Below are 144,179 nucleotides of genomic sequence, written 5' to 3'. Positions count from 1 at the left end.
CATGGTTCCTAAAAAATTGATTGTTGTAAATATATTTATTCTTGAACAACCCCATGAACAAATTAGCATACATAGGGGCAAAACCTGCCCCCATGGCCATTCCCTTTAACTGTTTATACAACTTTCCATTAAACTCAAAAATATTATGACTAAGAAATGTACCAATTCTAAGATATGATGTGTTTTAGGAGCATCTTTCAGAAAATATAGTAAAGCTTCCATCCCATCTATATATTCATATAAAGACTAACTACATCCATAACTACAAAGAACATATCCTTTATCCACTTAATGTCTTTTATTTTTGCTAGAAAGGCAAAAGAATTTTCAATATATGAAAATAACTTTTCTACCTCCCCTTTTAAATAAGTATGTAGGAAGAATGCCAAATGATGTATAAAATAGCCACTGGTTGATACAATGGGGCATCCCGGTGGAGCCACCATACTTTTGTGCATCTTTGGAACACAAAAAAAAATATGCCATAGTATTATATTTTACTTGAAATTTTTTATACACATCCTCATGTGAAAAATATTTTAACCTTAAACCTTTCATTAGTAATTCTTTATACCTTGCCACTGCATTCATATAACAATCCATTTCCACTTTTACATAAACATTTCTATCTCTCAGATGCATATAACACATTCTTAAATATTGCACATAATGAAGAACCACTAGTTTGCCCCCCTTCTCCGATAGTTTAAAATCAGTTCTCTATTTTTACTTAATTTTTGTAAACGTAACCATTCATCTTTATTCAGGTTAAATGTGTATTAAAGGTGTATTGTGGATTCATGATTTTATTAAACATTCAGAAGGTATACACTGGCTTCTTTCTTTTCGTGGTGATATTGTATTTCTACAGTGTTGGTGGTGACATGCTATTAATAGTTACAGTGTATTTCTTCTTCATTTCTGTTATTTATTGTCTGTTGTGCTTGTTTGTTTGTTTGTTTGACATGGTGCTCTTTTGACTGTTAAGTGTTTACACAGTGAATTATTTACACATTTAATTTGACATTTATTTTCAGGATTTCTGGTAACAGAATAAAAGAAACAATGCATATCCCCTAACATATATATTTATAGATCTATGCACACATATATATAAACAAAGACAAGTATTTTGCACATAGTCAAGTCTCCGATGCAACCTCAGTATAAGGGGGATATGCTTTCCATACTTTCCTTAATAATATGCTAATTTCATGGATGGATAACCATTAAGAATGGTCAAACATTGCAGGAGGAAACAAATGCTCTCTATCTCTAATCTACAGCACTCTGTTGCTTGAAACAGTAAAAGTGAAGTGTACCTGCAGTCCAGAATATAGCACTAAGCACCACCCCCCCACACACACACACACCCACACACCCTACCTTATACCAGCCATAGGATTCAGAAAGGCTACTGCAATGTGGAAGCCTTAACTCCAGTGTTTTCCACATTATGATAAGCCTGAGCAATTCAGTTACTGAGGCACTGGCCATAGTGAAGAGAGTCACATCACTGACAAAGCCACATGAAAGTATGGCAGTTAAAGGAAATAGCTAATGAAAATTAGCCATGTAGTCTCCCCCAGAAATGATGCTGATCCTGAAATAACACAGTAGAAAAATTCAGAAAGTAAAATACACATTTTTTTTGCAAGCAGAAAAAAGTGAATGCTGCCTTTAGGCAGTATCCCCACATTCACCCCCTATTGAATAGTTGCAGCTTCTACCACAAACACAAATACATATCACAGAACCACCCCACTGGGCACGAGTGTCTGTATCCATATGTGTGTGTATGTGTGCATGCATGCCTCTAGGAGCATGAAAATCACTGCATGCGATCATTTGTTTGTGTGTGTATGTGTGTGTGTGTGTGTGTGTGTGTGTGTGTGTGTGTGTGTGTGTGTGTGTGTGTGTGTGTGTGCGTGTGTGTGTGTGTGTGTGTGTGTGTGTGTGTGTGTGTGTGTGTGTGTGTGTGTGTGTGTGTGTGTGTGTGTGTGTGTGTGTGTGTGTGTGTGTGTGGGTGTGTGTGTGTGTGTGTGTGTGTGTGTGTGTGTGTGTGTGTGTGTGCACGTGCGTGCACGTGTATGAGTGTATATGTGTGCACACAGGTGTGTTTGTGTGTTTCTGTTTCTGAGTATGTCTGTGTGAGTGTGTGTGTGTGTGTGTGTGTGTGTGTGTGTGTGTGTGTGTGTGTGTGTGTGTGTGTGTGTGCGTGTGTGTGCGTGTGTGTGTGTGTGTGTGTGTGTGTGTGTGTGTGTGTGTGTGTTTGTGTTTGTATGTGCATGTATGGGTATGTATGTGGATATTTTTATATGATTATGTGTGTGTGGGGTGCAAGTGCATATTTTGGAAGGTGCATCTGCTACTGCAGTGCATGGACAGGTAGGGAGAGCACTGGCTTAGTCATGTCCAATATTGTAGTGTTTGATTCATAGATATGGTAATTAGCTGATAATGATATGCTCCACAGTGCATTTTTACCTTATGTCTGAATCACAGATTCTTATTGTCTTTCTATGTGGCAGACCCATATTAGGCAATTGGCTCTGATAGGATCTTTCTGTATCCCAGGGTGGAGCCAATAAAATATATCTCATCTAAAGCTGCCCAGAAGTATTGAAGACCCACACTCCAAGAAACACAATATAACAATAATTAAACTTAGTAAGCTTTGATATTCATGATTTCATGCTAGTGAATTCAAAATGTATACACATAAATGACATTTACCCAGTACTTCTGTGTGCTAAATGGACTTACTGTTTATGCAAGGATACTGCACAATTGATTCAGCTGTGATACGTATGAAAACTACAAAACTTAGATCATCTCTGTGTATTTTATTCAAGAATTTGAGTGGTGTAGAAAGCCCCAAAGTGTAAGAAACACATTTTTTTTCAAAAAGGAATAAAAAGCTTTTATTTAAATTCTGATTTAAATATTTTAAGCTGCACTTAAAGTGGCATGTGCGGTGATATTTTTTTGTAGTTTTCCTTTTTTCCCCATATTTTAGCCAAAAAAGTTAGCTGTATTTTTTTAGTTTGTTGTAGGACCTTAGTTTTGTATCTTCATTTACAATTCTAGGAAGACTGTGTATGACTGCAAGATTTTAGCATCATTTATATGTTATACTGAACTTTTATTTCCATAGGAAGACTTGCTATTAAAAACTAGCAGTTTGAATTTTAACCCCTATATGGGGCCTTAAACTTTTAGTTTCAATGACAGTTGCCAGAAAACATTGAACTACTGACAGATTTGAGCCTCATTTAGTCATTTATTACATTATTTTTTTCATAAAACATTATGGCAAATGTCTGCAATGGTCTTTTAGTCTGTGGGGGACTGCAATAGTGGCAGTATTGTGAATTTTGCTTCAGGATTTGTGCTTACTGTATTTTAACAGCTGTATATAATCCACTTTTGCCTCTAAAGTCATATATTCTGTTTATCTCCTTAAAGATGCACTCCAGTGTCTTTCTATTTACTTTGCTAATTTTTATCCACTGCCCTTTGTGTTTGCCCCAGCCCCACTGAGATGTTAAACAAGTTTCTGACAGGAATAGAGCTCCAGTACTTTATTTGATTAAGCCTTCTCTGATTCTTGATACTTGAATTTGTTCCCAACTCTACTACTTTTTCGTTCTGTGGTTTTAAAAGACTACATCTCTGGCTTCTGCCCCTTATGGCAATCTGACTTACAAAGTCCCTCTCTCATTGCTATTGTCTGTTGTTTAAGCAATTTAAGTACTTTTCCCACCTATTGTTTTCCATATTTCCATAATACTAAGTGCCCACCCGACAAACTAGTATTCCTCTTGAGTAAACCTTCCTTACTACATATTCTCTCTTGTTCTTTTTCCCAGCGCTCCCATCTGCTTGACACACTTGACACAGTCTTAGGGGATCTTGAGTTAATCCTGCAATGTCATTGGTAGATAACAGATTTATTTGATTGTATTTTCAGTTCAGTTAACTGTGTTAGGGTGTTACTGCATTATTTTTGCTTTATTTGTTGATGTTACCTTTAAATCATTTTAAAGGTCCTTAATACTTTAAATTGCCTTGTCCATGTAGTTTGTTTGTACCATTACAATCTCAAACAATCTTTTTTTTATATTAAGAGGTTAGCAGTGCTCTATACTGACACAAACACCTAGATAAATTATATCTATAAATCTACCCTTATAATAGAAACCTATAACTCATTGTGGCTAAAACAAAGCCATTACACAGAGAAAAGCATAGAGCAGCTAGTTTGTGCATTAAACAGCACTATCAAATCATAGTGCCATCTAGTCTAGTCTAGTGTCAAACCTCAGAGATCACCCAAAGAGATCTCTGTATAACCCAGTCCATGACCTACAGTAGACAACCCGAATACAGGTCCAGACAACATGGATATGCAACTTCCAAATGTTTCCATAGCCAGCTTGGTAGATATGGGCATCCTGAGATAATGTAGCAATTGTCTCATGCTCATAGGCAATCATTCAATCCTTAAAGAAACAAATACAGTATGCGAGAAATGCACATACACAGTTTTACGGAGACAAAAGTCCTTCATGCAAACAAGGATGTAAAGAATGCACACATTACATCCACTATACACTTAGACCAACTTATGCTGAGGCATTAAAAGGCTATCTTCCCAAACCTCAAATACCCCCTAAGCCTATAAATGACAACACCTATCCTCAGCAATCTTTATAAGTACTTTCCAAAAGCAACAAAAAATACCACACATATGCCTACACCCAGTGGAGCACCAACAGCAAAGCCCATAAGGCAAGCAAACATATTAACCATGACTCTTGTCAAAGGGGTCTCCATTGCATGACATATAGATGCCCCATTCACCAATTGAACCACAGAGAAGATAACTGTTAGTTCCTTATCCAAAGCTATGATCCACCAAGTTACACTCAAGTCACTACACCACAGGTACCAGTATGATTCTCTCATAGTCCATGTGGGTGGAAATGACCTGAGACCTATTTCCCTGGACTATATGAAGAGAGACATTGTTCATCTCTTTGATTGTGTGCCCGAGGCTGGTATTTGCCTCACACTGAGTTGCAGTCAGGCATCACTAAGAATGTTTCACAATATGAGCAAAACATGATTGTCCTCAATAACTGGCCATGTTTCTGGGGTCTTTCTACGAGTATACATTATTTGTCAGCATGGGAGGGCATGGTTTACAAATCACATTGCTTTGCAAATGATGGCTTGCACTTCTGTCCCCTAGTCTTCCAAATATTGGGTAAAACTTTTTCCACCCATTAGAGCCATTTTAAGGAATGCCAAATTGACAAACCTTTTGACATTGCTAATAAAAGCTAAAAAAACCTAAAGGTGTTACTTCTCAGTGCTAGGAGATTAAACAAGAAACCCTACACCCTACAAGCTCTCCTTGCTCTTGAGAATATAGACACATGTGCTGTTACTTAGACATAGCTTAAATCTGCAGAAAGTACTCCTGCAGTGCAAGGCTTCAGTGCCTTCCATGCACTTAGACCATCAACTGCACAGACAGGGACAAAAGGTGTAAGAGTCTCAGTCTACATTAGTGACAAGTATACCTTCAGGTTTGTTAGACAGAATGATACCCTGGAGTTTATCTATGTGCAAATTACCATAGACAAAGTTGCATACCATATCCTAGTAATCTATAGGTCATCCTCTATTTCCCAAGAATCCCATAGGTCATTTGTAGAGCAACTGGAGATGCTCACCATTAAACCAGTACCTTATTCATGGGAGACTTTAACTACCCCTCTGTAGACTGGGAAACATACATTGCCTCAAACTCACACTCACAATGATTCGTGGACCTTATTTACACAAAAACCCTTGAACAGATAGTGCGCACACCCACAACAGATTCAAACATACTGGACTGGACATGGTACTCACCAACATGAGACAGTGCTGCATACCCCAGTTTTATGTCCTTACTGGTGAGGCTGGACCACAAAACCATCTCCTTCAAAATAAAAATCAGCTCAGTAACCCCAGCTTTAACAGTTAGGAACTTTTCCAAAGCAAACTACAGATGAATAAGTATTATTTTGTCAAAATTTAATGCCACTCCTAACCCAGAGTTCAAAACAACCTATACAGAACTGTTCGCAACAGACCCTGTACGATCAAGTAAATGGCTGTATAGAGGCTGTTATACCTACTAGGAGTAAGCTCGAAACAAACTCTAAAAACAAACCATACTGGTGTAATCCTAACTTTAGTAAGGTGCATAACAAAATGAAGAAAAACATCATGGCTAAAATCAGGAAAAGTAATTCCCATAATGATAAGAGTTTTCTAATTAAAATGCTGAGGAAACTAAGAGGACTAATTAAGTCCAACAAGGGTAATTATGAGGTCAAGTTAGCCTCACAGTCTAAAGACAACCACAATGCCTTCTACAGCTATGTCTGTAACCTCCAAATCAGCACACAGTAGTGTGCAGAACTGGTCAGTGGTGCCACTGTCACTGAACAGAGTGACATAGTGAATCTGCTAGTTAACATATTTACCTCAAACTTCTCTACCCCCACTCCCACCCCATGCCTCCCCCCAGGAAATATCTACTACCATATCCCCACCCAACTCTTAGCAGTGATCATATCCTGGTGGTTCTTGCTAAAGCCAAAGACACAGCCATAATTTGCCCCAACATTATCCTGGTATACCTCTTAAAGTGCTTGAACATGACCTATAAGAACAACTTGAGTCATTTTTCAACTATGGCCTCAGAACAGTCTTTGTACCATGAGAATGTAAGACTGCAGCGATTATCCCACTTCACAATAATGGACTATCAACTGACTACAGAAACTACGTCAGAGTAGTCTATTATACAAAGCAATGGAAAAAAAATATCATGCAAATGATCAACAAAGGCATAGGCAACTTTAGACACTAGAACCAAACCAGATGGCTATATCAAGCAAAGGTCATGCCTACTAAACCTGCTGGACTTCTTTAAGAAGGACATCAACGTAATGGATGAGAGGAAAATGGTTCATACCACCTACCTGGACCTGGTGAAGGCATTCAGTACAATACCCCACTCAGTTAAAGTTAACAAACTCATTGAGCATAAAGTGCTACATAACTCACTGCATTTCCAGCTGGCTCACAGACAGAACCCAGGAAGTCAGGATAGGTGAGACCGCTTCCACTAAGACACAGATCAACTTCAGGGTACTGCAGGGCTCATTGCTCAGACTTGTCCTATTTGGCATCTACTTTTCAGAGATAAAGGCTAATGTCAAGGGCCTTTGGCTATCCAAGTTAGCAGATGACAGCAAACTGGGAGCTATTATAGATTTGCTCCATGACACAAACATCTTACAAGAGGGTCAAAAATAAACAAACGGCTGGTACTAAAGTCCAAGATTAAAACTAAATGCCAAGAAATGTATTACAGTGCCTTTTGGAAAAAAATGCCACCCAGGTTAATTACTCCATTGAAAATATACTCCTAAGAGCTGACCCAGTAGCCAAGGAACATATGTAGACAGTCTTCTGGCCTTAGACCAATATTTAAACAAGGTAGCAAGAAAATCATTCTATGTCACCCAACTTATAAGAGCATGGCATCCAGATTCATGGTAGTCATAATACCAGTTTTGTGGCCCTTATCAGATCCATTATTAAGTATAATGCACCCCTCGGCATGTAGCTGTCCAGACATATGCAACAGTTGGAACAACCACAAAGATTCCTTACCAGGAGAATCCAGGGTATAAACACAGTGGCCTACATAGATTACATTAAAATCTTAACTCTATACTATGCCTCCTACAGGCTACTGAAAGGTGATGTATGCTTGGCATAGAAGGCATTCACGGATACAGCTCTGATGGACATTTTGCACATCCTCAAATTGAACAGCTTCAGAACCACTAGATCCAAGGATTTAAATGTTGCTTGCGACATAAATAAGACATGTTGATGAGACAGGTATGTGTCTCAGATGATCCCCATGTTCTGGAATAGACTTCCTGTCCATGTGAAGCAGAGCCCATCCCTAATCCTATTTAAGTGTAACCTTCACCAATGAATGAGGAATCAGAAATTCACCCCAGGTTTTGCACCCCTGTCTCTGATAGACAGAGACAGACAATAACAACACCCAAATTAAAATACCACCCACATAACCTTTATAAACTTTCTTAATGGCATACCCCTCATAAAAAATAGGTTCATAGGTTCATAGGTTGATACTAGGCTATCGGCCCTAGGGCCTCTACAAGCCTAGCCATAACAATTCCCTTGATATTTCTTCCCACAATATTTACTTCCCTGGACCCCTGTCTAGCAGGGCGACTGACATGATCCCCCCAAGGTGAATGTCCTATCCCCATCCAATCGTCAATGTTACTTTTGAAGAGGGCGAAGGAGACACTCTACTTGACATGTATGGGCAGTCTATTCCAGAGTATGGGGAGTCCCTGGGTCAGGAACCTATCTCTCCAGCAAATTTTGTTCATTGTGAAGACAAAGTTTAGATCCCTGAAGCATGTGGCACTGAGGGATTGGGATTTCTTTAAGTGGAGCATGTCCAACAGCTCAGGGTTTCACATGGCCTTGTATGTTAAGCAGAGATCGCCTCTGAATAGACAATATGCCACAGAGTATAGCTGGAGTTTTTTAGATGGTCAGCGTATGGAATCTGCTTTAAGCCTGTGATTCTTTTACTGAGGTATTTCTGAGGCCTTTCCAGCTGTTGCAGATGTCTTGTGAGGTACATACCAAATGGGGCATTAGACTCTATAATGGGTCTAATGAGGGATGAGTATAGTAGGACAATGACCTCCTTTTTTCTGGATGAAAATCCCTTAGTGATGAGGTGTGCCACATAGAAGGATTTCCTGACTGTTGTGGCAATGTGGTTATCGAAGGTGAGACCACTGTCTATCTGTGTCCCTAAGTCTTTCGTCACACTTTCAATGTTTAGTGTACTGCCACCTATGTGGTAATTCATGGGTACATGTTTTTTTTCCAAAGGGGATAACTATACATTTCTTGGCATTAAGCTTGAGTCCATGGCTCTGGCACCAAGCATCTGTTTCTGTAAGGCCCTTTTGTAGAATATCCACATCATTTGGGGATTCAACAATGGCTCCCCATTTGCAGTCATCTGCGAACTTTGTTAGCCAGAGTCCCTTTGTGTTGGCCTGTACTTCAGAGAAGTAGATGCCAAACAAGAGCAGTCCCAGGAATGAACCCCGAGGTACTCCACTTGTCACTTGTCTGGAGCTGGATTTGGAGTCGGCTACTTTTACAGTCTGGGTTCTGTCAGTAAGCCAGTTGGCAACCCATTGAGTGATGTTGGGATTTATGCCCAGCTTAGTAAGTTTATCTATGATTCCAGAGTGGGGGATGGTGTTGAAGGCCTTGGCAAGGTCCAGATAAGCTGTGTGGACCTCCTTACCCTCGTCCACAGCTCTGCAGACTGATTTGAAGAAGTCAGTCAGGTTCAGGAGATAAGATCGGCCCTTCATGAACCCAAACTGGGTGGGGTCCAGTGTTTGAAGGCTGCCAATATCTTTGTTTATAAGTTCCATGATAATGTGTTCCATGCCCTTGCAGATCAGGCTCATCAGACTGATAGGACGTTAGTTCCTGGGATCCAAGGTGGATCCCCCCTTGTGGAGTTGGATAACTGTAGCTGTGCGCCACTCAGTGGGCATGAAGCCTGAGGTGAGGCTATGATTAAACATGACACTTAGGTGAGGTGCCAGTTCATTTTGTAGTTCATGTAGTACACAGCCCGGGATGTCATCTGGTCCCATGGATGCTGTATTCTTATCTTTGGAGAGTGTGATTTCTACCTGTGTGGCCATGATTACCAGGGTTTGGCAATCTTTTGGTATGGAGATGGGCCCTTTAGTGGGTGAGAGGGGGTGAAGTTGGCACTAAATATCTCTGCCAGGATATTGGCAATATCCTTGGGATCAGTATATGTAATGCCATTCTGTTGTAGCTCAGAGCAGATCTAAGCATTGCCATTTAGATTCTTGACATAATTATAGAATGCCTTGTGGTTGTCTTTGGAATTGTTGGCAATTTTATTTTCATAACTAGCTTTTGAGGATTTTATGAGGGATCTCAGCTTCTTACTGTGGCTGGTAAGGGAGTTTTTGGCTTCCTGGGATTTTACTCTTTACTGCAACAGTTTCTTCCTTCTGTTGTATAGTTTGTTTATAGCAGGGACCACCAGATTGGCTTCCTTTTTTTGGAGGAGAGCATCTTGGTTCTATTTGGGTTGGCACGATTCATGCATGAGTGGATATGCTCATACAGTGCCTAAATAACGAGCCCTGCCCAGTCGTGAACCTGGGACCCTATACACCATAGTCAAAGCAATGCACTACTACTCCATCTGAGCTGATATGATATGGAGGGATACAGTTGTCTTATAATGGCCATACTAGTAATTAGCCTAGTATATACCTATGAACCTAATCTTATCTCCCAGTAACCTTCTTTAGGATGCTTTATAGGCCTGTTTGTTTGATTAAGATGGTCTTAGGTACAAATCCAACCTAAGGTGTGAACTAACAATTTCTTTGCTGCTTACTAGCATGGTGGTTTCCAAGTGTCAGAGTAAATCTTTTCAAGGTGATATTGACTCAATGTTTTCAAACAAGAAACAGAATTTTCAAATACACCATACTGTATTATAAACCTTGTTATGCACAAGAAGCTATGCAACTAAATTTGTATCCTTTTTTGTTTCTGGTAAAATAATTCCATATGCTTGTGTATGTTAAATCTTCGCTTTGTGCAAAGAGTCCAGATCTGATTTTAGGATGAGTGGATGTTTAACACTTATTTATCACATTGTAAAATATAGTAATAAAGTAAGTGTGACAGAAGCTAAATGCCATGTTTCAGGACATAACATAAAAGAAAGTATTAAGCAATGTGTTGCACTTTTCTTTCAATAGATTAACATCTTGATCTTTCTGCTCGTCTTCACAAGCCTTTAGCATATTATATAATAACTATGTTGGTACCTTGCATTCTCTGGAGTCCTATCTTTTATTAAACAAAATACAGCCAAATTTGTTTCAAACCATCATCATTACTGATTTGTAATGACAGCCAGTGAAACATCTATCTCATCATCAGTAGTAAAATGCAAAACTTCATCTCTGGACTTACAATGTCACAAGATTTGTTGTTGACAAGCAGAATATAATCTTTATTCTACTTCATCTCTGGACTTACAATGCCACAAGATTTGTTGTAGACAGGCAGAATAGAATCATCATTCTACTTGATCTCTGGACTTACAATGCCGCAAGATTTGTTGTAGACAGGCAAAATAGAATCATCATTCTACTTGATCTCTTGACTTAGAATGTGAGGAAATTTAGACATGCAGACTAGAATCATCATTCTATAAAAAGTTTATTTCTCTAGCGCCTTGGCCAAAGTAAGCCTTCAAGGAGTACCACACCACATGTTAAAACAGTTTATATAACACCAACTGCAATTAATACATCATTACACAAATCATTAAACAATTAAAACTTAAAGTGTCACTGTGCATTTTAAACAACACTTTTCCAACAACAGTCTGTATTCAGACCTTTCGGTACCAAAGTACCATATTTTAAAATAAAAATTGTTTCTTTTTTTAGAAGCATATTCTTAATTTCATTTATATCCAAATTATTCATAAAAATATGCTCCAAAATTGTAGCTTTAAGAGTATCAGGTTCCCATCATGATATTCATAAAAATGTTGAGCTAATGGGCTTTCTGCTTTCTTTATCCTGATATCCATCAAATGCTCCAATAATCTTATCTTAAACATTCTCTTTGTTTGGCCAATATAAAACTTATTACATCCACATTTAATGGCATAAATGACTCCCTCTGTTCTACAGTTATAAAACCCATTCGGTCTAAAACAAATATTATTTATATATGCAAAAAAAATAAGTATATAGGGACAGCCACTTACCCACGGTACTGAGTCTTTACCGTTTGGTGAATTTCTGAGAATTTCGAGGTTATGTAATGAAGACAATGTGTTTATAAAAGAGATACAGCGTACTAAGATTATGTTTGAGAATAGACAATATGACACCAGATTAATTGAACAGGATATTCAAAGAGTATATAAATAACATTAGATACAATATAAAATCACCATATAAACCTTGGCGTAATACTAATATTAATGCTGCTACTCATAATAATGTAGAATATTTATTTGTAGTGTCCACTTATAATGTTTGTAGTGACAGCATTAAACAATATATAGTACATTTTGGGGAATTTTTAAAGAACTTTGGTGAACTTAGTGGTTTAACCAAAAAGAAGTTGGTGTTTTCCTATAAGAAGGGTAGAAATATAAAGGATATGGTAGTACACACAAGATTTTGTAGACCTCAGTCTAAATTTTACTATCAAATTTCTGTCACAGGAACTCAATCCTCTGGGAAATGTAGTGGCTGTCCCTATATAGTTAATTTTTTTGCATGTGGTGTGTTACTCCTTGAAGGCTTACTGTGGCCGAGGCGCTAGAGAAGTAAACTTTTTATACTGGTCTTTGTGGCTTCGTTTTGTGGTGCAGCATTTGGTTTCTTCAGTTGTCTGGTGATATTTTAGAATCATCATTCTGCTTGATCTCTGAACTTACAATGTCACAAGATTTGTTGTAGACAGGCAGAATGGAATCATCATTCTACTTGATCTCTGGACTTACAATGTCACAAGATTTGTTGTAGACAGGCAAAATAGAATCATCATTCTACTTGATCTCTTGACTTAGAATGTGAGGAAATTTAGACAGGCAGACTAGAATCATCATTCTGCTGGATCTCTGGAATTACAATGTCACAAGATTTGTTGTAAAGAGGCAGAAAAGAATCATCATTCTATTTCATCTCTGGACTTATAGTGTCACAAGATTTGTTGTAGACAGGCAGAATAGAATCATCATCATTCTTCTTCATCTGTGGACTTACAATGTCACAAGATTTGTTGTACATAGGCAGAATAGAATAATCATTCTGCTATCTATATCTTTTTTCCACACCAAACAGCTAATAAAAAAAAAAACAAGAAAGCCATGAGTGGAATGCCACTTAGACTACTTTACTATCACTAGTTTAGTGCTTGCATCCATTTTACCTCAATGAAAGCCATTAATTAGTGATAATAAAATTGTGTAAGTGGCATTTCACTTTTGACTTTCTTGTTTATTTTTTTTTCGGCTATCTATATGCAGAGATGAATCCTTTCCATTAGGTACCAAGTCAGTATATATAAATATCTCCATCTGTCAAATTTTTGCCAATGTTTTCTAAGATGTTTCTCAAAAAATGCTGTATTATCTGCTGCTAATTTACTAAAGTTTATTATAGTTACTTAATGCCTTTGAAAATGCAGCCATAACATTACAGCTCCTATAAATCATTTAAGAATTTATTTTTCTTTAACTAACTACATCTACAAAAGGCAAGTGTGTGAAGCAATTTGCATTTAAAAATCTGATTGCAGGACATTTGTCATCCTGACTAGAACATTAAAGTGCACTACTGATTTACAATTAATTCTGGGTGACCCTGAGAAAACCAATATATTGATGTGTTGTCTGGCTGAGTTATACCACGCAGTTTAACAAGTTTCATTAAACAATTCTGAAAGAGTATAGACCTTCTCTTTTAGTTCAAATACCTAATGGTCACAAATAATATTTATGGTTAATCTTTTTCCAGCAGACCACTATAATCTAATTACCTATTAGGCTATAGTACCTTGCTTTGGATTACTTGCAAAAAATGTTTAATTGGAAAGCATGTGTGCTAAGAAAAAAGTGAACTTTTCAGCACAAGCAGTATTAGCAAAATTAAAATATTTCATGTTATTATTGCCTTTTGATTTTTTTCCTGCACTTTGCTCTCGGGTTGTTTACTATTATATGTTTTCTTAGAATTCCATTTGTATAGAATTTGATGTAATTGCACTTAAAATCAAACCTGTTTAGTAACACTCAGAAGCGGATGACATGCATAATGGAAGGCTTATTGCTGTGAGTGTGGTAATTAAAATTAGAAGAACCAAATGCAAGAAATGAATGCAACAGAGATATTCACCTGAAAGTACATTATTTGATTTATAATCTTCTCTGTTTTAGAGTATGCTGTAATTACTCTGCAACAAAAATGAGTACACTAGGACGAATTAATAAGCATGTTGTTTAGAAGCTTTAAGCAGCATTAGTGCAAAGCAGGAGCTATCAAAGAGGTAACACAGTCTAAAGAAGTTTGCTGAATGGAAGACAGCAAGAAATAAATTAACCTACAAAGTTAGTTTGCAATTACCTGTTCATAACATATATTTGCCAACTGTGACATGCGTAAAAAGATATTGCTTACTTTACTGTATTTTCACAAAAGCATGGTTGAAAATTTTGAAACATTCTCAAAAGGATTCACAAAGGCTTGCATGGAGTGTAAGAAACATGTAACACTCCATGTAAGCTTCGCGATCCAGGAACAGCCCGAAACTCCGTGTAAGAGATCAGCTAAAACGTCTCTTACACGGACTGGGTGTGGATATGCTAAATACCTCACTTGCAGCCAAAAGGTATGCAAATGAGGTATATTAGCGATCCACGAAGCAGAAACCAGCCCATGTAAGAGACGTTTTAGCTGCAGAAATGTACTCAGTTGACAACTGAGTACGTTTCTGCAAAAATCACAATGGAGCCATGTCAGCTCCAAATAAAGGGTGCATATGTGTCAGGCAGCATGCCAATGGCCAAATATGTGGCCATTGGCAAGGTAACCCGATGCAAAAATTATAAAAATATAATTTTTTTTCGGCGAAGGTTATAAACCCACAAATGTGGGATTTATGCAATACATGGAATGACAATGCAGGGACCAGCAGACCAAAAACAACATGGCCACCGTGTAGTGGTTGCTAAGGGGGGAAGCTGAGTCTAAGACATGTAACTAAGCATTAGTAGGCAATCTCATGTAAATGAGGGTTAGGATACTGAATCCCACAGTCACATAGCAAATGAGCACAGTCTGAGTAGTGTAAGAGATACATAAGGGGGAGGAATAGAGTAGGAGATAGGTGACATCACAGGGGGGAATGGTAGAAAGAAATGTAGTTCATTGGAGGTCAGTGTAACATGACAGATGTCAGACACATATCACGGAAAGAGGAGTGCCACAAGATAAGCATGGGAAAGTCAAGAAATGGAAGGTGTACACTGTTACTTACACCAAAGTTTCTTGATGGGCGTGCATGCACACATGAGCACGCCATGAAGTGCGAGTAGGGCAGTGTGCATGTGTGTAAGGCAGACTGAGCATGTGGGAGCATGGTGGTAGATGTTTAACACTGTTTGCGCTGGTGTGCGCGCGTGTAGGGCAGACTGAGCATGTGGGAGCCTGTTGGCAGACTTGTAACACTGTCTGTGCTGGTGTGCGCGTGTTTTAACTCGAATAAGCAGATTCTGAACCGTGTAAGCATGTGTGCGTGCGTGTAAGCCACTGTGAGCGTGTTTCTGCTGGTATGCACGCTGCTCCCCCCTGAGGAAACAGAAAGGAAAAAGGAAGCAACAGAATTAGTAGGAAGCTAGCAGGGAATACTGCTGGAGCTAGCAGGTGAAAACAATTAGAAGCAGGCAATTACACAGGCAGAATAGTAGCCCAGCCCAGCACTTAAAACTCTGCAAACAGCAGTGCAGGATGTTTCTCTCAAGAGACACTGCAAGACAGGAGTAAGCTATTAGAAGTGAAAACTGAAAAAGCTGAACTCAGACCAGAAATGTTAGGGGCTACCATAGCTGTCATAATGAGACATAGGTGACTTGCTGAGGGTGGTGTCAATGCAGATGGTGCCAGACAACCCACAGTGAGGAGACAGAGAAGAGTGTACAGGCCCAGGGTCACCTGCCACGGGTTACATGAGCTGGAGATAGTAGAGTGCTATAGAGTGGACAGAGAGCTCCTGCAGCAAATAGTTGAGCTGTGCAGGCCACGCCTCACACAGAACCAACAGAGGGGAACCCATCCCAGTGGAAACCAAGGTATGTGTTGGCCTAAGAATACTAGCAACAGGTACCTTCCAAAGACCAACTGATGATATGATGGGGATATCACAGGCATCAGCCTACAGGGTACTGCACCAGTTCCTGGATGCCATGTCAGCACATGTCGGTGATCATGTATATTTCCCCAATGCCCATGAGATATTGGCCAGCAATATGCATCTCTTCCAGCAAATAGCGGAATACCCTGAGGTAGTGGGTGCAATAGACTGCACACACATACACATCAAAGCACCAGCCGGTGAGCGGGGTAGGGCCTACATTAACCGCAAGGGCTTCTCCTCCATCAACTGCCAGGTCATGTGTGATGCCCTGGGCATAATAATGAATGTGTGTGCTGGCTGCCCTGGGAGCTACCATGATTCCCACATCTGGCATTTGACGCAGCTGTACCAGACATTTGCCAATTGGGACATCCCACATGGACACCTAGTGGGGGATGCAGGTTATGCACTGGAGCCGTGGCTGATGACACTAATCAGAAACGCACACACACCTGAACAGGAATGCCATAATGAGGCACACGCACAAACACATAATGTAATAGAGCGTGTGTTTGGGCTGCTCAAGTCATGGTTCCGGTGTCTGGACACATCTGGTGGAGCCTTGCAGTACACACCAACTACATGTACCCAAATTGTCATGGTATGTGCTATGCTACATAATATGATCTTGCGAAAACAGCTGCAGCAGGACCAGCATAGGGCCGGGCCAAACAGCCCCCCACCATTGCCAAGGCCATCACAGGCAGAGCGTGACTCGGAGGAGGAACAACCTGAGCCTGCCCCAGTAGGCAGAAGGAGGCGTGCCCAGTATGCCCTGACCTTGGCAAAGAGGCAACGCATAGCACATACACTAGCTCAGTAGGAACCCTGAGAATGATACCCCATCTGACTTACTCAAATAGTAACAAGGATGCCTAAAATGACATGACCTGCTCACAAACATGTACAGGGAGTGTAATATGCACATCCGACAGAGGCAGCCCTGCAGCACCACCTGAGGCATGAATGCCATGTGTTAAGTAATGTAACACCATGTACTATATGCACACCTGAGGACCCTGACTAACATCCACCCTCAATGAATCAACCAAACGAAACTGGAGAACAGCAAACCAATTTATTCCGGTACCTCGGCTGGAATGCCTTCAAAGGAATAAAACATTCATCTTCTTTGCTGCTTATATATTATAACTACTGAACCACAGGGCATTTATAACTGCTGCTAAACGCCAATGCGTAAACCTTGTGGTTAAATCCAAACTGTCACGAAAACACTTTTACGAAGAAACTGTTCACTTCAGATGTTAAAAAACCATTTATTGCACACAACGGATTAAGCGCTTTCACCTACCATCAACGTAGGCTTCATCAGAATGGTATACAATTACATTCAGTAGATTAAATAGTTTAAAATTGGCGCCAAAACTTTCACATCTTAAAAAAATATACACACAATGAAATTTCATCAATAGAACTTAGTTAATCAATGTTATTTCTTAAAAACTTTTTTGCTAAATATTATAAAATGTAAAATGCATCTGTAATAATGTATATCATTAAAAAATTCATTGAAAGTATTCTATTATACTTTTTGTGGAGATACTTTCGTTTAAACCAGGTGGGGTTGTGGCATCTGTTAAGATCTGCCAATATGTTTCTCTAAATGATAGTATGTTTTTTATATTATTGCCTCTTGGGTCTAAGGTCACTAATTCCACAATCCCAAACCTAAATTTGTGTTCAGAACCCATATTAATGACATGCCTAGCAAGAGCATTCTTTTCGTCACCCCTCTTGATACAATAATTATGTGCATAGATTCTTTTTTTGAATTTCTGTTCCGTTTTGCCTATATAATATGACGGACACTTTGTGCATTTTGCCAAGTATACTATAAAATTGCTGTTACAATTCCCTTTTTTGAAGAAGATTTTGGTGCCGTTGTAGTTAGCTAATTTTATACTTGATTCTTCAAAAATAAAACTACACTGTTTACAACACCCACATCTTCTTGTATGCTGACTGTCAACTCTATTGGCATTCTTGTCTTCTCTTTTAACCTTCTCCAAAATGATCTTTAAGTTCAAAGCCATTTTGTATACAAATATTGGTTTGCTGCCCAAAATGTCTTCCATCTCCTGATTAGTTAACAAGGTATGCCAATGTTTATTTAAAATATCTTTCACTTTGTTATTGTATGTGTTGTATTCCACTATACATGCTCTCCCATACTCCCTATCTGTTTTTTCTTTCTCTGCCGTCAAATTAGCCTCTTCGTGATATTTATTTCCTAATAATGGAAAAATAGTGTCACCCCATCTATTCAATAATTCAAGGCTTATTTTCTTCATCATACTTTGACTGTATCCCCTGTCCATAAATAGAGTAATAATAAATTCTATCTCTTGCTTAACTTCCTCTTTAGAGGTGGTCATTCTCAATGCCCTAATGCATTGACCTTTGAAAATATTGATTTTGGTTTTAACAGGATGGCAACTCTCAAAATCTAAATAGGAGTTAGTGAAAGTGTATTTCCTGTAGATTTTGGAATGGAAGTTGTCGCCTCTTTTAGTTACCAGTGTATCCAAATACGGCACCCCATAATGGTTGTTGTTAGCTGTGAATTTCAAAAAGTTACTACTCTGATTGATATAATTCAGAAAACTATATACATAAATACATAAATACAACTATATATACTAAATACATTCCATATAAACATTGATTATATGGTATTATATTGTGATGCACTTTAGGTGTTTTTTCATGTTTTTTCATGTTTATATGGAATGTATTTTGTACTGGGATTTATATTTAATGTTTTTATTCAGAATGTTTCTTTAACTTCATTTGAATTGTTTAATTAATTAATTATTTAATTGGTGTTATGCATAATATATAAGCAGCAAAGAAGATGAATGTTTTATTCCTTTGAAGGCATTCCAGCCGAGGTACCGGAATAAATTGGTTTGCTGTTCTCCAGTTTCGTTTGGTTGATTCATTCATTTTCGTGGTTTGGTTTCTTTATTAACATCCACCCTCACCAAGCATGAAGCCACAAAATGTTGATGGGATGATCAATTGCAATAACTGGCTGAAGTAATGCAGTTAGTCAAAAGGGAACCAATGTGTTTCAGCCTGGGAAGACATGCGGAGCATGACATGATGCACCACCTGCTAGGGGTGGCATGCACCTATCAGTCCAGGCCCCATGGATACTGGCAAAGGCTGTCAGTACCCACAGCATGCCCTGAATAGGTAAGTCTCAAAACACAAACCCACCTTCATAGGTACCACAAGGGATAGGAACCTAGATGTAATGCTACCCAATGCCAGAAGTCTAAACAGCAAGATGTGTGCAGTGTAAACGCACACAGTATGGAGAATGTTGATATCAGTCCTTGTAATAGAAAACTGGGTCAAGGCTCACATCAGCACCCTAACACTACCAGGTTACACCTCATACTGTGCTGTACAGCCGCAAAACATGGAACAAGCTACAAAAGGAGTGTGACTAGCAATAAATGTCAAGGATAGCCACACCCCCATGTTGGTACCACAACAAGAAGCAGCATGGATTAGCCATGGTCAAATACCAATGGCTAAAACTGCCTCCCAGTATATAGCCCGCTGCAGACTACTGTCCTAATACCAGGAACTGCACCTGGACTATGTTGAAATACATGAATATATCAAGCCCCCCAAACCACATTATATTGCTTGACTGAAAATACCCAGACATACACTGGGAGCATTATACTAGCACCAACACAGTAGGAGAAAAGTTCCCAGAATCCATAAACCAAAATGCCCAGGAACAACGTACCACTCCCACAAGAGGGGTAAGTATACTGGATGTGATAATCGGCAACATGTGTACTGGATGGCAAGATGAGAAGTGTATCCCTCACTGGTAAGACCAGACCATAGAGTAATCACACTGGATATACACATCCTGACCACAGTCCCTGGCCAGAAAACCACAGTGAAAGACATGTGTAAAGCATAGGTTGCACCCCTCCAAACCGATGTGGAATCCACGAAAAGCCCTGTGCAAGTGCAGAATATGGGATACACCGCAGAACATGTTATACAGGCATTCCATGAACACAGCCAGGAATGCTTGGAGTATGCAATCACAAATAACAACAAGACACAATGCCATACATGCAAGCATCTGGCATGCTGGACTCCAGCCATTACCAAACCATGCAAGAGAATGAGGAAGCTACTACATGATAGAGAAAACATAAAAAGGGAAGTAATCACTGATCAGTAGTATGGCAATAAAATATGTCCACACATACAATCCACTAAGGCCAGCCACAACAAGTAGAATCTGTGAATCCAGAGGCAATGTGACACCTGGCCCAAGTACACAGACAACCCACAACACCCCCCAATAAATACAAATATATGTGAGAGATGCAACCATGTATCCAAACCGGAGGCTGAGCTCCCCCAACTCAGTACTGTCAAAATTAGTCAGGAGGAGAAGGTAACCACATACACCACAAACCCAGTCCCACATAGACCTATCACAACTGTAAACTAAACACATAAACACAGAAAAACATTCCCGGAGGCCCTAATTACAAACACACCACACCAACAGAAGCCTCCAAAGCAGATCCCAAGCAACCACAACCTCCAAACATAGCACATGCAACACATAGTACACAAAGCTGGTGTGCCAAACAGTCACAGGCCAGAAGGAGAAACAACATGCCTGATACAGTTGTAATAGGTGTCTGTATAGGCAGACACACTGCTGTCCCACTCACCAGACTGAACAAGGGAAAGGGTACACTAAGCTGCCTGTAGGCTGCCACAATACGCCACTTAACACAAGTACGCAGGTCACCCCAAAGCAATCAGAAATATGATGCACTCATTGTCCATGCTGGTGTGAATGACCTGAGATGTACCTCCCTGGACTACATGAAAAGAGACAAGGATGAGCTCTCTGAGTATGTACCCCAGGCCGGTATGACACTGGCCATTTGCAGCATCCAACCCTCGCCAAAAATGATGCCACAGTACAAACACAGAATGATCAGCTTTAACAGGTGGCACAGTTACAGCTGTCAGTCCAAGGGGGTCTAATGTCTGTCTGCTTGAGATGTCATGTATGACAAGACATGCTGCTGTTCCAGGGATGGCTTGCACCTGTTACCCCTGGGCGTCTGGATACTGGATAAGGCCTTTGCCACCTCCATAGAGCCGTACGTAAAAAGACTAATCCATCACCCTAGAAAACATAAGTGGTAAGACACATAAGGGTAATGCTGACCAATGCCAGATGTGTAAACTGCAATATGCATGCCCCTGAGGTGCTTCCCAGTATAGAGAACATTGATGTCTGTGCAGTGACAGAAGCCTGCTGCAAGCCTACTGATAGCACACCAGCACTACCAGGTTATACCACATATCATGCATTATGGCCCCAACACCTGGACCAAAACATCAAAGGAGGGGGAGTATCCATATGCAGCACAGACACCCATATGGCCAGGTAACTGACAATGCAAGAAGCAGCGGAGACCACCCATGTGCACCTAAGTGTAGTCAAAACTGCTGTACAGTCTGTAGCATGCGACAGACCACACTCTCACACACAAAGAACCCCACCCAGACATCCTGAAGACACTGAACAGTATGAATGTCCCACCAAATACCAGACAAGGTACTCACAAATTACCATATAGGTGGTAAACCATTATGTATGCAAGGAGTAATCAGGGACCTAGGGACACAAGTCGACAGTAACCTGTCACGTGACACTCACAATGCCAATGTGGCTAGGAAGACTGTCGATATTAGACACCATATGAAGAAAGGATTCACATCTACATCAACAGAGGTCACTGTGTCCCTGTACTGTTCCCTTATCAAACCCATAATCTAGTACAATGACTCATATGGGATGTACCGTACCTGACACCTGCAGCGGTTTGGAAGACCTTAAAGGTACCCCACCAAGAGGATAAAGGGTGTCAAATATATGTCATATGCTGCCTGGCTGTAGACACCCCAGCTGAATGCAGTCACAGACTGCCTACACAGAGGCATTGTATGTCTGTTGTACAAGGCCATGTCCAACACAGGAGTAATGGACATGCTCCACCACAGGAAATCAAAGCCATTGGAGCTGTGAGAGTGACAGATGTCAGCCTCAACACATAATGAAATAGGATGTGCTGGAGGGACAGATACATAACCCAGAGGCTCCCCACACCCAGAAACAGGATCCCAATCCATGTTAGGCAGAGCCCCTCACTGACACCCCTCAACAGGAATATTGCCAAGTGGATGGATGATCGTACATGTACACTGGGTGTCTTCACTGTGTCACGTCCAGACAGAGGCACAGTAAAGAAAATCATAAATGGCCATAACAGTCACATAGCAAGGCGTGAAAGACACACACACTCTGGCTTGGCTTACTAATGCCCTAGGGTGGATAGCCTAGTATGAACCCATGAACCTATGAAGATACAAATTGTACAGGACACTAAGGATAATCACAAGGCTTACTTAACTGATGGTAGGAACCATGTTGGGAATCCACAGATATGCTCCGAATCACACAGATATTACAAACAACATACCAAACACACACACATATTGCCAACATACAACCTGACAGGTGCAGTGCAAATCCCCCCCCAGAATGCAAAATATCTATCCCAGCAGACTGCTGGTCCCCTGACATTGCAGATGCTGAGGTAACAGCCATCATCTGCAAAGTGAAACACACAGCAGCAAAGGTATGTGATGGTGTCCTGGGCTGAGGCCAACATGGAGTCCAAGAATAATGGAATGCCAAATCACACTACTGCCCAATGTCAGCCTTACCACAGGATATGTACCCAAAGAGCAGTGTACAACAACAGTGGTCCTTCACAACAAAGGTGTTGCCTGAATAGATACTGCAAGCTACCACCCCAGGATCCTGACAAGCTTGGTCTGCACAGCTATGGAAAGGATCAGTATGTACCGCAGACATAAAGCTATCGTGGACCTACTGATACTGGACCCTACACAGTGTGGCTGTCGTAACTGCAGATCCTGCCCCTAAACATGTTTGACCCATTTGAAACAGTCATTAAGGTCATTGATGAGGGCAATGTGGTCCACACAGCGTAGCTGGACCATGCATATGCTTCCAGACAATACCCTACGAGTTCAGTATGGATATGTTCACCAGCTTATATATATACCCCTATGTCAGTAGAGGGGTTGCAAACCAGACCAAGGACAGAACTGACATGGTCAGACATGCCGCATCCATGTCAGACTACAAAGCAGATATGAGTGGCATCCCACGAGGCTTGGTCCTGAGACCCCCCCCGTTCCGTATATATGTCCCATAGGTACAGGCCAACATGGAAGGACTGTGACTGAACATGTATGCAGAGGAGTACAAACAGCCCACTATATCTGACCCCCAGCTGACACAAGCAACCCACAAAAGGGCCACCTAGAAACAGACAACTGGAGCCATAGCCATGTCAGCAAGCTAATTGCAGAACTGTGTATAGACAACCACTGTGGATATACAGTAAGTGCCCACAAATTACCACACAGGTGTTAACCCATTACGTACCTAACATGTAATGAGAGACCTGGGGACACAAGGTGATAGATATCCTGCACTGGACAAACATGTGGCTGTAGTGTTCGCAGAAACATACCATATACCCACCCAATCATGAAGGTTGTCAGATGTAGATAAGGGGAGGTCACTGTGGCTCTGCAGTCATCCTTCATCAATGTCACAATTGACTACAATAGCCCCTCTGGGATATACCTCAGCAGACACCTCCATCAACTGTAAAGTCCACAACAGTACCCCACCAGGAGTAGCAAAGAGCATGAACAGATGCCATGTGTTGCCTGAGTAAACAAACTGCAGCTCCACACACTGCCATACTGCCCAGCCAGAGGCAAGCTGTGCCTGATGTATGAAGCCATGTCCAAGTTGGAATCAATGAACATGCTGCACCTTGTACAATCTGAATGGCAGTGAGCTATGCACATGAGAGACCTGAACCCCAGCACTGACATACATAGGACAAGCTGTACAGAATGATCCATAACACAGAAGGCACCCCCACTCTTGAGTGAACTCCCAGTACAGGTTAGCCAGAGAGTCACCTATCGACACCCCTCAAGAGGAATCCCGATGAGTGGATGGGAGATGGTAGGTTAACCCTCGGTATCACTGTTATGTCAGAGGTAGACGGAGGCACAGTATACTAACCATGACATATGTCATGGCAAACTCCAGTTACAATGTGTGTCGAAGGACAAACACACTCTGTGACTAGCATCAGAAATGGCCTAGGGAACATCGCTAGTGTTTGCTAATGTCCACCTATGTTGTGGAATACACTACTAATGTTGGACAAGCCTGGAGTAGGTAGTCCATATCTGAACATAATGCAACATGGTCATATGTGCACAACTGGCCCCTACACAGTCTGTTGTGCTCACTATGAAGATGTCAAGAGTGATAGGACTAAAGCCCAGGATACTGTCCACCACAGTGAAAGTACTGAACCAGTACACTATACGGTACTACAGTGTTAGGTCATTATGAAAGGATGTTGACAACTGTATGCAAAGTATCCCATGCAATCCCTGCAGGCACAGTATAATCCCTGTTGTGGCAGACACGAAGCAGTTGGCCAGTTAGTACACAACATGACACCCAACACACAACCATAAACGTGACATATTGTTGAAGTTCACACACACCCAAATATGTGGTGGACTTCAGAGTTCAACATATGGAAAGCTCACACTGGGCATGCACGCACACTTTGATAAATGAGGCATATGTCAGACAACATGCCATAGAAAGGCTGAACTGGGCATGCTCACACACTTAGGCCATATCTCCGTTTAGCAGTTGACCACACATATCTGGTATTTGTACGTGTCATTCCAGGAACCAACCACAACACAGCAATCTGCCCAGTGCACACAGTAAATGACTACAGAGACATAAGTGATATAGTGGATCGCCCTCATATTCAAACATCTTCCACAGATACACAAGTTGTTCATAGGAACAGGGAATGCTATGGCAATAAAGACCTGCAAACAGTATAACAGCACAACAAATATTGTGCATTTGACAATTGAACATATGGGTGTAGAGGTCAATACTAGGCTTGTTGCCCTAGGGAATGACAGCTTAGCCAGAGTGTGCTTGGCATCTGCATCCCCAGTACAGTAGGCTACTGTGCCACTGTAAAGTAGGTCACATAAGGCAACCTGTGAGGCTAGTGAGCTGTGCCTCTGTCATGCAGGGGCACAGTGGAGATCCCAGGGTTTGAATGTGCTAAGCCACAGCCATGTTGTTGGTGTGTGCTGGAAGAGGGTTGCTGAGGACCTCTAACAGTAAGTGGCCATCAATAACAGACTGAGGGGAGCCCTATCTGCATTGTCTGGACAATTCCACTGTCAGCACTGTGTTGTGATGTTTATGTGGGAATGAAGTGTCGTGCCGGTACTGTTCACAGATGTCCTCCCTCTGTGGGCTACAGCTCTGCAATGTATTAGCTCACTCTGTCTGCTGGACGGCTCATATATGGCTGGTGTACACCTGACAGGTGTCTTGTTGTGGTGCAGTCATGGGTATATGTGGGATAGCATGATCAATGCAAACCTTACACATCTTCATAGAATGCAATTGTCAAGGATTATGCTGAGTGGCCAGTATAGTCCCCCAGCATGGGTCCTTTGAAGTCATCCACCCCAGTCTTCACAAGTGTAGAGGCTGCTTGTGCTAAATACAGTTTGTTTGCAGTGACAACCTTGCCTGGTGGTGGGGATGGGATATGGATGTCCAGGGAAAGGTGGGTATGGTCAGATATCAACAATAGTGGTCTACCTCTGGTGTGGAACAGTGAGTACCTATGTTGCAGATGGACAGGTGCAATATGTATTCCCCCATGTGGCTGTGGTGAGTGGTTCTGCCATAGTACATGGACCCACAAATTGTAGTGGCTGTAGGGTAAAGTGGTAGAGGCCTGAGTAGTTCTCACACACAATATGCCTGTACCTGATGTTAACAACTGGAATGGTGTATGTGAACACCTGCATATCCCGGCACTGTTCCCAGGAAAGCAAAGTGTGTGTCCTGGATGTGGGACTGGTGTTCTAGACTGGTTGTGTTGTGTGTTACAGGTCCTGTGGTCACGAAGCATGGTATAGAACATAACCTGCCAGTGCGATGTGCATATCTGACCTTGACGTACGTGGCTGCAAATGCATATATATGCTATCCCCCACCTGACAGGTAGTACTAGATGTACATACCTCTGTAGAAATAAAGATGTCAGACCCTATAAATACTGCAGGTGCAAACCAGATGTCCAGTAATTCGGTTAGCACGCTCTGCTAATGCGTCTCCCTCAAGTGTCATAATATAGGTAGGTAGGAGTTCGAACCATGCAAATGCTCAGTGTGTGTGTGTGTGGGTGAGCAGGGTTAATGTGTGTGCCAGTCTGTGTGAGGGAGATGTCCCTTTTGGCAACTGTGAAAGCACTCTACAGGATGCACATTCCCCTATCTAAGTATGGATGATGTCAGCACCCTATAAGTAAAGCAGGAGAAGGGAAACCTCCCAGTAATTTGAATAGTGCACTCAGCTAATGCGTCTTTCTCATGTGTCAACACATAGTTAGGTAGGAGTTTGAAACCTGAAAATGGCAAGTGTGTGTGTTTGGATGTGGGGAGTTTGGTGTGTGTGCAATTCTGTATGAAAGACCTGTGCTTTTTTGCAATCAGGAGATCACACTACATGATGCACATTACCCTTTCCAAACACTGATGATGTCAGCACCCTATACATACAGCTGGAGAAGGAGCACCTCCTAGTAGTCCGCATGGCACACTCTGCAAAGGTGTCTCTCTCAAGTGTCATAACATAGTTAGGTAGGGGTTTGAAACCTGCAAATGGCAAGTGCGTGTTTGGATGTGGGGAGTTTGTGTGTGTGCAATTCTGTATGAAAAATATGTTATTTTTGGCAATCAAGAGATCACACTACATGATGCACATTACCCTTTCCAAACACTGATGATGTCAGCACCCTATAAGCACAGCTGGAGAAGAGGAACCTCCTAGTAATCCGAATAGTGCGCTTTGCTAATGTGTCTCTCTCATGTGTCGTGACATAATTAGATAGGGGTATGAATCCTGCAAGTGTGTGTGTGTGTGGGGGGGTAGTAGGGTGTGTGTAGTTGCAAGTGTGAGGGAACAGATCCTTTTGGCAAATACTATAATACACCAGATGCTGCATATTCCCTCAGTAAACACAGGGGATGTCACCACACTATCAGCACAGCCAAACAGGGCTACTTGGCCAGTAATGCCAATAGTGCACTCCGCTACTGGGTCTATTACCATTGTCAGAGTACAGATAGGTATGTTTTGGAAAGCCACAACTGCCACATGTGGTTGTGTCACACATTATGACCTTGTGAGGGTCTTTGTGCATAACAATGCATGCCATTGCCTAAACCAGCAATGGCAATGCACACATGATGTATGTGTGTGACACATACACCTAAATACCTGTGACCTGCAGTAGTTACCATGTCTGACACGTGCCTCGAGTGGATAAATGGTATTCACAATGCATTACAATATGACTGTGTCTTACTGTGCAGGGGCCGCACGCGGTATGTGTCTATACAGTGTGAGTGTATATGGTAAAATACCTACAGCAGGGGATACACATCTGGTCTGGGCCATATAGTCTACATGTAGTCGATGTACAGGTGCTGCATATCCCCACCTGTTGTGGGAGTGGTAACATGTTATTCCACTGCAATTCAGTGACCACATGCTGGGAACCTTTCAACTAGTGTGTTGTAGCTACAGTAATGCTCACGCACAATGTTTGGCTGGATGCAGTCCAGCCATATAAAGACATTTCTTGAGACTGTCATATTGCCAGTGTTGTTATGGAGGATAGGTGGGTTTCCTGTGTATGAGTGGGTTGTGTGTGCCAGGCTATGTACCACAACGCAGTCCAACACACTGTTAGCTGCACATGAATAGGCCCTGATGCTTTGTGCTGTGCCTACATGTGTGTATCTGTGGTGCCTTGGGATACCACCCCTCTGTCCATGTGTGTTACATGTGTAGGGGACAACAGGCATGGTATGAGGTATAACCTGGCAGTGATGGGCTGCACCTGTGAGCCGTGAATCAGGACTCTGGTACTGCACAGACTTTGCAGTTCACCGTGCTGAGGACAGTGTCCAGTGCATGCATCTTGCGGTGTACACTGCTGGTGTTGTGTAGCATCACTGTTAGTGTCCTATCCTGTGTGACACCCATGGAGGTGGCTATGTAATCCGTGTCCTGCAGCATAAGGCACTATGTGTGTATCAAGGGGCTTTGCCAATATACAATGGCCCATGGGTGTCACGTGCAAGCTGCCCCTCGCAAATCATTGTGGCTTTCCTAGCATGTAAGCACACATTGACAGCCAGTGGATACCCTATGAATGACATTGGAGATTGAGCAGAATGTAGACATAGAACACCCTTCCTACATATAGTGGTAGCATACCTGATGAGGGTATGATGGCAACCAAGATCAGGCTCATACTGGCCCATGCCACATGCTGAGAGATCCCTTCTATGTTCCCTATCATGTAGTCCAGGGAGGTATGTCTCAGGTCATCCATAGTGGCATGGTCAATGACTGAGTCATATATGTCCATGCCTCTGACTGACCTGTATGCATGTGTTTTGTGGTGGACCATAGTGCCCCACAGGTATATCACTGTGACCTACACCATGTACAGCCTGTTGAGCGGGACCCCACTGCAGCGGCCAAGAGAGGTACCTGACTCATCTGTAGCAGGTGTGTTGTGTAGCCCTACAGGCTGTGAGTGTGTGGCACACGAGATGTGTGTGCCATGTGTGGCATGTGCTCTGTTCCGATGTAATGTATGCCTGTGTGCCAGCTGCGGAGGTGTGTGATGCACAGGCAGGATGCTATTCTGAGTCTCCAAGTATGCCCCAGTGTGATCAGATTGCCGTCAGTGCGGGTCTATGTCTGACTGATATTGTAGTCACTGTAGTATGTCATGCCACCTGACAGGTTATGGCATTACTGGGCTCAGAGTGCTCAGTCCCCAGATTGGCTATGTGGTGGCATCCCACACATGTGTTGTACATTCCTGGCCAGGGGTGAGGGTTGATTGCATACATGTGGCAGCTGTGACATTGCCACATGACTCACATAAACCACAACTGGACCATAGAGGTGATTCACAGGTTAACTTTGCACATGTTACCATAGTAGTGTGATTGCCATGGTGATTACCAACACATAGGGCCAATGGGGAACAACATACTGAAGGTATGTATGTGTGGGTGTACTGCTACTGATTTCATAGCACTGGCATATATGACTGCACACGTGGGCAAATGCCAGGTAAGACATGTGCAATGTGTCACAGGCAACGCACATGCGAACAGGACAGACAGTGACGTTCTGTCATGTGTAAACTTGACATACGTATAGTACGCTATGCAGATGTCACTAGGAGTCCACAGAAGCACTGTAACTCTGCATTGCAGGTGGAAGTAGTGTTCCAGGGAACCCCTAGAAAACATGCATGCAAACAAAGCTACAGTAAGCAGGGCTGGAAGTAGTCCATTGTACAACAAAGAAGGGGTAACACTAACAGTAGGTAACAGTGCAAATATGTAGGCACTATCAACATGTACCCAGGAATGCACAGCTCAGATGTCCATGGTAGAACTGATATTATGTCATAGTTAATTGTGAATTGGATTACATTGGTACTGCACACATATCAACATGCGCAAACATCCACATTGCATAGTCGTTGTGGGTAACTTGCCACCATTACTGTACATGTCCATCATTGCGTATCACTACTTGCATTAGCTTCCCCCCTGTGCTACCCATGTATGTGGCTATCTGTTGACATCCTTACCACCGGTATGCAATAATGTGCAGCTGTTAAACTTTGGTACGTACTATGGGTGTAGATAACATTTCAGGACAGTCATACGGTTACTGCATCAGGCATGCTGGGATATACACACAGTCATATCAGCACACTGTACTGTTACCAACATGATACTACTAATACACTTCTATGTAGTCACCCTGTGCATCAGCAACGTGTTTACCTGTTCCTGCACTGATGTTGGAGATTGCAGGAGGTGGCACAGTTTCATCATATGCACAGGGTGTGAATTAGGTATGCCTGAGTCTGCCACTGATACCACCAATTGACATGTGTGTGTATGTGTGTTGGTGAGGGACAGCAGTACAGGGTGGGGCACTGTTGGTGCAGTGTGTGCATGTATGTCTTAGCCCTAGGTGTTAACATTTCACATGTGTGTATGCACGCACACAGTTCCACCTCATGGCTGCCATATACAGGAGTTTGTGGACAGCCACAGACTGCACCTGGCAGGTCATACAGATCAGTGTCGTGGGCACGGACACGGTACCTGTGTCTGGCAGGGGTGCTATGGACCGTATCCGGTACTAAGCCAGACTAGGTACTGTCATCAGAAGCGGGAGTGTGTTGACTGGACACAGGTCCCTGTTGGGACTGTCGAGAGCCACGTGGTCTCCTGGGGCGTTCCAATGACAGCACAGACCCAGCATTGCTGGGGCTGCTGCTGGCACTATGGGGGCGTCCGCAGGCCTGTTGTCATCTGCGCCGACTGCCAGCTGCTGCTGTTGCTGGCATACGGCCATGTCGATGCCGCAACCGCCCACCATTGCCCTGGCTCATGGACATGTGGTTGTGGAACTGCTGTAATATGTCCCCACAATGTCTGTCTATGACATCGGTGAAATTATGGATAGCATCCGCGATATCACGCATACTGTCAGTCATGGCTGTGCGACATGCTCTCAGCTCCCTCAGACCCTGTCTGGTGTACCTTTCCATATGCAACTGTGCCTGCATGACAGCCCGAAACATAGCTGAGGTTGACAGACCTCTTTGGGCACATCTGCCAGAGGCAGTGCACCCACGGATGCTCCCACAAGAACCCATGGGCAACTGTCTGTGTGGTACCATCGCAGGACCCTGCCCATGGCTGCTGTGTGGGGAAGCATGTGCCACAGATACCACATTACCCTGGTCAATACCCACTGTATCCTGTCCATCACCTAGGGACAATGGTGACATAGGATGTACTGGCAGGATGACTGTGCGCAATGATGGGGTTGACAGCTGTGTACTGTCAATTGGCTGACCAATGGTGGACCCTGACACACCTTCCTGTGCCATTACACAGATATATACCTGTGGCACCAGATTCAGGTTCCCTGCTGCAGGACACCAGAGCAGCACCAGAACCTGTGGGAGGAAGACAGGAAACACAGTTTACAGTGTCCACACAATGTTACCAGTGATGCACTTATGCACACATGCACACGTGGACACATGCACACATGGACACAGGCACACATGCACACATGCACACATGCACACTTGCACACATGCACACATGCGCACGTGGACACAGGCACACATACACACATGCACACATGGACACGTGCACACGTGGACACGTGTACACATGCACACATGCACATGTGGACACATGCACACATGCACACATGCACACGTGGACACAGGCACACATGCACACCCCGCAGTATACACACAGAGCACTACTGAGTTACACTAGCATTACTAGCACTATCAGGACTATTACAGGTATTGTTAAAACACACTCACCAGCATGGATGGCCTGCCTTGCTGTAACACCGGAGGGAAGCACTATCAGGACTATTACAGGTATTGTTAAAACACACTCACCAGCATGGATGGCCTGCCTTGCTGTAACACTGGAGGGACCTGCAGAAATTAGGAGATTAATGTCAGTGGGCACAACTGTGCCATTGATACTGCATATGATACAGTGTAGTAGTACACCAGTTGCCTTTCACACATCAGCTGCTGATATTGCCAATATCAAACCTGCACAATTACATACTATGTTGACAGCTACATACCACGGACACACCTTACACATGCATAAACTAACAGTGTACAGAACAGTCAAGTGTACATATGGCATATTACCTGCACGCTCCATGTCGTGCTGCTGTGTGGATCCAGCCTCCATCATCATGCAGGTGTATTGCTGTTGCTGTTCTGGGGCTGGAGCCACAACACTTAGGAGTAGCCCCTCCAGTCTGGTGAGGGGGGGGATGTGTGGCCACTCCACCTCCTGTGGCAACCTGTTGCCTGTGGATATCCGACACACGCTGACGGACATTCCTGATTAAATCACTGCAGTGATGTCGTACCTGCTCATATGTCCTATTATGCGTGCCAATGTCATTTACCCTACGGACAAGGTCTTGCCACACTGCAGCCCTCTCCTGCTGATTCTGGCTGGTGCAGGAAAACAGTATGTCATAATCCCGCACCAGGCTCTGGTGTATCTCCTCATCTTCTGCTGCAGAGTAGGTGGGATTACGCTGATGCGCCATGTCCCTGAAAGAGAACGCAAACAGGATATCAGCAGACTATGTCAGCAATATATGGCACACATACTATACATGATACTCAACTGTACTGATATACTACTACTCCCATATGTAGCATGTGTGTGTCTCTTGGTGGATACACAAGTACATGGCCAGATATCAGTGCTCAGCCAACACCTGAGCAACAATACCTGCCACATTCCATACAACATAGTAGCATGCCCCATCGGTCAGCACACTGCGACAGGTCCAATGCACAACCTCACTCTGGGGGTTCATACCAAAGTACTGTATGTGGAACACCATCCACTAGTGTGATCTGGACACAAGTTACTCAGCCTGGATATACATATCCCACCACCACCACCACCACCAGCACAGTAGACTACTTTGATATGTATGTGATTAGACAGTTATTCACTTGTTAGGACTGTGATGGTATCCATGCAGCCCACTGGGCCAGTGAAAGCCACAACCCACACTGCTGACCCCTTTGTGAATGCTTCCCATGGACATCACAAAGATTGCATGGAACATGCACACACATTTCTAACCCAGACTCTATGCACAAAGGTTAGGCATCCTGTCCGGTGGACCCCAGCCAAAGGCAGATTGTATAACAATAGAAGGAGGCTACTGCAGGACAGAGCAGATTCACATTAAGGGAAGGCATCTGTGGTCAGCACTGGTAATAAGCTACAGTCTCTCATAACAACATCCACAGACCGGTGAAAAGCAAGGCTCCCAAGTCGAGAAAAGAACTGCTCCCAGTAAACCTTAACGCAAATTTTTTTTTTTTTTCACGGCCTACTCTGGGAGGGAATGGCCATGAACACTATAGATAACCACAAGGCCTTCTTCAGTTATGTTACACATATGGACCGAATGCCTCAGATATGCTCTGAGTTAATACACACCTACTTAACATTCACCGAACACACAGATATTGGCAACATTCTTACGGACACGTTCAGTGCACGTATCCCCCCTCCTTCTCCCCCACAAGTAGAAATACTTATCACAGCTGAATGCAACCTCCCTATCATCTCACATGTCCAGGTGAGGGCCGCCCTCAGCAAAGCAGAACACACAGCATCAATGTGACCTGATGGTATCCCTGGATGTGTGCTACGTGAACTCCAAGAGGACATACAACCGCATATAAGACTGATATTTAACCTTGGCCGTACTACAGGATATGTACATGAACACTGGCATACAGCAACAGTGGTCCCACTCCACTAAGGAGGCACCTCTACTGACCCTGGGAACTACCGCACCATAAGCTTAACCAGCCTGGTCTGCAAAGCTATGGAATGATTCAGTATGGGACGCATATACAGCAATATTGGGTACCTGCAGACACTTGTTCCTGGCCAGTTTGCCTTTGTGATGGGCTGATCCTGCCTTTTGAACCTGGCTGACCTTTCAAAACAGTCACTACAGCCATTGATGAGGGCAACACAATCCATACAGCCTACCTGGACTTGCCTAAGGCCTTCAACACAGTACTCCACTCAGGCATCATAGACAAGCTCATTAGCTTACATGTTACTACATATGTCACATGATGGGTTGCACACTGGTTGACATACAGAATCCATAATATCGATATTGTAGGAGCCATGTCAAACTCAATGCCAGTCACATGTGGTATCCCACAGGCCTCTGTCCTAGGACCCCTCTTGTTTGGCATTTATTTCTCAGATGTAAAAGCGAACATGTGTGGGTTGTGGATGACAAAGTTCCCATATGACTGCTAACTAAGCGCCATAGTCGTTACACCAGTTGACACACACATCCTACAGACAAGCCTCACTGCAATGGTAAACTGCTGCCAGGATCATGGCCTAACACTAAATGACATGTAATGTATAGTCATCCCCTTTTGGTGGAACTATGTGCACACAACATATCACATGGAAATACCTATAGATACAGACCTATGACACATATGAGGGGTTCACAGTATGCAGACTATTAACCTGTTCATAGGTTCATAGGTTCATAGGTTTATACTAGGCTATCTGCCCTAAGGCATTTATAAGCCTAGCCCAAATTTTTGTGGCTTACGCCACCCCTTATATGAAAAAATACTGTGCCCATTAGTTTGTTGTGCCTCTGTCCAGCAGTGACACAGAGATGATTCCCGGGGTAAACCTACGATCTCCCATCCACATTACTTTACATTACCTGTGTTTGTCACAGCTGGTTGCATTACCGCTACTACTGCTTCCTGCTGCTGCTGGCACGACTTGCTACTGTCACTGCTGACAGCTTAGACTCAGTGTGTACCATGTGTTGTTGTTGTTTGTGTTGTTTTTTTTTCTCTCTCTCTCTCCCTCTGTCTGTCTCTCTCTCTCTCTCTCTCTCTCTGTCTGCCTCCAGACAGTGCAATGAACGTATTGCATGTGTGGAGTGTGAGTACAGGATGCTTTTGTAGGTTTCTGCATAAGTCCATGTGATGGCCTCTGCACCAATTGTAAGCCAGCATTTGCTAATTGCATGCAGCCAGTTGTGTACTGATTGCAGTTCCCACTGTGATTTCAGGACAGTGCTATAAAAGGGTATGTGAGATAGGCATTGCCCTTTCAGATTGTAAGGGCAGGGACCATGCTGGTATGCTGTGGACACTGTTCTGTGAGTGTAAAGGTTAGTATCTCTATCATGATTCAGGCTGTGTTGTAGATTCACATTTCTCCATTCCTCTCTCCTGTTTCCTGTAGTAAGTGTGTATGCACACTGACACCTACAACTATATATATATATATATATATATATATATATATATATATATATATATATATATATATACACACATATATATATACATATCTATGTAAATATACATACATTTATATATGTACATTAACTGACATTATTACCTACTAGCTACCAACTAGCATGGCTGTTTTTGTTCACACACTACTATTATGGTAATCCACTAGTTTTTACAGTAAGTATAACTGACATGCTTTGTGTACTACACATCCTATATTCCCTTTACATTCATTCCTACTATTACATGATATATTTATTTTAGCACAATGCTTTTGTATAAGAGTCATGGCTTAGTGGTAGGTCATGCAGACTACTGTTTCCAAGGTCCTGGGTTCAGGACTGACAGTGGGATTTTATTTTGCTTTTGAACTGACTACAGGACCTGTCAATCAGAGTGACTAAGGCACTTTTAAGCAGTTGTAACTGGGTTAGCGCTGGTTTGCGTGGAGCTCCCGCATGCGCACTGGTGTTCAGCTCCGCGCACACCCGCTTACAACCACTTAACAGTGCTTACTCTGGCACACAACTGTGCTATTTTCTTTGAAAGAAATGAAAATGGGGAGACAGGAAAGTGGTGAAAAAGGGGTCACAAAGGGGGTAAGACAGTAGGGAAACAAGCTTGGGTTTTGCAGGAGGGATGTAGGTAAGGCCCATAGCTGCCCATTTCTTCATCAGCAACAGCTGTGCATATGTATGTAATTTGGTGTGACATTTGAAACCTTCCACCCCTGAGAAAGGTGTCAGGACAACAATAATACTTGTTGTACAGCCAATTGTAATTGATAGTTTCCATGTCCAGCAGACATGTGTGCAGAATGGGCAGCTATGTATGGGGCGTAATTTTTTGTGGGTACAGAGTGCCCTTTTTTTTTTCAGGTGAGAGTGGTATGTCAGGTGAAGGAAGTCGGTATAGCTGGGGAGGTAGGTTGGGTAGGTCAACAGACAAGACAAACAAGACGCATACAGGGGTGGTGTATGACACATGTGGGGGGGTTACACAATTGACGGGGATGGATGTTTGGATATCCAGAGCCCATGAGCCCACAGATGGCAACAGTGGAACTGATATCCCCACCCATGGGCAGTTGCCACTGTTTCTTCACTGCCCAGGATGGGCATGTGCTGGGGGCTGTGTAGGCCGGGCAACAGGCATGCCCGTAAGTTGTGCCACCTGTGCCTCAAGCTGGCGTAGGGGCCAAAGAACAGAGTCCCGGATCTCCCTACACACCACAGTCTGGACGCTACGGAGGGTGAGTGGTAGTTCTCCTCTGGCCACGCTTGCAGAGGGGGGACAAGCCCCATCCCCTGCAGCGCTTCCACCCACAGGTGGTACAGGGCCACCGTAGGAGGGTCCAGACTGGGCACTAGTGCCAGGTGCACTCGCCAGCTGAGGTGAGAAAGGTGGGTCTGCTGGAACCCGCCTTCCCTGTTGTCCTATGTTTTGCATTATGTCATGACAGTTTGGGTTAGTAACATACAATACCATTCGCAATTAGTTGTAACAGCATGCATTAGTATTCCCATTAACCAAACACCCAGATATTCACACCATTGAACAGCGAGCATAACACATGCATAATTTGAACAGCAATACACAGTCCAACAACATGCAGGGTTGATTGATGGCAACAGGCCATCAGGTTTGGATGTATGAACAGGGCAGATGCATCAACAGACATGCAAATATTTATGACCCAACAGGACAAATGTCCAGGGGTGTTAATTGTGATTGCACATACCATTTTCACGTGGAATGGGTTATATGTGGTTATAGGGTGGGTTGAAGAAAATAATATTAACACCTTCGTATACCAATACATATGCTGTACATTTCTAATAGCTGCAGATATATACACACTACTGTTCTAATTGCAGTTTCCTATATGATAACTACTTCAATTTGGTGATAGGACTGTTACTGCTACATCAATATACATTTTATTGTTCTTCATACACATTCATATCTGGCTTTGTTCAGCTACATCATCCTGCTACATTTGCTTTATATAGCTATAGACAACTGTGGATGTTAGGTATGTCAGACAATCATACTATCTGCATATTGCAGACTGAGAGCAACATATCCAGATTTTGGGATACACATTCCAGCTGCAGCGACACTTTGAACACTTTTCGCTGTTTGGTTCTGCTTCTCACATTCATTTCATTCTGTACTGACTGTAGTATACTTTATTCAGGGGTTATTACTACTTTATTGGTGGATTCATAACTCTTTCTCACACTCTCTCACTTGTTTTCATTTTACTATTCAGGATGGTACTTACTTCTAGGCTTTATTGACATGTTTTACCTGTAGTTATTACAATCCTTTCCAGCAGTCTCACTTCTGTTATGTTTCAGTATTTCAACAGGGGTATATTTCACACATGTGATTTGCTCATCTTCTGCAGCTGTACTTTTCAGCCTGCTGCAGGTTGTGTACTATTATATTACAGGTGGGGCATCTTTATTTCAGACTTTATTTCAGACATTTTCATTTTTCTGTTTGGATTACAGACTGCAACACACTTTTGTAATCAAGCAATACTTGCAAACACTCTTACACTGTTACTTGCACATTTTATTACTTAGTGACTGCACTGCACTCTTTTGCTAACTGTCATACTTTTATATTTCTTTACAGTTACTGGGAGAGGATTACTGACCTGCCTGGTGGCACAACCGCACCAGCCTATCGCCATAGGCTCTGCGGTTCGCAGAACGGACACCTGCAGCTGTAATATAAATTAATTAATATTGAAATACACATCTCCATAATATCAGCTGGTTTAATTTCTTACATACATAATTACATGTAACTTAGTCAGTAGTGGGGCGTTGGGCATTTGTCGGGCCTCCTGTATCCAAAGGTTCAATTGGTCCTGCTTGCATCTCTTCTGGTCCGCATGGTGGTGATGGACCTGCTCACCAGTCCTTGGAATCCCTGTGGCACTGGTGAGATCATGAGCCAACCGGTCCCACGCCTCAGCCATATATGCTCCCCACAGGACCTGGCCCTGCATGAGTTGGGCCTCATGATTGTGGACTAGGAGCCAGACCATGTATCTGGACTCCTCAATGCCCCACCTCTATGCTCGAAAGCAACTACCCTCTCCTACTCCTGACATTCTGGCTGCAAGTTAGTTCTACAATCGTTTATGCTCTGTATTCCCGCCTATGGGGCTTATATATGCCGTTTTTCCCGCACATATCTGTGATTGGCCATTTTGGAATTGTATCAACTTCACAAAACCTGCTTTGTCATGCTCCACTTTTTATTCATTCCTATATATTTGCTATTACTGCATTTCTATGTACTACTGTCATGGCTTAGTGGTTCAGTACCTTGACTATGGTGCATAGTATCCTGGGTTCGAACCTGGCCACTCCTTTTTATTTTTTATGACTGTCTAGACGGGCTAGGGGGTGTGTCTGTGTAAAGGCAGTTTTGATACAGCTTGCTCAACGTTGCCCGTCGGTTAGCTTGTTGGCGCGGTGCGCAGCTCCGCGCAAACGGGGTATGCTGGTTTATGCTTCATTTGGCTGTTAGCACGCATATTACACTCAGCTCAGCTAGGGGCACAAAGTTTCAGCATGTTAGACCACTGCTCACCTACGGGCACTCATTTTACACCTGTTAAACCACTGCTCACCTACGGGCAGATGCACTCACCTTGTTAAACTGTAGCTCAGCTATAGGCATATCTCGCATTTTTTATTGTTTTGTTATCTCACATTTCTTCAAAATAAATGGACTATTTCATTACATTTTACATAAACTATGATTTTATATGTGTACATATTTGTCAGGGACTTGTTTCGTGCTTATTTTACTATAAATAAAAATTGATGCTGTGGGGGTTCGAACCATGAATGCCTGCTCTTCAGCCGACGTCTCTACTGCTACGCTATTGCTTCTTGGCTTGCTTTGCATATTTAGTTCTTATATCCTTTTCCACTGACTGCTAACTGTGGCTACGCTACTGGCACGCCCGCGCAAACGAGTGCACTCACGGGCAAACATCTTTACGATTTAAAAAAAATATATAACATGTTCATTTATATATTTTATGTTCATAGTCTGTGAGGGCATGTGTTGTGTTATGTTTATTCACATTTCCATGGCCTCTGTCGTGGGTGTTTACTTTGGGCAATTTTACTCTTCTGGGGGCGTGTCCGCTTGCAGGGCTCGGCCTACGGACACACCCCCTACTGTCTTCCACGGACCGTGTTAGCCTTAGGTGTGATTCAGCGTGCCCTCATGCATATGCATGACATGCTGATGTCACACCGTTTAACTGCAGCCTCCGTGTAAGCCATGTATCTCTTACACGGAGGCTTCGTGAATCCTGCCCAATTACTTAAAAGTAGAAAGAAAGGTTGTGTGCTTTTTAAATACTTGTGAGCTAATGTTGCATTCATCAGCATACAGTCTGTAAACTGGAAAGTGGTTTAATCACCATCCAAATGATGGCATCAAATTTTGGCCATGAATATGGCAAACATTGAATGAAAGCACAGGCAACATACCGCCTATACTATGATAGCCATATTATCTGCTAGTGGTGGGAGTTATGCAGAAAATTACTCCCAAATGAGCAGATTTGATTCCTAGCCAAAGCCTGAGAGATCAAATGTATAGGACAGAAAATAATTAATGCGGCCATCCTCTACTTGATATTATATCTATCATCTATCATATCTTGTCAAAATATTACATTTGTATATTTTACAAGAAATATTTTGCATATTTTGGGTATTTATCATGTGAAGTTGGATACATTTCAATACTTGAATTTCACAAAGCTTGGTGGGGAATAATGTTTTAAGACTTTGAGTTACAGAGGACCCATAAACCTCATGTTAGTCTAACCTTGAGATTATATCCTACTAAAAAAATCATATACATACCCTTGCCAAACTAGTGTGACAGTTTTGAGAATGCATGGGCTACTAACATGTCTTATCTCATCCGGTACTTTGCTCTATAATTCATCCACATTACTGTGCACAGATTTTCTAGAAAGTTGTGCTGTATTTTTAAGGTAAGCTTGTTATATCTCTCAACTGTCCAGACTTCTGCAGAATGTCCAGAGTTTTTTTTTTTGTTTAAACAAGAAACATCTTTATTAAATTATCACGTATGATTTAGACCACGTTGCATTTATATAAATGAAAATAACCACAGTGACACAATCTTAGTTGCAAACATTATACATTCCAAAATGTGCCAACACAACTGTAGCTGCAAACATTATACATCACTTTTAACATATCCAGTCATTTAGTCAACCATTGCATAGTTCATTCAAATCCTGCCTTCTTTTAAACCTTGTTCCTCCTCTGCATGTCTTTAGCCCACATTTTTTCCCATGTAATTTGCTCCTACCCTTTTCTAAAGATTCCATTTCCAGTTGTTTTATCTCTGCTACTATCTTCTAGTAAAGTCGGTTTAGATTTTGATTACCATTATTTAGCAATTGCTCGTTGGCAGCCATCATAATTAGACTCAGCAAGGCCTTACTATTTCTAGGCAATTCCAATTTTGTATCATAGCTCAAAAAATAATTTCCCTAGTTACTTCAATTTGCTCACCTGGCATCTCTGACAGAGCAGTCTGCAGGGAATCTTTAAAGTTTGCCAGCTCATTACACTCCCACAAAATATGTTCCCAGTTACCTCTTTCTTATAATATCCAGATTTTTGACTCATATTTCTGGTCCAGTCGTCATAAAATTAGTGATTTTCTGGCATATCACTGAAGATGAGTTCAGTAAATAATGCCAGATACATGATGTTTCTGACCTATATCCTTCAGAAAATGCATGCTAATGGAAAACCTGTTATTCTAGCAACTTTGCAAGTTTATAAAAGCAATATTTAAAATATGTTCCTATTTTTGGACCTTTGACCCCCCCATTATATTAGACTTTGGCAAGATTTCTTGCACTAAGAAGTTGAGAGGTATGGTTATTCATGATGACACAACTGTGTAAAACAAATGTGACACCCAAGGTAATACCTAACATTTTATCCTTTAAACCTATATAAACCAGAATTAAATCCTGTATTTTCAATATGTAATATACTGAATGCAGCTATAACTAAATCAGCCTAACAGGGTAGATGGTATTTTAACAGCAGAAAAGTTTTTATAAAACATGTAGTTATTCTTGTTTGTAGATGTCACCAGCATTCTAGGCTTTATAGACACAGAATACTGAGAAGAATTCAGCTGTTGACCTTATTAACTTTTATAGAAAGGTAGCATTACCTAAGGATGTTTCACAGTTACACAACACAATACAGTGCTTATCAATTGGAAATTGGAGCTGAGGCTGTCCCTGTTGGCAACAGTAATACCTAGATCTCAAAACTGATTTTCAGATGTAACCAACTAAGGATTCATTGGTATTTATTACTGTTGCATTCTTGTATACTTTCTAAGTTAATTGTAGTCTGATATATGATTGATAAGGAGTCCATAAGCCACTGAATATTGTAATGATCACATTTTCCATATATCTTCACAGCAATTTTTGAATTGTCTGCAAATCTGGTATATCCATGTATGTCAGGTAGTCAGAAGGGTGGTCATGTTGTTGTTGTTGTTGTTGTGTCTTTCGGCTTTTCCCAGTTAGGGGTCGCCACAGCAGAACTCCGGTCTGCTAATGATTGGCAGTAGATTTTTACGTGCTGGCTTGCCGGGCCTAATGCACAACCTTCAACGAAGGAACGCCCATTCACGCATGTCGCAAAGGTATTAAATAAAAACGGTCTCAGCATTAACCCTTGAGATGTCCATTTACTAACTAGAGTAGGGGTAAATAGAGTATTTCATTTCATTGCTAGATATTTAAGTCATAAGCCAACTTCTTATTTATTTATTTATTTTTTTATTTATTTGACATCTGCTAACTGGGTTGGTCCAACTGAGCCAATGGCCCATTTTCAGTGAAGACCCAAGGAGAAAAGCTCCAAATACCTAAACAAAGACATTGCTTGTAAATATATATAAATATTTGGTTAATCACATCTTGGTACATTCATGTAACAAATTAAACTATATGCCTGTCAAACAATACTATGACTCATGAAAACCATAGAACATAACAATACTATGACACGTAAAAACAATAGAACATATATAATGATAATGTACAATGTCAATGAGTCCTCATTTGTGCATAAAACAAAGGGACATTAATACAGGGTTGTAAGTTCTATAAGTGTGCTACAGAGTATGATCAGGTCATGAAGATACTTGGCATGAACAGGTCTTATGCATCTGTTTATGTAAACGTTTACCTTTAGTTGTGACAATGAGAATAAAATTATACTGTGTGGAACTATGTCAAATTCCCTGGCTAGTTCCAAGGTATTTCATTGTAAACAGAATCAACAAAATCAATGTAATGATAAAACAGGTAACATGTTCAAGGTAGGCTATGAGGTTAACCCATATGTCTCAGTATTGGTTACCTGTGGTAAATTAGATGAAATTGCTATCAAGGTGGTTTAACAAAAAAAAAACTTCCCTGCTGTGTTTGTTGGATTGTTTGGACTATTACTGCTTGGGGTGCAGGCATCTCTTCCTTTCTCTACAGGGAAAGCAATGGTTGATTTTAAAATGTCAGAAACAAAACCACAGGATAAGGTTTGTTGGAAGAAGTATATTACACATGTGGTTATTGATTCCCTTATTTTACTTAGAAATACAATTGTAAGCCTTCAGTACCAGCTTATAAAGTTTTCATATCTTGCCCAATGACTGCGTTTCCCATCTGTCTAGAATTGTTGAACAGCCTTGACACGTGCTCACTGCAGGAACTTTGATAGTAGAAGTACATCCTCCAAAAGTTTTGGAAGACAATTCTATAATACTACTGCTATCTCAAGTTAACTCGTCAACATTCTTAACTAGTATATTATTAGTCATTTCTCTGGAAATATACCTAGCATGACTAGAAACAGCTTCTTGTTTTTTCCTAGTTATTTCTAGTCTATACTAGCAATCTGCTCTAGCCTTCTTTACTGCAGTCCTTATTGTGAGGTGTTTCTATATATTTTATATTTAATACTCTTTAGTAACAAGACATTTTGTCCACTGATGCATTTTTTCTTGGATAGTTTCTGAGTTGCTGTGTTCTACTACAGAGAGTTAATTCTATTGCCTGATTAAATTTTGTCTGTGGAAATATGTTCACTGATTACAGAACTATAACTGAAAACCATCTCATTTCTTTATTAGACTCCCATTATGTAAGTTCTCCCTTGGCCATTTAATTGGCCCAATATAGTTTATTTTTATTATCAAATACTCCCAAGTTCCTCTTTGCCTTCATTCTTGTTGTGTTCCAGGCAATGCTAGCAAGGGATTGGTGTCATTAATTAGTATATCTAGGTTAAATTGCATTGTATCCAAGCTGTCTTCCTTACTGTAAGAAAGTGAATCTTTTAATTGTGTTTGACCAGGCAATCTAGTATTTCCATGCCCTGTGATTGATACAAATGATTCCTAATGTATACAAAGGTCACGGAAACCATGAGCCATTACAAAATAAAAACCTTCTATTAATGAAATAAGCTATACACTAAAGTCTTTGGACTCAATCATACTCATGGTAAGGCTTTAGTAAAAAATTAAGATTGTTATGCTTGTCACAAGAGAAGTTTAATTCCCGATATTTAAGCACTACGGCTGTTAAATAATAGTCACAAAGTAAACCAATCTTTAATGTAAATAGAAATACTATCATGAGTCTTCAATGACCTATGCATTTTTTTCTCCCTGCAGCTGGCAGTCTCTTCTCATTCACTCAGTCTACCAGGTCAGTCATAGCTCCTCTCCCTGTTCAACTTGACCCATGCCCTGGGGTGGTGAGGAGATTGCAGATGCTGCTGAAGGATGATAATGTTGCTGGGGAATGTGTACCAGTATGACTCGGTCAAAATTTATGTGGGAGTACATGACCTGAAATGTATGTCCCTAGATTATATGAAGTGAGGGGAATCCTGAAAGCCCAAAATCCTGAAGACCAAAATCCTGAGACCAAAATCCTGAAAGTTCAAAATCCTGAAAACTCAAAATCCTGAAAACACAGGATACCAACACTTACTATATTCCAGCACAAGTGCATACAGAAACAAATAAAACACAAACCATATTACCCTTCTCCAAGTATAAGCAGGGGGGCAAGCCCCCCTGCACCCCCCCATGTGGGGGCCTGCACCCCCCACACCCCCTGCTACTTAAATATATCAACTCTGAGATTGCACTTACTGTACTGAAGTGCAATCTCAGAGTTGTTATATTTAAGTATCAGGGGGGTGCAGGGGGGCTTGCCCCCCTGCATATAGTTCTGCATATAGTTGAAGGGTAATATGTTTCTTTATGTTCTTGTGCTGGAATATAGTAAGTGTTGGTATCCTGTGTGTTTTCAGGATTTTGAGTTTTCAGGATTTTGGTCTTCAGGATTTGGAGCTTTCAGGATTCTGTAGTACTCCCAAAGTGAGATATCATGCAACTCTCAGATTATGTTTTCCCCAAGGATGATGTCACAATCTGAATAAAAGATGGCTGACTTCAATGATTGGCTTAGTTTCTGATGTCATTCTAATGGGGTGTAATATTTGTCAGCATAGAAGCATATGGTCAACTATCCACTCTGCTTTGCCAGGAAAGGTCTGCACCTATTCTGTCTAGGTTTTGAATATTAGCTAAAACATTGTCTACCCCTACAGTGCCTACTTTATGCAATGGCAAACTGAAATTACTTCTGATATAGCAAATCAAAGCCAAGAAAATCTACAAGTGTTACTGCTCAGTGCTAGGAGTCTAAACAAGAAGCTCCACTCCCTATAAGCTCTCCTCACCCTAGAGAATTCTAACATCTGCGTGGTCACTGACACATAGTTTAAAGCCATGATAGCACACCAGCACCACAAAGCTACAATGCCTTCCACACATTTAGATCAGTAACTACACAGAGAGGGACTAAAGGTGAAGGTGTCTTGATTTACATCAAAAATAAATATATCTCAAGGCTGGTCAGACAGGATGATGCAATTGAGCTTCTCCATGTTCAGATCATCACAGCAAAAAATCACAAACCATTTATTTGAAAGCTATAGGTCACGTTCTGTGATCCTGGAAACCAATAACATGTATTTAAACTTATTGGAAACACTCACCATCCAACCCAATACTATATTCATGGGTGACTTTAATTACCTCACAATTAACTGGGAATCATATATGACACAAAATGCAGAGGCACATAGATTTCTGGATTTTGTAAACACAAGTGTCTTAGACCAGATTGTCAATACACCAACCAGGGTCACAAGCGTACCGGATCTGGTTCTCACTAATATAGGAGAGTGCTGCACATCCCCTAGTGTAATGTTCACTCTGGTAAAATGGTCTCTTTGATGTAAAAATATAACCAGGAACCTCAGCTATCCCTGGAATGTTCAAGAATTTCTGTAAAGCTAATGTCCTGCTATAAAGTGATAATCTGACAATATTCCAAGCATCCATAAACCCTGAGAACACTGCTGCCTGCACAGAGCTGTTCAGAGAAACCATATACAAGCATGCTAATAACTGCATAGACGTAGCTGTACCCACTAGAAAGAAGTACAGAACTCAAAAAAACAAGCCACCTTGCTGGAAGCATGACATCAATAGGATGTATAACAGAGGGAAGTAAATCATGGCAAACTTTAGGAGCTGTAGCACCCAAAAGGATAAAAGCTCTCTCATCAAACTAAACAAATAACTCAGCAGAGAAATAAAGCCTACCAAAGCCAAATTTGTGGTAATTTTTCCCCAAGTTAAGGCCAAACACAAGGAATTCTTTAGCTATGTCTGCAACCTGAAAGGCAAATCATAATTTTGAGCAAAGCTCATTGTTAGTGGAGCCACCTATACTAAGCCAGATTGATCAAAGATTGAAACAATACTAATTTCATGAACTTTAATCATACTTTGACTTAGGAATGTGGTTAATTCCCATCATGCTATTAGAAACCCAAAAGACTTGCAGAACTGGCAGACAAATTGAGCTCTAACTTTACCCCTCTCTTCCTCTCAGCCTCCCCTCAGGAAATAACATCACATTTAACATCTTCTACTATCACTAGGGAGCAGATCATCAATGGTCTCTCTAAGGGCAAGAACACTGCATCGATGGTACCAGACAATATCCCATGATGCTTTATAAATAACATGAAACATGACCTATCAGATCCTCTGGAATTGCTATTTAACTTTAGCTTCCAAACAGGCTTGACACATTAGGAATGGAGAATAGCAACAGTCATCCTTCTGCACAAAGGTGGGCCATCTGCAGATCATGTAAACTACAGGACCAAAATTCTCACTAGTTTCTTATGCAGGAATTATTGCAGTAATTATCAATACCTCATTACCACAATCAACAGAACATGCTGGAGGGACAGGTTCATAACCCAGAGACTGCCCATGCTCTGGAATAGACTTCCCATACATGTCAAGATTTCACTGGCCGTCTTCAAGAGAAATCTTGATGAGTGGATGGGAAATAAAAAGTTCACACCGGGATCACTGCAGTGGCTCTACTCAACAGAGGCACTGGGAACTAACATCAGGCGGCACAATGCCAGGGCACTTCTATGGGCTAGGCTTGTAAAGGCTCCAGAGCCATTAGCCTAGTACACACCTATGAACCTATAATAATGGCATAAGAAACTTCCGAAGACTGGACCCAACCCAGTTTGCATTCATCAAGGGTAGGTCATGTTTACTCAACCTGATGGACTTCTTTGAAAAAGTCATCTAAGCAATGGATGAGGGCAAAATGGTTCACACTGCCTACCTTGACCCATCCAAAGCATTTGACACAACACCTTACTTGAACATTCTTGATAAACTCATTGGGTTAAGTATAAAACCTTATGTCATCCAGTAGATAGCCAGCTGGCTCCAGACAAGACCCAGGAAGTTGGAATTGAAGAGTTCATCTCTACAAAGAGACCACTCACAGGCAGATTCTCTCAGGGATTGGTCCTGGGACCACTCTTTTTGGCATTTACTTCTCTGGAGTCAAGCCAATGTCAAGGGACTGTGGCTGATAGAATTTGCAAACAACTGCAAATTAGAAGCAGTCATATAATCCCCCACTGACACTAATATTCTCCTGGAAGGGCTGACACAGAAAAATATCTGGTGTCAGAGCTATGCATTAAAACTAAATGCCAAGAAATGCATAATAGTATCCTTTGGGAAGTCATCCACCCCAAGAGTTGACCCAGTAGTCAAGGACTCGGGGACATGCATAGACAGTAATCTGGCTTTTGACCATTACATGTCTACAGTAGTAAGAACATCATTCTATGCTGTGCAAGTTATAAGCAAATATATGACATCTAGTTTATTCAGAATTCATCAGACTTGTCATTGAGTGCAATGCACCCTTTCATATGTACCTAACCAGACACATCCCACAGTTTGAATGCCCACAAACATTCCTCACTAAAAGAATACAAGGCATAAGTAACATGTCCTATGCAAACTGCCTGAAAGCCCTACCCCTGTATTCTGCAGGGTGTTGAGGGGGGTCTATATTATCTCACCGAAATGGCAATACAGCAAATGCCATTTCAGTGACACGTAAACACCGATCCAGCATTACTGCAAACAGACAGAACATCAATTTTTTTTCCAAGGGAAAAAAATCATTAGTCCAACAACGAACAAAACACCATACCTAACATTACAAAGTGGGGGGCTTTGCCCCCACATTCACCTAACTAACTATACCAACTCAGAAATCACACTACAGTGGGGAAAAGGGCAATTACATGGTGGCGGCGAAGGGATTTTTTTTCCCCTTGGAAAAAAATCGATGTTCTGGCCATTCGTGGAAGTGGTGGATCAGTGTTTATGTTCTGCTGAAACTGCATTCACTGTTTTGCCATTTTGGTGAGATAATATAGACCCATTGAGGGGAGAGCTATGCCTGGCATATAAGACATTGTCAGACCCCATCCTGTTGGATCTTCTGCATATCTGCAAAACAAACAGCACCAGAATTACCCATTTTAAATACTTAAATCTTGTCTATGATACAAATAGAACCTACTGGAGAGACAGCTATGTATCCCAGATACTACCTCTTTTCTGGAACTTTTCCCTATCTATCTGAATCAGAGTATCTTCCTAATTAAATTAAAGTGCCTCTGATACAAGAGGTTTGGGAGGTCACTCAGTAGAAGTTCTAGCTTTGCTGGAGTTTTCATTTTGTTTTTACTGATTGGTTTTTCAGTGACCTTCTCACTCATTGTTTTAGTTTGTTGTTTAGGATATTTTTTGTGGTGACCCTAATGATAATGGACATCAGCTGGGTATAACAGCCCTGTGTTTCTAAAGCTTAGCCAAACACTCTGATTGTGCTGTGCTGATGAGGTCATAACAAGGCCAAAATATGCATAAACACAGCTAGTAGGGTTTGGCTTTAATGGCCTGAAATTGTCCATTAAAACAATGAAACAAGTCATGGGCATTCAGAATTGCCAGTTAGCTGAAACACCTGATGTTCATAAGGATCATTTGCATATATCCCATGTGCCTCTGATACAAGAGGCTTGGGAGGTCACTCAGTAGAAGTTCTAGCTTTGCTGGAGTTTTCATTTTGTTTTTACTAATTAAATTAAAGTGTAATTTGAACAATTTGATAGGGACCTGGAAATCCATCCATGGTTTTCCACCTGTGTCTCTAATGGACACAGGCAGCCTGTAAATGGTCCATCTTCCAGACCCCTGCATGCCAATGTTTAATCTCTCAAGCCCCTGCTTACATTTATCAGGGGTATCAGAACTTGTCAGAGATTAGAGATGCATGGCTAGACTTACAAGGACCATTGTGATCGTTTGCCTAGTACACACCTATGAACCTGTGAACTTATAAATTAAATATTTCTATAGACAGAAAAGGAAAACTAAAAAAAGATGTGGGGAATAGGTGTCTAGATAAGTTCAACAGCATGTAGAATATAGAGAATGTAAAAGAAGATGTTCCTTGCACACATTAACAAAGTTTTTCAAAACTTGCATTACTTTTAGTTGCCTTTTTCTCAAAGTTAAGTGACTGTGGAAAGATGAAGGGCAGGATTCACGAAGGCTTGCATGGAGGGTAAGAGAGGTGTAACACTCCATGCAAGCCTCGTGATCCAGGAACAGCCCTAAACTCCATGTAAGAGACCAGCTAAAACGTCTCTTACACGGACTGGGCGTGGACATGCTAAATACTTCACTTGCAGCCGAAAGGTATGCAAATGAGGTATATTAGCGATCCACGAAGCAGAAACCAGCCTGTGTAAGAGACGTTTTAGCTGCAGAAATGTACTCAGTTGACAACTGAGTACGTTTCTGCAATTTCTAACGGAGCCATGTCAGCTCCAAATAAAGGGTGCATATGTGTCAGGCAGCATGCCAATGGCCAAATATGTGGCCATTGGCAAGGTAACCCGATGCAAAAATAATAAAAATATAATTTTTTTTTTCGGCGATCGCTGATGTTTAAACCCAGCGCAGCCCCGCGCAAATGGGCTGCACTGTATAAAACATAAAAATGAAGGTTATAAACCCACAAATGTGGGTTTTATGCAATACATGGAATGACAATGCAGGGACCAGCAGACCAAAAACAACATGTCCACCGTGTAGTGGTTGCTAAGGGGGGAAGCTGAGTGTAAGACATGTAACTAAGCATTAGTAGGCAATCTCATGTAAATGAGGGTTAGGATACTGAATCTCACAGTCACATAGCAAACAAGCACAGTCTGAGTAGTGTAAGAGATACATAAGGGGGATGAATAGAGTAGGAGATAGCTGACATCACAGGGGGGAATGGTAGAAAGAAATGCAGTTCATTGGAGGTCAGTGTAACATGACAGATGACAGACACAGATCAGGGAAAGAGGAGTGCCACAAGATAAATCTGGGAAAGTCAAGAAATGGAAGGTGTACACTGTTACTTACACTAAAGTTTCCTGCTGGGCGTGCATGCGAACGTGTGCGCACCATGAAGAGCGAGTAGGGCAGTGTGCATGCGTGTAAGAAAGACTGAGCATGTGGGAGCGTGTTGGTAGATGTTTAACACTGTTTGCGCTGGTGTGCGCACGTGTAGGGCAGGCTGAGCATGTAGGAGGCTGTTTGCAGACTTGTAACACAGTTTGCACGGGTGTGCGCACGTTTTAACCTGAATAAGTAGATTCTGAACCGTGTAAGCACGTGTGCGCGCATGTAAGCCACTGTGAGCGTGTTTCTGCTGGTATGCACGTTGCTCCCCCCTGAGGAAACAGAAAGGAAAAAGGAAGCAACAGAATTAGTAGGAAGCTAGCAGGGAATACTGCTGAAGCTAGCAGGTGAAAACAATTAGAAGCAGGCAATTACACAGGCACAATAGTAGCCCAGCCCAGCACTTAAAACTCTGAAAACAGCAGTGCAGGATGTTTCTATCAAGAGACACTGCAAGACAGGAGTAAGCTAATAGAAGTGAAAACTGAAAAAGCTTCACTCAGAGCAGAAATGTTAGGGGCTGCCATAGCTGTCATAATGAGACATAGGCGACTTGCTGAGGGTGGTGACAATGCAGATGGTGCCAGACAACCCACAGTGAGGAGACGGAGAAGAGTGTACAGGCCCAGGGTCACCTACCACGGGTTACATGAGCTGGAGATAGTAGAGCACTATAGAGTGGACAGAGAGCTCCTGCAGCAAATAGTTGAGCTGTGCAGGCCATGCGTCACACACAGAACCAACAGAGGGGAACCCATCCCAGTGGAAACAAAGGTATGTGTTGGCCTAAGAATACTAGCAACAGGTACCTTCCAGAGACCAACTGGTGATATGATGGGGATATCACAGGCATCAGCCTCCAGGGTACTGCACCAGTTCCTGGATGCCATGTCAGCACATGTCGGTGATCATGTATATTTCCCCAATGCCCATGAGGTATTGGCCAGCAATATGCGTCTCTTCCAGCAAATAGCGGAATACCCTGAGGTAGTGGGTGCAATAGACTGCACGCACATACGCATCAAATCACCAGCCGGTGAGCGGGGTAGGGCCTACATTAACCGCAAGGGCTTCCCCTCCATCAACTGCCAGGTCGTGTGTGATGCCCAGGGCATAATAATGAATGTGTGTGCTGGCTGCCCTGGGAGTTACCATGATTCCCACATCTGGCATTTGACGCAGTTGTACCAGACATTTGCCAATGGGGACATCCCACATGGACACCTAGTGGGGGATGCAGGTTATGCACTGGAGCTGTGGCTGATGACACCCATCAGAAACGCACACACACCTGAACAGGAACACCATAATGAGGCACATGCACAAACACGTAATGTAACAGAGCGTGTGTTTGGGCTGCTCAAGTCATGGTTCCGGTGTCTGGACACATCTGGTGGAGCCTTGCAGTACACACCAACTACATGTACCCAAATTGGCATGGTATGTGCTATGCTACATAATATGATCTTGCAAAAACAGCTGCAGTAGGACCAGCATAGGGCTGGGCCAAACAGCCCCCCACCATTGCCAAGGCCATAACAGGCAGAGCGTGACTCGGAGGAGGAACAACCTGAGCCTGCCCCAGTAGGCAGAAGGAGGCGTGCCCAGTATGCCCTGGCCTTGGCAAAAAGGCAATGCATAGCCCATACACTGGCTCAGTAGGAACCCTGGGAATGATACCCCATCTGACTCACTCAAATAATAACATGGATGCCTAAAATGACATGACCTGCTCACAAACATGTACAGGGAGTGTAATATGCGCATCCGACAGAGGCAGCCCTGCAGCACCACCTGAGGCATGAATGCCATGCGTTAAGTAATGTAACACCATGTACTATATGCACACCTGAGCACCCTGACTAACATCCACCCTCACCAAGCATGAAGCCACAAAATGACGATGGGATGATCAAGTGCAATAACTGGCTGAAGTAATGCAGTTAGTCAAAGGGGAGCCAATGTGTTTCAGGCTGGGAAGACATGTGGAGCATGACAAGATGCACCACCTGCTAGGGGTGGCATGCACCTATCAGTCCATGCCTCATGGATACTGGCAAAGGCTGTCAGTACCCACAGCATGCCCTGAATAGGTAAGTCTCAAAACACAAAGCCACCTTCATAGGTACCACAAGGGATAGGAACCTAGATGTAATGCTACCCAATGCCAGAAGTCTAAACAGCAAGATGTGTGCAGTGTAAATGCACACAGTATGGAGAATGTAGATACAAGTCCTGTAATAGAGAACTGGGTCAAGGCTCACATCAGCACCCTAACACTACCAGGTCACACCTCATACTGTGCTGTACAGCCGCAAAACATGGAACAAGCTACAAAAGGAGGGTGACTAGCAATAAATGTCAAGGATAACCACACCCCCATGTTGGCACCACAACAAGAAACAGCATGGATTAGCCATGGTCAAATACCAATGGCTAAAACCGCCTCCCAGTATATAGCCTGCTGCAGACTACTGTCCTAATACCAGGAACTGCACCTGGCCTATGTTGGAATACATGAATATATCAAGCCCCCCAAACCACATTATATTGCTTGACTGAAAATACCCAGACATACACCGGAAGCATTATACTAGCACCAACACAGTCAGAGAAAAGTTCCCTGAATCCATAAACCAAAATGCCCAGGAACAACGTACCACTCCCACAGGAGGGGTAAGCATACTGGATGTGATAATCAGCAACATGTGTACTGGATGGCAAGATGAGAAGTGTATCCTTCACTGGTAAGACCAGACCATAGAGTAATCACACTGGATATACACATCCCGACCCCTGTCCCTGGCCAGAATACCACAGTGAAAAACATGTGTAAAGCATAGGTTGCACCCCTCCAAACCGATGTGGAATCCACAAAAGGTCCTGTGCAAGTGCAGAATATGGGACGCACCACAGAACATGTTATACAGGCATTCCATGAACACAGCCAGGAATGCTTGGAGTATGCAATCACAAATAACAACAAGACACAATGCCATACACGCAGGCATCTGGCATGCTGGACTCCAGCCATTACCAAACCATGCAAGAGAATGAGGAAGCTACCACATGATAGAGAAAACATAAAAAGGGAAGTAATCACTGATCAGTAGTATGGCAATAACATATGTCCACACATACAATCCACTAAGAATCCAGAGGCAATGTGACACCTGTCCCAAGTACACAGACAACCACAACTTCCCCCAATAAATACAAATATATGTGATAGATGCAACCATGTATCCAAACCGGAGGCTGAGCTCCCCCAACTCAGTACTGTCAAAACTAGTCAGGAGGAGAAGGTAACCACATACACCACAAACCCAGTCCCACAAAGACCTACCACAACTGGAAAGCAAACATATAAACACAGAAAAACATTCTCGGAGGCCCTAATTACAAACACACCACACCAACAGAAGCCTCCAAAGCAGATCACAAGGAACCACAACCTCCAAACATAGCACATGCAACACATAGTACACAAAGCTGGTGTGCCAAACAGTCACAGGCCAGAAGGAGAAACAACATGCCTGATACAGTTGTAATAGGTGTCTGTATAGGCAGACACACTGCTGTCCCACTCACCAGACTGAACAAGGGAAAGGGTACAGTAAGCTGCCTGTAGGCTGCCACAATATGCCACATAACACAAGTATGCAGGTCACCCCAAAGCAAGCAGAAATATGATGCACTCAATGTCCATGCTGGTGTGAATGACCTGAGATGTACCTCCCTGGTCTACATGAAAAGAGACATGGATGAGCTCTCTGAGTATGTACCCCAGGCCGGTATGACACTGGCCGTGTGCAGCATCCAACCCTCTCCAAGAATGATGCCACAGTACAAACACAGAATGATCATGTTTAACAGGTGGCACAGTTACAGCTGTCAGTCCAAGAGGGTCTAATGTCTGTTTGCTTGAGATGTCAAGCATGACAAGCCATGCTGCTGTTCCAGGGCTGGCTTGCACCTGTTACCCCTGTGCGTCTGGATACTGGATAAGGCCTTTGCCACCTCCATAGAGCCGTATGTAGGTAAGGCCAAAAAGACTACCCACCATCCTAGAATACATAAGTGGTAAGAAACATAAGGGTAATGCTGACCAATGCCAGATGTGTAAACTGAAATATGCATGCCCCTGAGGCACTTCCCAGTATGTAGAACATCGATGTCTGTGCAGTGACAGAAGCCTGCTGCAAGCCTAGTGATAGCACACCAGCACTACCAGGTTATACCACATATCATGCGTTATGGCCCCAACACCTGGACCAAAACATCAAAGGAGGGGGAGTATCCATATGCAGCACAGACACCCATACGGCCAGGTAACTGACAATGCACAAAGCAGCAGAGACCACCCATTTGCACCTAAGTGTAGTGAAAACTGCAGTACAGTCTGTAGCATGCGACAGACCACACTCTCACACACAAGAACTCCACCCAGACATCCTGAAGACACTGGACAGTATGAATGTCCCACCAAATACCAGACAAGGTACACACAAATTACCACATAGGTGGCAAACCATTATGTATGCAAGGAGTAATCAGAGACCTAGGGACACAAGTCGACAGTAATCTGTCATGTGACACTCACAATGCCAATGTGGCTAGGAAGATTGTCGATATTGGACAACGTATCATGAAAGGATTCACATCTACATCAACAGAGGTCACTGTGCCGCTGTACTGTTCCCTTATCAGACCCATAATCTAGTACAATGACCCATATGGGATGTACCGTATGTGACACCTGCAGCGGTTCGGAAGACCTCATAGTTACCCCACCAAGATGATAAAGGGTGTAAAATATATGTCATATGCTGCCTGGCTGTAGACACCCCAGCTGAATGCAGTTACAGACTGCCTACACAGAGGCATTGTATGTCTGTTGTACAAGGCTATGTCCAACACAGGAGTAATGGACATGCTCCACCACAGGAAATCAAAGCCATTGGAGCTGTGAGAGTGACAGATGTCAGCCTCAACACATAATGAAATAGGATGTGCTGGAGGGACAGATACATAACCCAGTGGCTCCCCACACCCAGAAACAGGATCCCAATCCATGTTAGGCAGAGCCCCTCACTGACACCCCTCAACAGGAATATTGCCAAGTGGATGGATGATCGTACATGTATACTGGGAGTCTTCACTGTGTCATGACCAGACAGAGGCACAGTAAACAAATTCATAAATGGCCATAATAGTCACATAGCAAGGGGCAGTGAAAGACACACACACTCTGGCTAGGCTTACTAATGCCCTAGTGTGGATAGCCCAGTATGAACCCATGAACCTATGAAGATACAAATTTTTCAGGACACTAAGGATAATCACAAGGCTTACTTAACTGATGGTAGGAACCATGTTGGGCATCCACAGATATGCTCCGAATCACACAGATATTACAAACAACATACCAAACACACACACATATTGCTAACATACAACCTGAAAGGTGCAGTGCAACCCCCCCCCGCCCCAGAATGCAAAATATCTATCCCAGCAGACTGCTGGTCCCCTGACATTGCAGATGCTGAGGTAACAGCTATCATCTGCAAAGCAAAACACACAGCAGCAAAGGTATGTGATGGTGTCCTGGGCTGAGGCCAACATGGACTCCAAGAATAATGGAATGCCAAATCACACTACTGCCCAATGTCAGCCTTATCACAGGATATGTACCCAAAGAGCAGTGTACAACAACAGTGGTCATTCACAACAAAGGTGTAGCCTGAATGGATACTGCAAACTACCACCCCAGGATACTGACAAGCTTGGTCTGCACAGCTATGGAAAGGATCAGTATGTACCTCAGACATAAAGCTATTGTGGACCTACTGATACTGAACCCTACACAGTGTGGCTGTCGTAACTGCAGATCCTGCCCCTAAACATGTTTGACCCATTTGAAGCTGTCATTAAGGTCATTGATGAGGGCAATGTGGTCCACACAGCATAGCTGGACCGTACATATGCTTCTAGACAATACCCTATGAGTTCAGTATGGATATGTTCACCAGCTTAAATATATACCCCTATGTCAGTAGAGGGGTTGCAAACCAGACCAAGGACAAAACTGACATGGTCAGACATGCTGCATCCATGTCAGACTACAAAGCAGATATGAGTGGCATCCCACAAGGCCTGGTCCTGCCCCCCCCGTTCTGTATATATGTCCCATAGGTATAGGCCAACATGGAAGGACTGTGACTGAACATGTATGCGGAGGAGTACAAACAGCCCACCATATCTGACCCCCAGCTGACATTAGCAACCCACAAAAGGGCCACCTACAAACAGACAACTGGAACCATAGCCATGTCAGCAAGCTAATTGCAGAACTGTGTATAGACAACCACCGTGGATATACAGTAAGTGCCCACAAATTACCACACAGGTGTTAACCCATTACGTACCTAACATGTAATGAGAGACCTGGGGACAAAAGGTGATAGATATCCTGCACTGGACAAACATGTGGCTGTAGTGTTCGCAGAAACATACTATATACCCACCCAATCATGAAGGTTGGCAGATGTAGATAAGGGAAGTGTCACTGTGGCTCTGCAGTCATCCTTCATCAGCGTCACAATTGACTACAATAGCCCCTGTGGGATATACCTCAGCAGACACCTCCATCAACTGTAAAGTCCACAACAGTACCCCACCAGGAGTAGCAAAGAGCATGAACAGATGCCATGTGTTGCCTGAGTAAACAAACTGCAGCCCCACACACTGCCATACTGCCCAGCTACAGGCAAGCTGTGCCTGATGTATGAAGCCATGTCCAACCTGGAATCAATGAACATGTTGCACCTTGTACAATCTGAATGGCAGTGAGCTATGCACATGAGAGACCTGAACCCCAGCACTGACATACATAGGACAAGCTGTACAGAATGATCCATAACACAGAAGGCACCCCCACTCTTCAGTAAACTCCCGGTATAGGTCAGCCAGAGAGTCACCTATCGACACCCATCAAGAGGAATCCTGATGAGTGGATGGGAGATGGTAGGCTAACCCTGGGTATCACTGTTATGTCAGAGGTAGACGGAGGCACAGTATACTAACCATGACATATGTCATGGCAAACTCCATTTACAATGTGTGTCGAAGGACAAACACACCCTGTGACTAGCATCAGATATGGCCTAGGGAACATCGCTAGTGTTTGCCAATGTCCACCCATGTTGTGGAATACACTACCAATGTTGGACGAGCCTGGTGTAGGTAGTCCATATCTGAACATAATGCAACATGGTCATATCTGCACAACTGGCCCCTACACAGTCTGTTGTGCTCACTATGAAGATGTCAAGCAGTGATAGGACTAAAGCCCAGGATACTGTCCACCACAGTGAAAGTACTGAACCAGTACACTATATGGTACTACAGTGTTAGGTCATTATGAAAGTATGTTGACAACTGTCTGCAAAGTATCCCATGCAATCCCTGCAGGCACAGTATAATCCCTGTTGTGGCAGACACGAAGCAGTTGGCCAGTTAGTACACAACATGACACCCAACACACAACCATAAACGTGAGATATTGTTGAAGTTCACACACACCCAAATATGTGGTGGACTTCAGAGTGCAACATATGGAAAGATCACACTGGGCATGCTCGCACACTTTGATAAATGAGGCATATGTCAGACAACATGCCATGGAAAGGCTGAACTGGGCATGCTCACACACTTAGGCCATATCTCCATTTAGCAGTTGGCCACACATATCTGGTATTTGTACGTGTCATTCCAGGAACCAACCACAACACAGCACTCTGCCCAGTGCACACAGTAAATGACTACAGAGACATAAGTGATATAGTGGATCGCCGTCATATGCAAACATCTTCCACAGATACACAAGTTGGTCATAGGAACAGGGAATGCTATGGCAATAAAGACCTGCAAACAGTAGAACAGCACAACAAATATTGTGCATCTGACAATTGAACATATGGGTGTAGAGGTCAATACTAGGCTTGTTGCCCTAGGGAATGACAGCTCAGCCAGAGTGTGCTTGGCATCTGCATCCCCAGTACAGTAGGCTACTGTGCCACTGTAAAGTAGGTCACATAAGGCAACGTGTGAGGCTAGTGAGCTGTGCCTCTGTCAAGCAGGGGCACATTGGAGATCCCAGTGTTTGAATGTGCTAAGCCACAGCCATGTTGTCGGTGTGTGCTGGAAGAGGGTTGCTGAGGATCTCTAACAGTAAGTGGCTGTGAATAACAGACTGAGGGGAGCCCTATCTGCATTCTCTGGACAATTCCACTGTCAACACTGTGTTGTGATGATTATGTGTGAATGAAGTGCCATGCCGGAACTGTTCACAGATGTCCTCCCTCTGTGCAGTTGCAGGATTAAAACCACTCTGTCTGTTGTACGGCTCATATATGGCTGGTGTACACCTGACAGGTGTCTTGTTCTGGAGCAGTCATGGGTATATGTGGGATAAAAAATAGGCGGGTAAAATACTAGTGTTTGATTGGCTGAAGCTTCTTTTTTAAATGAGAGATTGTTTGTGTTTTATTGTCTGATGAAGGGTTGGTGAACCCGAAAGCGCTTACTACTGTGTTGGTACTGTGTCGTTTTTGGTACATTTATAAAATATATTTTATCCATACAGCGGTGTCAAGCCAGTTTTTTCTGTTTCTTGTATATGTGGGATAGCATGATCAATGTAAACCATACACATGCTCATAGAATGCAATTGTCAAGGATTATGCTGAGTGGCCAGTATAGTCCCCCAGCATGGGTCCTTTGAAGTCGTCCACCCCAGTCTTCACAAGTGTAGAGTCTGCTTGTGCTAAATACAGTTTGTGTGCAGTGACAACCTTGCCTGGGGGTGGAGATGGGATATGGCTGTCCAGGGAAAGGTGGGTATGGTCAGATATCAACAATTGTGGTCTACCTCTGGTGTGGAACAGTGAGTACCTATGTTGCAGATGGACAGGTGCAATATGTATTCCCCCATGTGGCTGTGGTGTGTGGTTCTGCCATTGTACATGGACCCACAAATTGTAGTGGCTGTAGGGTAAAGTGGTAGAGGCCTGAGTAGTTCTCACTCACAATATGCCTGTACCTGATGTTAACAACTGGAATGGTGTATGTGAACATATGCATATCCCAGCACTGTTCCCAGGGAAGCTAAGTGTGTGTCCTGGATGTGGGTGTGGTGTTCTGGACTGGTTGTGTTGTGTGTTACAGGTCTTGTGGTCACGAAGCATGGTATAGAACATAACCTGCCAGTGCAATGTGCATATCTGACCCTGATGTAGGTGGCTGCAAATGCATATATATGCTATCCCCCACCTGACAGGTAGTACTAGATGTACATACCTCTGTAGAAATAAAGATGTCAGCACCCTATAAATACTGCAGGTGCATACCAGATGCCCAGTAATTTGGTTAGCGTGCTCTGCTAATGCGTCTCCCTTAAGTGTCATAATATAGGTAGGTAGGAGTGTGAATCCTGCAACTGCCCAGTGTGTGTGGAGGGGGGTTAGTGTGTGTGCAAGTCTGTGTGACGGAGATGTCCCTTTTGGCAACTGTGAAAGCACTCTACAGGATGCACATTCCCCTATCTCAGCACGGATGATGTCAGCACCCTATAAGTACAGCAGGAGAAGGGAAACCTCCCAGTAATTTGAATAGCGCACTCTGCTAATGCGTCTCTCTCAAGTGTTAGGATATAGTTAGGTAGGAGTTTGAAACCGGCAAATGGCATGGGTGTGTGTTTGGATGTGGGGACTTTGTGTGTGTGCAATTCTGTATGAAAAACATGTGCTTTTTTGCAATCAGGAGATCACACTACATGATGCACATTACCCTTTCCAAACAGTGATGATGTCAGCACCCTATACATACAGCTGGAGAAGAGACATCTACCAATAATCCGAATAGCGCAATCTGCTATAGCGTCACTCTCTAGTGTCATAACATAGTTAGGTAGGGGTTTGAAACCTACAAGTGTGTGTGTGTTTGGCTGTGGGGAGTTTGTGTGTGTGCAATTCTGTATGAAAAACATGTTAGTTTTGGCAATCAGGAGATCACACTACCTGATGCACATTACCCTTTCAAAACACTGATGATGTCAGCACCCTATAAGTACAGCCAGAGAAGAGGAATCATCTAGTAATCCGAATAATTCACTTCGCTAATGCATCTTTCTCACGTGTCGTGACCTTAGTTAGGTAGGGGTATGAATCCGACAAGTGTGTGTGTGGGGTTAGTAGGGTGTGTGTAAATGCAAGTGTGAGAAAACAGATCCTTGTGGCAAATACTACAATACACCAGATGCTGCATATTCCCCCAGTAAACACAGGGGATGTCACCACACTATCAGCACAGCCAAACAGGGCTAGTTGGCCAGTAATGCCAATAGTGCGCTCTGCTACTGGGTCTATTACCATTGTCAGAGTACAGATAGGTATGTTTTGGTAATCCACAACTGCCACGTGTGGTTGTGTCACACATTATGACCTTGTGTGGGTCTTTGTGCATAACAATGCATTCCATAGCCTAAACCAGCAATGGCATTGTACACATGATGTATGTGTGTGACACATACACATAAATACCTGTGACCTGCAGTAGTTACCATGTCTGACACATGCCTCGAGTGGATAAATGGTATTTGCAATGCATAACAATATGACTGTGTCTTACTGTGCAGAGGCCGCACGCGGTATGTGTCTATACAGTGTGGGTGTATATGGTAAAATACCTACAGCAGGGGATACACATCTGGTCTGGGCCATATAGTCTACATGTAGTCGATGTACAGGTGCTGCATGTTCCCACCTGTTGCGGGAGTGGTAACATGTCATTCCACTGCAATTCAGTGACCACATGCTGGGAACCCTTCAACTAGTGAGTTGTAGCTACAGTAATGCTCACGCACAATGTTTGGCTGGATGCAGTCCAGCCATATAAAGACAGTTCCTGAGACTGTCATATTACCAGTGTTGTTATGGAGGATAGGTGGTTTTCCTGTGTATGGGAGGGTTGTGTGTGCCAGGCTATGAACCAGATGGCAGTCCGACACACTGTTAGCTGCACATGAATAGGCCCTGATGCTTTGTGCTGTGCCAACAAACTGGAGGTGTGTGTATCTGTGGTGCCTTGGGATACCACCCCCCTGTCCATGTGTGTTACATGTGTAGGAGACGACAGGCATGGTATGAGGCATAACCTGGCAGTGATGGGTTGCACCTGTGAGCCATGAATCAGGACTCTGGTACTGCACAGACATTGCAGTTCACCGTGCTGAGGACAGTGTCCAGTGCATGCATCTTGCGGTGTACACTGCTGGTGTTGTGTAGCAGCACTGTTAGTGTCCTAACTTGTGTGATACCCGTGGAGGTGGCTATGTAATCCGTGTCCTGCAGCATAAGGCAGTATGTGTGTATCAAGGAGCTCCGCCAATATACATTGGGCCATGGGTGTCACATGCAAGCTGCCGCTTGCACATCATTGTGGCTTCCCTAGCATGTAAGCACACATTGACAGCCAACGGATACCCTATGAATGACATTGGAGACTGAGCAGAATGTAGACATACAACACCCTTCCTACATATAGTGGTAGCATACCTGGTGAGGGTATGATGGTAACCAAGATCAGGCTCATACTGGCCCATGCCACATGCTGAGAGATCCCTTCTATGTTCCCTATCATGTAGTCCAGGGAGGTATGTCTCAGGTCATCCATAGTGGCATGGTCAATGACTGAGTCATATGTGTCCATGCCTCTGACTGACCTGTATGCATGTGTTTTGTGGTAGACCATAGTGCCCCTGAGGCATATCACTGTGACCTTCACCATGTACAGCCTGTTGAGCGGGATCCCACTGCAGCGGCCAAGACAGGTACCTGACACATCTGTAGCAGGTGTGTTGTGTAGCCCTACAGGCTGTGAGTCTGTGGCACACGGGATGTGTGTGCCATGTGTGGCATGTGCTCTGTTCTGACATAACATATGCCTGTGTGCCAGCTGCGGAGGTGTGTGATGCTCAGGCAGGATGCTATTCTGAGTCCCCACGTATGCCCCAGTGTGTTCAGCTTGCTGTCAGTGTGTGTCTATGTCTGACTGGTATTGTAGTCACTGTAGTATGAGATGCCACCTGACAGGGTATGGCATTACTGGGTTCAGAGTGCTCAGTCCCCAGATTGGTTATGTGGTGGCATCCCACACATGTGTTGTACGTTCCTGGCCAAGGGTGATGGTTGACTGCATACATTTGGCAGCTGTGACATTGCCACATGACTCACATAAACCACAAATGGACCATAGAGGTGATTCACAGGTTACCTTTGCACATGCTACCCTAGTAGCGTGATTGCCATGGTGAGTACCAACACATAGGGCCAATGGGGAACAACATACTGAAGGTGTGTATGTGTGGGTGTACTGCTACTGTTTCATAGCACTGGCATATATGACTGCACACATGGGTAAATGCCAGGTAAGACATGTGCAATGTGTCACAGGCAACGTACATGCGAACAGGACAGACAGTGGCGTTCTGTCATGTGTAAACTTGACATACGTATCGTACGCTATGCAGATGTCACTAGGAGTCCACAGAAGCACTGTAACTCTGCATTGCAGGTGGAAGCAGTGTTCCAGGGAACCCCAAGCGAACATGCATGCAAACAAAGCTACAGTAAGCAGGGCTGGAAGTAGTCCATTGTACAACAAAGAAGGGGTAACACTAACAGTAGGTAACAGTGCAAATATGTAGGCACTATCAACATGTACCCAGGAATGCACAGCGCAGATGCCCATGGTAGAACTGATATTATGTCATAGTTAATTGTGATTTGGATTACATTGGTACTGCACACATATCAACATGCACAAACATCCACATTGCATAGTCGTTGTGGGCAACTTGACACCATTACTGTACATGTCCATCATTGCATATCACTACTTGCATTAGCTTCCCCCCTGTGCTACCCATGTATGTGGCTACCTGTTGACATCCTTACCACTGGCATGCAATAATGTGCAGCTGTTACACTTTGGTACGTACTATGGGTGCAGATAACAATTCAGGACAGTCATACGGTTACTGCATCAGGCATGCTGGGATATACACACAGTCATATCAGTACACTGTACTGCTACCAACATGATACTACTACTAATACACTTCTATGTAGTCACCCTGTGCATCAGCAACGTGTTTACCTGTTCCCGCAATGATGTTGGAGATTGCAGGAGGTGGCACAGTGTCATCATATGCACAGGGTGTGAATTAGGTATGCCTGAGTCTGCCACTGATACCACCAATTGACATGTGTGTGTATGTGTGTTGGTGAGGGACAGCAGTACAGGGTGGGGCACTGTTGGTGCAGTGTGTGCGTGCATGTGGTAGCCCTAGGTGTTAACATTTCGCATGTGTGTATGCACGCACACAGTTCCACCTCATGGCTGCCATATACAGGGGTTTGTGGACAGCCACAGACTGCACCTGGCAGGTCATACAGATCAGTGTCTGTGGGCACGGACACGGTACCTATGCCTGGCAGGGGTGCTACGGACCGTATCCAGTACTAAGCCAGACTGGGTACTGTAATCAGAAGTGGGAGTGTGTTGACTGGTCACAGGTCCCTGTTGGGACTGTCCAGAGCCACGTGCACATGGTCTCCTGGGGCATTCCGCTGACAGCACAGACCCAGCATTGCTGGGGCTGCTGCTGGCACTATGGGGGCGTGCGCGGGCCTGTTGTTGTCCGCGCCGATTGCCAGCTGCTGCTGTTGCTGGCATATGGCCACGTCGACGCCGCAACCACCCACCATTGCCCTGGCTCATGGACATTTGGTTGTGGAACTGCTGTAATATGTCCCCACAACGTCTGTCTATGACATCAGTGAAATTACGGATAGCATCCGCGATGTCACGCATACTGTCAGTCATGGCTGTGCGACATGCTCTCAGCTCCCTCAGACCCTGCCTGGTGTACCTTTCCATGCGTGACTGTGCCTGCATGACAGCCCGAAACATAGCTGAGGTTGACAGACCTCTTTGGGTACGTCTGCCAGAGGCAGTACACCCACGGATGCTCCCACGAGAACCCATGGGCAACTGTCTGTGTGGTACCATCGCAGGACCCTGCCCGTGGCTGCTGTGTGGGGAAGCATGTGCCACAGATACCACATTACCCTGGTCAATGCCCACTGTATCCTGTCCATCAGCTAGGGACAATGGTGACAAAGGATGTAATGGCAGGATGACTGTGCGCAATGATGGGGTTGACAGCTGTGTGCTGTCAATTGGCTGACCAATGGCGGACCCTGACACACCTTCCTGTACCATTACACAGATATCATCATTACCAGTACCTGTGGCACCAGATTCAGGTTCCCTGCTGCAGGACACCAGAGCAGCACCAGGACCTGTGGGAGGAAGACAGGAAACACAATTTACAGTGTCCACACAATGTTACCAGTGATGCACTTATGCACACATGCACACATGCACACATGGACACAGGCACACATGCACACATGCACACGTGCACACATGCACACATGCACACAGGCACACATGCACACATGCACACGTGGACATGTGTACACATGCACACATGCACACATGCACACATGGACACATGCACACATGCACACATGCACACATGGACACAGGCACACATGCACACATGCACACGTGGACACAGGCACACATGCACACTTGCACACATGCACACATGCACATGTGGACACAGGCACACCTGCACACATGCACACATGTACACCACGCAGTATACACACAGAGCACTATTGAGTTACACTAGTATTACTAGCATTATCAGCCCTATTATAGGTATTGTTAAACACACTCACCAGCATAGATGGCCTGCCTTGCTGTAACCCTGGAGGGACCTGCAGAAATGAGAGTATTAATGTTAGTGGGCACAACTGTGTCATTGATACTGCATATGATGCAGTGCAGTAGTACACCAGTTGCCTTTCACACGTCAGCTGCTGATATTGCCAATATCACACATGCACAATTACATACTATGTTGACAGCTACATACCACAGACACACCTTACACATGCATAAACTAACAGTGTACAGAACAGTCAAGTGTACATATGGCATATTACCTGCCTTCTCCATGTCATGCTGCTGTGTGGATCCAGCCTCCATCATGATGCAGGTGTATTGCGGTTGCTGTTCCGGGGCTGGAGCCACAACACTTAGGAGTAGCCCCTCCAGTCTGGTGAGGGGGGGATGTGTGGCCACCCCACCTCCTGTGGCAACCTGTTGCCTGTGGATATCCGACGCACGCTGACGGACATTTCTGATTAAATCACTGCAGTGATGTCGTACCTGCTCATATGTACTATTATGCGTGCCAATGTCATTTACCCTACGGACAAGGTCTTGCAACAGTGCAGCCCTCTCCTGCTGATTCTGGCTGGTGCGGGAAAACAGTATGTCATACTCCCGTACCAGGCTCTGGTGTATCTCCTCATCTTCCACTGCAGAGTAGGCGGGATTACGCTGACGCGCCATCTTCCTGGAAGAGAACACAAACAGGATATCAGCAGACTATGTCAGCAATATATGGCACACATACTATTCATGATACTCAAGTGTAGTGATATACTACTACTCCCATATGTTGCATGTGTGTGTCTCGTGGTGGATACACAAGTACATGGCCAGATATCAGTGCTCGGCCAACACCTGTCAACAATACCTGCCACATTCCATACAACATAGTAGCATGCCCCATCGGTCAGCACACTGCGACAGGTCCAATGCACACCCTCACTCTGGGGGTTCATACCAAGGTACTGTATGCGGAACGCCATCCACTAGTGTGATGTGGACACAAGTTACTCGGCCTGGATATACATATCCCACCACCACCACCAGCACAGTAGACTACTTTGATATGTATGTGATTAGACAGTTATTCACTTGTTAGGACTGAGATGGTATCCATGCAGCCCACTGGGCCAGTGGAAGCCACAAGCCACACTGCTGACCCCTTTGTGAATGCTTACCACGGGCATCCCACAGATTGCATTGTACTTGCACACACATTTCTAACCCAGACCCTATGCACAAAGGTTAGGCATCCTGTCCGGTGGACCCCAGCCAGAGGCAGATTGTATAACAATAGCAGGAGGCTACTGCAGGACAGAGCAGATTCACTTTAAGGGAAGGCATCTGTGGTCAGCACTGGTAATACGTTACGGTCTCTCATAACAATGGCCACGGCCTACTCTGGGAGGGAAATGGCCACAAACACTATAGATAACCACAAGGCCTTCTTCAGTTATGTTACACATATGGACCAAATGCCTCAGATATGCTCTGAGTTAATACACACCTACTTAACATTCACCGAACACACAGATATTGGCAACATTCTTGCAGACAGGTTTGGTGCACGTATCCCCCCTCCTTCTCCCCCACAAGTTGAAATACTTATCACAGCTGAATGTAACCTCCCTATCATCTCACATGTCCAGGTGGGGGCCGCCCTCAGCAAAGCAGAACACACAGCATCACTGTGACCTGATGGTATCCCTGGATGTGTGCTACGTGCACTCCAAGAGGACATACAACCGCATATAAGACTGATATTTAACCTTGGCCGTACTACAGGATATGTACCTGGAACCTGGCATACAGCAACAGTGGTCCCACACCACTAAAGAGGCAACTCTACTGATCCTGGGAACTACCACATCATAAGCATAACCAGCCTGGTCTGCTAAGCTATGGAATTATTCAATATGGGACGCATATACAGCGATACTGGGTACTTGCAGACACTTGTTCCCAGCCAGTTTGCCTTTGTGATGGGCTGATCCTGCCTTTTGAACCTGGCTGACCTTTCCAAACAGTCACTACAGCCATTGATGAGGGCAACGCACAGACAACTGCTGCCAGGATCATGGCCTAACACTGACTGCCATGTAATGTATAGTCATCCCCTTTTGGTGGAACTACGTACACACAACATATCACATGGACATACCTATAGATACAGACCTATGACACATTTGGAGGGTTCACATTATGCAGACTATTAACCTGCTACTTTACGTTACCTGTGTTTGTCACAGCTGGTTGCGTTACCGCTACTTCTGTTTCCTGCTGTTGCTGGCACGGCTTGCTACTGTCACTGCTGACAGCTTAGACTCAGTGTGTAGCGTGTGTATTTTTCTTTTCTCTCACTCTCTGTCTCTGTCTGTCTCTCTCCCTCTTAAAAAGAGAAGCTGATAACATGGTAGATATGTTTTGAGAAAAGAGGTTATGACTATGATTTGATAATGGAAGTTAGAAATAACGTCTTACCACAAGAGAATTTGATACAGTATAATAAAAATGATAATCACTATTCTTTTGGTTTTAAAAGTGATACGTATAATTATAGGGAGAGAGTATCCTTTATTACGACTTACACTAATGACTTTCTGAATATTAAGAAAATATTACTTAATAACTGGAAAGTTTTGTTAATAGATGAATCCACACTGAAAATAGTAGGTGCTACTCCTCATATAACCTATAGGAGCAATAGAAATCTGAAATCTTTATTATGTGATAGACCATCTAAGATAATGTATGATCTGCAGACTCTAAATGATTCTTTTGGTACCTACCCCTGTCAACATTGTAATTATTGTAGGTTTATTACCAAATCCCAAGATTTTATACATCCTGAATTTAATTATATTTTTAAACCAAGATTTAAAGCCACATGTGACACTTCGGGATTCATTTATTTGGCCACTTGTGAGTGCTGCACTGCATTTTATATAGGTCTCACCAAAAGGAAACTTAAAAATAGAATATATAACCATCAATACGATATCAAGAAGAAAAATGAATTAAACGCTCTAGCCAAACATACAATATCTAATCCATCGCATACTTTTGTATTCAGAGTGTTGCAAACTGTGGAAGTTAATGATAGAGGTGGTGACTATATAAATTTGATTGAATTAAATGAATTAAAATGGATTCTTAAGCTCAGAGGCCATTGTCCTCCAGGCTTGAATAATTACATTACAATAAGATCCTTTCTCAATAATCGAAGATGATTTCAGAATTTATTGCACAATTGCTTATATATTTTATTTATATTTATTTACATATATACTCTATTTCTATCCCAAGGGTTTTATTATACATACACAAATGTTTTTATTTCTTATATCATATTACAGTTAATATCTATTTAATGGTTTAAGACAGTTTCTACTATTGAATATGTTTAGTATTTATAGAGACGTGGCTTTTTAAGCAAATTTATAAACTATACCAATTCACTCAATATTTATCTACTCATTTAGGAAGATTTTCTGCCTAATTTATGCATAAATGAATAGATAACATTGATAGTGTATGATTAAATATATATTTGATAAATTAAAAAATTTTTTGTTTTATGAAATATTTAATTTCATATTTACATATATTTACATAACATATATACTTAAATATTTTGAATATTAGTATATTAGATAGGATTTATATGTTCCAGTACCATAACCTTGATTAAAAGACTGTTTTAGTTTCCTTTGATATTATAATATAATATATATAATATATACTGGCTTATTTTATTCCACCTTATTTATATATTATTCAGTATATTTTATGATATTTATTCATCTATTTATTCATTTTTATGTACATATATATATTTATTATTATTATTATTATTATATAAAAATGTTTTTAATACTTATTACATACCAAATGTGACTTCCAGAAAGGGTAGAAGAAATGAGATGAGTATACATTATATATGAGTTATAAGATGTTGTATATGAAACAAATGTTACATATGGAACAAATGCATATATATACTTTTATGTGGTTTCAAAATGTGTTTAAATATAAGCATGGTTTATTGCATTACAAGTATTTTAATGCTTTAGGTTTGTTTTGTATACTGTTTTATGGCTTTAAAAGAGCCCTCTCTGAGAATGGTTTGTTTTAATTAAATTATCAGCTAATTGATTAATTCAGTCAATTAAATAAGCGCCTTTTGGCTAAGCCTCCCTATAAATATGCTGCTAGTTTTAACATTATACTGTCTGAAGAAGCGTATCGTAGCATACGCGAAAGCGCTCACCGTTTGTCCTTTTCTGTTACGAATAAATTGTTTATGCAACGTGGAGAGTCAGAAGTTTTTTGTTCTACATCTACTACTATTAACCTGCTACTTTACATTACCTGTGTTTGTCACAGCTGGTTGCGTTACCGCTACTTCTGTTTCCTGCTGTTGCTGGCACGGCTTGCTACTGTCACTGCTGACAGCTTAGACTCAGTGTGTAGCGTGTGTATTTTTCTTTTCTCTCACTCTCTGTCTCTGTCTGTCTCTCTCCCTCTGTCTGTTTCCAGACAGTGCAATGAACGTATTGCATGTGTGGAGTATTAGTACAGGGTGCTTTTGTAGGTATCTGCATAGGTCCATGTGATGGCCTCTGCACCAATTGTAAGCCAGTATTTGCTAATTGCATGCAGCCAGTTGTGTACTGATTGCAGTTCTCACTGTGATTTCAGGACAGTGCTATAAAAGGGTATGTGAGATAGGCGTTGCCCTTTCAGATTGTAAGGGCGGGGACCATGCTGGTATGCTGTGGACACTGTTCTGTGAGTGTAAAGGTTAGTATCTCTCTCATTATTCAGGCTGTATTGTAGATTCACATTTCTCCATTCCTCTCTCCTGTTTCCTGTAGTAAGTGTGTATGCACATTGATACCTACAACTATATATAGAAATGGCTGTTTCTGTTCACACACTACTATTATGGAAATCCACTAGTTTTGACAGTAATTCTAAATGACATGCTTTGTGTACTACACATCCTATATTCCGTTTACATTCATTCCTACTATTACATGATATATTTATTTTAGCACAATGTTATTGTATAAGAGTCATGGCTTAGTGGTAGGTTATGCAGACTGCTGTTTCCAAGGTCCTGTGTTCGGGACTGACAGTGGGATTTTATTTTGCTTTTGAACTGATTACAGGACTTGTCAATCAGAGTGACTAAGGCACTTTTAAGCATTTGTAACCGGGTTAGCGCTCCCGCATGCACACTGGTGTTCAGCTCCGCCCACACACGCGCACACCCGCTTACAACCGCTTAACAGTGCTTACTCTGGCGCACACCCGCGCTATTTTCTTTGAAAGAAATGAAAATGGGGAGACAGTAAAGTGGTGAAAAAGGGGTCACAAAGAGGGTAAGACAGTAGGGAAACAAGCTTGGGATTTGCAGGAGGGATGTAGGTAAGGCCCATAGCTGCCCATTTCTTCATCAGCAACAGCTGTGCATATGTATGTAATTTGGTGTGACATTTGAAACCTTCCACCCCTGAGAGAGGTGTCAGGACAACAATAATACTTGTAAAAAATAACGAAGGGCAACAACAGGAAACAGAACGACAGGACCAACAAAAAAAAACAGGAAAAATTTAATCACCAATACATCCACCGACTAAGCGCTTTCACCTAAAAAGGCATCCTCAGAGTCGGTTAGAACATCACAATTAACATATATATACAATAATTAAGACTTGTTAATCAATGACATCACATTTTGAATGCACCAATGAGCCTAAGCACTACCTCAACCTATTTAAAAATACTTGTTGTACAGCCAATTGTAATTGATAGTTTCCATGTCCAGCAGACATGTGTGCGGAATGGGCAGCTATGTATGGGGTGTAATTTTTTTGTGGGGGCAGAGTGCCCTTTTTTTTTTTTTTCAGGTGAGAGTGGTATGTCAGGTGAAGGAAGTCGGTATAGCTGAGGAGGTAGGTTGGGTAGGTCAACAGACAAGACAAACAAGACTCATACAGGGGTGGTGTATGACACATGTGGGGGGGTTACACAATTGACGGGGACGGAGGTTTGGATATTCAGAGCCCATGAGCCCACAGATGGCAACAGTGGAACTGATATCCCTACCCATGGGCAGTTGCCACTGTTCCTTCACTGCCCAGGGCGGGGCTGTGCTGGGGGCTGTGTAGGCCGGGCAACATGCATGCCCATAAGTTGTGCCACCTGTGCCTCAAGCTGGTGTAGGGGCCCAAGAACAGAGTCCTGGATCTCCCTACGCACCACAGTCCGGATGCTACGGAGGGTGAGTGGTGGTTCTCCTCTGGCCACACTTGCAGAGGGGGGACAAACCCCATCCCCTGCAGCGCTTCCACCCACAGGTGGCACAGGGCCACCGGAGGAGGGTCCAGACTGGGCACTAGTGCCAGGTGCACTCGCTAGCTGAGGTGGGAGAGGTGGGTCCGCTGGAACCCGCCTTCCCTGTCATCCTATGTTTTGCATTATGTCATGACAGTTAGGGTTAGTGACATATAATACCATTCACAATTAGTTGTAACAGCATGCATTAGTATTCCCATTAACCAAACACCCAGATATTCACACCATTGAACAGCGAGCATAACACATGCATAATTTGAACAGCAATACACAGTCCAACAACATGCAGGGTTGATTGATGGCAACAGGCCATCAGGTTTGGATGTATGAACAGGGCAGATGCATCAACGGACATGCAAATATTTATGACCCAACAGGACAATTGTCCAGGGGTGTTAATTGTGATTGCACATACCATTTTCATGTGGAATGGGTTATATGTGGTTATAGGGTGGGGTGAAGAAAATAATATTAATACCTTCGAATACCAATACATATGCTATACATTTCTAATAGCTGCACATATATACACACTACTGTTCTAACTACAGTTTCCTATATGATAACTACTTCAACTTGGTGATAGGACTGTTACTGCTACATCAATATACATTTTATTGTTCTTCATACACATTCATATCTGGCTTTGTTCAGCTACATCATCCTGCTACATTTGCTTTATATAGCTATAGACAACTGTGGATGTTTGGTATGTCAGACAATCATACTATCTGCATATTGCAGACTGAGAGCAACATATCCATATTTTGGGATACACATTCCAGCTGCAGCAACACTTTGAACAGATTTTGCTGTTTGGTTTTGCTTCTCACATGCATTTCATTCTGTACTGACTGCAGTATACTTTATTCAGGGGTTATTACTACTTTATTGGTGGATTCATGACACTTTCTCACACTCTCTCACTTGTTTTCATTTTACTATTCAGGATGGTACTTACTTCTAGGCTTTATTGACATGTTTTATCTGTAGTTATTACAATCCTTTCCAACAGTCTTACTTATGTCATGTTTCAGTATTTCAACAGGGGTATATTTCACACATGTGATTTGCTCATCTTCTGCAGCTGTACTTTTCAGCCTGCTGCAGGTTGTGTACTATTATATTACAGGTAGGGCATCTTTATTTCAGACTTTATTTCAGACATTTTCATTTTTCTGTTTGGATTACAGACTGCAACACACTTTTGTAATCAAGCAATACTTGCAAACACTCTTACACTTGTTACTTGCACATTCTATTACTTAGTGACTACACTGCACTCTTTTGCTAACTGTCATACTTTTATATTTCTTTACAGTTACTGGGAGAGGATTACTGACCTGCCTGGTGGCGCAACCGCACCAGCCTATCACCATAGGCTCTGCGGTTCGCAGAATGGACACCTGCAGCTGTAATATAAATGAAGTAATATTGGAATACACATCTCCATATTATCAGCTAGTTTAATTTCTTATATACATAATTACATGTGACTTACTCAGTGGTGGGTCGTTGGGCATTTGCCGGGCCTCCTGGATCCAAAGGTTCAATTGGTCCCGCTTGCATCTCTTCAGGTCCGCATGGTGGTGATGAACCTGCTCACCAGTCCTTGGAATCCCTGTGGCACTGGTGAGATCATGAGCCAACCGGTCCCACGTCTCAGCCCTATATGCTCCCCACAGGACCTGGCCCTGCATGAGTTGGGCCTCATGATTGTGGACTAGGAGCCAGACCATGTATCTGGACTCCTCAACGCCCCACCTCTGTGCTCGAAAGCAGCTACCCTCACCTACTCCTGTCATTCTGGCTGCAAGTCAGTTCTACAATCGTTTATGTTGTGTATTCCCGCCTATGGGGCTTATATAGGCCGTTTTTCCCATACATATCTGTGATTGGCCATTTTGGAATTGTATCAACTTCACAAAACCTGCTTTGTCATGCTCCACTTTGTATTCATTCCTATATATATGCTATTACTGCATTCATAGGTACTGCTGTCATGGCTTAGTGGTTCAGTACATTGACTATGGTGTATAGTGTCCTGGGTTCGAACCTGGCCACTGCTTTTTATTTTTTATGACTGTCTAGACAGGCTGAGGGGTGTGTCTGTGTAAAGGCAGTTTTGATACGGCTTGCTCAATGTTGCCCGTCGGTTAGCTTGTTGGCGCGGTGCGCAGCTCCACGCAAATGGGGTACGCTGGTTTATGGCTCATTTGGCTATCAGCACGCATATTACGCTCAGCTCAGCTAGGGACACACAGTTTCAGCGTGTTAAACCACTGCTCACCTACGGGCACTCAATTTGCACCTGTTAAACCACTGCTCACCTACGGGCACTCATTTTGCACCTGTTAAACCACTGCTCACCTACGGGCAGATGCACTCACCTTGTTAAACTGTAGCTCAGCTATAGGCACATCTGGCATCTTTTATTATTTTATCTCACATTTCTTCAAAATAAATGGACTATTTCATTACATTATACATGAACTATGATTTTATATGTGTACATGTTTGTCAGGGACTTGTTTCATGCTTATTTTACTAGAAATAAAAATTGGTGTTGTGGGGGCTCGAACTATGAATGCCTGCTCTTCAGCTGACGTCTCTACCGCTACGCTATTGCTTCTTGGCTTACTTTGCATATTTGGTTCTTATATCCTTTCCACTGACTGCTAATTATGGCTAAGCTACGGGCACACCCGCGCAAATGAGTGCACTCATGGGCAAACATCTTTATGATTAAAAAAATATATATAACATGTTCATTTATATATTTTATGTTCATAGTCTGTGGGGGCATGTGTTGTGTTGTGTTTATTCACATTTCCATGGCCTCTGTCGTGGGTGTTTACTTTGGGCAATTTTACTCTTCTGGGGGTGTGTCCGCTTGCAGGGCTCGGCCTACGGACACGCCCCCTACTGTCTTCCATGGACCGTGTTAGCCTTAGGTGTGATTCAGCATGCTCTCATGAATATGCAGAGCATGCTGACATCACTCCGTTTAACTGCAGCCTCTGTGTAAGAGTTATAACTCTTACAAGGAGACTTCGTGAATCCTGCCTGAAGTTTTATAGATGAATTCTAAACCAAACAGAAAATAAGGTTGATGCAACTCTTTAAGTTCATATACAGCTATTAGAAGCAGTAATTTGACTTTGTCTTCCAGAGTCGTGTGCATATATCTTTGGACATAAATCTTACACCAGAATGTATTGCCTGTAATCTTTTTCCATCTACTAAATGCTTTTAATGGCCATAATTAGATAGCATACCAATATCCTTCAGGTAGTGTAGTTCAGGACCAACATATTTGCAGTCTGTATTTTTCTATTTGTTATCATTCTTTTAAAATCCTTTGTTTTGCAATTGTTTGTACAAGGTGGTATTTAATGTATGTTTAGTTTTACAATTTGATGCCCATTGCTTTTCTTCAAATAACTAGTTTTATTTTTTGGTTTCAGAAGCAAGCTTCTGATTATTTGTTTATTAGTATAAGGGTAGGTGTGTGCATGAGGTGACCTTTTAAATGCTACCAGTTGCTTTCTAAAAAGTGACTGTGTAAGCTATAGCTTCCAAACATTTGGCTTATTTTAAGAGTGAAATGTAATTGTTGTTCTTGGTGTACAAGATTGGTGTAGATAGTGGCAGTATCACCATAAAGACAGGGTAATAGAAAGTTTCATAAGCCCTGTCTGATAAAAACCGTGTGTGTGTGTGTGTGTGTGTGTGTGTGTGTGTGTGTGTGTGTGTGTGTGTGTGTGTGTGTGTGTGCACGCTCGTGCTATAGTTATAATCCATTTCTTCTTAAATGTTCTTAAAGACAATATATATCTGCTTCACTATAAGAATTTGCAAATTTAAGTTGAGCCATGTTTCTCTTTTTTTTTTCAATGTCTCCAAAACTTTTGGGTTTGTAATACCATGACTGGAATGGATCCCATTCTTAAGTCAAAGTACAATTAAAGTTCATGAAATTAGTATTGTTTCAATCTTTTATGGGAGCTAAAAGTGCTCTTCACAGCAACCGCAATGTGCCCAGTAATGACTCCTTCTGCAATTCGTATGGAGTTACATGTATTGGTAGCATATCTAAATATGATTGTAGATTTTTTTATAAGACCTATTGCTCCTATTACTATTGGAACTGTCTGGGTATCTTTCTTACACATTGCTCTAGTTTCTGCCTGCAAAGCCTGATATTTTATGACTTTGTGTCTTTCTCCATGCAAGACACTGTAGTCACTGGGTATGGTGATTTCAATGATCAATGCTACTTTTGTCTTCTTTTCTTGGACCACTACATCTGGTTTTCTAGCATCTATCTTTTGAACTTGGTAATGGATGATCCCATGTGATGCAGACTTGTTCATTTTCTATGATGCTTTCTGGCTCATGTTTCCAGTGTTTTTCATCCACTTCAATGCCATAATGTTTGCACAATCCCCAGTGCAACAGTCTTGCCACATTATTATGCCTTCCAATATACAGTACTTCTGCCATTACTATGTCACAACCAGCAACAAAGTGTGCGACTGTTTCCAATTTGGTTTTACAAAATCTACATTTGTCTGTTTCTCCCACATGTTCAATGGACTTTGTAAACTAAAGTGTATGCAGTCCACTATCTTGGACCACCATTATTAACCTTTCATCTCTTGGTTTGAACTTGCCTCTCCTCTACTATTCCAGTGTTTGTTCCTGATCAACATGAGGTTCTTCTAGAAGTTTTCTATACTTGCAACTATATTTATGCATTTTCAACAGTTTTTGCTTTCTCATCTGGTCCTTCACCTTATATTCTTTCTTTTGTTTTTGGCACATTCAGTTGCTGCTTGATTTTTATCTACTTCTAGTTTGATTTCCATTCTTGCTTGATGCCGATATCCTTCTGCTAGATTAAGCAGAGAAGTCATCTTAGATTTATTCTACTCATGTTTCAAAATTTTCACTATGTTTGGGTCTTGTGAGATCAACAGATATGTGTGGAGTCCCATGATTGTAGATCTATACATATAATCAGTTTCAAGGAGGCCCATCCCTCCTTCAGAATGGGGAATATATAATTTTGGTATGCACTGATTTGTATAAATCATTTGGTTAGCATGAAGCATCCTTCTTGTTTATCTGTCTAATCTATCCAACATGTTTTGGGCCAATCAATCACTCCAAAACTGTAAGTTAAGACAGGAAGAGCAAATTGGTTTATAGCTTGGATTTTATTCCTAGATGTCAGTGCTGTGTTCAGTGTTAATTTAAGTCTTCTGAAGTATTCCTTACTAAGTTTTATTTGCATTTGTTCATGTTTTATTGTTGATCCTTCATTTCCCAAATATTTATACACTTCTTCTTGCTCAAGTTCTTTTATATCACATTCTTGTCCCAAACTGATGATTTCCTGGTGTTGTAATTTTTCTGCTAAAGGTTGCATTTGTACATTTATCAAGACCAGATTACAGTCTATGTCATCTGAAAAAGATTTGACAACTTGCAGTTGTGCTTTCAGTTCCTCATCTGATGAGCTATACAGTTTTTAAATCATCAACAAAGAGAGTCTTTACGCTTTGTTGTTTTCTAGGAGCCAAATTATAGCCATGGCCTAACCTGTTAAGTAGACAGCTTAATGGATTAAGGGCAAGGCAGAATAGCAACAGTGACAAAGAGTCACCCTGGAATATCCCCCGTTGAATTTTTATCCCTGGGATAATAATTTTCCCTTTATCATGGCTTAATTGCAAACTGGTCTGCCACTGTTTTATGGTCACTGTAATGTAGAACATCAGTGTAGGGTGTATCTTACACATTTTGAGCACTCTTTTATCCATGAATGTGTGATACTATCAAATGCTTTTTCTGTAGTCAATCCATCCCATACTTAGATTCTTCCCCTTTTTGCAGTTCTCCACTATGACTTTATTTAACAACAAATGATCCTTTGTTCCATATGACTTTCTTTTATTGTCCTTTTGTTCCACTGCCATAATTGAGTTTTCTTTTAAATGACTATAAACTCTGTCAGCATCAATTCCCATGTATAGTTTATACTTCATCAGAAGCCAGGTCATTGATCTAAAATTTTTATGGTAGCTTGCAGGTTCACTCATAAGTAGGAGCATTGTTTTTTCCTGTTGTTAACCAGGTTGGTGTCTGTTCGGGGAGTGCATATAAACAGTTCTTACTCGTGGCTAAATATTCATACAAAGATGTTAATACTTTCAGCCAAAGTTAGGAACTGCATCTGGGCCTGGGGTTTTCCAGTTAGAGGTTTTTCTTAACTTTGTTTCACTCTCTCTGGCTATTACTTCATCCCATTTCATATCCTGTACCTTTAAACCTCTTATTGTTTCTTTAACTTCTCCTATCCATTTACCATCTCTGTTATGTTCCACAGGATCTTCATAGATACTTCTCCAAAATGTATCTATGTCTTCTTTTTTTGGTGGTCTTTCAATTCCTTTTACCTTATTTCCCAATTCTGTATAAAACTGTCTTTGGGTCATCAATAAATTGAGCATTTTGTACTTTTCCTTTATATTTATCTTTGCATCTTCTAAGTTTTTCTGCCTGTGCTGAAAATTTTAGTTTGTTATTTGAGATGATCCTGGTCTGTTCTAATACTGCTCATTGCTTTTATCATATCTATCTATCTTTCTTAGTATTTTTGTTGTTCTGTTCCCTCTTCTATAGTCTTCTAACAGTGACACCTCTTGTCTTAACTGCTTTATAGTTTTCTCTATTTGATATTTCCATGATGGTATTCAATTTCTCTGCTTCCTTTCCTTCACTACCCTGTGTTCTTGTGGTAGAACTTTATCAGTTATTAATTTAGCTGCACAGTAATATATCCTGTTTACTTCTATTATATTGCATGGATCTCTATGAACAGTCCTTATTACAGTGTTCATTTGTTTTATCAGACTTCTGACTTTTTGGGTTTTATTAACCTTCTGCAGTCTATTTCTTTCATTGATCTTCATATATCTGTCTATGTCTATTAAATCAAGCAACTCTTCTCTTAGCTCATTTTCTTCCAAACTGAGGCCACTTCCCTTGTTTTCCAGTTCCTGTGGGCATTCTATAAAAGTTCTATAGCATCTTCCTGTGGCACATTCTCTTCAAATTCATCCTGTGCCATCCGTTGCCCTGTCATATGGGAACTCACTGGCCTATCACTCCTCAACATTAACTGCATCAGAGTTTCCAGTTTCCTGTTTCTTCCCTTGCTGCCTATCTTCAAGTGAATGTTTATACTGGTTTCCTGTGGAAGGCACCAAATTATCTTCATATGGCACCTGACCAACTGCTTCCTGTTCCACTGGTTTCCCCTTAATTTGGATATCCATTGCACTATCCTGTTGTTCAGATTTCTGAATTAGATTTTAAACACAAAATCCTTCACTTTGCAGATACTCCATAACCTCAGCTTCTATTTCTTTAATTTCTCCATTACTAATCTCCTTTTCTACTTTTCCTCTGTCTTCTTATTTTTTGTATTGTAAAGTTTTCCATGTCTGGATTCCTTTGCCTGCTTTTCTCTTCAAATATCTTTGGTGCTGCTCTTTTTGTATTGGTTAGTTTTGCTTTCTCCTTTGCATAAATATTGCACCATATTAAATCTCTTTTTCTTTCCCATGTCCATATTTCTTCTTCAGATGTCTTCTGATGTTTCTGTTTCTCTCTACATTGGGAATGCACTCCATCCTGCTGTGATGTAACCTGTGTCATACCTTCTACACCAACTCCTTCACTTTGCAGGCACTCCATAACTTCAACTTTTATTTTTTTAACTTCTGCTTTACTGATCTTCTTTTCTATATTCCATCTTTGTGATATTATTTTTTATTGTGAATGTTTCCATATCTGGATGTCTTTGCCTGTACTTCTCTTTGAATATCTTTGGAGCTGCCTTCTTTACATTGATTAATTTGGTTTTCTCCTTTGCATAAATATTGCACTGTATCAAATCTCTCTTTTTTTCCCATGTCCATATTTGTTTTATATTTTTCAAATATCTCTTGGTTTTCTTATTTATATTTTCACACTTCCTCAGATGCTTCTTTTTCCAAACAGATCAAGGTTTCTTAATCTATATACTGTTTTGCACAAATCTGTTGTATTAATGATCACAAATTTTCATTTGAAGCTTCTGACAGTTTTTTCTTGCGGAAGTATTTTTCTTTCCTCTAATTTCTCCCATAATCATTTTGTACATCTTGTGTCTGGAAATTCTGGGCTTTAGTCCACTTTATTGTCTTTATGGCTGCTCTTTGGCCTACCAGCTTTTTGTGATTTTTGTGGACTGCTACTTCCTTCTGTAACGGGGGGGGGGGCATCCTCCCCCTGGGCCTGGCCTGGCCCCATTGTAGTATTATTTCCATATTTTAAGGATTCTATACTGTCATCTTTTCCAGTCCTGGCACCAGTGCTCCTACCAGGATTGGGCACTTTTTTATCCTTTAAACTTGTGGATCTTCAGCCTTGTGATCTTTATACTTTTTTATCCTGGGTCTTGTGTAACCAGCTGTCTTATTTAGTTTTTGAGCTACTTTTGTCCATGATATATGCGATATAAATACAGTCTATATAACAGTGTCACATGGTGAGATTTTGTGAAAACAGGGTCCACCTCGTGAAGGTACTCACCAAGACTTGACGATGAATTCAGTTTCAGCACTACTACTCTTTTTTGCTTGCTGACCTTTCATCTCTCCATTCAGATCCCTTCTCTTTCTATGAGTGTTGTTAGATGAAGAGTAAAGGGATTGAAGGAATATTTCACATTTTGTAAGTGAATTGATCACATAGCAAGTCTATTTATTTACTGATTTATTTAAATTTGTTTAAGCAGGTATGACCTAGACCATAATCCAAAAAGGAAATGCAGTAATACAGTACATGGATAGGAATTAATATTTTTTCATTTTTCTGCAAAATTGTGGATTGTGACAATTTGGCTATTACAGCACTAGACATGCCTGCCTACACGTTAGTAAAAGATGAATACCCTCCACCCCCTGTTCTCGGAGCCTTTAATCTTTTTCAGCAAAATTCGCACATTTCTTCATTTGTGTTTGACTACCATAGTTCCTTATGACATCAAGAGGTGGCTTCTTCAAATGAGTGACTTTAAAGTTAATGACATGCAGAATGTCTTTTTGGCAACATGTACGGAATTTAACAGATATTAAAGTTGTTATTCTAGGATGCACTGCAGTGAGGGTATTAACCAGTGCTTTCCAGATGGTGTGCATGTTTTTGTGTTTATATATATAGTTTGATAAGTTAGTGCAATACAAGCTACTGATAAATGGTTGGCTGTCATTATATAATTCACTACACCAGAAACATTGTTGCATTTTTATATTTTATGAAGAATTGCTATTTTCCATTACTACTGCCTAAGCAGAATGATTATATTTGTCAAATGGTACCTCAGATGATAAAGATCATTGGAAACAATATTTCTGTTGTAAGTTGCAAAGTTTGAGAGATATTTAGAATTCATATTGATAATTATGCATATAGGCCCCTTTTTATTTTTTTTATATATACTTAGTAACTGTTTACCCAAAAAGGAGTTACTTTTACTTATATGAAAGCTCAAGTCTGGCTGAGCAAGTGTGCTTCACATAAAAGTGAGTTTAGGGTATACAGATTCCAAGACATGAAAAGTTTTTCATGATTTAGAGATTTTTTTTCATTATAGCATATACCTTTATTGATGTAAAGACTTTGAATTTATCAATTGTTACCAATTTAAGGAATTTTTATTGAGCACTATTCTTTGAAGAGATATATAAAATGATATTTGCCATTTACAAGCTTATCTGAGTTAAGTTTTATAATTTTCTTTTTCAGAAAATACTCAGGAATGCATGTTATTTGCAGGTTTCTAGATATGTGACAATCTATAGCTCCTAGTTATGAATGTGTTAAGTGCAGCCATTCAAATCAAAGCAACCACATGGGTTTTAGGTATCTGCAAGGATGCAACTAATTCCTACCTACCAATTACCAAAATGAAAACAAGCAGAAGGGATTTATGTGGTTGCAAATTTACTGTTATTAACAAGTTCAGAATACTCTATATCATTAACATAGAATTATGAGTTTTTAAACCAATGAAATGAACATGTAAACTAATAAGGAGCACACACTAATCTGCAGAAACTCTGACTGAAGCACTCCAAACCCGCAATCAGTGTATCATACAATAGTTGAACAAAGTCAAACCTAGATTAGCACTTTCAGTTTAATTACTTATAAAACTTCATCAGATGAATGTTTATAAGCAGTTAAAATGAAAGCACAAATATACATTTGACTTTATTTGACTATTGTATGATACACTGATTGTGCATTTTTGACAGTATAACATGTAAAAAATAGTATGTATATATATATATATATATATATATATATATATATATATATATATATATATATATATAAATGTGTTTTGATGATTTGATGATTAGGAACATGAACAAATAGGAATAATACTAGATGAGCAATCATGGGGACTATAACATGCCTAGCCAAGTACTTAGTAATATTTATCTCTCAAACTAAGCAGGGATATGTACATGATAATCCTGGTGAAAATCTGTGTCTGCTTATGTAATCATCAGTACTGGCCTTAAAGATAGCCAAAGCACTACTTAATTTGAGCTGTAGTGGTAATTAAATTAATTCTATAGGCCTGGAAAACATTGATTTGGGAACTTAATCCCCTGCAAATCTTATTTATTTGTTGGCTTAGATATAGGTCCCTAGTGTGCATTTGTAGATCCACTGGTTTTGTGAAGCAATAGGAGGTCAAATACAATTTCTTTCATGTCTCAAAAAGAGAGACACAGGACTCATCAGAGCAGTCAGTAGGTCATTGAGTGTGGGGAGATGTGTTCATTTGTCAGGGTGGTTAAAGGATTCAAACCTTTAATATTCTTGGTTAGAAATCCTTGTTGCCTTTCCTGATGAGTGATTTGCCTGGGTTTGTATGTGCCAAAGGAAATATTATATTTGATGATTGATCTGATAAGGAAAGAGTACAATGACAGACTGCCTTCTTTGGATCATGAAGATATCTCCTAGGAAATTAATTGAGACAGATGGAATGATTTCCTGACTATGGGGAAATATGATGATCAAATGAGACAGAGTCATCCATATAAGTACCCATTTCTGTAATGACCATGTCTGTCTGATGAGGTGTATCATTTATAACACATGAGGTTGGAGCAGAATTTTTTTACTGAATTCTACTACTCACTGCAACTTTTTCTTTTAATTTGAGACCATTTCAGTGATTTATGTATGTACATACTCCATCTCCTGATTTAGCTATTTACTGTCACTGGATGAGCAGATAACAGTGTCCAGTTTGCAGTCAACAGCAAATTTAATCAACTATACTTCTGAGATACTGAAAAGAATGTCTGCAATACAAATTCTAAACAGGACAAGGCCCATTACCAATCCCCATGGCACCTCACTAGTTACATTTTAACATTCAGAGAGGGTACCAGCACATATCACAACCTGGGATCTGTTGGATAGTCAAACTGTATGGATAACTTAGGTTCTTACATTAAACTTGTGTACATTTTCAATAATTCCAGTGAGGTAGAAAATTAGCTAAAGCCTTCACCAGACCAAATCAAACAGTGTGCTCAGAGTGGACACTGTCATCAGTTTCTGTAACCTTTTTAATGACCCTTATGGGTTCTGAGACAGGGCCTGTCTTTCACAAAATGAATTGATTAGGATCTACATTAGTTAAATTGTCTATGTCTGCATAAATGACTTCTACTATGATATATTCTATGGCTTTGAATATAATACATGGGAGGATGATGGATTTATAATTACCTGGGATTGCAAGGGAGTCAAAATGGTTGTTCATGCATCAGACACAAACCCTGTGGATAGACTGAGACTGTACACAAATAGAGACTCAGGTAATCCACTTCCAGCTTATGAAAAAGCAGCCCGGTATGTTACCTTGTACCATGAAGGTATTACTTTTAGCCTTTGATGGCAATTGTATGACATGCTGCATGATGATTTCTGTGGGAAGTTAACTTCTCAGGGATTCTGGGGGTGACAATGTAGTTAGGTGGGGTAAAGTTAGCCCCAAATTTATCTGCTAATATACTTGTTGTGTCATTTATATTATAATGTGTAATGTTATTATGGGTGAACTCTGTGCATTGCTGGACAATTTTGTTTAATTTCCTGACACAACTGAATGAAAATTTGTAGCCACCTCATGCTCTGCTTTACATTTTCTAATACTGCTCTGAATTTCCTTGCTTGCATGATTTAGTGTGGTCTTAAAGTAGGGCAATGGAGGATTTTTACAATGTTTCATTATTTTATTTTTGTTGTACATTTTATTAACATGGGAGTTCCACAAGACAGGTTTATTCCTGGACTTGTCATAGTATTTAGATTGGATGGGGGTCACTTTTCTATGTAGCTATCTAGGTGCTGGTAAAGACTGGAAGTGAATGCAATACCCCTCTTTGTTGTACCTATTTATGAGAGGTTTATTTAGCACTTGGCATAAGCCTTCTATACATTGAAGAAGGATTGCTTAAGAGAAGTCACTAAAGATGTCTTTATTCGAAGGTAGGATGGCTAGTGATTTGTGGTCAGATTTAACAAGTGATGAAGAGATTTGATATACTGTACAGATAGAGCATAGGCAGGTAATGCCCAGGTCAAGGATATTACAGCCTCTAATGTGTCGTTTTGCAATTTGCTCCAGAACATTTACAAAGTCTAGGAAATCCAGTGCACATCTGTTTGAAGAAGTATAAATGTGCCAGGCAATGTTTGTGCAATTGAAGTTCCCCTAGGAAGATGTTATTTCATCTCTTGCTTCAAGGAATAGGCATTGCCTTGTGTGCTGGAAGCTGATCTCTTTCAGTTAAAATGCCAGGAGGATTTGGCAAATTTTCTTTACAGCCTCATCATAGGTTATAGGCATAGTGGCGTGCTGTGATGTCCATCAGAAGAGTAAAACTAACCTGTATCACAATGGTTTAATCCCAACTCACATTCCCTATTAGTGGGTGAACAATCCAACGGCTGGTGAATTCTGCTTCACAATGATAGGAAGAGCCGACATTGAAGGGTCAAAAAGTGATATCGCTATGAACACTTGGCTGCCATAAGCCAATTATCCTTGAGGTAACTTTTCTGACACCTCCTGCTTAAAACCTAAAAAGCTAGAAGGAGACCCCGATTTCAGGGTCTGTATTCATACTGTGAATCAAGATCGAGAGAGCTTTTGCTCTTCTGCTCCATGGGAGGTTGCTGTCCTCCCTAAGCTTGCCTTAGAACACCTGCATTACACTTTGACAGGTGTACCACCCCAGTCAAACTCCCAGGCTGACACTGTTCCCAGACCATTTTGCACCCAGACATCTGGGAGCTTGGAGACAGAAGCAAGAACCTACGCGGGGCTCACCCCCTGTCCCACCTCACCAGGTAAGTGAAATTAATTTCTCTGTTCATTGTGGGATATTGATCAGGATCTGTCTCTATCTCTAGAAAATGTGCTAATCATGATTTGGTTCTCAGTGACCTCCAGGTTACAGTTGTGTATAATGTGGTGTGAGGTGATACTGTTTCTGAGATGCTTCCCACAGCTACCAAAGGGCCTAAAGGTGTGGCTGTGAGTAAATGCTGGAATAGATGCATTGCTGTCATTTCATTGAAACTATGACTCAATAACTTCACAAGTATGAGTTTGTTGAATTGTAGGAGGGTTTGAAGTTCTGGTGTTCTTCTGTTTAGACTCCTTCCATTTAGTGTGAATTTGTCCAAATATGAATTTGAGTTTGTTTTGTTGAAAAATCTAACAGGAGGATTCTTCCTTAAACAGAGTGCTATGAAGGCAGCAGTGGCTTTAGTCTGCATTTAGAAGCTGTGGTATGAGAGGTACAAGCCATCCTTGGTGCAAGTGGAAGTCTTATCTACAGTCTCATCCCTGACCATCTTGTACCTGATCAGATTAGAATGGCAACAACTACTCAGCCAATTGTAAAACCTAATTATCTTGCCTTGGAAGGTAGCCATCATTCTTTGCCAAGGGTAGATACTACTCAAGACCAGTCTCTTTCCTGTCATTAACACATGCATAATAAGTTCTATCATGTTTCTCTAAGTGGTGGGCCTTAGGCCATTAACTCCCACATAGGTAACCACTAGATCATATTTGCCTGGCTCAAGGGATTTTAAGATCCTTATGACATCGTGCATCCTGGCACTGGACAGAATCACCCTGTTAACAGTAATGAAAAATAAAAATAAGAGGTGGTCCTATGCATCTGCAGATACATAGAGGTCATGGAAACAATAAACAGAAAATGCACATGCCAGCAATAGCATCTACATAAAGAATGAATAGGTTCCTATAAAACCTCAAGCAGATCCTGAGGAATAGTATGCACATTTGTGATACAGCAATTAATCATGGACATCTCTGAACAGCATTCTCTGTCTTATCCAATGTATTTCCTATCCTGGACTAAGAGAACATAGAACTGGATATCATGGCTGACTGTCTTCTTGAATGTATTTATTTGTTAGTTTATTTGCATTTTGTTTTCTTGTCCATCCTTAAAATTTAATTTGGAAACAATTCTGGCACTTGGCCAAAATGAAACGTTTCTAGTTGTAATTTACAGTGTTTTAATATGGCAGGGTTGAGCTCACAAAGAAATATCTATTATTTATCAGAAGCACTGTTAATAATAGATAAATGGTAAACAAACAAACTATGAAAGATTACATATTTATTTTCAATACCATTGTTGTAATAGTGTACTTATGAAATATGTATCCCAGTGTTATACAAATTGAGCAAGATCTAGATTTCCTTGTGCATAGCTAATAAGGTTGTCGCATAATGTGATTTTGTTTATTTTTGCTATCTTTTATTTGCTATAGATTACAAAGCTCTCAGTCTATGGGCATTATAATGCATTATTATTTCTTGTTTGCATTTTCTAACTGGGTAAGTGAGTTGATGCATGGGCCCTTTCAGTCCAGATAATACTAGAGTATCACGAAGATTAAGCAAGAACTGAACATTTCACCCATTTGAAAGAAAACTAGCCATTTCTCTGTAATGGTGACTGTTTACTTACCTTTGCTGTTCAAGTAGCTCCCAGAGTAAAAAGAGAATGATGAAAGTTATTGTTCTGTTTTCTATTAGGTTTTAATGTCATTTGGAAGGTCTTGAACCTCTCCAGATCAGCATTACCCTGAATCTCTAAGGGTATCATTGTGAGCATTATTCGATTATAAGCAGTGATATTTTTTACATTTTAACTAGCTAAGGGGCACTAAACACAGAAGCATCTTTTCAGTTTTGACGTGATAACTGATTTCACTTAATGGCCTTCTTAGAGTTGTTCAGTAGGCTTATAGGCATTAAGAATATTAAATCCATTTCTGCTGGGTGACACTCATTAACAATTTGTAGCCTTCACACTCTCTGTAGTACTACCTGACAATATACAATTCATATTTGGTCTGCAACTAAAAATACTTCTTGATAATCTTACTATTGTGGTTCTCTGTCTCTCTCTCTCTCTCTCTCTATCTCTCTCTCTCTATCCTTCTCTCATATACCCTCTCTCTTGCTATTTCTCTTTCTCTCTCTCTCTCTTTACCATCAGACTACCTAGAAGCTCACTTCATGACAGTAGATATCTGTAGCTTTAAATAAATCAATGATAAAGATGTATGCAAGTCAAAAATAACCAAAACCAAAACTGTAGACTTGCAAAGAGTGCCCAAATGAAGGTCGGAAACCGAGACCACTTGTGTGGTAAAAAAACTCTTTATTCACGAAACCAATAACGCCCAAAAACAATAAATGCATTTTCGACCCAAATTTCAAGTCTTCATCAGAAAAAAACACACTTGACAACAATCTCCAAACCACTTAAATAGCCATGCAATTATGTAAATTCAAAAAGTAATAATTCAATTAAATTTGTTCCAATGAAAATTAATAATTTCATTCTTAAAAACATATTATAAACCTTCCAGTTTGAACTGAATGATTTAACTTTTCATAAGTTGCAATAATAAATAATTAAGCAATGGAATCTTAAAAATATTAAAATATGTTTGGTAAAAAAATACATTTAGTAAAAATAAAATTTGTTTTTAATTGCTCAATAGTTGAACGTATCTCCCAAACACATATGTATACTGTCACCGTGTGGCTGTAACTTAGAATCACAGTTTGGCCGCCCTTAATTTTAAAACTGAAGAAATGGAAATCATATAATTTAAACCTGGTGATTTCGAGGAATCTAAAACAATTTGCCAAAATAACTCCCTATATTCAAGTTTGGCCTCCCACAAAAGGGGAACACTTTGACCTCTTGTCGAAAGGTTTTAAATTTATTCCTACTAGGAAAGCAAGTTTACCTAGATCTATTGTAGATCTAAAACTATTTCTTAGGAAAATGAATTTTGCCTTATTATTTCAGGAAAACAACACAGAAATAAGACAAATAGGTCCTTTAAAGAAAAAAAACATTGTAAACCCACCATTACACCCACAATTGAAAAACCTGGACACAATTCTAGAAAGAGAAATCAGGAAAGTATTATTCGAGCATAAGATTTTTTCCAACTTGTCTGTAACCGAAAGAATAGTACTAAATGAACTGAGGAATAATAAGAATGTTAGAATAATGCACCCAGACAAAGGGGTTGGCACAGTATTGATGGAATTTATTATGTATGAATCCAAAATGAAGGATTTACTTTATGATACCATCAAATATTCATGGGCTTCTTTTAATGAGGTCAATTTAGCACATTCAAAAATTAAGTTATTACTTTATGATTTACTCTTGGAAGGTTCTATTAGTAAAGATACTTATAACTTCTTATTAAATTCACAACCAAGGGTTCCTTCAGTCTTTGGAATACCAAAGGTCCATAAGGACCCAAATGACCCTCCACTCAGGCTTATTGTGTCATCTGAAGGTTCAGTTACAACGTTTTAGCTAAATTTGTTGACGACAAATTGAAAAAGCTTTCATACGATGGTCCAACAGTTCTGAAAGACTCATGGGATTTCCTTAGGTGTGTTAAATCTGAACTTTATTCACCAGACTTGGCCTTTGTTACTTTAGATGTAGTAGATCTGTTTGGATCTATTCCTCATGACATAGGGCTCCAGTGGTTGGAAGACAGCATGAGAGATAGCAAAATGTTTTCAGTGGATGATTTCAGGAATTGTTTAATGTTTATGGATCTTATTCTCAACAATAATTTCATGTTTTTCCAGGGAGAATTTTTCCAACAGAAAAGGGGAGTAGCTATGGGGGCTAAATGTGCCCCCACTTATGCAAATATAATTTTGTCCAGATGGGAGCAACTATATATATTAAACACTCCTTTTGTTGGCTGTTGGTCCTTATATAAAAGATTTTTGGACAATATAGTTATTTTTTGGACAGATACACATCAAAGATTCACTGAGTTTATGCATTATATTAAAAACACAACAAACTTTTTGGATTTCACTCATACTTACAACCTGGACAACCTTACCTACTTGGATGTTTTTATTGTTAAAAAAGCTGATGGTTTTTCTTCCTGTATTTATCGCAAGGAAACATTTTCCAACTCCTACTTACATTTCAAGAGTAGTCACCCTTTTTTTCAGAAAAATAACCTGGTTAAGGGGCAGTTGGTCAGGGTCAGTAGAATGACCTCTGACAATGGGGATTTTTCCATTGAGTGTAGAAAATTATTGGAAATGTTTAGTAAACGTGGTTATCCAAGTTCTTTATTACAGGAGATGGTTGATTTAGTGGTCCAGGGGAGGAAAAATACATTTGCCCCTATTCTGGGAAAATCCATTCAGGTGTTAGAAGAACCAAGTACCTGCATTAAAGAAGTGAAAAAGTGGGATGATGCCTACATTATGGATTTTTCTGGAGATGCAGGAGTTGTGAAAGAGGTTATCACCAGGGAATGGAACAAGTTCATTGAAATTTCGGACCTGGAAGCATTGAAAAACAAAACACTAACATTTACATACCGTAAAGACCTAAACTTTAAGCAACTATTTGAGTTTGGCAAGGTTAACACTTCATTAAAAAGACCAGGCACTTTTAAATGTGGTTCTTGTCCACAATGCCCCTTTATATTTAATGATGGCAGTATTTTTGTTGCATCAAGAGACAGGGAGATCACCAGTAATTGTTTTTCTAATTGCAACACCAATGGTGTGGTTTACATTGCTACTTGTAAGGTTTGCACTTCATTTTATATCGGAAAAACCGAGATAAAGCTTAGGAACCGCATATACGAGTATTGTTATGAAATTAGGAAACAAAACAGCAAAAACGCCCAATACAGACATACTTTGACTTGTCCTCAGGCTAATTTTCTTTTCTTTGTTTTGGAAATTGTACCTAAGGAAATAAGAGGTGGTATGTGGGAGGCCAAACTTGAATATAGGGAGTTATTTTGGCAAATTGTTTTAGATTCCACAAAATCACCAGGTTTAAATGATATGATTTCCATTTCTTCAGTTTTAAAATTAAGGGCGGCCAAACTGTGATTCTAAGTTACAGCTACACAGTGGCAGTATACATATGTGTTTGGGAGATACGTTCAACTATTGAGCAATTAAAAACAAATTTTATTTTTACTAAATGTATTTTTTTACCAAACATATTTTAATATTTTTAAGATTCCATTGCTTAATTATTTATTATTGCAACTTATGAAAAGTATTTTAAATCATTCACTTCAAACTGGAAGGTCTATAATATTTTTTAAGAATGAAATTTTTAATTTTCATTGGAACAAATTTAATTGAATTATTACTTTTTGAATTTACATAATTGGATGGCTATTTAAGTGGTTTGGAGATTGTTGTCAAGTGTGTTTTTTTCTGATGAAGACTTGAATTTTGGGCCGAAAACGCATTTACTGTTTTTTGGTGTTATTGGTGTTTCGTGAATAAAGAGTTTTTTTACCACATAAGTGGTCTTGGTTTCCGACCTTCATTTGGGCACTCTTTGCAAGTCTACAGCTTTAAATAAGTCACATAAATGAAGTCTATATTGTTAGCAATATTTTTAAGACTACCAAAAGAAATAAAAACTTTTATTATTTATACAATGAGTAGTGACAATATGGAATAATTTTATGTAAATAAAAGAAAGAAAACAGAACAGCTAAATTTGTTTATAAATAAATATGCATTTTTCATTTGTAATGCATTTTGTAAACTTCTTCTGGCTTTTCTCGGTTAGAGGTTGCCACAGTGGATCACCTGTCCCTCATGATTGGCAGTGGAATTTTATGCTATTGAGTTGCCAGCCCGGTGCTCAACCTTCCACAGATGGCACACCCATGTACACACTCACACCTTGGGCCAATTTAGAATGTCTGATCCCACCTACAGCATGTCTTTGGAATGTGGAAGGAAACTGGAGCACCCAGAGGAAACCCACGCCACCACAGGAAGGACATGCAGATTCCTCACAGAAGGTACCCCAGCCAAGGATTGAACTGAAAAACCTCTTGCTATGAGGTGGCAACGCTAACCGCTGCACCACCACAGCCACCCATACACAAATATTAGAAAGGAAAGTAGTGAAATATTGCTCCATTCCTAAAACGATATGATAGTACCATTGATAGTTGATTTTATTGAGACACTAAAATGTTAGCTAAGAAAAACTGCACATTTGATGATAAAGCATCCATTTCAGTATGAGGATATAAAGTGACTTAGAAATTGATGCACATCACATTTACCAGAAGCTCTACCTATTGTATAATCTGCTTAGTTTCTGTGCTGAGCTGGAGTTCATGCCTTAACGTATGATTGTTCAGTCATTATGAAGCACATGCCATGGCATGAGGCATATTGCAGTTTACATTTTAAATATTAAGAGAACACAGTTGAAAGTTTTTTTTATAAAGCTTCTTTGAAAATTCTGGAGGTAACCCTAAGGTGTCATACAATACCTTATGGTAGACAGGAAAATATGCCTCAATGCATAAATTTATAATGGGGTAAAAGCCAGTGATGTGAAAGGCTAATTTATTGGCCAAGTCCCATAGAGCGAGAAGAACTTTTACATTTCATTAGTCATCTGAGAGTACTATGAGACTGGTGTAAAGAAATCCTTGGTTGGTGGTTATAATTTTGAGTTGGCTTTACAGGGAAATGTAATGGCTTATTGGTCTGATCTGCCCATGGAGGGTCAGACTTTAGATATGGAACAGACAGGTGCTGTATTAGTGAATAAGAGGTTGGAATGACTGGAACCTGTAGTAGGAAAGGCCACTATCGTGTCTAGGGAATAACATTAACAAAGTAAAAAAGGCTGTCCATATTTGTTTTGTAGAGTATGCTGGTATTAAATATGTAAGGGCATTTCTTGGTAGACATTCTGGTTACAGTGATGAAAAAATGTATCTGATCATTTGTTTTTGAAGACAGGTTCTTTTTACAACATACAGGGTAGCCATGGGCACGGTTTGTGATAACAGTTATGCCAACATAGTTTTGGCTGAGTGGCAATCACAATATGTGTTCTCCAATGTCAACAAACTTTCAAAATGTATCCTCTATTATGGCTGCTATGTAGATGATTTGTTTTTTGTGTTGAGAGATACGCCTGAGACATTGAATGAGTTTCGACTGTACTCGAACACGACCACGGATTTTCCCCATTTTACATATGACTGTTCAAGTGAATGTATATCCTTTCTGGATGTTACAGTTTGTAAAACTCTGGGAGGGCTGCATGCCAAACAATACAACAAGCCCTGTAAGACTAATAATATTGTACATGCTCGCAGTACGCACCCAAAACGTGTAAAGTGTAATGTTTTGTGGGGACAGTTTTTTAGGGCAGCAAGGTTACATACAAGGGATAGTGGCATTTACAGTTCATTCTGTGACCTGACAACCAATTTATTAGATAGAAGTTACAGTAATTCTGAGATTATGACTGCGCTAAATGACACAATTCTGCTGAGAGACACTCGCACCAAACCATTCTTTGAGAATCCGACTGGGTACGATACCTCACTTGATTCACGGTCTCTTCAGCATTTATGCATGAGTCTTACCTACTCTAATGATACTAATTTCATCTGTCATATAGTCAAGAAACACTGGAAAGTACTGATGTCCGATGAGAAATGTAAGGGACTGCAGGGTACCCTCCCCTCTTTTTGTTTTAAGAACCATCCATCTATAAAGAAGATGCTGTGTTATAAGCCTCTGATGAGAACTGGCAGAAATACCAGCATAAGTAAGATAGGTACATACCCTTGTCACCACTGTAATGTGTGTAGGTATATTAATACGGATGACTAGTTTCTACACCCAGACACAGGGCGTGCTTATAACATTGATCTTTATGCTGATTGTGGTAATTCTAATGTAGTATATTGTGCCTCCTGTGAGATATATCAATCCGACATCAGTAAAACCAACCAACGTTTGAGGGATCATATTAGAGTACACCTGTATAGTATCAATACAGGAGATGAGAAGAATGCACTTTTTAAATGTGTTAAAGATGCAAGAAACAGTCACTGGTTTAAGTTTATGGTTTTAGAGATCTATAAGGCTGGACTTAGAGGAGGTGATGTCAGAACTCAGACTGAATGTATTGAGATCAAATGGATGCATATTCTACAAGCAACGAGTGGAAAGGGGTTAAATGATTTCATTCCAATTAAACCAGTACTCGGGTCACATGACCTGAAGCATTAGTATTTAATTTGATGTTTGTACTTTTTGAGTTGGATCTGATGATGTACCTGAATGGTATGAAAATGCTTATCTTGTGTTTTTACTTTTTGTTTAGTGTGTTTTATTAAAGAATTTGTTTTACACTCCCTCTGCCTACCAGTTTTATTTTATTCAGTTTCTCTCCTCTTCTTTTGTACACTGGTTGCTCTTTTTTTTTTTTGCTCAAGTTATAAATAAATATGCTTTTTTGGTTTGTAATGCATTTTGTACACAAATATTAGAAATGAAAGTAGTGAAATATTGTTCCATTCCTAAAGCAATATGATAGTCCCATTGATAGTTAATTTATTGAGACACTAAAATGTTAGCTAAGAAAAATTGCACATTTGATGATAAAACATCCATTTCCGTATGTGGATACAAAGTGACCTAGAAATTAATGCACACCACATTTACCAGAAGCTCTACAGATTGTATAATCTGTTTAGTTTCTGTGCTGAGCTGGAGCTCATGCCTAAAGTATGATTGTTCAGTCATTATGAAGCACATGCCATGATGTGAGGCATACCGCAGTTTACATTTTAAATATTAAGAGAACACTGTTGAAAGGTTGTTTTATAAGGCTTCTTTCAAATTCTGGAGGTAACCCTAAGGTGTCATACAATACCTTATGGGAGACAGGGAAATATGCCTCAAAGCATGAATTCATAATGGGGTAAAAGCCAGTGATGTGAAAGGCTAATTTAGTGGCCAAGTCCCATAGAGCGAGAAGAACTTTTACATTTCATTAGTCATCTGAGAGTACTATGAGACTGGTGTAAAGAAATCCTTGGCTGGTGGTTATAATTTTGAGTTGGCTTTACAGGGAAATGTAATGGCTTATTGGTCTGATCTGCCCATGGAGGGTCAGACTTTAGATATGGAACAGACAGGTGCTGTATTAGTGAATAAGAGGTTGGAATGACTGGAACCTGTAGTAGGAAAGGCCACTATCTTGTCTAGGGAATAACATTAACAAAGTAAAAAAGGCTGTCCATATTTGTTTTGTAGAGTATGTTTACCAGTTCATGGATGAGTAGTAGTGGTCTGATCTGCCCATGGAGGGTGAGACTTTAGACATGGAATATATAGGTGCTATATTAGTAAATAAGAGGTTGAGATGACTGGAACCTGTAGTAGGAAAGGCCACTATCTTGTCTAGGGAATAATATTAACAAAGTAAAAAAGGCTGTACATATTTGTTTTGTAGAGTATGCTGATATTAAATATGTAAGGGCATTTCTTGGTAGACATTCTGGTTACAGTGATGAAAAAATGTATCTGATCTGCAGTCTCCTAGAGATTATCTTGGAACACAGTTAATTTGTTTTTGAAGATAGGTTCTTTTTACAACATACAGGGGAGCCATGGGCACGGTTTGTGATAACAGTTATGCCAACATAGTTTTGGCTGAGTGGAAATCATAATATGTGTTCTCCAATGCCAACAACCTTTCAAAATGTATCCTCTATTATGGCCGCTATGTAGATGATTTGTTTTTTGTGTGGAGAGATACACCTGAGACATTGAATGAGTTATGACTGTACTCGAACAAGACCAGGGATTTTCTCCATTTTACATATGACTGTTTAAGTGAATGTATATCCTTTCTGGATGTTACAGTTTGTAAAACTCTGGGAGGGCTGCATGCCAAACAATACAACAAGCCCTGTAAGACTAATAATATTGTACATGCTCACAGTATGCACCCAAAACGTGAAGTGCAATGTTTTGTGGGGACAGTTTTTTAGGGCAGCAAGGTTACATACAAGAGATAGTGACATTTACGGTTCATTCTGTGACCTGACAACCAATTTTTTAGATAGAGGTTACAGTAATTCTGAGATTATGACTGCGCTAAATGACACAATTCTGCTGAGAGACACTCGTACCAGACCATTCTTTGAGAATCTGACTGGGTACGATACCTCACTTGATTCACGGTCTCTTCAGCATTTATGCATGAGTCTTACCTACTCTAATGATACTAATTTCATCTGTGATATAGTCAAGAAACATTGGAAAGTACTGATGTCTGATGAGAAATGTAAGGGACTGCTGGGTACCCTCCCCTCTTTTTGTTTTAAGAACCATCCATCTATAAAGAAGATGCTGTGTTATAAGCCTCTGATGAGAATTGGCAGAAATACCAGCATAAGTAAGATAGGTACATACCCTTGTCACCACTGTAATGTGTGTAGGTATATTAATACGGATGACCAGATTCTACACCCAGACACAGGGCATGCTTATAACATTGATCTTTATGGTGATTGTGGTAATTCTAATGTAGTATATTGTGCCTCCTGTGAAATATGTCAATCCGACATCAGTAAAACCAATCAATGTTTGAGGGATCGTATTAGAGAACACCTGTATAGTATCAATAGAGGAGATGAGAAGAATGCACTTTTTAAATATGTTAAAGATGCAAGAAACAGTCACTGGTTTAAGTTTATGGTTTTAGAGATCTATATGCCTGGGCTTAGAGGAGGTGATGTCAGAACTCAGACTGAATGTATTGAGATCAAATGGATGCATATTTTACAAGCAATGAGTGGAAAGGGGTTAAATGATTTCATTCCAATTAAACCAGTACTCAGGTCACATGACTTGAAGCATTAGTATTTAATTTGATGTTTGTAGTTTTTGAGTTGGATCTGATGATGTACCTGAATGGTATGAAAATGATTATCTTTTCTTTTTACTTTTTGTTTAGTGTGTTTTATTAAAGAATTTGTTTTACACTCCCTCTGCCTACCAGTTTTATTTTATTCAGTTTCTCTCCTCTTCTTTTGTACACTGGTTGCTCTTTTTTTTTTTTTTTTGCTCAAGTTATACATAAATATGCTTTTTTGGTTTGTAATGCATTTTGTACACAAATATTAGAAATGAAAGTAGTGAAATATTGTTCCATTCCTAAAGCAATATGATAGTCCCATTGATAGTTAATTTATTGAGACACTAAAATGTTAGCTAAGAAAAACTGCACATTTGATGATAAAACATCCATTTCCGTATGTGGATACAAAGTGACCTAGAAATTAATGCACACCACATTTACCAGAAGCTCTACAGATTGTATAATCTGTTTAGTTTCTGTGCTGAGCTGGAGTTCATGCCTAAAGTATGATTGTTCAGTCATTATGAAGCACATGCCATGATGTGAGGCATACCGCAGTTTACATTTTAAATATTAAGAGAACACTGTTGAAAGGTTGTTTTATAAGGCTTCTTTCAAATTCTGGAGGTAACCCTAAGGTGTCATACAATACCTTATGGGAGACAGGGAAATATGCCTCAAAGCATGCATTCATAATGGGGTAAAAGCCAGTGATGTGAAAGGCTAATTTAGTGGCCAAGTCCCATAGAGTGAGAAGAACTTTTACATTTCATTAGTCATCTGAGAGTACTATGAGACTGGTGTAAAGAAATCCTTGGTTGGTGGTTATAATTTTGAGTTGGCTTTACAGGGAAATGTAATGACTTATTGGTCTGATCTGCCCATGGAGGGTCAGACTTTAGATATGGAACAGACAGGTGCTGTATTAGTGAATAAGAGGTTGGGATGACTGGAACCTGTAGTAGGAAAGTCTACTATCTTGTCTAGGGAATATCATTAACAAAGTGAAAAAGGCTGTATATATTTGTTTTGTAGAGTATGTTTACCAGTTCATGGATGAGTAGTTGAAATTGCCCAGGAAAATCATATTTGCTTCAGTAGTTAAGGGGTGAAGTTATTTTAAGTAGATATCATGGGCAGCAGGAGATATAGAAAGAGTTATATAACTAGCAGTGAAATGGCCATTTGGTTTCATTACTGACACTAATATGTCTGCATGATCAAGGTCACTGTCATGTGGGATTGGAATGAGGTAATGGGAAAACGGATGAAGATGGATATGTCCCCAGCTTCAGTCGATGAATGGGAGGAATGATAAATACTAAACCCAGGTAATGGGAAAGTGTTCTAAAACAAATATGCAAGTGCTCAAGTTCATGCATGTCCTTGTTTATACTCCAAAAACAGAACAGTGATAACTTCCTACATAATCCAAAAGGCGTGCACAAATTTGGAGTACCAAACAGCTTTAATCCTGGTACCATGGTATTTCACCTTCAATGAATATCAACATATCAAATTCTAAAGCTTAACTATACTAAACTGAACAATTAAACAATTGTGTTTCAAAATTTGTCTATACATCCCACTTTTAAAGTGACCAGTGCACATTATACATAAACACATCCCTTAGTCATGAAAAACTACTACATTTCCCATATAATGTCAGTAGCAGCAACATTACAACAACAAAGTTACAATGAATTCTACAGCAACATCATCCAAAAATTTTCAACCAAATTTACATACAATATACAACAACCTCTCATAATGTGTGTATGTACTCATATGAAAAATTCACACACACAAACACACACACACACACACACACACACACACACACACACACACACACACACACACACACACATATACTTATATTGACATATTATCAATAAAATTTCTTAAAAAATTTAACAACACCTCCTGATTTAATCCATGTGGGACCAAGGTTCCAAAATTAAAAATGAAAGTAGTCTCCAGCTGATTAAACTTATTAGCAAAGAGATTTCCACTACCACAGTTGCCAGATGGTTGGGCTAATACACTAAAATACAGGGAATCAAAATTTCCTGAATGGGCTTCAATAAAATGTTTTGTCACTGGACTGAAGTCTATATTACCCTTTCTAATATTTCCCAAATGTTTCAAAATTCTAATCTTGACTTTTCTTTTGGTCTGACCTATATACCATCTAACCTCATCACATCCACAACCCAGAATGTATATAACGCCACATGATTGACAATTAAACCTTTGTTGAGAGACAAATCTGTGCCCATTGATCATAGTATTAGATACATTTCTGATTCTATGGCACACACTACATCTCCCAGAAGGAAAAGACCCTAATGAGCTATTCTGGGTCCAATTGGAAATTGGGTAGTTCAAGAATTCTTTTAGGTTTAAAAGTCTACCAAAAGAAAAAGTCACATGTTGCAGAAATAAACTGCTGAGTTTATCATCACTTGTTATCATTGTCAATAACCTTGTAACCACCTGTCTAACTATGTCTAAAAATGGACTAAACATAGTAAAATAAAATATTTTATTTTCTGTCCCCTCCTCTCTTGAAGTAAATTGAATTCTATGTCCAAACTTACTATTCTCATGCAATTGTTCCCTACTTATCACAATATTCAACAATTTATTCTTTGTTTCATTAAGAATGGATCTAGAATACCCTCTAGCTGATAATCTCACCCAGAGATTTCTCTTTAGAAGCCATCTCAGAAGTATTCATCCATACTCTTCTAAATTCACCATAAGGGAATGACTTAATGAGATGTTCAGGGTTCATGCTGGAAGCATGCAAAAAAATATTCACAGCAGTACTCTTCCTAAATGGAACATATTGAATAACTCCCATTTCATTCACAAAAAATGGACATCCAGAAAACTAATGGTACTGAAGTTTGTGTGACAACAAAACTGTAAACCATGACTGTTAGAATTTAAGTCCCCCACAAATTTCTCAAACTCAGATAGAGGTCCCTTACATACGAAAATCAAATTGTCTCTGTATTGCCTATGTAACAACACCTTCTCCTTGTAATAAATATGGCTGTACACAAACTGCTTTCAAACTCCCCCATGTACAAAACAGCATAAGAGGGAGCAAAAAGAGCCCCCATAGCAGTGCCTCTTATCTGTACATAATATTCCTTGTTAAAACTAAAATAGTTGTGTGTTAAACAAAATTAAAGTAACTCCAAAATGTAGGCATTGCAGGGCCCTTCACCCAGTATTGATGCCATAGCTTCAATACCCTTACCTGTTATAATATTCATGTACAAAGAATTACTATCCAAAGTGGCCCAGAAATATTCTTTTCTCCACACCATATTCTGCATTAGAAGACAGAACTCTCGTGTGTTCTTTATGTGGACTGGTCTGGAACTCAAATGCATTTTAAGTAAAGAGTCCAATAATACCACCACATTTTCCAGGTAGGAACCGATGCCAGCAACACTTGGTCTCCATGGTGGCCTCTTCACATTCTTGTGAATCTTTGGTATAGCATAAAAATATGGGTCTTGAGTATTGGCAACAAACAGCTTCTTAACAGACGGTGATGAAAGGAACCCCAGTCTTCCCCCCTTCTCAATAGTTCATTTAACTCTATTTTAAACAGTGCAAGACGGTTATAAGGGAGCTTAACATAAATTCTGTTGTCACACAGAAATGCAGTTACCATGTTCTGGTAGCCAGCTTTATCCATAATAACACAGTTACCACCCTTGTCTGCTACCCTAAAAATATAGTCTCCTATCTGGCCATGAAGTTTGGAAAATCCCTGCCATTCTTCTTTACTTAAATTAAATTGTTTACATTTGAATTTACAAAATTGTTTTTCAATGTTATTTAACATTTTTTCAACCATAGCAACAACAGGAGACAGTTTAGGGGGACAAAAGGTGTTTTCCACATTAGGTAAACTAGGAATCTTAAGCTGATCATAACCAGTAACAAAAGCAATGCTTTCTTCAATGCTTTATTCAGTGCTGCAATTAAGTACATTTAAACTTTCATCATAGTCATATATAGATACATATAACAATGAGTCCTCAGAATTTACAGATATGGATGAAACATTTCTTTGCATGTTAAATAAAGTATCTCTGTGTTTATAAATTTTATAAGGTTTATGAGAAAAACAAAAAATCTAATTGTAGAGCTTTATTCCTTAACTTTGGGAATGCTTCTTGCACTTAAAAAACATTGAGAATAATTCAGGTAGCTAGGAATAATATGCCTCAATAATATTTGATGCTCCCTGCTGGATCCTGAGTTTGATCCATCCATAATTTATTCTGTCAACATAGTTTAATCATCTGGGACGTGTACAAGAAATGTTTCTCAGAAAATCAGAATATGGAATGGTGCAGGGTACTTGGCACAGAGAAAGAACATACAGTTAAACAGATATAGTGACACTCTAGGTTTGCTGGAGTGATTCATCATTGGGTTAGCTGGATAATCTTTCAGTTTTGCACTTTATTTTGTAGTAGGATTATCACATATCCTTAAGAACTTTTGTTGTTTTGTCTTCCTTGTATTCAGTTTCACTTCCTGGCTGGATGTCTGTTGGCAGGACAAGGTCTGTCTGTCTGTCTATCTATCTATCTATCTATCTATCTATCTATCTATCTATCTATCTGTCTATCCACTGTCTATCTTTTTTTTCCTCAAATATGTTTTTATTTTCAATTAAAATAATATTTACATAATATTTTAAATATCATTTTAACAACTATATACAATATTTACAATAGCCTGACTTTCAGTTATATACACTGTATGTTATTAAATATAGAATTAACAGATCAATTATCAGAGATACAATATTGATTATTGCAGGGTATCCAACAAAGATATAACTTTCTTCCAAGGATTATTTACCAATGGCCTAGGATAGATTCATAGTTCTTTGATTTTTATTTCCATCGATGCAGTTGCCTTCAGTAAAGTGTAGAATTCTTCCTAGGTTGGCCATATATTTGCATTCCACCTTCTGGTTACCCATTTCCTAGATATAGCAAGTATTGTCCATAACAAATACATATTTGTCTTATTCAGGTAGGGGCCTTCATTTACATTTAGTATAATCAATACTTTAGTTAAGGTAAAGGATTCATTAAATAAAGCTTGTAAAAATGATTGATTCCATTCAGTATGATTTAATTCTATTACATTCATAAAAAATATGAATCCAGTCTGCTTTGTTTGACTTTTCACACCTCCAGGAAAAACCATCTGTAGTAGTACTGATCTTTTTAATTCTTTCTGGTGTTAAAAATGCTCTATGTAAGTATTTCCAGTTAAATATTTTCCAGTACTGTGTGTTAGAGATGTAATTAACTGATAGTAAGATGTTAGTTTTAATTTCTTCTGTTAACTGCAATGACTGACCTTTTATTAAGAACTACCAGTATGATGGTTTGGGAAATGTTTTACATGTTATTAACTCTTTATATAGATTTGAAATGGAATTTTTCTTTTCACAACTATTATATATAAATTCATACAGATAACTTATTAGATTTGGAATATCTTTAAATGAGGAATTATTAATTAATCTGCGTACATCTTGAGTGTACATTAGAATGCTTTGTAAGGTTAACCAGTCCTATGTTGGAATATTGTAAGCAGTTTTTATCATATGTATATCTAAAACATTTAATTTATTTACACATTGAAACCAGCATAAGAATCCATTTTGTTCCCAGGAGGTTATTGTTTCCCTATATATTTTGTGAGGAAAGTTCTTAGTGATGGTAAATGGGGTTAAAAGGTAAAACCAAAGTTTTAGATCTATGTTTGCATTGATAAGTTTCCTAAAGGAATCGATGTAATTATTAATAAGTGTTGTTTTAGAAGGTTTTGTTATATTATATTGTACACTTATGCATAGTATGTACCAGGGTTTGTTTGATTTGTCTACTATTAATTTTTTTTAACAGATTAAATTAATTTGTTAATATAGCCATTGCTAATTCTTTCCAATTGGCAAAATAATTTGGGTTTATCCAGTCTATTGTAGTTTTAAGCACAGATGCTTTTATATATGTTTCTATTTCTGGGAAGTTCAATCCTCCTTATTTCCAGGGTCTAATGTCATTAGTTAAAGCTATTCTATTCCTTTTGGGATACCATAAAAATTTTATTAAACATGAGTTTATTTCTTTAAGAATGCATCTTTCAGGAATTAACTGTACTGCTAATGCTACATATAGTATTTTTGGCAATAAGCCCATTTTTATTAATTGCAATCTGTCTTCAAAAGTTAATATAATTTTGTTCCACTTTTCTATATATATTTTTATTGCTTCAATAATGTTTTTATAATTTATTAATATTGTTTCATTTATATTTTTTCATAACACTATTCCTAAATAATTTAGCTTAAGTTCTTGTTTTCCTATGATGGATTTATCTGTAACTTGTAGTTCTTTTTTCTTATTTAAAAATAGAAATTTTGATTTTGATCTATTAAAGTGTAGACCTGAAATCTTATAAAATTTCTCCATTACTTCTTCTAGCTCTCCTAATGACTCTCTGAAGTTTGATAGGGTTAATAAAATATCATCAGCAAAAAGCATCATTTTAGATATGTACTGGTCATAGACTTCTATTCCTTTTATTCTTGGATTATTGCGTATTATTTCTGCAAGTATTTCTATAGCCAAAGCAAATAAAATAGGAGAAAGTGGGCATCCTTGTTTAGTACCTTTCATTATATGAATAGATTCTTAGGTGAAATTATCTAATTTAATGTAGAATAAGTTATTAATATATATGTTTTTTAGTAATAAGATGAAGGGAGAAGGAAATTCAAATAATGCTAAAGTTTTAAATAGATATTCCCAGTTGAGGGAATCAAAGGCGTTTTCCATGTCTAATCCAATTACAAGTGTTTCTCTACCTTCTTTATTCATATAATCTATACGAGTAAGTATCCTTTTAATATTATCATGTCTGTGAATGTTATACAAAAATCCAGTTTGATCATTCTAAATTGTCTTTGAAAGTGTGATTTTCATTATGTTAGCTAGGATTGACATGAATATTTTGTAATCATTATTCAGTAATGATATAGGTCTGTATGAGGTGCAAAGGTCTGATGGCTTATAGAATTGGTGTTATGAGAGAATATTTCCATGAGGGTGGTATTTTTGCTTCTGACTGGACATCTATCAAAGTTTTATGAAAAAGGGAAATTACTGTTAAGGGAAAAGTTTGTAAATTTCCATAATTATACCATCTATCCCTGGAGCTTTGTTAGATTTACTTTATTTTATCTTGTCAACAATTTCTTTTTAGATATAGGTTTTCGTAGGTCTAGTTTTAAATTTTCGGGAATTTTTTTATATTGATAAGGTTTGTATCTAAATTTATTTGATTGGTATCTAAATCTTCTTTTTTGAAGTGTTCCATATAATGGAACTGAAATGCTTCAAGGACGTCTCCTATATCTGAAACTGTTTTCCCTTTCTTTTCATGATATATACTACCAATGTTATTTGCTTTAGTTTGTATTTTAATTCTTGTAGATAAGTTATGTAAATATCTGGGGGAGGTGGCTAATGAGTTTATTTTTAATTTTTCCAAGGCTAGACAAGTTTTGTGTGTTAGAATTTCATTATATTTTTTATCTGATTCCTCTATTTCTTTTTTGACTTCTGGACAATTCTGATTTTTTTTAGATTTTGTTGTCAAGAGTGGTTTGCAAGTCTAATGATTCAGTTTCCCACTCCCTAACTTTGTTTTTGTACCAGCTAAGGGTCTTACCAAATAAATACACTTTCAATGAGTCCCAAACCATGCCTCTACTGATTTCTATTGTATTATTAATTTCAAGAAATAATTGTAGTTCTGACAACATCCAGGGTCTGAATTATTTAATTTTCATGATATATGATTGAATTCTAGTTGAGAGGATTAAAGGTTTAAACTCTATTTGCAGCTTCACTATCAGAGTGTCATGATCTGAGAATGGGCAAGGAACAATTGAGAAGTTGAGGATTTTTGTTTGTAAATCTTGAACTACGAATAATTTGTCTATTCTGGTTTGTGTTCCAAATCTATGGTCTTTATGGGAAAATAATAAGGATTTATCATCTTTTACTTTAAAAGTGTCTATTAATTGAAATGAATCAATCCATCTTTTTATGGATTTTGAAACAGTTGCTATGGAAAAAGACTTCTTGGTGGTTTCAGAAGCTTCTAAGGTACAATTAAAGTCACCTCCCAGTATACGATTTCCTTTATAATTGTTGGAAATAAAATCTAGATGTTTTTTAACCATTCCTGCTCCAATTCCTGGGAACCAAGATAGATTAGCTAAGGTCCATATTCTGTTATTAAATTTAATTATAACAAATGCTAGTAGACCTTATTTGTCTTCATGTTTATAAATAACTTTTGGAGTGATTATGTTTTTCTTCCAGAGAATTGATACTCCTTTTGTCTTTATTCTATAGGAGGATTGAGCTAAGACTGTGTAGCCCCTAGGGTTCCAAATAACGCTATCATTAGTCTTAAAATGCATTTCCTGGAGAAATACTACTTGTGCCTTATTTAGATTTAAATATTTTAGTAAGTTTGATCTTTTATTTGCATTATTTAAGCCATTAATATTTCATGATAAGAATGTTAAATCCATTTCAAGTTATTGTTGGAAAACACGTTTTGCTTTTTTTTTTATTTTGATTATAGAGTTATACCATATTTTCTAATAACATTGAATGTTATTTTTATGTATGTAAACTTGGGAGTGTAATTTAATGTTATTTCTTCTTTAAATACAAGTAGGGTAAAATTCTGGTCAGGCTTTAAAAAAGTACTTCTATAAAACATTAATTCTAAAGTATCAAATACAAGTAAATATGAATTTCCCATTAAACATGGAATGAAAGTCATTCCTAATCTAATAGATGAAGATAGATCTATTGGATTATCACTCATACCTTTAATCAACAATATCAACTGAGCTCCATATGTTAAATTATTATATGGAGAATTTCCTTAAAAGAGATATGAAATTCTATATTATTCTATTATTGTTCTATAGTATTTTATATATCAGGATGGAATGTTAGTAGTGTAAAATATTATGTTGACGTAGAAAATATTCAATATTTAGTTACCCTTAAGAGATCCCAAACATGTCAAATATGTCATTTTGAATAAATTAAATACAACAGAGGGGCATACACTAAATAAGCCAACAATAAATAGATTATTACTAAAATAATTTGACTAAAAGGACTCTGCAGGAGACAATGAGTGATTACCAATGAAATATGAATTTACTGTAGGTGTACTGTCTTCTTTACTTTCCCACTCTTCAGCTCGCCAACTTCAACTTACACTTATGAAAAGACATGGCTTATCAGTGGTATCCTGACTCTGAGTAGAGGAGCCCTACATTCTAGTGTGCAGTGCTTTTACATATTTATAGATTTACAAAGCAGAGTCTAAGAATGAACTATGATCACCCTGACAATTCCCATCCTGCATAGGTCACCTCTCGCTTACAGAATGGGTAATCACATCATGTCTAGAATGAATGTGAAGGTATGTATATGGTAATCAAGACTTATCTTAGGTAAGTATTACTCAAATAGTATTTAGAGCATCTTGGAGAGTTCTCGGGGCAGTTCGAACACTCTTAAGCCTCTCCTCCCTTGACCAAAAACAGAAATTTCCCTTCCCTTTCTTTCCCTTGTTTTAAATCAGTACTAATAAAATAAATTCAGAAAACATAGGTAAACAGAAGTAACATTCAGTAGTCCATCTTGTACATGACTCGCAATTCATTAAACAAGTCAGTGACTAACATCACTTTAGTAAACATTATAAAGACAAATTAGAAATAATTTCCTAGCTCTTTAAATTTTCTGATAAAGCAAAAAGTTAACAATAAGCAATTTTAACTAAAAGTATAAAGCATTTCAATTTTTCCTTGCATGTATACATTTCTATTTATATTGTAGTGTCAATAGATTAGCTGCCTTTGAAATCTGTACAATACTTCACTTCTCCAAATCATTCCTTTTTCAATTCAGGTTTTGCTTTGTTAAAACGGCAACAATATTTCAAGGGTGCAATTAATATTTAGACTGATGTTACAAACAAAAAACTTGTCAGTTCCCAATTGAGTTAGTTTAGAAGGTATGGTTAGTGCAAATATAGCATGTTGCAAAAATAATATGTATTTTTTGTGTGTTCTAGAGACTGTCATATGCAAGTGACATATATAATGTTGCATATATAGAACAGATAGCTTATGGATTCCAGTTGTTAAAGTAAATTATGCTTATTAATCATGCAGTTTCATTTAAATTCACAAGTAGTTTGGAGACATTTCAGTTGAGTTTCCAGGAATGTGTAGTCCAATGTGAGTAATTGAGTCCACTTTTCCTCATAAACATATGTCAGAATTTATTAAACAAAGCAGAGTCTAACATCTGTCTAATAATCATTATAAAGACAAAGAATAATAATTTCCTAGCTCTTCAAACTTTCTGATATCGCATAATGTTGACAGTAAGCTATTTTAACTGGAAGACTAAAATATTTCAATACTTCCTTGTGAATATATATTTTTACTTTTACTGTAGTGTCAAGAACTGTCTTTGAAATCTATGCATTACTTCACTTCTTTCAAGTCATTCATTTTACAGTTCAGATTATATTTTGTCAAAATGTCAATAGCATTTCAAGGGCACATTTAATATTTAAACTGATATTTTAAATGAATAGCTATCAGTTACCAAATGAGCTTGTAAAGAGTGTGAGGTAACTGCAAAGATAACATGTTGCAAAAAGTAATATGTATCTTTTCATGTGCACTAGAGACTGACAATTTCAAGTAACATATAAAATGTAACTTTTACAGTGCAGACAACTTGTTAAATCAGCATTTTTAAACTGAGTAATACTTTTTAATCAAGCAGCTACATTTAAGTGCACATGTAGTTTGGGAACATTTCAATTGTGTTTCCAGGAATATGCAATCCTATGAGGATAAATCATAAAATATTACAAATAGACCTATTATGCATTTATTTTACCTTGCTTAGGTTGTTTTTCTTTTTTAATAACTAAACAACATTACTTTTTCTTACTATTTGTTAACTGTGAGGATAAATACACTTTTCAGGTTCACAGTGTCCTTAGAAACTGCAGCAATTATTTACTGTTGCTATGCCAACACAAATAGAATGTGAAGAAAGCTTCACTTCTCTTAACCAACAGTACATTTTCCCTCCTTTTTTATATATATATTTGTGAATACTAAAAGAAGATAATTCAAAGGACATATGTACATGAATGGAACATTTCAGAGTTAATCACAAACATGTCCCCAATCCCAATAAGCATAACAGTGACTATCATTAATCTAATAGATATTGTAATAACAATTAATTAAGTTCACTATTCCAATTAGTCTACCTTAAAACTAGATTACTTTAGACTATTATTTATCTATGTATAGATAGTGAGTTATTAAATATATACAGACTACATTAGTATAGTAAATAGGAGTGCATTTAGAAAGGTGGGCAAGATGCAGTTAAAATAATAAAGAGAAAAGAGAGAAGAGAGAGAAAGAAAAGAGAAAATGAAGAGAAAATACACATATACTATGTATGTTGATTTACAGTATAAATATTTTATGTGCTATATAACCCTCCTTCTGTGAAAGAAAAGTGCCCTGTCATACATACCTGAGGTAATGTGAAAACTCTCATGTGTGATCTATTTTCAAAAAAATACAGATAAAGATTCCAAGCAGTAAAATTGGACCTTTAAAGTAATGTTAAAACAATTCATCTCATAGTAGATGCTTTGAGAGATTTGGCTGTAACAGTATTAGTCTTTTGCTTCTTCTTTTTGACATCTGTCCAGACATTTGTTTATTTTGTTCTCATGAGAGAAGGTGACATCCAATCCATATCTTCTGGTAAAGTAATCACATTATTAGTTTTAATAAATGAAGAGGCTTCCTCTAAGTCAATAAAAGTCCTCATCTCATTGGTATACAGTATTCTTATCTTAGCTAGATATGCAAGTTGTGCCTTGATGTTATTTTGTTTCAGAAACTTTATCATTGGCCACTCTTTTTTTCCTTTGCTCCATTACTCTAGATGAATAGTCTTTATCAAATCTTATCAGGCTCTGTTTATATTTTAATGGTGTCTTCCGCCAAGCAGATCTTAAAATCAGTTCCTTGTCCAAGTATGAAAGAAATTTGATAATTATTGACCTAGGAGGAGAGTTTGAGTTAGTGGCAGGTTTCCCAAGAGTTCTTTGTGCCATCATAATGCCAAGGGAAAGTCCTTCTTTTAAATTTAAAAAGTCAGGGATCCAGCTTGATAAAAAGGAAATAATATCCTCACCTTATGTGTTTTCAGGTAATCCGAAAATCCTGATGTTATTTCTCCTGTCCCTATTTTTCAAGTCATCTACTTTATTAACCAACCAAGTGTTTTATTTAAGAAGCAGTTCTTTCTGTGTTTCCTCTTCCTTAAGTCTGCTTTCTAAGTCATTTAGAGAAACCTCTATTCCTGTTATCCTTGTCTGGTGTTGTTGTAGCATTTCCTTCAGGGTGTCAGCCTGTTTTTGACTGCTTGTTTTAAGATTTTCTAGATTATCTTTAAAATCATCCATCTTCAAAGACAATTCCTGCAGGGTAGATGCCATCTGTTGTAGTTCCTTATTTAAGGCAACATCCTGGTAAGAATTTCTTGAGTTGCTCATTTTAACAAGTGAATATATCTCCAAGCTTTTTGACAGGAAATTATTTGTAAAACTTCACCAAAGTTTCTAATTATGTAAATTAGACCTTTATCTATAAGATTTTATACTTTAAAGAAAAAAAATAATATGTTTTCCTGTCTTATTTAACTAGTTATATGGAGCTGTAAAATACTGCTGCTTTCAGTTAGCCATTCAGGCTCCATCCCTACTGTCTATATTTTGATTACCATGAAAGTCCAACTGAGACAAAGACCATTCTCAGTGAAAACCCAGAAAGAAAAGCTCCAGATATTAATAACAAGCTGAATTGATGCAATGTTTTAAAAAGCACATTATAGATAAACTTGTAACAAAGTAGTGCAAATCTGTAGAAAAGAATAGAAAATGCTAGACTGATGGAAATCAAGTATACAATGCTTTATGGCAGCAGTACAGAAAACATGGAACAAAGCAATATATGTACAGGATAATCATGGTACAACAGGAGTGGATTCTGGAATCACTATGGGTAACCAAAGTAGTGGATCTATGTTAGATGATTGAGTTTTCAGAAACTTGAAATTCATATGGATGAGACCATATGATCAAGTTTCCAAAAACTTGAACATTAAAAAAATAAACAAACAAGCAAACAAAAAAAAAAAATAACAACAGAACACAAAATCTACTTTTTTTTACATTTATGCAGGAGGGGCCCTGTCCCCACATCCCCTGCAAATTATATATACTAACTCCATAAAAACACTACAGTGAAGAAAAGGGCAACCTTCCATATCCTCACTATACCATCATCTCCATTCAAAAGCTTTGAGTTTTCAAAAACTCAGTCATATAGTCTCAACCATATGAATTTCAATTTTCTGAAAACTTGATCAACTGATACGGGTCTGAGGTAGTATAGCAAGTTATTAATCCCAGATGACATTCAAAATAAGTCTACAGAGTGGTAGCTAAAACAATGTTTATAGACTACATGAAGCCAATTACTGAAGTAAAGAGACAGAAAGGCATCATGCAAAGCAGTACAAGGTCTATGATAGGTATTACTCAGATTAGACAGGTTTGTATAATTATTTAGCTGAGGGTATGGAGAAAAGAGGTGAAGATTTATTAGAAAAAGGATGTAAAGACTGGATGTTATCCAGAATTATTATGTGGATATTGGTGAAGCGGTGAAGATAAGAAGAAGAGATTATAGGTGAACGGTGTGACATCTGAAGCAATCAACATGTAGGAGAGTGAGGCTAAAGGTTCTTTTGTTGCAAAAAAAGATGTGTTCTACTTAGATTAGTATAATATTGTTGGATATCATGAATGAAGACTAGCACATTATCTGGGGTTAAACAGGAAGAAAACCAGGCATCAGGTAAGTATAGTTTTAAATATTCCTGATTGGAAGTTAATTTTAGCAGTAAGGGGATATAGTTCCAAGCATTTGCTAGACAGTTTGACTAGAGAGAGTTCTCAGTTGAGTGTTGTGCTTTTTGAATATTGAGGAGTGATTTATGGTTTGAGTACAGTGATGTGGTGGGTGAGTATGAATGGACAATATTATTCAAAGGTGGATATTGCTGGAAGTTATAGGTTATCATATAGACAGTGAGAATCTGAGTATAGTAGATGGTGAGGTAATTTTAATGAGACTAACTTAATTTAGTGATAGTACTGAATTCTGTCAAGTTTGCAAGCAGCAAATGTGGCCACTTTATTGTAGAATTGTTCCAGCTTGTTTCTCAGTATAGCCAGGAGGTGTATTAAGACAGAAGAAGCAGAGAGCAGGGACATTAAGAGATAGGTTGTGGTTGTGACTAGGAGTATCTTACTTGCATCACAAAGATAGTTCTTAGCTCTTTATAGGGTTTCTGGTTTTTGATGCTTTTTATTACATGCTGTATAATGTATACAAGTCAAATTTCAGGTTATCATTGATTATCGTTTGTGTGTGTGTGTGTGTGTGTGTGTGTGTGTGTGTGTGTGTGTGTGTGTATATATATATATATATATATATATATATATATATATATATATATATATATATATATGTATGGGTTCCCTTTAGAATCTCGAAAAAATTGAAATACCGAATTTCAGTTTTCCGAGATTCTAATCCCGAATGCTCGGAATTGTGAAACACAAGAAGCACGAAATTTGAAACTTCTGGTGTTGCGGTGTATGAATGGATGTAAGTGCAGGTAAGTTTGTATGAGTGTGTAGTTTATGTGCTGTAGTCTATGTTAGTGTGTGTTTTGGTTGTGATGTGTGTGTGCAAGGGGCTGTGAAATGTGTGGGTGTGAGTTGCCTTTGTGTGTGTGATTGTACAGCCTCGGAGTTAGAATATATAAGTGGGGGTGCAGGGGGCAAAGCCCCCCTGCTTGTTTCTAGTGTAGGTTAGTTTTGTTTGTGTGTGGCGGGCAGTTGTGTGTATGTGAGTGTGTGTATGTAAGTGTTGGGATTTTGAATTTCGCAGTTATGGGCATTCGGGATTGTGGTGTTTCAGCTTTATGATCTCGATATTCTGAAATTCGGTGTTTCAGAATTTTGAGATTATAAAGTGAACCCATATATATATATATATATATATATATATATATATATATATATATATATATATATATATATTTAAGCAATAACCCATGGCTGGATTCACCCACAGTTGGCGTGGTTTGGTCATGAGGGCAAAGCCCGAGTGACCAAACAAAGCAAACCGTGGGTAAATCCAGCATTGCCCACACCTAGCCTTGGGTTATTGTTATTATACAATGCTGTTAGTTTTGTGTTGTGTTATGTTTGTGTTGTTGTTATTTAGGTTTTGCTTGCGTTAGTCTGTATTCTTCCACTTTTTATGAGATAAAATAGTCCAATACTTTTTATTATTTGTTTGTTTGTTTATTTATTTATTTAATGCTGCTTGGTTGTTTTGAACACTGTGTGGGTTTCATTTAACAAACAAATAAAAATGATTAATACACTTGCAGTCTTCATTTACGTCCTAAAATGCATAAAAATTCAACCCCTGTTATTATCTTAACTTTCTATGTCAGTAGTACTGATATTTAAAATATCCCTGATTTGGGACTGTAACTTTAAGTGCAGAAATAAGAAACAGTTTCACAGATTACTGGCAGCTAATAGCAAACTAGAGTAAGAGAGAGAGAGGTGGTGATCGGCTCTTGCCAGTCACGCACTTAACTTCATGCAAAAAAGAAATAAATAAATACAGTGCAACCATTTCTGCTGCTGATTCACAGTATACTATTTTGCCTGGGCACTGTAAGTAATTAAAAAAATATAAAACAGTATAGTATTTACTGCTAAACCTTTCCTCTTTGATTTAACTGACAAGGAATGAAGTAAATGCTGTCTATCTGTGTTTTCCTTCACTTTTAATACAGCCTTCCATACTTACACCAGAATAATTGTACTGATGTGTGAGTTAAGATTATAATTGCATGTTTCCCATCATGTTCCTCATACTTTCATTCATCTCAATTGTTACCGAATTTCATATAAGTTGCCACAGCTTAATACATTAGTGGCTGGACTTTTCTACTTTGTTATGTTGGATTTACAATGTGCACACTGGTTGGAATAGCCAATCAGCATGTACATTTCTCAGCTTTACAGAGTTTCCATTGTATAATTAACCTGTTGACTTTAACCAAACTGTATATCAGTGAAAGATTCCTGGGTGATGTGTTCAAATAATGGAGGGATGTCACCATAACATATTAGAGTAAAGTCAATAGCATATTGGATTACTGCAGATTGAAATTATGTTATGAGAAGGCTATCACTGGTAATGACTGGTAACATAAATTTATAGTATTACATTATTCTTAAATGTGATCATATCTAATTGTGAATCCAATTTTTTTATTACTCTAAAATAATGATTGTATTTTATTACAGAAAATTTGAATTTTGTTTTATTGTTAAATTTTTTTGTTGTTGTTGCTGTTTTATATTGTTTTGTAATATGGCTTACCCATACAGTTTAAACAAATGAGCCTTTGTTATCATTATGGGCAGGATTCACGAAGCCTCCATGTAAGAGTTATAACTCATACACGGAGGCTGCAGTTAAACAAAGTGATGTCAGCATGCTCTGCATATTCATGAGAGCATGCCAAATCACACCAAAGGCTAACACGGTCCGTGTAAGACAGTAGGGGGCATGTCCGTAGACCAAGCCCTGTAAGCGGACACACCTCCAGAAGAGTAAAAGTGCCCAAAGTAAACACCCACGCCAGAGTCCATGGAAATATGAATAAACACAACACAACACATGTCCCCACAGACTACGAACATAAAATGTACAAATGAACATCACATAATTTTTTTTAAATTGTAAAGATGTTTAACCGTGAGTGCGCTCGTTTGCACAGGCATGCCCGTAGCGCAGCTACAGTTAGCAGTCAGTGGGAAAGCATATAAGAACTAAATATGCAAAGTAAGCCAAGAAGCAATAGCGTAGTGGTAGAGGCCAAGAAGCAATAGCGTAGTGGTAGAGATGTTGGCTGAAAAGCAGGCATTCATGGTTTGAGCCCCCACAACACCAATTTTTATTTTTAGCAAAATAAGCACGAAACAAGTCCATGACAAATATGTACACATAAAATCACATTTTATGTAAAATGTAATGAAATAGCCCATTTATATTGAAGAAATGTGAGGTAACAAAGCAATAAAAAATGCCAGATGTGCCCATAGCTGAGCTACAGTTTAACAGGGTGAGTGCATCTGCCCATAGGTGAGCAGTGGTTTAACTGGTGCAAAATGAGTGCCCGTAGCTGAGCAGTGGTTTAACACACTGAATCTATGTGCCCCTAGCTGAGCTGAGCGTAATATGCGTGCTGATAGCCAAATGAGGCTTAAACCAGCGTACCCCATTTGTGCGGAGCTGCGCACTGTGCAAACAAGCTAACCGACGGGCAACGTTGAGCAAGCCGAATCAAAACTGCCTTTACACAGACACACCCCTCAGCTTGTCTAGACAGTCATAAAAAATAAAAAGTAGTGGCCAGGTTCGAACCCAGAATACTATACACCAGAGTCAAGGTACCGAACCACTAAGCCATGACAGCAGTACCTATCAATGCAATAATAGCTAATATATAGGAATGAATACAAACTGGAGCATGACAATGCAGGTTTACTGAAGTTGATACAATTCCAAAATGGCCAATCACAGATATGTGCAGGAAAAACGGACTATATAAGCCCCATAGGTGGGAATACACAGCATAAACTATTGTAGAACTGAACTGCAGCCAGAATGACAGGAGTAGGAGAGGGTAGTTGCTCTCGAGCACAGAGGTGGGGTGTTGAGGAGTCCAGGTACATGGTCTGGCTCCTAGTCCACAATCATGAGGCCCAACTCATGCAGGGCCAGGTCCTCTGGGGAGCATACAGGTCTGAGGCGTGGGACCGGTTGGCTCATGATCTCACCAGTGCCACAGGGATCCCAAGGACTGGTGAGCAGGTCCGTCACCACCATGCGGACCTGAAGAGACGCAAGCAGGACCAACTGAACCTTTGGATCTAGGAGGCCCGGCAAATGCCCAACGCCCCACTACTGAGTAAGTTACATTTAATTATGTATGTAAGAAATTAAACTAGCTGATATTATGTAGATGTGTATTCCAATATTACTTCATTTATATTACAGCTGCAGATGTCCGTTCTGCGAACCGCAGAGCCTATGGCGATAGGCTGGTGCGGTTGCGCCACCAGGCAGGTCAGTAATCCACTACCCAAAACTGTAAAGAAATATAAAAGTATGACAGTCAGCAAAAGAGTGCAGAGTAGTCACTAAGGAATAAAATGTGCAAGTAACAGTGTGAAAGTGTTTGCAAGTATTGCTTGATTACAAAAGTGTGTTGCAGCCTGTAAGCCAAAAAGAAAAATTAAAATGTCTGACATAAATTCTGAAATAAAAATGCCCCACCTGTAAGAAAATAGTACACAACCTGCAGCAGGCTGAAAAGTATAGCTGCAGAAGATGATGAAATCACATGTGTGAAATATATCCCTGTTGAAATACTGAAACATGACAGAAGTGAGACTGCTGGAAAGGATTGTAATAACTACAGGTAAAACATGTCAATAAAGCCTAGAAGTAAGTACCATCCTGAATAGTAAAATGAAAACAAGTGAGAGAGTGTGAGAAAGTGTCATGAATCCAGCAATACAGTAGTAATAACCCCTGAATAAAGTATACTGCAGTCAAGACAGAATGAAATGCATGTGAGAATCAAAACCAAGCAGCGAAATCTGTGCAAAGTGTTGCTGCATCTGGAATGTGTATCCCAAAATCTGGATATGTTGCTCTCAGTCTGCAATATGCAGATAGTATGATTGTCCGATATACCAAACATCCACACTTGTCTATAGCTATATAAAGCAAATGTAGCAGGATGATGTAGCTGAACAAAGCTAGATATGAATGTGTATGAAGAACAATAAAATGTATATTGATGTTGCAGTAACAGTCCTATCACCAAGTTGAAGTAGTTATCATATTGGAAACTGTAGTTAGAACAGTAGTGTGTATATATGTGCAGCTATTAGAAATGTACAGCATATGTATTGGTATTCGAAGGTGTTAATATGACTCGCTTCACCCCACTCTATAACCACATATAACCCAATCCAGCAATACAGTAGTAATAACCCCTGAATAAAGTATACTGCAGTCAAGACAGAATGAAATTCATGTGAGAATCAAAACCAAACTGCGAAATCTGTTCAAAGTGTTGCTGCATCTAGAATGTGTATCCCAAAATCTGGATATGTTGCTCTCAGTCTGCAATATGCAGATAGTATGATTGTCTGATATACCAAACATCCACACTTGTCTACAGCTATATAAAGCAAATGTAGCAGGATGATGTAGCTGAACAAAGCTAGATATGAATGTGTATGAAGAACAATAAAATGTATATTGATGTTGCAGTAACAGTCCTATCACCAAGTTGAAATAGTTATCATATAGGAAACTGTAGTTAGAACAGTAGTGTGTATATATGTGCAGCTATTAGAAATGTACAGCATAGGTATTGGTATTTGAAGGTGTTAATATTATTTTCTTCACCCCACCCTATAACCACATATAACCCATTCCACGTGAAAATGGTATGTGCAATCACAATTAACACCCCTGGATGTTTGTCCTGTTGGGTCATATATATTTGCATGTCCGTTGATGCATCTGCCCTGTTCATACATCCAAACCTGATGGCCTGTTGCCATCAATCAACCCTGCATGTTGTTGGACTGTGTATTGCTGTTCAAATTATGCATGTGTTATGCTTGCTGTTCAATGGTGTGAATATCTGGGTGTTTGGTTAATGGGAATACTAATGCATGCTGTTACAACTAATTGCAAATGGTATTGTATGTTACTAACCCAAACTGTCATGACATAATGCAAAACATAGAACGACAGGGAAGGCGGGTTCCAGCGGACCCACCTTTCCCACCTCAGCTGGCGAGTGCACCTGGCATTAGTGCCCAGTCTGGAACCTCCTCTGGTGGCCCTGTGCCACCTGTGGGTGGAAGCGCTGCAGGGGATGGGGCTCGCCCCCCCTCTGCAAGTGTGGCCGGAGGAGAACCACCACTCACCCTCCGTAGCATCCGGACTGTGGTGCGTAGGGAGATTCCGGACTCTGTTCTCGAGCCACTACGCCAGCTTGAGGCACGGGTGGCACAACTTACGGGCATGCCTGTTGCCCGGCCTACACAGCCCCCAGCACAGCCTCATCCTGGGCAGTGAAAAAACAGTGGCAACTGCCTATGGGTGGGGATATCAGTTCCACTGTTGCCATCTGTGGGCTCATGGGCTCTGGATATCCAAACCTCCGTCCCCGTCAATTGTGTAACCCCCCCCCCACACATGTCATACACCGTCCCTGTATGCGTCTTGTTTGTCTTGTCTGTTGACCTACCCAACCTACCTCCCCAGCTGTACCGACTTCCTTCATCTGACATACCACTCTCACCTGAAAAAAAAAAGGGCACTCTTTACCCACAAAAAAATTACGCCCCATACATAGCTGCCCATTCCGCACACATGTCTGCTGGACATGGAAACTATCAATTACAATTGGCTGTACACCAAGTATTATTGTTGTCCTGACACCTCTCTCAGGGGTGGAAGGTTTCAAATGTCACACCAAATTACATACATATGCACAGCTGTTGCTGATGAAGAAATGGGCAGCTATGGACCTTACCTACATCCCTCCTGCAAATCCCAAGCTTGTTTCCCTACTGTCTTACCGTCTTTGTGACCCCTTTTTCACCACTTTCCTGTCTCCCCATTTTCATTTCTTTCAAAGAAAATAGTGCGGGTGTGCGCCAGAGTAAGCACTGTTAAGCGGTTGTAAGTGGGTGTGCGCGTGTGTGTGCGGAGCTAACCACCAGTGCGCATGCGTGAGCTCCACGCAAACCAGCACTAACCCGGTTACAACTGCTTAAAAGTGCCTTAGTCATTTTGATTGACAGGTCCTGTTCTCAGTTCAAAAGCAAAATAAAATCCCACTGTCAGTCCCGAACCCAGGACCTTAGAAACAGTAGTCTGTATGATCTATCACTAAGCCATGACTCTTATACAAGAACATTGTGCTAAAATAAATATAACATGTAATAGTAGGGATGAATGTAAAGGGAATATAGGATGTGTAGTACCCAAAGCATGTCATGTAGAATTACTGCCAAAACTACTGGATTCCCATAATAGTAGTGTGTGAACAGAAACAGCCATGCTAGTTGTTAGCTTGTAGGTAATAATGTCAGTTAATGTACCTATATAAATGTATGCATATGTACATATATATATATAAATATATATCTATATATAGTTGTAGGTGTCATTGTGCACACACACTTACTACAGGGAACAGGAGAGAGGAATGGAGAAATGTGAATCTACAACACAGCCTGAATCATGAGAGAGATACTAACCTTTACACTCACAGAACAGTGTCCACAGCATACCAGCATGGTCCCCGCCCTTACAATCTGAAAGGGCAACGCCTATCTCACATACCCTTTTATAGCACTGACCTGAAATCACAGTGAGAACTGCAATCAGTACACAACTGGCTGTATGCAATTAGCAAATGCTGGCTTACAATTGGTGCAGAGGCCATCACATGGACCTATGCAGATACCTACAAAAGCATCCTGTACTAACACTCCACACATGCAATACATTCATTGTACTGTCTGGAAGCAGACAGAGGGAGAGAGAAAACCAAGAGAGAGAGAAAAAAAAAAGAAAACACCCTACACACTGTGACTCTGTGACTCTAAGCTGTCAGCAGTGACAGTAGCAGCAGGAATCAGAAGCAGTGGTAACGCAACCAGCTGCGACAAACACAGGTAATGCAAAGTAGCATGTTAATAGTGTGCATACTGTGAACCCACCAAATGTGTCATAGGTCTGTATCTATAGGTATGTCCATGTGATATGTTGTGTGTACGTAGTTCCACCAAACGGGGATGACTATACATTACATGTCAATCAGTGTTAGGCCATGATCCTGGCAGCAGTTGTCTGTGCGTTGCCCTCAGCAATGGCTGTAGTGACTGCTTTGAAAGGTCAGCCAGGTTCAAAAGGCAGGATCAGCCCAACACAAAGGCACACTGGCTGGGAACAAGTGTCTGCAGGTACCCGATATCACTGCATATGCATCCCATACTGCATAATTCCATAGCTTAGCAGACCAGGCCGGTTATGCATATGATGTGGTAGTTCCCAGGGTCAGTCGAGGTGCCTCCTTAGTGGTGTGGGACCACTGTCGCTGTATGCCACTGTCCAGGTACATATCCTGTTAGACGGCCAAGATAAATTATCAGTGTTATATGCGGTTGTATGTCCTCTTGGAGTGCAGGTAGCACACATCCAGGGATACCATGAGGTCACAGTGATGCTGTGTGTTCTGCTCTGCTGAGGGCGGCCCTCACCTGGACATGTGAGATGATAGGGAGGTTACATACAGCTGTGATAACTATTTCAACTGGTGGGGGAGAAGACAGGGGGATACGTTCACCGAACCTGTCTGCAAGACTGTTGCCAATATCTGTGTGTTTGGTGAATGTTAAGTAGGTGTGTATTAACACAGAGCATATCTGAGGCATTTGGTCCATATGTGTAACATAACTGAAGAAGGCCTTGTGGTCATCCATAGTGTTAGTGGCCATGTCTCTCCCAGAGTAGGCCATGGCCATTGTTATGAGGGGCCGTAGTGTAGTACCAGTGCTGACCACAGATGCCTTCCCCTAATGTGAATCTGCTCTGTCCTGCAGTAGCCTCCTGCTATTGTTATACAATCTGCCTCTTTCTGGGGTCCACCGGACAGGATGCCTAACCTTTGTGCATAGGGTCTTGGTTAGAAATGTGTGTGCAAGTTCCATGCAATCTGTGGTATGTCCGTGGTAAGCATTTGCAAAGGGGTCAGCAGTGTGGGTTGTGGCTTCCACTGGCCCAGTGTGCTGCATGGATACCATCTCAGTCCTAACAAGTGAATAACTGTCTAATCACATACATATCAAAGTAGTCTACTGCGCTGGTGGTGGTGGTGGGATATGTATATCCAGGCCGAGTAACTTGTGGCCACATCACACTAGTGGATGGCATCCCACATACAGTACCTTGGGATGAACCCCCAGAGTGAGGTTGTGCATTGGACCTGTCAGTGTGTGCTGACCGATGGGGCATGCTACTATGTTGTGTGGAATGTGGCAGGTATTGTTGCACAGGTGTTGGCTGAGCACTGATATCTGGCCATGTACCTATGTATCCACCACGACACAGACACATGCAACATATGGGAGTAGTAGTATATCACTGCACATGAGTATCATGTATAGTATGTGTGCCATATATTGCTGACATAGTCTGCTGATATCCTGTTTGTGTTCTCTTCCAGGGAGATGGCGCGTCAGCATAATCCCGCCTACTCTGCAGTGGAAGATGAGGAGATCCACCAGAGCCTGGTGCGGGAGTATGACATCCTGTTTTCCTGCACCAGTCAGAATCAGCAGGAGAGGGCTGCACTGTGGCAAGACCTTGTCCGTAGGGTAAATGATATTGGCATGCATAATAGGACATATGAGCAGGTACGACATCACTGCAGTGATTTAATCCGAAGTGTCCGTCAGTGTGCATCAGATATCCACAGGCAACAGGTTGCCACAGGAGGTGGGGTGGCCACACATCCCCCCCTCACCAGACTGGAGGGGCTACTCTTAAGTGTTGTGGCTCCAGCCCCGGAACAGCAACAGCAATACACCTGCATCATGATGGAGGCTGGATCCACACAGCAGCATGACATGGAGCATGCAGGTAATATGCCATATGTACACTTGACTGTTCTGTACACTGTTAGTTTATGCATGTGTAAGGTGTGTCCATGGTATGTATCTGTCATCATAGTATGTAATTGTGCATGTGTGATACTGGCAATATCAGCAGCTGACGTGTGAAAGGCAACTGGTGTACTACTGCACTGTATCATATGCAATATCAATGGCACAGTTGTGCCCACTGACATTAATCTCATCATTTCTGCAGGTCCCTCCAGAGTTACAGCAAGGCAGGCCATCCATGCTGGTGAGTGTGTTTAACATAACCTATAATAGTCCTGATAATGCTAGTAACAGTATTGTAACTCAGTAGTGCTCTGTGTGTATACTGCGGGGTGTGCATGTGTGCATGTGTGCAGGTGTGCCTGTGCCCATGTGTGCATGTGTGCATGTGTGCATGTGTGCATGTGTGCCTGTGTCCACGTGTGCATGTGTGCATGTGTGCCTGTGTCCACGTGTGCATGTGTGCATGTGTGCATGTGTCCACATGTGGATGTGTGCATGTGTGCATGTGTTCACGTGACCACGTGTGCATGTGTGCATGTGTCCATGTGTGCATGTGACCACGTGTGCATGTGTGCATGTGTCCATGTGTGCATGTGTCCACGTGTGCATTTGTGCATGTGTGCATGTGTCCATGTGTGCATGTGTCCACGTGTGCATGTCTGCATGTGTGCATGTCTGCATGTGTGCCTGTGCATGTGTGCATGTGTGCCTGTGTGCATGTGTCCACGTGTGCATGTCTGCATGTGTGCCTGTGTCCATGTGTGCCTGTGTGCCTGTGTCCATGTGTGCATGTGTGCATGTGTCTATGTATGCATGTGTGCATGTGTGCAGAAGTGCATCACTGGTAACAATGTCTGGAGACTGTAAACTGTGTTTCCTGTCTTCCTCCCACAGGTTCTGGTGCTGCTCTGGTGACCTGCAGCAGGGAACCTGAATCTTGTGCCACGGGTACTGGTAATGATGATATTTGTGTAATGGTACAGGAAGGTGTGTCAGGGTCTGCCATTGGTCAGCCAATTGACAGTACACAGCTGTCAACCCCATCATTGTGCACATTCATCCTGCCAGTACATCCTTTGTCACCATTGTCCCTAGGTGATGGACAAGATACAGTGGGCATAGACCAGGGTAATGTGGTACCTGTGGCACATGCGTCCCCACACAGCAGCCATGGGCAGGGTCCTCCGATGGTACCACACAGACAGTTGCCCATGGGTTCTCGTTGGAGCATCCGTAGGCGTACTGCCTCTGGCCGACGTGCCCAAAGAGGTCTGTCAACCTCAGCTATGTTTCGGACTGTCATGCAGGCACAGTCGCGCATGGAAAGGTACACCAGACAGGGTCTGAGGAAGCTGAGAGCATGTTGAACAGCCATGAGAGACAGTATGCATGACATTGCGGATGCTATCCGTAATTTCACCGATGTCATAGACAGACGTTGTGGGGATATATTACAGCAGTTCCACAACCAAATGTCCATGAGCCAGGGACATGGTGGGCATTTGCGGCGTCGACGTGGCTGTATGCCGGCAACAGCAGCAGCTGGCATTCGGCGCAGATGACAACAGGCCCGTGCACGCCCCCATAGTGCCAGCAGCAGCCCCAGCAATGCTGGGTCTGTGCTGTCAACGGAACGCCCCAGGAGACCACGTGCACGTGGCTCTGGACAGTCCCAACAGGGACCTGTGTCCAGTCAACACACTCCCGCTTCTGATGACAGTACCCAGTCTGGCTTAGTACTGGATACGGTCCATAGCACCCCTGCCAGGCACAGGTACCATGTCCGTGCCCACAGACACTGATCTGTATGACCTGCCAGGTGCAATCTGTGGCTGTCCACAAACCCCTGTATATGGCAGCCATGAGGTGGAACTGTGTGTGTGCATACACACATGCGAAATGTTAACACCTAGGGTGACCACATACACGCACACACTGCACCAACACTGCCCCACCCTGTACTGCTGCCCCTCACCAACACACATACACACACATGTCAATTGGTGGTATCAGTGGCTGACTCAGGCATACCTAATTCACACCCTGTGCATATGATGACACTGTGCCACCTCCTGCAATCTCCAACATCATTGCGGGAACAGGTAAACACGTTGCTGATGCACAGGGTGACTACATAGAAGTGTATTGGTAGTATCATGTTGGTAACAGTACAGTGTGCTGCTATGACTGTGTGTATATCCCAGCATGCCTGATGCAGTAACTGTATGAATGTCCTGAATTGTTATCTGCACCCATAGTACATACCAAAGTGTAACAGCTGCACATAATTGCATGCCGGTGGTAAGGATGTCAACAGATAGCCGCATACATTGGTAGCACAGGGGGGAAGCTAACGCAAGTAGTGATATGCAATGGTGGACATGTACAGTAATGGTGTCAAGTTGCCCACAACGACTATGCAATGTGGATGTTTGCGCATGTAGATATGTGTGCAGTACCAATGTAATCCAAATCCCAAATAACTATGACATAATATCAGTTCTACCATGGGCATCTGCGCTGTGTATTCCTGGGTACATGTTGATAGTGACTACATATTTGCATTGTTACTTACTGTTATTGTTACCCCTTCTTTGTTGTACAATGCACTAATTCCAGCCCTGCTTACTGTAGCTTTGTTTGCATGCATGTTCTCTTGGGGTTCCCTGGAACACTGCTTACACCTGCAATGCAGAGTTACAGTGCTTCTGTAGACTCCTAGTGACATCTGCATAGTGTACGATACGTATGTCAACTTTGCACATGACAGAACGTCACTGTCTGTCCTGTTCGCATGTACGTTGCCTGTGACACATTGTACATGTCATACCTGGCATTTACCCACGTGTGCAGTCATATATGCCAGTGCTATGAAACAGTAGCAGTACACCCACACATACACACCTTCAGTATGTTGTTCCCCATTGGCCCTATGTGCTGGCACTCACCATGGCAATCACACTACTAGGGTAGCATGTGCAAAGGTAACCTGTGAATCACCTCTATGGTCCAGTTGTGGTTTATGTGAGTCATGTGGCAATGTCACAGTTGCCACATGTATGCAGTCAGCCATCACCCTTGGCCAGGAACGTACAACACATGTGGGGGATGCCACCACACAGCCAATGTGGGGACTGAACTCTCTGAACCCAGTAATGCCATACCCTGTCAGGTGACATGTCATATATACTACATCCTGGACAAACTTCAAACCCAATCCCTGCTGCTACTATTGCTAAAACCCCTGAAGATGTTTCTGATAGTTTTGACCAATTCTTTACTGAGACAATTCAAGCCCTAGCTAGCCATCTACCTCATAGCTCCCCTGGTCCTGAAAGTAGCACCCCTAGAAACCTACTTGGGTTCAGCTTCCAACCAGTCGCCACTTCACTTATCCGTACCTTGATTGAAAAAGTAAAACCCACTACACTTTCTGCTGATCAACTCCCTGCCGAGTACCTATAAAAATCAGCTGATGCTATTGCTTACCCCATCTCAAAACTAATCAAACGAACCATGGTAGAATCTAAATTTCCCACCATCTGGAAAATATCCTATGTAATCCCACTTCACAAAGGAGGCAGCTCTTCTGAGTTCTCCAATTATAGGCCAATAGCTATACTCTCTCCACTTGCAAAGATTATGGAAACTTTATTCATAGACAATTCATGCACCACGTAATCCAAAATCGCCTTATGGCAGACACTCAGCATGGCTTCCGTCCTCATCACAGCACTACTTCAGGCCTCCTAGCCTTTACTAACACCATAAACCATACTTGCAACACTAATTATATATCCTCAGCCCTCTTTTTGGATATTTCCAAGGCATACGATATGGTTGATCACCAACTTGTAATCCACACCCTGCAAACATTATGTCTAGATACTGGAGCCTTCCAATGGTTTCAATCCTACCTGCATGGTCGACAGCAGGCTGGCCTCTGGCAGAACAAACTCTCTAACCTTCTACCTAACACCCTCAGAGTACCACAAGGCTCTATACTAGGGCCCTTGCTGTTCTCCATCTTCATTAACGACCTTTATACTGTCATCCCAAAAGTCAGCTGTATCCAATATGCTGATGACTCTTCTCTGATTTGCTCAGCCACATCTCCAGTAGAGTTATGGTCAGCTACCCAGACCACCTTTAATACAATGGAAAACTGGCTTTCTGAACATCGTCTGATCCTAAATCCCAAAAAAAACTAAACTGCTATTTCACCAACACGTAGGTCTACCGCTTTCACCTTTACCATAACATCAAATGATGGCACATTAATCTCCCCTGACCCATCTACTAAACTATTAGGTGTCATCATAGACAATAATCTCAAATGTGACCTACATGTTAACCAAATTATCAAAACCATCAATAAAAAACTAGGGTCACTTTACAGAATAAAAGCCTTCCTAATCCCTCCAGCTAAGATTGCCATAGCTCGCTCACACCTTCTTTCAACCCTTCTGTATGCATCCCCTCTACTCTCGAATATGAACAAGACTGTCCTTAACAAACACTCAATTTGCTACAACCACATTGCCAGGTGTGCAACTGGGCTGCCTTTTACGACACATCATTGCATCAATCTAACTCAGCTTGGTTGGCTTGAACTACCCAGCCTAATACAGTATAACCAACTGATTATGGCCTATAAAATCCTCTATAATCCGGACAATACTCCTGCACTTCAAATATTATCACCCCCTATAACAATCCTAGACAACTTCGATCCTCTAACAAACTACTAATTCAGACTAGCAAATTTAATATCACAGCCAGTGATTGTCTCTTTGCCAACTCTGTAAGTAGATCCTGGAACTCACTTCCAGCTGATATTGCCTTACTTTCCACCTTAGGTCAATTTAACACTAGACTCAAACAACATTTGTCACTTAACTGGCTATGTTAATGTATCAAGCTTGGCTAACTCGAATGTGTAAGATCTGTTAACCAGTTTACTGTGTAATTTAATTTAATCCTGACTTGTGCTCAGGACTAACTTTAACCTGTGGAACATTTTTAACTTGCTTACTTATGTAATCTCTGTAAATAATCTATTTGTAATATGTAATGCTGGTATTATGTAATGCTGTATCTGCTTACCCTTGGAGCTTTTCTCCCCGGGCCTCCGCTGAAAATGGACATGCATCCAGTCAGACTATCCCGGTCAACAAATGTAAGATAAATAAATAAATAGATAAAATATATTACAGTGACTAAAATACAAGTCAGACATTAACACGCACTGACAGCATGCTGAACACACTGGGGCATACGTGAGGGCTCAGCATAGCATCCTGCCTGAGCATCACACACCTCCGCAGCTGGCACACAGGCATATGTTCCGTTGGAACAGAGCACATGCCACACATGGCACACACATCCCATGTGCCACACACTCACAGCCTGTAGGGCTACACAACACACCTGCTACAGATGTGTCAGGTACCTGTCTTGGGTGCTGCACTGGGGTCCCGCTCAACAGGCTGTATCTGGTGAAGGTCACAGTGATATGCCTCAGGGGCACTATGGTCCACCACAGAACACATGCATACAGGTCAGTCAGAGGCATGGACACATATGGCTCACTCATTGACCATGCCAGTATGGCTGACCTGAGACATACCTCCCTGGACTACATGATAGGGAACATAGAATGGATTTCTCAGCATGTGGCACAGGCCAGTATGAGCCTGATCTTGGTTGCTAACATACCCTCACCAGGTATGCTACCACTATGTGTGGGAAGGGTGTTGTATGTCTACATTATGCTCAGTCTCCAATGTCATTCATAGGGTATCCGCTGGCTGTCAACGTGTGCTTACATGCTAGGGAAGCCACAATGATGTGCAAGGGTCATCTTGCACGTGACAACCATGGCCCGATGTATATTGGCAAAGCTCCTTGATACACATATACTGCCTTATGCTGCAGGACACGATTTACATAGCCACCTCCATGGGTATCACACAGGTTAGGACACTAACAGTGCTGCTACACAACAACAGCAGTGTACACCGCAAGATGCATGCACCGGACACTGTCCTCAGCACGGTGAACTGCAATGTCTGTGCAGTACCAGATTCCTGATTCATGGCTCACAGGTGTTACCCATCACTGACAGGTTATGCCCCATACCATGCCTGTTCTCCCCTACACATGTAACACACATGGACAGGGGGGTGGTATCCCAAGGCACCACAGATACACACACCTCCAGGTTGTTGGCACAGCACAAAGCATCAGGGCCTAATCATGTGCAGCTAACAGTGTGTCGGACTGCCATCTGGTTCATAGCCTGGCACACACAACCCTCCCATACACAGGAAGACCACCTATCCTCCATAACAACACTGGCAATATGACAGTCTCAAGGATTGTCTTTATATGGCTGGACTGCATCCAGCCAAACATTGTGCATGAGCATTACTGTAGCTACAACACACTAGTTGAAGGGTTCACAGCATGTGGTCACTGAATTGCAGTGGAACGACATGTTACCACTACCACAACAGGTGGAAACATGCAGCACCTGTACATCGACTACATGTACACTATATGGCCCAGACCAGATGTGTATCCCCTGCTGTAGGTATTTTACCATATACACACACACTGTATAGACACATACCGCATGCGGACTCTGCACAGTAAGACACAGCCATATTGGTATACATTGCAGATACCATTTATCCACTCGAGGCATGTGTCAGACATGGTAACTACTGCAGGTCACAGGTATTTATGTGTATGTGTCACACACATACATCATGTGTGCAATGCCATTGCTGGTTTAGGCAATGGCATGCATTGTTATGTACAAAGACCCACACAAGGTCATAATGTGTGACACAACCACACGTGGCAGTTGTGGGTTACTAAAACATACCTATCTGTACTCTGACAATGATAATAGACACAGTAGCAGCCATATTGGTATACATTGCAGATACCATTTATCCACTCGAGGCATGTGTCAGACATGGTAACTACTGCAGGTCACAGGTATTTATGTGTATGTGTCACACACATACATCATGTGTGCAATGCCATTGCTGGTTTAGGCAATGGCATGCATTGTTATGTACAAAGACCCACACAAGGTCATAATGTGTGACACAACCACACGTGGCAGTTGTGGGTTACTAAAACATACCTATCTGTACTCTGACAATGATAATAGACACAGTAGCAGAGTGCACTATTGGCATTACTAGCCAACTAGCCCTGTTTGGCTGTGCTGATAGTGTGGTGACATCCCCTGTGTTTACTGGGGGAATATGCAGCATCTGGTGTATTGTAGTATTTGCCAAAAGGATCTGTTCTCTCACACTTGCATTTACACACACCCTACTACCCCCCCACACACACACACACTTGCCATTTGCAGGATTCATTCCCCTACCTAACTAAGTAACGACACGTGCGAGAGACGCATTAGCAAAGTGCACTATTCGGATTATTAGATAGTTCCTCTTCTCTGGCTGTACTTATAGGGTGCTGACATCATCAGTATTCTGAAAGGGTAATGTGCATAAGGTAGTGTGATCTCCTGATTGCCAAAACTAACATGTTTTTCATACGGAAATGCACACACACAAATTCCCCACACCCAAACATACACACACTTGTCATTTGCAGGTTTCAAACCCCTATCTAAATATGTTATGGCGCTTGAGAGTGACACTGTAGCAGGTTGCGCTATTTTGAGTACTGGCAAATGTTTCTTCTCCAGCTGTATGTATAGGGTGCTGTCATCATCACTGTTTGGAAAGGGTAATGTGCATCATGTAGTGTGATCCCCTGATTTCAAAAAAACACATGTTTTTCATTCAGAATTGCACACACACAGAGTTCCCACATCCAAACACACATGCATGCCTTCATACAGACTTGCACACACACTAGCGTCCTCCACACACACTGAGCATTTGCAAGATTCATACCCTTACCTAATTATGTTCTGACACTTGAGACGGATGCATTAGCGGGGTGCGCTATTCACATTATTGGGAGGCTTCCCTTCTCCTGCTGTACTTATAGGGTGCTGACATCATCTGTGTTTAGATAGGGGAATGTGCATCCTGTAGTGTGTTCTCCCATTTGCCAAAAGGGACATTTCCCTCACACAATATTGTACACACACTAACCTCCCTCATTCAAACACACACACTTGCCATTTGCAGGATTCAAACCACGACTTAACTATGTTACGACACTCGCATCGGACGCATTAGCAGAGTGCGCTATTCGCATTACTGGGAGGCTTTTCTTCTCCTGCTGTACTCATAGGGTGCTGACATCATCAGGGTTTAGAAAGGGGAATGTGCATCTTGCAGTGTGTTCTCCTAGTTGGCATAAAGGATACTTCTTTGATACAGTCTTGAACACACACTAACTCCTTCCACACACACTGAGCATGTATAGGATTCAAACCCCTACCTAATTATGTTATGACACTTGACACGGACGCATTAGCAGAGCGTGCTATTTACATTACTGGGATGATTCTCTTCTCCTGCTGCACTTATAGGGTGCTGACATCATCTGTGTTTAGAAAGGGGAATGTGCATCCTGTAGTGTGTTCTCCCAGTTGCCAAAAGGGTCATTTCCCTCACACAAAATTGCACACCCACTAACCCCCCTCATCCAAACACACGCATTTGCAGGATTCAAGCCACTACCTAACTATGTTATGACACTCAAGTTGGACGCATTAGCAGAGTGCGCTATTCGCATTACTGGAAGGATTCCCTTCTCCTGCTGTACTTATAGGGTGCTGACTTCATCTGTGTTTAGATAGGGGAATGTGCATCCTGTAGTGTGTTCTCCTAGTTGGCAAAAGGGATACTTCTTTCATATAGTCTTGAACACACACTAACCCCCTCCACACACACTGAGCATGTACAGAATTCAAACCCCTACCTAACTATGTTATGACACTTGAGACGGACGCATTAGCAGAGCACGCTATTCGCATTACTGGGATGATTCCCTTCTCCTGCTGCACTTATAGGGTGCTGACATCATCAGTGTTTAGAAAGGGGAATGTGCATCCTGTAGTGTATTCTCCTAGTTGGCAAAAGGGGTACTTCTTTCATACAGTGTTGAACACACAGTAACCCCCTCCACACACACTGAGCATGTACAGGATTCAAGCCCCTACCTAACTATGTTATGACACTCAAGACGGGTGCATTAGCAAAGCGCGCTATTCGCAATACTGGGAGGTTTCCCTTCTCCTGCTGTACTTATAGGGTGCTGACATCATCAGTGTTTAGAAAGGGGAATGTGCATCCTGTAGTGTATTTTCCCAGTTGGCAAAAGGGACAGTTTCCTCTCACAGCCTTTCACACACACAAACCCCACTAACTGAGCATTTGCAGGATTCAAACTCCTACCTAACTATATTATGACACTTGAGAGAGACGCATTAGCAGAGCGCACTATCCGAATTAGTGGGCACCTGTTTTGCGCCTGCAGTATTTATAGGGTGCTGACATCTTTATTTCTACAGAGGTATGTACATGTAGTACTACCTGTCAGGTGGGGGATAGCATATATATGCATTTGCAGCCACCTACGTCAGGGTCAGATATGCACATCGCACTGGCAGGTTATGTTCTATACCATGCTTTGGGACCACAGGACCTGTAACACACAACACAACCAGTCCAGAACACCACACCCACATCCAGGACAAACACTTACCTTCCCTGGGAACAGTGCCAGGATATGCAGGTGTTCACATACACCATTCCAGTTGTTAACATCAGGTACAGGCATATTGTGTGTGAGAACTACTCAGGCCTCTACCACTTTACCCTACAGCCACTACAATTTTTGGGTCCATGTGCTATGGCAGAACCACACACCACAGCCACATGGGGGAATACATATTGCACCTGTCCATCTGCAACGTGGGTACTCACTGTTCCACACCAGAGGTAGGCCACCATTGTTGATATCTGACCATACCCACCTTTCCCTGGACATCCATACCCCATCTCCACCCCCAGGCAAGGTTGTCACTGCACACAAACTGTATTTAGCACAAGCAGACTCTACACATGTGAAGACTGGGGTGGACGACTTCAGAGGACCCATGCTGGGGGACTATACTGGCCACTCAGCATAATCCTTGACAATTGCATTCTATGAACATGTGTACGGTTTGCATTGATCATGCTATCCCACATATACCCATGACTGCTCCACAACAAGACAACTGTCAGCTGCACACCAGCCATATATGCGCCGTACAACAGACAGAGTGACCTAATACATTGCAGAGCTGTAGCCCACAGAGGGAGGACATCTGTGAACAGTTCCGGCACGGCACTTCATTCACACATGCACATTACAACACAGTGTTAACAGTGGAATCATCCAGAGAATGCAGATAGGGCTCCCCTCAGTCTGTTATTGACGGACACCTACTGTCAGAGATCTTCAGCAACCCTCTCACAGCACACACCGACAACATGGCTGTGGCTTAGCACATTCAATCCCTGGGACCTCCACGGTGCCCCTGCTTGACAGAGGCACAGCTCACTAGCCTCACATGTTGCCTTCTGTGACCTACTTTACAGTGGCACAGTAGCCTACTGTCCTGGGGATGCAGATGCCAAGCACACTCTGGCTGAGCTGTCATTCCCTAGGGCAACAAGCCTAGTATTGACCTCTACACCCATATGTTCAATTGTCGGATGCACAATATTTGTTGTGCTGTTCTACTGTTTGCAGGTCTTTATTGCCATAGCATTCCCTATTCCTATGACCAACTTGTGTATCTGTGGAAGATGTTTGCATATGACGGCGATCCACTATATCACTTATGTCTCTAGTCATTTACTGTGTGCACTGGGCAGATTGCTGTGTTGTGGTTGGTTCTTGGACTGACACGTACAAATACCAGATATGTGTGGCCAACTGCTAAACGGAGATATGGCCTAAGTGTGTGAGCATGCCCAGTTCAGCCTTTCCATGGCATGTTGTCTGACATATGCCTCATTTATCAAAGTGTGCGAGCATGCCCAGTGTGAGCTTTCCATATGTTGCACTCTGAAGTCCACCACATATTTGGGTGTGTGTGAACTTCCACAATATCTCACATTTGTGGTTGTGTGTTGGGTGTCATGTTGTGTACTAACTGGCCAACTGCTTTGTGTCTGCCACAACAGGGATTATACTGTGCCTGCAGGGATTGCATGGGATACTTTGCAGACAGTTCTCAACATACTTTCATAATGACCTAACACTGTAGTACCGTATAGTGTACTGGTTCAGTACTTTCACTGTGGTGGACAGTATCCTGGGCTTTAGTCCTATGACTGCTTGACATCTTCATAATGAGCACAACAGACTGTGTAGGGGCCAGTTGTGCACATATGACCATGTTGCATTATGTTCAGATATGGACTACCTACACCAGGCTCGTCCAACATTGCTAAAATCTCTCCTCCTTTACAACACTACATTCTCTCTTCCTATGCTTATCCTCCCTACTCTCTTCTCATTCCTTAGGCCGCTTAGCATGTTACTTTGAACTACCTTCTCAATGCTTCTCATATTAGATTTTACTTCTCCTTCTTACCTTACTTTTACCAAACCTCTCTGTATTTCTCTCTCCTCTTTCCTTATAACTTTTTGTTCCGCTACTACTCTCCTCTCTATTTCCTTGCACTCTCTTAAAAAAAAAAAAATATATATATATATATATATATATATATATATATATATTTTATAGATTTAAAGGAATGAGGATTTCCTTTTATTTTAGCTGTATTGTTAACATTTGTAAACTATTTTGTATTTCTTCTTGTCCTTTGATTTGTTTTAAATTGTCTGTTCTTTTGGAGCTTTTCTCCCCGGGCCTCTACTGAAAATGGACATATATCCAGTTAGACTAGCCTGGTCAACAAATGTTAAATAAATAAAAATAAAAATAAAAAATATTGTATTCCACAACATGGGTGGACATTGGCAAACACTAGCAATGTTCCCTAGGCCATTTCTGATGCTAGTCACAGGGTGTGTTTATCCTTTGACACACATTGTAACTGGAGTTTGCCATGACATATGTCATGGTTAGTATACTGTGCCTCCGTCTACCTTTGACATAACAGTGATACCCAGGGTTAGCCTACCATCTCCCATCTACTCATCAGGATTCCTCTTGAGGGGTGTCGATATGTGACTCTCTGGCTGACCTGTACCAGGAGTTTACTGAAGAGTGGGGGTGCCTTCTGTGTTACGGATCATTCTGTACAGCTTGCCCTATGTATGTCAGTGCTGGGGTTCAGGTCTCTCATGTGCATAGCTCACTGCCATTCAGATTGTACAAGGTGCAACATGTTCATTCATTCCAGGTTGGACATGACTTCATACATCAGGCACAGCTTGCCTGTAGCTGGGCAGTATGGCGGTGTGTGGGGCTGCAGTTTGTTTACTCAGGCAAAACATGGCATCTGTTTATGCTCTTTGCTACTCCTGGTGGGGTACTGTTGTGGACTTTCCAGTTGATGGAGGTGTCTGCTGCGGTATATCCCACAGGGGCTATTGTAGTCACTTGTGACGCTGATGGAGGATGACTGCAGAGCCACAGTGAGTTCCCCTTATCTACATCTGCCAACCTTCATGTTTGGGTGGGTATATAGTATATGTTTCTGTAAACACTACAGCCACATGTTGGTCCAGTGCAGGATATCTATCACCTTTTGTACCCAGGTCTCACATTACATGTTAGGTACATCATGGGTTAACACCTGTGTGGTAATTTGTGGGCACTTACTGTATATCCAAGGTGGTTGTCTATACACAGTTCTGCAATTAGCTTGCTGACATGGCTATGGCTACAGTTGTCTGTTTGTAGGTGGCCCTTTTGTGGGTTGCTTGTGTCAGCTGGGGGTCGTATATGGTGGGCTGTTTGTACTCCTCTGCATACATGTTCAGTCACAGTCCTTCCATGTTGGCCTATACCTATGGGACATATATACAGAACGGGGGGGGGGGCAATACCAGGCCTTGTGGGATGCCACTCATATCTGCTTTGTAGTCTGACTTGGATGCGGCATGTCTGACCATGTCAGTTCTGTCCTTGGTCTGGTTTGCAACCCCTCTACTGACATAGGGGTATATATTTAAGCTGATGAACATATCCATACTGAACTCGTATGGTATTGTCTAGAAGCATGTGCACGGTCCAGCTACGCTGTGTGGACCACATTGCCCTCATCAATGACCTTAATGACTGCTTCAAATGGATCAGACATGTTTAGGGGCAGGATCTGCAGTTACGACAGCCACACTGTGTAGGGTCCAGTATCAGTAGGTCCATGATAGCCTTCTGTCTGCGGTACATACTGATCCTTTCCATAGCTGTGCAGAAGAAGCTTGTCAGGATCCTGGGGTGGTAGTTTGGAGTATCCATTCAGGCAACACCTTTGTTGTGATGGACCACTGTTGTTGTACACTGCTCTTTGGGTACATATCCTGTGGTAAGGCTGACATTGGGCAGTAGTGTGATTTGGCATTCCATTATTCTTGGAGTCCATGTTGGCCTCAGCACAGGACACTATCACATACATTTACTGCTGTGTGTTCTGCTTTGCAGATTATGGCTGTTACCTCAGCATCTGCAATGTCAGGGGACCATCAGTCTGCTGGGATAGGTATTTTGCACTCTGGGAGGGGGGTGTTTGCACTGCACCTGACAGGTTGTATGTTAGCAATATGTGTGTGTGTTTGGTATGTTGTTTGTAATATCTGTGTGATTCGGAGCATATCTGTGGATGCCCAACATGGTTCCTACCATCAGTTGGGTAAGCCTTGTGATTATCCTTAGTGTCCTGTACGTTTTGTATCTTCATAGGTTCATGGGTTCATACTAGGCTATACACCCTAGGCCATTAGTAAGCCTAGCCAGAGTGTGTGTGTCTTTCGCCACCCCTTGCTATGTTCTATTATGGCCATTTATGAATTTCTTCACTGTGCCTCTGTCTGGTCGTGACACAGTGAGGACCCCCAGTATACATGTACGATCATCCATCCACTTGGCAATATTCCTGTTGAGGGGTGTCAGTGAGGGGCTCTGCCTACCATGGATTGGGATCCTGTTTCTGGGTGTGGGGAGCCTCTGGGTTATGTATCTGTCCCTCCAGCACATCTTATTTCATTATGTGTTGACGCTGACATCTGTGACTCTCACAGCTCCAATAGCTTTGATTTCCTGTGGTGGAGCATGTCCATTACTCCTGTGTTGGACATGGCCTTGTACAACAGACATACAATGCCTCTGTGTAGGCAGTCTGTGACTGCAGTCAGCTGGGGTGTCTACAGCCAGGCAGCATATGACATATATTTCACACCCTTTATCCTGTTGGTGGGGTAACTATGAGGTCTTCCGAACCGCTGCAGGTGTCATGTACGGTACATCCCATATGAGTCATTGTACTAGAGTATGGGTCTGATAAGGGAACAGTACAGCGGCACAGTTACTTCTGTTGATGTAGATGTGAATCCTTTCATGATACGGTGTCCAATATCGACAATCTTCCTAGCCACATTGGCATTGTGAGTGTCACATGACAGATTACTGTCAGCCTGTGTCCCTAGGTCCCTGATTACTCCTTGCATACATAATGGTTTGCCACCTATGTGGTAATTTGTGTGTACCTTGTCTGGTATTTGGTGGGACATTCATACTGTCCAGTGTCTTCAGGATGTCTGGGTGGAGTTCTTATGTGTGAGAGTGTGGTCTGTCACATGCTACAGACTGTACAGCAGTTTTGACTACAGTTAGGTGCACATGGGTGGTCTCCGCTGCTTTGTGCATTGTCAGTTACCTGGCCATATGGGTGTCTGTGCTGCATATGGATTCTCCCCCTCCTTTGATGTTTTGGTGCAGGTGTTGGGGCCATAACACATGATATGTGGTATAACCTAGTAGTGCTGGTGTGCTATCACTAGGCTTGCAGCTGGCTTCTGTCACTGCACAGACATCGATGTTCTCCATAATGGGAAGTGCCTCAGGGGCATGCATATCGCAGTTTACACATCTGGCATTGGTCAGCATTACCCTTATGTTTCCTACCACTTATGTTTTCTAGGGTGGTGGGTAGTCTTTTTGGCCTTGCCTACATACGGCTCTATGGAGGCGGCAAAGGCCTTATCCAGTATCCAGACGCACGGGTAACAGGTGCAAGCCATCCCTGGAACAGCAGCATGGCTTGTCATGCTTGACATCTCAAGCAGACAGACATTAGACCCTCTTGGACTGACAGCTGTAACTGTGCCAGCTGTTAAACATGAGCATTCTGTGTTTGTACTGTGGCATCATTCTTGGTGAGAGTTGGATGCTGCACACAGCCAGTGTCATACTGGCCTGGGGTACATACTCAGAGGGACCATCCATGTCTCTTTTCATGTTGACCAGGGAGGTACATCTCAGGTAATTCACACCAGCATGGACATTGAGTGCATCATATTTCTGCTTGCTTTGGGGTGACCTGCGTACTTATGTTATGTGGCATTTTGTGGCAGCCTACAGGCAGCTTACTCTACCCTTTCCCTTGTTCAGTCTGGTGAGTGGGACTGCAGTGTGTCTGCCTATACAGACACCTATTACGACTGTATCAGGCATATTGTTTCTCCTTCTGGCCTGTGACTGTTTGGCACACCAGCTTTGCATACTATTCGTTGCATGTGCTATGTTTGAAGGTTGTGGTTGCTTGTGATCTGCTTTGGAGGCTTCTGTTGGTGTGGTGTGTTTGTAATTAAGGCCTCCAGGAATATTTGTCTGTGTTTATCTGTTTGGTTTACAGTTGTGGTAGGTCTATGTGGTACTGGGTTTGTGGTGTATGTGGTTACCTTCTCCTCCTGACTAGTTTTGACAGTACTGAGTTGGTGGAGCTCAACCTCTGGTTTGGATACATGGTTGCATCTATCACATATATTTGTATTTATTGCGGGGTGTTGTGGTTGTCTGTGTACTTGGGAGTGGTGTCACATTGCCTCTGGATTCACAGATTCTACTTGTTGTGGCTGGACTTAGTGGATTGTATGTGTGGACATATGTTATTGCCATACTACTGATCAGTGATTACTTCCCTTTTTATGTTTGCTCTATCATGTGGTAGCTTCCTCATTCTCTTGCATGGTTTGGTAATGGCTGGAGTCCAGCATGCCAGATGCCTGTGTGTATGGCATTGTGTGTTGTTGTTATTTGTGATTGCATACTCCAAGCATTCCTGGCTGTGTTCATGGAATGCCTGTATAACATGTTCTGTGGTGTGTCCCATATTCTGCACTTGCACAGGGCCTTTCGTGGATTCAACATCAGTTTGGAGGGCTGCAACCTATACTTTACACATGTTTTTCACTGTGGTATTCTGGCCAGGGACTGGGGTCAGGATGTGTATATCCAGTGTGATTACTCTATGGTCTGGTCTTACCAGTGAGGGGTACACTTCTCATCTTGCCATCCAGTACACATGTTGCTGATTATCACATCCAGTATGCTTACCCCTCTTGTGGGAGTAGTACATTGTTCCTGGGCATTTTGGTTTATGGATTCTTGGAAATTTTCTCCTACTGTGTTGGTGCTAGTATAATGCTCCCGGTGTATGTCTGGGTATTTTCAGTCAAGCAATATAATGTGGTTTGGGGGGCTTGATATATTCATGTATTCCGACATAGGCCAGGTGCAGTTCCTGGTATTAGGACAGTAGTCTGCAGCAGGCTATATACTGGGAGGCGGTTTTAGCCATTGGTATTTGACCATGGCTAATCCATGCTGCTTCTTGTTGTGGTACCAACATGGGGATGTGGTTATCCTTGACATTTCTTGTTAGTCACCCTCCTTTTGTAGCTTGTTCCATGTTTTGCGGCTGTACAGCACAGTATGAGGTGTGACCTGGTAGTGTTAGGGTGCTGATGTGAGCCTTGACCCAGTTCTCTATTACAGGACTGGTATCTACATTCTCCATACTGTGTGCGTTTACACTGCACACATCTTGCTGTTTAGACATCTGTCATTGGGTAGCATTACATCTAGGTTCCTATCCCTTGTGGAACCTATGAAGGTGGGTTTGTGTTTTGAGACCTACCTATTCAGGGCATGCTGTGGGTACTGACAGCCTTTGCCAGTATCCATGGGGCATGGCATGATAGGTGCACGCCACCCCTAGCAGGTGGTGCATCATGTCATGCTCCACATGTCTTCCCAGCCTGACACACATTGCCTCCCCTTTGACTAACTGCATTACTTCAGCCAGTTATTGCACTTGATCATCCCATCGTCATTTTGTGTCTTCATGCTTGGTGAGGGTGGATGTTAGTCAGGGTGCTCATGTGTGCATATAGTACATGGTGTTACATTACTTAACACATGGCATTCATGCCTCAGGTGGTGCTGCAGGGCTGCCTCTGTCGGATGCGCATATTACACTTCCCTGTACATGTTTGTGAGCAGGTCATGTCATTTTAGGCATCCATGTTATTATTTGAGTGAGTCAGATGGGGTATCATTCCCAGGGTTCCTACTGAGCCAGTGTATGTGCTATGTGTTGCCTCTTTGCCAAGGCCAGGGCATACTGGGCACGCCTCCTTCTGCCTACTGGGGTGGGCTCAGGTTGTTCCTCCTCCGAGTCACGCTCTGCCTGTGATGGCCTTGGCAATGGTGGGGGGCTGTTTGGCCCGGCCCTATGCTGGTCCTGCTGCAGCTGTTTTCGCAAGATCATATTATGTAGCATAGCACATACCATGACCATTTGGGTACATGTAGTTGGTGTGTACTGCAAGGCTCCACCAGTTGTGTCCAGACACCGGAACCATGACTTGAGCAGCCCAAACACACGCTCTATTACATTACGTGTTTGTGCGTGTGCCTCATTATGGCGTTCCTGTTCAGGTGTGTGTGCATTTCTGATGGGTGTCATCAGCCACGGCTCCAGTGCATAACCTGCATCCCCCACTAGGTGTCCGTGTGGGATGTCCCCACTGGCAAATGTCTGGTACAGCTGCATCAAACGCCAGATGTGGGAATCGTGGTAACTCCCAGGGGCAGCCAGCACACACACATTCATTATTATGCCCTGGGCATCACACACGACCTGGCAGTTGATGGAGGGGAAGCCCTTGCGGTTAATGTAGGCCCTACCCTGCTCACCGGCTGGTGCTTTGATGCATATGTCCGTGCAGTCTATTGCACCCACTACCTCAGGGTATTCCGCTATTTGCTGGAAGAGACGCATATTGCTGGCCAAAACCTCACGGGCATTGGGGAAATATACATGATCACCGACATGTGCTGACATGGCATCCAGGAACTGGTGCAGTACCCTGGAGGCTGATGCCTGTGATATCCCCATCATATCGCCAGTTGGTCTCTGGAAGGTACCTGTTGCTAGTATTCTTAGGCCAACACATACGTTGGTTTCCACTGGGATGGGTTCCCTTCTGTTGGTTCTGTGTGTGAGGCATGGCCTGCACAGCTCAACAATTTGCTGCAGGAGCTCTCTGTCCACTCTATAGCGCTCTACTATCTCCAGCTCATGTAACCCGTGGTAGATGACCCTGGGCCTGTACACTCTTCTCCGTCTCCTCACTGTGGGTTGTCTGGCACCATCTGCATTGTCACCATCCTCAGCAAGTCGCCTATGTCTCATTATGACAGCTATGGCAGCCCCTAACATTTCTGCTCTGAGTGAAGCTTCTTCAGTTTTCACTTCTATTAGCTTACTCCTGTCTTGCAGTGTCTCTTAAGAGAAACATCCTGCACTACTGTTTGCAGAGTTTTAAGTGCTGGGCTGGGCTACTATTCTGCCTGTGTAATTGCCTACTTCTAATTGTTTTCACCTGCTAGCTTCAGCAGTTATCCCTGCTAGCTTCCTATTAATTGTGTTCCTTCCTTTTTCCTCAGGGGGGAGCAACATGCATACCATCAGAAACACGCTCACAGTGGCTTACATGCACGCACACGTGCTTACACGGTTCAGAATCTACTTATTCGGGTTACAACGTGCGTACACCTGCGCAAACACTGTTACACATCTGCCAACAGCCTCCAACATACTCAGCCTGCCCTACACATGTCAAAATAAAGAAAAAACTGGCTTGACACCGCTATAGAGGTAAAATATATTTATAAAAATAGCAAAAACGACACAATACCAACACAGTTGTAAGCGCTTTCGGGTTCACCAACCCTTCATCAGACAGTAAAACATACACAATTTCTCATTTAAAAAAGATGTTTTGACCAATCAAAAATTAGTATTTTACCCGCCTATTTTGTAGTGCAGGTTTTAAAGGTATCCTGTCATTTAATCCTGGATATCTATGTGAAGTGAGTGTAATAATCCACTTGGACTCCAAAGTTTCGGTGTGTAGCTTAATGTCACCACCCCTAACACCAAGTCTAGCATTGACAATAGCTTTAAACATAAAAATGTGAGATGGGTTCTTATCCACATGTTTAAATAGAGCATTCTGTTCTACTCTATTCCTAATACATGTAAGATGTTGCAATATTCTAACCTTCAACATATTATTTGTCATACCTACATAGTAACATGTGCATTGTTGACATTCTGCTATATATACCACATGCGATGTCCTGCATGTTGCTTTGGCTTTAAAATTAAACATTCTCCCGTCTACTGGATGTTTAAAAGTGGGGTCCTTGTTGATACTTGTACAGGCTTTACAGTTACCACATGGTGATGTTCCTATCTTACTTAACCCAATATCATTCCCAGGAAAGCTCTTTTCTTTACATAGTAAATCTTTCAAGTTGGTATTCCGTCTATATCCAAACCTAGGAGTATATCCTACTATCTCATTAAGCTTATCATCTGTACTAAGTATGTTCCAGTTTCTTCGAACTATATTTTGAATATCAGTAACATTGCTACTATATGTAAAGTACATCCTAGGTCCATCATACTCATTTAATCTGGGACTAGAATTTCTCGCAGATGGATTATTGGATAACCAAGGCTTGTATTCTCTGTTCCTCATTCGTGCATTGTGCTCTACTTTTGTCTGTATCAAGTTGTAATCATACCCCCTGTTTCTAAAACATGTCTTTAATTTTTCCACTTCAGCCAGATATCCTTCTTCTTCCAGACATAATCTAGAAGCTCTACATAGCTGACCTTGTACAATGTTTGGGAAAACATGCCGGGGGTGCATACTATCAAAAGGTAGTAGGTGATTAGTCCAGCATGCTTTCCTGTACAAAGAAGATGAATAACCCTTTGGACCCTGAGTAATCCTTGTATCTAGGAAATCTATGCTACTTCTGGAGTGTACCATAGTGAATTTAAAGAACGTTGTCGTTGTATGTAGATAATCTACAAAATTACTTAACTCACTTTCATCCCCTCTCCAAAAGAAAAAGACATCATCCACAAATCTAGCATAGGCTCCCACATAATTTTTCCAGTGGTCATTGTTGATGATGGTCTCAGCCTCCCAGTAATGTAAAACCAGGTTTGCATAAGTATTGGCACAGGGGGTGCCCATAGCAACCCCCTGTGCCTGTCTGTATATCTGCTGTTCACCTACAAAAACATTATTCTCAAGGACTAGAGATAAAAGTGTACATATCAAAGAAATCTTATATTCAGCTTCTCCCATTTCGCTTAGGACGTGTCTAATGGCTCTCAAGCCATAGCCATTGCCTATAACAGTAAATAGGCTTTGCACATCCAAGGTAACCATGATAATATCCTCTTCTAAGGCTTCCAACTGAAAAGCCTTAACCATCTCCAAAAATTGCTTTGTATCTTTTAAAATGTTGTTTATTTTATCTACATAGGGTCTTAAAGTATGCTCCAGCCAGATGGATATATTTTCAGTGACCCACCCCCTGCCCGAAACTATGGGTCTTAAGGGTGGGTCCTCCAAAGATTTATGAATCTTCGGTAGAGCTTTAAACTCAGGTGTCCTCGGTTTAGCAATCAATAAAAATTTTAATAAATCATCTATTAACATGTCAAAATGTAGTTTCTTTAAAGCTGAGTGTACACCTTCTATTACCCTATAAACAGCTATAGGGTTAATGGGTATGTAAGTCATGTTATCAGATAAAAGTTGCTTAATCTTAGAACTATAGAATGCCGTATCTAGGACAACCACTGCCCCTCCTTTATCGGCTGTTTTAATCACTATGTCTCTGTTTTTACATAGCCCCCTCAATGCAATTTGTTGTTGGCTAGTGAGATTGTAATATTTATTGTGCTCTTTATTTCCAAAATAATGTACTAAATCCTTCTCACAGCTTTTTAAAAACATATTCAATGCTGGTGAGAAAGGTGGTGTGAATGTACTGGGCTGTCTTAAAACATTAACTTGTTTTCCTAAATCTTTACCTGAAACATCATTATAAACAGTTTTTAAAGCTAAATTTCTACAAAACAGTGCTATATCTGTGACTACTTCATTAAAAATACTTGTCTTCGCAGGAACAAAGGTTAAACCTTTGTTTAAAACACTAATCTCTTCATCATTTAACTTATAAGATGATAAGTTAAACACCATACCATCAGTATTATTAACAGTCATTCGTGAGTCCTTCTTTTCTTGTTGGGGTCTCGCCCCTCGCTCACTGACCACTTCCACGGGCCTCGTTTCCTCACTGGTACCGGGAATTGTTCCAAAAAAACACTTTTAACACAAGTTAATGTTTTAAGACAGCCCAGTACATTCACACCACCTTTTTCACCAGCATTGAATATGTTTCTAAAAAGCTGTGAGAAGGATTTAGTACATTATTTTGGAAATAAAGAACACAATAAATATTACAATCTGACTAGCCAACAACAAATTGCACTGAGGGGGTTATGTAATAATAGAGACATAGTGATTAAAACAGCCGATAAAGGAGGGGCAGTGGTTGTCCTAGATACGGCATTCTATAGTTCTAAGATTAAGCAACATTTATCTGATAACATGACTTACATACCCATTAACCCTATAGCTGTTTATAGGGTAATAGAAGGTGTACACTCAGCTTTAAAGAAACTACATTTTGACATGTTAATAGATGATGATTTATTAAAATTTTTATTGATTGCTAAACCGAGGACACCTGAGTTTAAAGCTCTACCGAAGATTCATAAATCTTTGGAGGACCCACCCTTAAGACCCATAGTTTCGGGCAGGGGGTGGGTCATTGAAAATATATCCATCTGGCTGGAGCATACTTTAAGACCCTATGTAGATAAAATAAACAACATTTTAAAAGATACAAAGCAATTTTTGGAGATGGTTAAGGCTTTTCAGTTGGAAGCCTTAGAAGAGGATATTATCATGGTTACCTTGGATGTGCAAAGCCTATTTACTGTTATAGGCAATGGCTATGGCTTGAGAGCCATTAGACACGTCCTAAGCGAAATGGGAGAAGCTGAATATAAGATTTCTTTGATATGTACACTTTTATCTCTAGTCCTTGAGAACAATGTTTTTGTAGGTGAACAGCAGATATACAGACAGGCACAGGGGGTTGCTATGGGCACCCCCTGTGCCAATACTTATGCAAACCTGGTTTTACATTACTGGGAGGCTGAGACCATCATCAACAATGACCACTGGAAAAATTATGTGGGAGCCTATGCTAGATTTGTGGATGATGTCTTTTTCTTTTGGAGAGGGGATGAAAGTGAGTTAAGTAATTTTGTAGATTATCTACATACAATGACAACGTTCTTTAAATTCACTATGGTACACTCCAGAAATAGCATAGATTTTTTAGACACAAGGATTACTCAGGGTCCAAAGGGCTATTCATCTTCTTTGTACAGGAAAGCATGCTGGACTAATCACCTACTACCTTTTGATAGTATGCACCCCCGGCATGTTTTCCCAAACATTGTACAAGGTCAGCTATGTAGAGCTTCTAGATTATGTCTGGAAGAAGAAGGATATTTGGCTGAAGTGGAAAAATTAAAGACTTGCTTTAGAAACAGGGGGTATGATTATAACTTGATACAGACAAAAGTAGAGCACAATGCACGAATGAGGAACAGAGAATACAAGCCTTGGTTATCCAATAATCCATCTGCGAGAAATTCTAGTCCCAGATTAAATGAGTATGATGGACCTAGGATGTACTTTACATATAGTAGCAATGTTACTGATATTCAAAATATAGTTCGAAGAAACTGGAACATACTTAGTACAGATGATAAGCTTAATGAGATAGTAGGATAGACTCCTAGGTTTGGATATAGACGGAATACCAACTTGAAAGATTTACTATGTAAAGAAAAGAGCTTTCCTGGGAATGATATTGGGTTAAGTAAGATAGGAACGTCACCATGTGGTAACTGTAAAGCCTGTACAAGTATCAATAAGGACCCCACTTTCAAACATCCAGTAGACGGGAGAATGTTTAATTTTAAAGCCAAAGCAACATGTAGGACATCGCATGTGGTATATATAGCAGAATGTCAACAATGTACATGTTACTATGTAGGTATGACAAATAACATGTTGAAGGTTAGAATACTGCAACATCTTACATGTATTAGGAATAGAGTAGAACAGAATGCTCTATTTAAACATGTGGATAAGAACCCATCTCACATCTTTATGTTTAAAGCTATTGTCAATGCTAGACTTGGTGTTAGGGGTGGTGACATTAAGCTACATACCGAAACATTGGAGTCCAAATGGATTATTACACTCACTTCACATAGATATCCAGGATTAAATGACAGGATACCTTTAAAACCTGCACTACAAAATAGGCGGGTAAAATACTAATTTTTGATTGGTCAAAACATCTTTTTTAAATGAGAAATTGTATGTGTTTTATTGTCTGATGAAGGGTTGGTGAACCCGAAAGCGCTTACAACTGTGT

Source organism: Protopterus annectens, chromosome 1.part2 (assembly GCF_019279795.1).
Source record: "Protopterus annectens isolate FY-2018-M chromosome 1.part2, PAN1.0, whole genome shotgun sequence".
NCBI classification, from domain to species: Eukaryota; Metazoa; Chordata; order Ceratodontiformes; family Protopteridae; genus Protopterus; species Protopterus annectens.
The sequence above is the reverse complement of the archived record's forward strand: the minus strand, read 5'-3'. Positions refer to the sequence as shown.